This window comes from Oncorhynchus clarkii, chromosome 9 (assembly GCF_045791955.1).
Source record: "Oncorhynchus clarkii lewisi isolate Uvic-CL-2024 chromosome 9, UVic_Ocla_1.0, whole genome shotgun sequence".
NCBI classification, from domain to species: domain Eukaryota; kingdom Metazoa; phylum Chordata; class Actinopteri; order Salmoniformes; family Salmonidae; genus Oncorhynchus; species Oncorhynchus clarkii.
The window spans coordinates 28,555,021-28,699,199 of record NC_092155.1 but is presented as its reverse complement, the minus strand read 5'-3'; the positions used below and the strand labels follow the sequence as shown (position 1 = coordinate 28,699,199).

Sequence of the window (144,179 nt, the reverse complement as noted above, 5' to 3'; positions counted from 1 at the left end):
TATTTCTGATCAATTTGATGTTATTTTAATGGACAAAAAAAATGCTTTTCTTTCAAAAACAAGGACATTTCTAAGTTGTCCCAAACGTTTGAACGGTAGTGTATATAATAACCTTTATATGGAAGTAAATGTAACGTGTACACTAATAATCAGGTAGCAAGTACAGGGAGTGAATTTAATAAATAAACGAACATGAAACACGGTTAGTGTACAAACATGAAACACAGAAACAGACTCAATAACACCTGGGGAAGGAACCAAAGGGAGTGACAGATATAGGGGAGGAAATCAGGAAGGTGAGGGAGTCTAGGTGAGTCTCATAAAGCGCAGGTGCGCGTAACGATGGTGGCAGGTGTGTGTAATAATGAATAAATGGCGACAACGAACGCCAGAGAGGAGGAGCGGGAGAAGATGTGTCAGTAAACTTGGAGTCGCTTGATGAGGTGTGTGGTCCTCCCAATGAAACGTGTCGGTAAAGCACGCAGTTTACTAGGCTACAGGTTCAACAAATGATGATGAACTTCACAGGGTGGTGAAAGTGCACGGTGAGGAGCTTGATGCTCCTTTCCCAAAAATATCCAGGGTCTCATTCTGTTGGGCGATTCCCTGATCCACCTCTACGCAGACGACACCATTCTGTATACATCTGGCCCTTCTTTGGACACTGTGTTAACAAACCTCCAAACAACCTTCAACGCCATACAACTCTCCTTCCGTGGCCTCCAACTGCCCTTAAACGCTAATGAAACTAAATGCATGCTCTTCAACCGGTCGCTGCCCGCACCTGACCGCCCGAATAGCATCACTACTCTGGACGGTTCTGACTTAGAATATGTGGACAACTATAAATACCGAGGTGTCTGACTAGACTGTAAACTCTCCTTCCAGATTCACAGTAAGCATCTCCAATCCAAAGTTAAAGCTTTTTATTTTGCAACAACACCTCCTTCACTCATGCTGCTGACATGATGTTGGCCTGGGGGGTAGGGTTATGACAGTCATAAATACCTCTTCCCCCCCCCCCCTGTTTCCTCTCTCTACCCTACTGATGTGACATTTGAAAACCTCTTGGTTAACATAGAGATTCTGGGAACATCAGAAGGTGGGGGGAAATTAACTATATTCTGGTAATCTGACCAATTGAACATATGCGGTGATACTAAATGAATATGATGTCAGTTCGGCTGTAACCAGCTGTCATATCTGTTCCGCCCGCTAGGAACGTTTTCCTTTATGACGTAATTTTTAATCAAGGTATGATTAATTCTTTGTATATATAATTCTGTGTGATTAGTTAGGTATTTAGTAAATAAATAATTAAACCCAATTTTGTATTGCTGATTCAACTTGTTAGCCAGGGTTCGTGAAGAATTTTCAACTTTCAGATGAGACTGAATTAAGGTGACGATTAATATGGACTGTTATTGATGTAAAATATTACTAGGTCTTTAAGAGTTTATTCGGAAGATAACAGCTCTATAAATATTATTTTGTGGTGCCCCGACTCTCTAGTTAATTACATTTACATGATTAGCTCAATCAGGTAATATTAATTACAGAGAAAGGATTTTATAGAATAGCATGTCATATCACTTAATCTGGCATAGCCAAAGACACAACACTGCCTAACTTACCCTCGTGAAACTGACTATCCTACCGATCCTTGACTTCGGCGATGTCATTCATAAATTAGCCTCCAACACTCTACACTCTACTCAGCACAATATACTCAACTTCAGGCGAGCAAAATCTAGACTACCTTAGATTTCATGCACCAGCTGTTGTTTACAAATATGCACAGACCCCCGCTAGCTGAATATCCATGTTGTCATTCAGCCACGATTCCGTGAAGCATAAGATATTACAGTTTTTGATGTCCCGTTGGTAAGATATTCGTGATCTTACCTCGTCTAGTTTATTGTCCAATGATTGCACGTTGGTGAGTAATATTGACGGTAACGTCAGCTTTCCTAGTTGTCTTCTGCGGGTCCGGAGGAGGCATCCGGCTCTTCGTCCTCTGCGTCGCTTCTTTACGTGAATAATTGGGATGTCTGCCCTGTGGGTTGTTTGGTGAATGTCTTGTGAGTCCTGCTTGCTGCTGTTGTTGTTGTTGAAGAAATCTTAGTCTAATCCGAGGTCAGTGATCGCTGTCCTGTGTGTGTGTGTGTGTGTGTGTGTGTGTGTGTGTGTGTGTGTGTGTGTACATGCAAGTAGAAAAACATGTTGACTCGCCCTACTTGTAGAGAAACGCTAATGCCATCCTCTTCCTCTGTTGATATACTGGGGGTACCAGTACCAAGTCAATGTGCGGGGGTACAGGGTAGTCGGTCATTTGTAAAGTGACTATGCATAGATAATAAACAACGAATAGCAGCAGTGTAAAAATGAAATAGTCCGGGTGTCTGTTTAGCAGCCTTTTGGTCCTAGACTTGACGCTCCATACTGCTTGCCATGCAGTAGCAGAGAGAACCGTCTATGACTTGGGTGACTGGAGTCTTTGACAATTTTTTGGGGCCTTCCTCTGACACTTCAGAGGAAGGGGTCCTGGATGTCAGGAAGCTTGGCCCCAGTGATGTACTGGGCCGTACGCACTACCCTCTGTAGCGCCTTGCAGTCAGCTGCCCAGCAGTTGCCATACCAAGCGGTGATGCAACCGGTCAGAATGCTCTCAATGGTGCAGCTGTATAAATCTTTTTGAGGATCTGAGGACACATGCCAAATCTTGTCAGTCTCCTGAGGGGGAAAAGGTGTTGTCGTGCCCTCTTCACGACTGTCTTGGTGTGTTTGGACCATGATAGTTTGTTGGTGATGTGGACACCAAGGAACTGGAAACTCTCAACCTAGTCCAAGATCAGCTCCTTTGTCTTGCTCACATTGAGCACCACACTGCCAGGTCTCTGACCTCCTCCCTATAGGGTGTCTCATCATTGTCGGTGATCAGGGCTACCCCTGTCGGGTGAAGTCCACAAAGCATATTGGATGTAACAGACAGTTACAGTGGGGCAAAAAAGTATTTAGTCAGCTGCCAATTGTGCAAGTTCTCCCACTTAAAAAGATGAGAGAGGTCATTTTTATTTAATTTAATTAATTTTAATAATTTTCATCATAGGTACACTTAAACTATGAAAGACAAAATGAGAAGAAAAAAATCCAGAAAATCACATTGTAGTATTTTTAATGAATTTATTTGCATAATATGATGGAAAATAAGTATTTGGTCAATAACAAAAGTTTATCTCAATACTTTGTTATATACCCTTTGATGGCAATGACAGAGGTCAAACATTTTCTGTAAGTCTTCACAAGGTTTTCACACACTGTTGCTGGTATTTTGTCCCATTCCTCCATGCAGATCTCCTCTAGAGCAGTGATATTTGGGGGCTGTTGCTGGGCAACACGGACTTTCAACTCCCTCCAAAGATTTTCTATGGGATTGAGATCTGGAGACTGGCTAGGCCACTCCAGGACCTTGAAATGCTTCTTACGAAGCCACTCCTTCGTTGCCCGGGCGGTGTGTTTGGGACCATTGTCATGCTGAAAGACCACGTTTCATCTTCAATGCCCTTGCTGATGGAAGGAGGTTTTCACTCAAAATATCACGATACATGGCCCCATTCATTCTTTCCTTTCAGTCGTCCTGGTCCCTTTGCAGAAAAACAGCCCCAAAGCATGATGTTTCCACCACCATGCTTCACAGTAGGTATGGTGTTCTTTGGATGCAATTCGGCATTCTTTGTCCTTCAAAAACGACGAGTTGAGTTTTTACCAAAAAGTTCTGACCATCTGACCATATGACATTCTCCCAATCTTCTTCTGGATCATCCATATGCTCTCTAGCAAACTTCAGACGGGCCTGGACATGTACTGGCTTAAGCAGGGGGACACGTCTGGCACTGCATGATTTCAGTCCCTGGCGGCGTAGTGTGTTACTGATGGTAGGCTTTGTTACTTTGGTCCCAGCTCTCTGCACGTCATTCACTAGGTCCCCCTGTGTGGTTCTGTGATTTTTGCTCACCGTTCTTGTGATCATTTTGACCCCACGGGGTGAGATCTTGCGTGGAGCCCCAGATCGAGGGAGATTATCAGTGGTCTTGTATGTCTTCCATTTCCTAATAACTGCTCCCACAGTTGATTTCTTCAAACCAAGCTGCTTACCTATTGCAGATTCAGTCTTCCCAGCCTGGTGCAGGTCTACAATTTTGTTTCTGGTGTCCTTTGACAGCTCTTTGGTCTTGGCCATAGTGGAGTTTGGAGTGTGACTGTTTGAGGTTGTGGACAGGTGTCTTTTATACTGATAAGTTCAAACAGGTGCCATTAATACAGGTAACGAGTGGAGGACAGAGGACCCTCTTAAAGAAGAAGTTACATGTCTGTGAGAGCCAGAAATCTTGCTTGTTTGTAGGTGACCAAATACTTATTTTCCAGCATAATTTGCAAATAAATTCATTAAAAATCCTACAATGTTATTTTCTGGAATGTTTTTAGTATATGTGCTGCCTTAGAAATCACAAACAACAGCAAAGTTTTGCTTTATTTTTTATACATTTGGCTGGCCAGAATCGGATCGATCAATGGCTGCCATGCCCGTGTAGGTGTTCCAGTCGCCTGCTATGAAAGAGGACATTACGTGCGCTATGGAGGACATGATGGCTCTGCTCAAGAGGCACCTGCACGGATTAATGTGGGTGTTCCATTTGGACTGTGTAATGAGCAGCTGATTCATGTCAGGCAGAGTAGCATTAAAGTGCATCAGGCATGTAATTATGCTCCTGCAATATCACAGATCTGTAGATACAGCAGCTCCCAGCCACGTGGGTCCCTCTGTCTCTGCGCACACTCACTCTGTATAATCAATGTACCTTCACATCCCCAGGGCATCTTCCTTTGAATCGCAATTAAATCCGAGTCTAGTAAGCACGTTTGAATGACAAATGTGTCTAAATCGAGCATGTGCTTACCTTTAAATGATAATGCCCTCTTAAAATCAATAAGCATTTACATGCATGTGATAATCACTTTGTCATCAAAACAGAATAATGGTAGTGAAGAGTATATAGCCTCGTTATTGTTCTGCCATTTTCTTGTGTTACTTTTTGATTAGATTTTTTTACTTTAGTTTATCTAGTAAATATATTTTTTAAACTCTGTTTCTTGAACTGCTTTGTTGGCTAATGGCTTGTAAGTAAGCATTTCACGGTAAGGTCAGTTGAAAAGAGGTTAAGGGTACAAGACTGTGTACATACCTGGGTGTGTTAGCAAAATCGCCACATATCCCATCGAGTCAAGCAAGGGAGAAGTTGCCCATTGTCACAGTTCCAAGACCAGTCAGAAACGTCCAGCTAACCCAACACCAGAAACTCCGGTGGATCTCAAAACTGAACTTGGATCCACGTTAAGTAGCAATGATGTCCTTCACCACGTCATCTTACGACAGATATCTCGTACCAGTCATGACAATTCAAACGTCTTTTGAATATATTTTTTAGTTACAGGACTGTAGAACTAGCAAGGAGTTTTGAAGTTGAGGGTGGAGTATTTAAGACGTTTGGCAATGAGGACAAAAACTAGCATAGTTCAGCTAGTTTAGCCAGGGGAAACTGGGGAAAACGAGCTTGGGCCTAGTGCGCATGTGCGGCCAATTTTAAGAGGCAGATTGTAGTTTTATGCCCTGATATCAGGCGCTAGTGGCAATACGTTTGATTAAACAATTCAGAGACTGAAACGGATAAATCAGATGACTAACATTTTAAGGAGAGCAAATCGATAGACGATCCCGAAATCAGATATAACTGTCACGGTAGACTGCTCCTCATCCCCACTCTATATGTCCAATGTTTCAAGGCCCAGTCATATGCATCTGAATGCTTTACCATTAGCCAGTGGATCAGAGCGCCTATAGTGCAACCACAGCGAAATACTAGTCTAATACACAGGACATGACATCAATCGAGTTTTATCCTATATTGTAGTAGTTGATGTGAGCACTAACCTTATTATTGCCTTGCCCCTTCAGGAAATGGACAACTGAAGGTACATCTGAAGTAACATATGTAACATCATATCTCTTTAACCACAGCAAGTGTAGGATAACAGGTTAACCTTGTAAACCATACAGCCAATGTACCTTCCCCATGGGGAGTCTTGACTATAGGGTGACAATCAGCCTTTTTCCAGGAATCTATTTCTGTCTCTGTCAAACACCCAGCACACACGCACCCACATGTAAATTCACACTCACATATACACGTGCAAACACACACACAAACACCACACACACCACAGACAGACAGACACACAAACGCACAAACTCCTCAGGTACAAGCTCAACAAATCAACGTAGGTAAACAGTCCCTAAGGACAGCTCTCATAGACATGCTGTGTCAGCTTTGTCCCAAACGTGTTGAATTTACTATAAAAGCTATAAGTGGGATATTTCTGTATTTCAATTTCAGTAGATTAGCAAACATTTTAAAAACATGTTTTCACTGTCATTATGGGGTATTGTGTGTAGATGGGTGAGGAAAAAAATATATTTAACCCATTTTGACTTCAGACTGTAACATAACAAAATGTGAAATATGTCTTCCCTAAAACATTTTGTTATTTTGTTAGGCCTACATCTAAACCATTCTTACTTTTGCCATGAATGGATGTACATCAAATTCATCCTCAACAGTTTCTTGTTTGTCAATTGTGTGTTGGCCATTGAGGTGCTCACGTGAACATTTCGGGGCCATACTTGCGAACATTAGAAAAAGTTTAAGTTTAAACTTTTCCTCTGTCTCAAAATGCGCATCAGCCAATTAAAATCGTCAACGTAGTTGCACATGATAATATGCTACATGTTAGCTGTACCCATTACATAATTACCCATTACATAACCTGGCACATTTAGCCCTACGCTAACCTGTCCACAACCTCAAACAGTCACACTCCAAACTCCACTATGGCCAAGACCAACGCTAACCTGAGCAGGTGGCAGTGATCATTTCCTGTAGCAAATTCTGCATCAGCCTATCAAAGATCTTAGACTTTATATCCAACCAATTGATTTCTTAGAATAGGTCAACTTGGCCACCAGAGGGATATTTTAAACCTCCACATTCAAGGTTTACTTTTGTTCCACTTGATCTGTCTCAAGTGGAGAGTGCCAATACTGCATGTTGCATTCTTGACTTGACTACCAGCTACTAACTTTAGACAAAATTAAATTTTCGCATATACTGTATGACAAAATGACGCGTTTCTTGTTCATCCATTTCAAAACACATCCATGTGCTTTTTTACAGAAAAAAATAAAAAGGTCTATTGAAGTTTATCAAACAGCATCAAAAACAAGTTCAAGAGCCTTATGGGCTTGTTAAATAGCTGTCATGTACAGTGATCATAATTGCTTCCTGGTGGTGCACACCGCTAATGCGGCTAACTCTAAAATGACAGCGCACATGAACCTTGGGTTTGAGCCCACCTTGCATCAAGCCTTTTTGTTCATGAAAACACTGTTCACTGCTGGTCCTTGACGCTCGACTCGACGCATATGTGACGAAGTGGATGATTTATAATAGGCCCGAAGGTGTACCCAGTTAGCAATGAGGAATTGGCCCAGAAGTGGCCCTCTTCCTAGGAGCCGGAACTGATTGAATCGGCCCGGAATTGGGTATCGGACTCGGCTCGGAATCAAAATGAATGACTGCCCAGAATCGGCAAAAGTACCGGAATTCAGCAGACTTTGCCACCATCTTTACCAGAATCCCCCCAGATCTAAGTAAATGTATACACAATTACCTGATTTAGTCATTTTAAATATTATTATTTTATGCATACAAATTATACCCATCCACAAAAAATAACGTTTTGTTTCGGAAGAAACCCTATAAACCTGGGGACCGTGTCAGCGTGCATGCACCTGGCCCGCCACAAGAGTCGCTAAAGCACGATGGGACAAGGACATCCTGGCTGGCCAAACCCTACCCTAACTCGGACGAACCTGGGCCAATTGTGTGTCGCCTCATGGGTCTCCTGAACGCGGCCGGCACGGGTATCGAACCAGCATCTGTAGGTAGCAACGCAGTTTGCACTGCGACACAGTGTCTTAGACCGCTGCGCCACTCGGGAGGCTCCAGCCACAAAGTTTTTAATGCTTATCAATTGCCCTGCACAAAATATGAAAATACTAAAATACTACGCAGGACTCTTAAATAATTTCATTTAAATGTTAATTGTATTTTTTGATCACAGAAACAATGAGAAGATATGGAAAAATAAATAATGAAATGTTAATTATATAAAGCAGCCTGTGTAATCATCTGCCAGAGAGAAGCCACAACTGACCCGAGCCCCAAGTAATACATTTGGGCCAGTTAACTCTCACCAGAATCGGCCCAGACACAGGCCACATGACTCTCAGCCGAGTGCCCCGACTCCCAGACGGAGTCGGGCAGGGTGTATTGCCAATTTACCACGTTTAAGGGCTGTTCTTAAGAACAGCACAATGCGGAGTGCCTGGATACAGCCCGTAGCTGCCCTTAGCTGTATCCAAACCCCCAAGGTGACTTATTGCTATTATAAACAGGTTAACAAGATCATTAGAACAGTAAATAAGTAGTTTTGTGTCATATACCACAGATTTCATCCAAAACACGTATTTTCTACATGGGCATGTCAAGCTGTTGATGTAGCCATTTTATCAAGGTGAAAAGGTTAAACGTCATAGTCATGGTATACAGTCTCACATACACACGGCTGAATGCTGTTTTAGCCAATGAGCATCCAGTATCCGAACAACCCAGTACATTCAAAAAGCATAGAAAACGTTACACGTGCAGGTAAGTGTAGGCCTTCACATCTATGCAATATATGTACGGGATAATCAACAAGAGCCTATGGGAAATAATTCACAACGTGGAAGGTGTGTGCCCAGACGCATCTGAATTTTTTCCATAAGAAAGATGCAGCTCCTCATTAAACGTATTCGTAATCTTCATTCTCAATATGTTAGGTGCACTTCTCTCCTCAACACGCTAACACAATAAATATAACTCTAAATTCCAGAAGGGGGAAATGAACAAATGTGGGATTCAAACCCTTGCCACCATCTTCAGCAACAAGGAGGAGATAGGTGATCTACACTGTGAGCTATTTGAACAGTCAGGCAAACAAACGTGATCTAGTTCAGTGATTCTCCTAAAGGAGTCACAAAGTGTCTGAGTAAAAAAATATATAAATATCCAAGAATATGGACCAAATGTAATTATTTACGATGGAAAAGGTTGTTCCCTTGTCATATAATTGGAACATTTACTATCGCTCTAGTAGTTTTCCAGGCTGCATTTTGGCAACAACGAAAATGTGCTATGTCAATATTGGATCGTAACTGAGACAACCTGGTTCATGTAAAACCAGTTGAGAACCACTGATCTAGTTGGTTTGATTATCAGGACGGGCCGTCGGACATCTGTTAAGGGTCTCCACTAGATAGCACAGCCACAAAGTCAAATTCCACAGCCACAAAGTCAAATTCCACAGCCACAAAGCCAAAATTGGCAAACAAAATGTGCTTTTTGGCCTTAATTTACGGTTAGGCATAAGGTTAGTAGAGTGGTTCATGTTAGGGTTAAGTTTAAAATAAATGTTAAGAACCAAAATTGTAGAATTGGACTGAGTTTAGCATAGTGGTTAGAGCATTGGGCCAGTACCTGAAAGGTTGCTGGATTGAATCCCTGAGCTGACAAGGTTATCGGATATAATCATGGACAGCTCTGCAGGGCTAAATGTGATAGGTTTTCTAATGGGAACATCTAGCATGTAGCATTTGATCACATGCAACTTCGTCAACGATATTAATTGGCTGGTATGGAGAAAAAGTTTAAAATTGTTATAATGTTCACTGGAATATGGACCCTTCGTTTTCTCAAATCCCCTATGGGAAAAATGAATAGTATAAAAACGATTGAAACCATTTCCCTCTTTGACCGCTAGGTTTTATGGGTATGATGACTCATACTTTGGTACTCTATCGTGTATTGTAATGTGTTTAATTACAAACAGCAGAGTCTGGTAATCATAGACCTATAATTTATTTGGAAATGTTTAGATTAGTTTTTTTCTCTCGGTAGACGCCAGCCTGTCTACTCACCACTCACCACTGCTGTGAACTGGCTGTCGATGAGCACCACCCATAAAATTCACGGCTTAGGCAAAAGTTTAACGCCTTTCGTTATTTGGTTTCTCCCGTTTTGGGGCTGTTTTTAATGTCCATCAAAACTGTAACGTTTATGTAAATTATGTCTTTGTTTTGAGAAATGTGTTAAGTATTGACCAGTGTAATGTGAAGTGTGCAATAGCATTGCCTTTAAAGTGAATTATCACTGTTTGTTGAGAATTGACCTGTTTTTAAAGCTATGAATGGGTTTGTGCCAGGTTCATGCAGCTCTTGTCCATTCTACTAATTCGAGGCCACAGGAGAGCTGTTTGTCAAGTTTATAGGCAAGTTTATAGACTCGGATGTGTGAGTTTGGATATTGATGCTTAATCCGTTATTGGATGTTTTGCTTTTGTGCTCGAGTAGAGTATCGCTATTTTTGGTCAACTAAGTTTATTGTTTCCCTCAACCTTTTTGTGAACAACGTAATTTTTAATAGTTTCTCACATTTTTCAAAATACAACTCTGGATCCAGTCGTCTACATTACCTGCACTGTAAATGCATACCACCTATTGTTGCACCTGAGCTACTGATTCAACTGTTGCTGCTTCATACGAACTAAATAGGCTTCCAGGTCCTCTTCTATCATAACGGTCATCTTGAAATGGAGGCTGCACCGAGCACGGCCATCCTCGGCCTGGCAGACGAGCACACATGCACAGAGAGAGTAAGATGCTCCTTGGGCACATGCTCAACAAATAAACGTAGGTAAACAACCTGGAGCAGCCTCCCTGACATACACTGTCTGACAGGCACCTCTGGATAAATCAATTGGTATTGAAATTCTGCCAAAACTAACTCTGAATCACAATCAGGTAGATTTCCACCATGTCACACTACAGGAATTCTAAATCCATATTCATAAGTGGGTCCCTAGTTTCAGGGTGTTTAATTCATTTAGAATGCATGAATACATCACGGGTGTTGTGCTCTGCAGGAATATCCAAATCTGACTGATTATTTTTCCGTTTTCTGTTGTTGGTCCTATGCTCTTGAGAACAGCTGCTTGTTTATTGAACTGAGCAAGGACAGGAAGTGTACATTTGTTCTCCTTTCAAATATGTATCAGACTGCAGGAGTGTATACAACAGTTTTTGTGAAATAAAACATCTCACGAATCTACACTGACAAAAATATAAATGCAACATGCAACAATTTCAAAGATTTTACTGAGTTACAGTTCATATAAGGAAATCAGTCAATTGAAATAAATGAATTACATTTAAATAAATTAATACAATTTCACATGACTGGGAATACAGAAATGCATCTGTTGGTCATACATAGCTTAAAAAAGTATTTGTCTCATGCAACACAACACATTTCCTTCGCATATAGTTGATCAGACTGTTGATTGTATCCTGTGGAATGTTGTCCCACTCCTCTTCAATGGCTGTGCAAAGTTGCTGGATATTGGCGGGAAATTGACCATGCTGTCGTACACGTCGATACAGAGCATCCCAAACATGCTCAGTGGGTGACATGTCTGGTGAGCATGCAGGCCATGGAAGACCTGGGACATTTTCAGTTTCTAGGAATTGTGTACAGATCCTTGTGACATGGGGCCTTGCATTATCATGCTGAAACATGAGATGAGGGCTGTGGATGAATGACACGACAATGGGCCTCAGGATCTCGTCACGGTATCTCTGAGCATTCAAATTGCCATCGATAAAATGCAATTGGGTTCATTGTCCGTAGCTTATGCCTTCCCATACCATAACCCCACCGCCACCATGGAGCGCTCTGTACACAACATTGACATCAGCAAACCACTCGCCCCCACGACGCCATCTACCCGGTACAGTTAAAACATATGGGAAGTGCACACTTCTCCAGCATGTCAGTGACCATCGAAAATGAAAATTTTCCCACTGCAGTCAAGTCAAGTCTGTGGTGAGAACGACAACCACGCAGATGAGCTTCTCTGAGACGGTTTCTGACAGTTTGTGCAGAAATTCTTTGTATGTGCAAATCTGCAGTTTCATCAGCGGTCCGGGTGGCTGGTCTCAGACGATCCCGCAGGTGAAGAAGCAGGATGTGGAGGTCCTAGGCTGGCGTGGCTACACGTGGTCCGCATTTGTGAGGCCAGTTGGACATACAGCCAAATTCTCTAAAGAGACATTGGAGGAGGCTTATGGTAGAGAATTTAATATTCAATTCTCTGGCAACAGCTCTGGTGGACATTCCTGCAGTCAGCATGCCAATTGCACACTCCCTCAAAAATTTTGTGTGACAAAACTGCACATTTTAGAGTGGCCTTTTATTGTCCCCAGCACAAGGTGCACATGTGTAATGATAATGCTGTTAAATCAGCTTCTTGATATGCCACACCTTTCAGGGGAATAGATCATCTTAGCAAAGGAGAAATGCTCAGTAACAGGGATGTAATCAAATTTGTGCAAAAAAATTGAGAGAAATAAGCTTTTTGTGCGTATGGAACATTTCTGGGATAAACAATTTATGTGTTGCGTTTATATTTTTGTTCAGTATAGTAAGATGATGCCCAACTTATTTTCCATTTACAAAATAAAATATTGACTGTCGTTAGAACATTTTTAATTTGACTCTGTTGTTGAGAAAGTGTCCTAGCGGAGACTATAGCTGTTCCCAATTAATTGTGAATTATCCCGTCTGATACAAAGACGCAAAACTGTGGGGAGACTGCTTGATGAGTGTGTCTGGTGCGGCGCAACCAGAAACAACTCAGATTACAGAGTGGAGAGACATATATCGCTCTGTCCCAACCACTTCCAGCCATCCACAGAACACAACCACTAATTAGCGTAGCCATCATACTGAAAACCACTAATCACCACCACGAATCTCAGCCTCAAACCCCGAAACCCTTACAACTCACAGGACATAGAAGCTCTGGAAGACTCATATGCTAAGGGTTAACCGGTCAGGCCGTACCCAGCTCAGGAAGAGGGTTCTGGGGCATGATTCAAGGCTATGGTGTGGGAGTCCTGGAGTTCAGCCAGCCAGGCTGTGGGACCAGAGTGGGAGATGGATGTTTACCTAACAAACCACCCCAGGGAGCTCGACAGTGCTTATTCTCAGACCAACAGGTCATTAAACCTCACTTTAAATCATTCAATCTGGAGTCTTTCCTTTCTTGAACCCACTTTTAATCTGTTTGTGGGAGGCATATTTCTTCAGGCATGATGATGGACAGCTGTGGCTCTTTGACAGGATGTAATGACGGGGGCCATTTTGGTTCTGTCTCATGGGGAGCTTCCCTTCATGCCTGTCTGTGTGCATACGGCATCATGTCACCATCTCTGGCTCTCTCCCTGCACACACGGAAGCCATTAGCCTAACTCATGTAGCTAAGTCATTTGTGAGCATAAAATCAGCTTTTTTTCTCTTGACAAAATCACAGACCGGGGAAAAACACTCAACACATTTCCTTTCTTCTTCTTTTTTGTTACGAACTTGACTGTTTTTAATATTCTAATCTCATTATGTCTGCATGGACAGGCATTACATGTTCCATCACGTATTTGTTTTAAACATGCAGGATTCTCTGGTGGGGGGGATAACAAATTGAATTCCCTCGAGAGGAGCTGTTATTTTTCCGGTCATTAAGATGCTTTCACAGGAATGCAACCAATGCTCTTAGATCATTCTCATAACATATGCAGTCCTTTGTCCCAAGAATTCCCAATGTCCTATGAATTAAGTAAAGATTAGGATAGTGGACAGGTGATGATGGCACTCTACAAATTGATTCCATCCAGAGGTCTTCTGACATGGCCATGTCACATTAGGATACTGTGTGTGTGTGTGTGTGTGTGTGTGTGTGTGTGTGTGTGTGTGTGTGTGTGTGTGTGTGTGTGTGTGTGTGTGTGTGGCCCGAACTATTCTCACGCTCTGTCTGATTCTCCCCAAAAACAACAGGAAGTTAGGGGGTCAGTCAGTGGAAAGAAGGGTCAGTCAAGGGGAGGAAAGGGGGCCTGGAAAGGGGGCCTAATGTTTGTGTGTGTGTGTGTGTGTGTGTTCACACAAAAAAGGTCGAAGGAATTGTCTGTAGAGCTCCGAGACAGGATTGTTTCGAGGCACAGATCTGGGGAAGGCTACAAAAACATGTTTGCAGCATTGAAGGTCCCCAAGAACACAGTGGCCTCCATCATTCTTAAATGGAAGAAGTTTGGAAACACCAAGACTCTTCCTAGAGCTGGCTGCCCGGCCAAACTGAGCAATGGGGGGAGAAGGGCCGTGGTCAGGGAGGTGACCAACATCCCGATGGTCACTCTGACAGAGCTCTAGAGTTCATCTGTGTAGATGGGAGAACCTTCCAGAAGGACAACAATCTCTGCAGTACTTCACCAATCAGGCCTTTATGGTAGAGTGTCCAGACGGATGCCACTCCTCAGTAAAAGGGACATAACAGCCCACTTGGAGTACCAAAAGCCCACTTTAGGTACCAAAAGGTACCTAAAGACTCTCAAACCATGAGAGACAAGATTCTTTGGTCTGATGAAACCAATATTGAACTCTTTGGCCTGAATGCCAAGCGTCACGTCTGGAGGAAACCTGGCACCATCCCTACGGTGAAGAATGGTGTTGGCAGCATCATGCTGTCGGGATGTTTTTCAGCAGCAGGGACTGGGAGACTAGTCAGGATCGAGGGAAAGATGAACGGAGCAAAGTACAGAGAGATCCTTGATGAAAACCTGATCCAGAACGCTCAGGACTTTAGACTGGTGGGAAGGTGCACCGTCCAATAGGACAACGACCCTAAGCACAAAGCCAAGACTGCAGGAGTGGCTTCGCGACAAGTCTCAATGTCCTAAATAACCTGTTGCGACTCTAGGGGCAGCATTTTCATTTTTAGAAAAAAAACGTTCCCGTTTTAAACAGGATATTTTGTCAGGACAAGCTGCTAGAATATGCATATAATTGACAGCTTAGGATAGAAAACACTAACGTTTCCAAAACTGTAAAGATATTGTCTGTGAGTATAACAGAACTGATGTTGCAGGCGAAAGCCTGAGAAAAATCCAATCCGGAAGTGCCCCATATTTTGAAAGCGCTGCGTTCCAATGAGTCCCTATTCAGCTGTGAATGTACCATCAACGAGCTTACGCTTTCTACGTATTCCCAAAGGTGTCTACAGCATTGTGACGTAGTTTTACACATATATGTTGAAGAATAGCCGTAGGCGGCTACATTGCATAAGTGGTCACCTGATGGCTCCCAGGGTGACTCTCGCGTAAAATACAGAGGTAGCCATTACTCCAATCGGTCCTAGTGAAAAACTAAATGTCCCGATGGATATATTATCGAATAGATATTTGAAAAACACCTTGAGGATTGATTATAAACAACATTAGCCATGTTTCTGTCGATATTATGGAGCTAATTTTGAATATTTTTCGCAGTTTTCGTGACTGCAATTTCCGGGCGATTTCTCAGCCAAATGTGAAGAACAAACGGAGCTATTTTGCCTACAAAAATAATATTTTTGGAAAAAAGGAACATTGGCTAGCTAACTGGGAGTCTCGTGAGTGAAAACATCCAAAGGTATCAAAGGTAAACGATTTAATTTGATGGCTTTTCTGATTTCCGTGACCAAGTTACCTGCTACTAGCTGGACAAAATGCTATGCTAGGCTATCGATAAACTTACACAAATGCTTGTCTAGCTTTGGCTGTAAAGCATATTTTGAAAATCTGAGATGACAGGGTGATTAACAAAAGGCTAAGCTGTGTCTCAATATATTTAATTTGTGATTTTCATGAATAGGAACATTTTCTAGGGATATTTATGTCCGTTGCGTTATGCTAATTAGTGTCAGGCGATGATTACGCTCCCGCATGCGGGATGGGGAGTCAGTAGCCCAGCCAGAGCCTGGACTTGAACTCAATCGAACATCTCTGGAGAGACCTGAAAATAGCTGCAAGGCAATGCTTTCCATCCAACCTTATAGAGCTTGAGAGGATAAACTTCAAGGGGTCTGAATACTTTCTGTCCTTTACATGTGTGTGTCTCTGTACTGTATGTGTGTCACTGCAGGGTATTTTTTGAGTCCGTCCGGATCCAGCTAGATCTAGTCTAGAACTCCATAAACACCAAACAACAGCACCCACCCACACGGAACCCTGACGACACGACCCAACCGTGACCACAGCTTTGACCCACCGCACCGCCGTTTCTCATACCATCTATTAGGCTATAAATTGCGCAGAGGAATGAGCACTCCATTCTCCACAAGGAATTATAGTACTCTGGGAGAACATTCAAAGCAACATTCAAGGAAAACCACCCGAGGTCCTTGGAGTGAGGAACACAGCCATTGCTTCTCAAGCCACATAACATATTCAATGAAATTGTCTAACTGTCTTCATGAATGTATAATAATAGCATTATTAACCCAAACATCCAAATGATGTATATGACTTTAGTAATCCAGTCCAAGTGTTCCATTAACATTTATACTATACAAATGTAAATGGATGACTATGGAACATAATTACGGTAAGACGGATGGGACAAATCTAGGCTTATATAGACCGAGGAGCGGAAAGAGCCTGCATTCCAACGTGAGTCATTCACGCACGGTTTTATAGACGGGCCTCATGATCCATCTGCCGGCATCGGGTGCTTTCAGCATGTTAGTGTGATTAAAGGGAAGAGCAGGGGCCTTTATTACCCAACCTACACACTCATCATGGCCCATGTCTGAGATGTTTGTGTGAGAAAGGAGACGCTCCATATGCTGTAACTCCCACAGTTAGGGGGAATTGAGACCAAACTGCCGCAAAAAGAAATCCAAGGGATGTCTTGAGACCTTGAGTTAAGGGACGATGGGAGGCGTTTCTACAAAAAACATTGACGGAAGCTTGTGGCGGAAAAACATCAATTTGGCCTCCGCTTAATAAGATTTTTTAATTAAATCGATTTGATATTTCAACCCTGCCGCCAACACTTGGATTTAAGCAATTCCAGTCCTGTACTCTACAGAAATAAACTTAAAAAAAACAAGAGAGCATGAGAAAGCAATAGCCTTCTTCTATATTGAGAAACAAAACTCCCCCCAACTATCCATATACCTCTCCCTGGGTCCCAAATTAGTCTTCCAGCCCAAACAAATGATTGATCACCCCATTCCAAATAGGAGGCCAGAAGATCAAGCGCAGAACACATGGAGAGAGGAGCCAAAGTCACATCTTCAAGTCTGCCACTAATTCTAAGTCAACGCTGCACGCCTTAAAAGGGAACAACATTATATAATTAAAGAATATGACAGGCCCCACACCCCTCCAAGCCAATCCAACATGGGACTCTACGACTCTCGCTGTCATTGTCAGAGAATCTGTGGAATTTCTCTGTTTGTGTCAAACCGAAGAAGCAGAGGCGAAGAAGAGGGAAATCATAAAAGGGCAACACAAATTGGCAAAATACCCTTGAGAGGATGAATGATTGTGGAACATTGCCTGTTTCTCAGCTCCATCCTGGATGGAGAGAGAGCGAGAGAGCGAGAGAGAGAGGAGGGGTCTACAGTCTCCATAAGGGGCCCCCCTTCTTGCCCCCATCCCACTCTGTGTGAAACTGTGACAACCAGAGGAATTTGGAGACAGTCAGTCAGAGTAGAGATGTTTTAGAGTTTGTGTGAACTCAAATATTAATAGATGGTCATTCTTTTACTGAGTGGGAACATCTTGTACCCGTCACTGAGGGGAACAGAGTGTAACCCAAAGAGATCTTATCATAACACAGACCAAAGCATCTCTCCTTGGTCACTTCGCTCTGATGTTTCTTACTTTCATCAGCACGGTTTGATTAGAAAAAGCCAATTTCAACCAGGTGAAAATCACTATGCCTTCAAATGGAATTATAACCATTATGGCTCCCATCAAGAAGAGGAGTAGTAGCATAGTTTCGTAATTCACCATCTGTAATCAGTGATGGAAGTCCGCATGACACAAATGTCAAACTGGGCTATTATTAGGGTTGTAGTGCTGCCGGAGCATGGGGGAGCGCTGGTCCCTCACCTTTTTAATTGGAGAATACACGGAGCTGGTAAAACTATTTCTGGAAAATTTGGATATATTCTACATAGATTCTACACAGATAACACAAAAATTCCATGAAAAACGATAGAATGACAAACAAAATAAATATGCATAGCAGCTTAGAGGTATGTAAATGGTGGTTTCTTCACTGTCTTCTCTCTGACGGTGGCGAGAATGATGAACTGTAGGCTGTGTGTGCACTGCGGAGGCCCGTCGGAGGCTTAAAAAATCAAATTCACCGTGTCTGCCTTGATGTTCATAAAACTCCACTGACCGCCTCTTGCGCAGTGGAACCCAGAATGATATGCGACCACTTTGTTATGGCGATACCGTTCTACCGAGGACACCCAAACCAGAGAGGCCACCGCAAAGCCCAAGGAGCCTGATCCTCTCTGGAAGTTGCTGTGGCCATGCTTGGAATATTTAGATGATGTTGGCTATTGGTTGAGACGCAGGGCCCATTCTAGCTTGGTATATCAGGGTGGGAAATTGGAAATGTGAATTTGACGAAGATGGAGGTAAGGATGCATGTAGGTTATAGTTTATTGAGATGCATGAATACACCACACCAAAAGCTTGGCTTTATGGCTGTTTTAAAACTAATTTCTTGCAATTCTATGTAGTAATGATTTATGTTCACTATATGGTAAATTGACTTGATAGCATGTTTAATCTATACAAATAAATTCTATGAACTTATAGTTCACCTCTGTTTCTTACATTCTGTAATAGGGTATCTTGTAACCATATTGTACAAAGACCATACGTGTGCAAGTGAATTTCCCCACAGTCCTGTTAGGGTGATTTCTCACCTTTTCAGCTGTCTGTCACAGGGTCTTTTACACCAATCAGAGTTGGCCGCTCGGCCAAATTGAGCAATCGGGGTAGAAGGGCCTTGGTCAGGGAGGTAACCAAGAACAGATGGTCACTCTGACAGAGATCGAGAGTTCCTCTGTGGAGATGGGAGAACCTTCCAGAAGAACAACCATCTCTGCAGCACTCCACCAATCAGGCCTTTATGGTAGAGTGGCCAGACGGAAGCCACACCTCAGTAAAAAGGCACATGACAGCTCATTATCCATTATTTGATGTTAAAAGCAGAGTCTAGCTCCGTCCTCAACTTCCAGACTCAGTGCTGCTGTGCTGTATGTTGCTACTTGGCTATCTGCCAAACTTTTTGGTTTTCGTTTTTTTCCTCTATCAACTTTTTCACCCGGACGCTTTAACTGGACATGGTTCTACAGGACCTCCTAAGTAGTAACATTAACACTATGCCATCTAATTGCAGTCGCTGTAATATACAGGAGAACTATCGCCTTGTGATGAGGATAGCCGTGTTGCAAGCACAGCTTCAGATGCAATCGTTACGCAAGGGCAATTTAAGTGTAGGAAAGGATGAAACAGAGTCTGTGCCTCCAGTAAGTACAGATACTAGTATAAGTCCCTCCGCACAGTCCCTGCAGACGGATCATTTTCTCAAGGCTTTTGGAAAGAAATGATGTCGGCATGCTCAACCGGTGTTGCTCATTCGGTCGACAGAATCTTTCAACCGGTTCTCCCCATTGACCAACGAGTCGGAGTCAGAGGCCGAGCATTCTCAGGTCTCCACTTCCACGGTTACGAGGTCTGATTTGCCGAAGCCTCCCACCATTAGCCCCTGCAAATTGAAAATAGCCATTGGCGACTCCATTACCTGCAATATTAGACTTTTAAAAGATCATCCAGCTGTTTACACTGTTTACAAGGGGGCAGGGCTACCAACGTACCAAAGGCTAATCTGAAGATGATGGTGCCTAAATCTAAACCTGGCGAGTGTAGAGAGTATGGAGATATTGTTATCCACGTCAGCACCAAAGATGCTAGGATGAAACAGTCAGAGGTCACCAAGAGCAACGTAGCTTCAGAGTGTAAATTAGCTAGAAAGATGTATTGGCATCGAGTAATTGTCTCTGGCCCCCTTCCCAGTTAGGGGGGAGTGATGAGCTCTACAACTCAATCCCTGGTTCAAAACTGTTTTCTGCTTCTCCCAAAAGATAGAATTTGTAGATAATTGGCCCTCTTTCTGGGACTCACCCACAAATAGGACCAAGCATGGCCTGCTGAGGAGCGACAGACTCCATCCTAGCTGGAGGGGTGCTCTCATTTTATCTGTCAACATAGACATGGCTCTAACTCCTCTAGCTCCACAATAAGATAGGGTGCAGTCCAGGCAGCAGGCTGTTGGCCAGCCTGCCAGCTTAGTGAAGTCTGCCACTAGCACCGTCAGTGTAGTCAGCTCAGCTATCCCCATTGAGACCGTGTCTGTGCCTCGATCTAGGTTGAGCATAACTAAACATGGCTATGTTCGCATTAGCAATCTCACTGGAGTAAAGACCTCCATTCCTGTCATTATTGAAAGAGATTGTGATATCTCACATCTCGAAATAGGGCTACTTAATGCTGGATCCCTCACTTCCAAGGCAGTCATATGAACCAATGAACTAATCACTGATCATAATCTTGATGTGATTGGACTGACTGAAACATGGCTCAAGCCTGATTAATTTATTGTGTTAAATGAGGCCTCCAATCCTGACTGCGATTTTGTCTTTTGAGCTTCTAGTCATGAAATCTATGCAGCCTTATCGGGAATCAAGATAAGACCCAGATGCAGACACGTCGAACTGACAGTGGTTTCATATTCCAACAGGGGCAGGCAATAGACAGGTCAAGGAAGGCAGGGGTCAGTAAACCAGAGGTGGGGCAGCGGTACCGGGCGGCAGGCAGGCTCAGAGTCAGGGGCAGGCAGAGAGGTCCGGCAGGCGGGCTCAGAGTCAGGACAGGCAAGGGTCAAAACTAGGAGGGCGAGAAAAAGAGAGACTGGGAATAGCAGGAACTGAGAACAAAAATGCTTATTGACCTGACAAACAAGACAAACAACAGACAAACAGACAAACAGAGAACACAGGTATAAATACACAGGATGATGGGGAAGATGGATGACACCTGGAGGGGGGTGGAGACAATCACAAGGACAACAGATCAGGGTGTGACACACATTTTATAGCTACTGTTTACAGGCCTCCTGGGCCGTATACAGCATTCCTCACTGAGTTCTCTGAATTCCTATTCGACCTTGTAGTCATGACAAATAGTATTCACATTTTTGGTGACTTTAATATTCATATGGAAAAGTCCACAGACCCACTCCAAAAGACTTTTGGAGCCATCATTGACTCAGTAGGTTTTGTCCAACATGTCTCCGGACCTACTCATTGCCACAGTCATACACTGGATCTAGTTTTTTCCTGTGGAATAAATCATGCGGATCAAAATGTATTTCCTCAAAATCCTGGACTATCGGACCACCATTTCATTACGTTTGGAATCGCAACAAATAATCTGCTCAGTCCCCAACCAAGGATCATCAAAAGCCTTGCTATAAATTCTTGGACAACCAAAAGAATCCTAGATGCCCTTCCAGACTCCCTCCACCTACCCAAGTACGTCGGAGTACAAAAATCGGTTAACCACCTAACCGAGGATCTAAATTTTACTTTTCATAATACCCTAGATGCAGTCGCACCCTTAAAAACAAAAAGCATTTGACACGAAATTTGCTCCCTGGTACACAGAAAATACCCAAGCCCTGAAACAACGGAAATGGCGCTCCACCAAACTGGAAGTCTTCCGACTAGCTTGGAAAGACAATACCATGCTGCTCGATCATCCAATTTTTCCAATCTAATTAATGAGAATAAGAACAATACAATGTTTATTTTTGATACTGTCGCAAAGCGAACTAAAAAGCAACAAGAGAGGATGGCTTTTACTTCAGCAGTGATGTATTGATGAACTCTTTGAACCTGCTTATTTATCCAAAGCTCAGAGTCTGCACAGAACTGCCAGGACCTAGGATCAATGGAGACACTTAAGTTTTTTTTATCCTGTATCTCTTGACACATATATGAAAATAGACATAGCCTCTAAACCCCCAAGCTGCCTACTGGATTCCAACTAAACTACTGTAAGAGCTACAGGAGTGCTTGGCCCTTCTATGTTGAACATAATAAATGGCTCCCTATCCACCAGATGTGTACCAAACTCACTAAAAGTGGCGGTATTAAAACCTCTCTTGAAAAAGCTAAACCTTGAACCAGAAAATGTAAAAAACTGTAGGTCTATATCGAATCATCCATTCCTCTCAAAAATGTTACAAAAAGCAACTCACTGCCTTCCTGAAGACAAATAATGCATATGAAATACTTCGGTCTGGTATTACACCACAACATAGCAATGAGACTGCACTCGTAAAGGTGGTAAAGTACCTTTTAATGGCGACACACCAAGGCTCTGCATCTGTCCTCGTGCTCCTAAACATTAGTGCTGATTTTGACACCATCGATCACCACATTCTTTTGGAGAGATTAGATACCCAAATTGGTCTACATGGACAAGTTCTTGCCTGGTTTAGATCTTATCTGTCGGAAAGATTTGTCTCTGTGGATGGTTTGTTCTCTGACAAATCAATTGCAGGTTTTAGAACCACTATTGTTTTCACTTCTATATTTTACCTCTTGGTGATATAATTCGGAAAAACAAGGTCAACTTCCACTGCTATGTAGACGACACACAGCTGTATATTCGAAACATGGTGAAGCCCCAAAATTGCCTACCCTGGAAGCCTGTGTTTCAGAAAATGAAGTGGATGGCGTCAACTGTTTTACTTTTAAACTCGGACAAAACAGAGATGCTAGTTCTAGGTCCCAAGAAACAAAGAGACCTGCTGTAATTACAGTGCCTTGCGAAAGTATTCGGCCCCCTTGAACTTTGCGACCTTTTGCCACATTTCAGGCTTCAAACATAAAGATATAAAACTGTATTTTTTTGTGAAGAATCAACAAGTGGGACACAATCATGAAGTGGAACAACATTTATTGGATATTTCAAACTTTTTTAACAAATCAAAAACTGAAAAATTGGGCGTGCAAAATTATTCAGACCCCTTAAGTTAATACTTTGTAGCGCCACCTTTTGCCGCGATTACAGCTGTAAGTCGCTTGGGGTATGTCTCTATCAGTTTTTCACATCGAGAGACTGAATTTTTTCCCATTCCTCCTTGCAAAACAGTTCGAGCTCAGTGAGGTTGGATGGAGAGCATTTGTGAACAGCAGTTTTCAGTTCTTTCCACAGATTCTCGATTGGGTTCAGGTCTGGACTTTGACTTGGCCATTCTAACACCTGGATATGTTTATTTTTGAACCATTCCATTGTAGATTTTGCTTTATGTTTTGGATCATTGTCTTGTTGGAAGACAAATCTCCGTCCCAGTCTCAGGTCTTTTGCAGACTCCATCAGGTTTTCTTCCAGAATGGTCCTGTATTTGGCTCCATCCATCTTCCCATCTATTTTAACCATCTTCCCTGTCCCTGCTGAAGAAAAGCAGGCCCAAACCATGATGCTGCCACCACCATGTTTGACAGTGGGGATGGTGTGTTCATGGTGATGAGCTGTGTTGCTTTTACGCCAAACATAACGTTTTGCATTGTTGCCAAAAAGTTCACTTTTGGTTTCATCTGACCAGAGCACCTTCTTCCACATGTTTGGTGTGTCTCCCAGGTGGCTTGTGGCAAACTTTAAACAACACTTTTTATGGATATCTTTAAGAAATGGCTTTCTTCTTGCCACTCTTCCATAAAGGCCAGATTTGTGCAATATACGACTGATTGTTGTCCTATGGACAGAGTCTCCCACCTCAGCTGTAGATCTCTGCAGTTCATCCAGAGTGATCATGGGCCTCTTGGCTGCATCTCTGATCAGTCTTCTCCTTGTATGAGCTGAAGGTTTAGAGGGACGGCCAGGTCTTGGTAGATTTGCAGTCGTCTGATACTCCTTCCATTTCAATATTGTCGCTTGCACAGTGCTCCTTGGGATGTTTAAAGCTTGGGAAATCTTTTTGTATCCAAATCCGGCTTTAAACTTCTTCACAACAGTATCTCGGACCTGCCTGGTGTGTTCCTTGTTCTTCATGATGCTCTCTGCGCTTTTAACGGACCTCTGAGACTATCACAGTGCAGGTGCATTTATACGGAGACTTGATTACACACAGGTGGATTGTATTTATCATCATTAGTCATTTAGGTCAACATTGGATCATTCAGAGATCCTCACTGTACTTCTGGAGAGAGTTTGCTGCACTGAAAGTAAAGGGGCTGAATAATTTTGCACGCCCAATTTTTCAGTTTTTGATTTGTAAAAAAAGTTTGAAATATCCAATAAATGTCGTTCCACTTCATGATTGTGTCCCATTTGTTGTTGATTCTTCACAAAAAAATACAGTTTTATATCTTTATGTTTGAAGCCTGAAATGTGGCAAAAGGTCGCAAAGTTCAAGGGGGCCGAATACTTTCGCAAGGCACTAATATTGATGGTTATACAGTCGTCTAAAATAAAACTGTGAAGGACCTCGGCGTTACTCTGGACGCTGATCTCTCTTTTGACGAACATATCAATAATATTTCAAGGACAGCTTTTTTCCATCTTCGTAACATAGCAAAACCGGAAACTTTTTGTCCAAAAATTATGCAGAAAAGCAAACCCATGCCTTTGTCACTTCTAGATTAGACTACTGCAATGCTCCACTCTCCGGCTACCCGGATAAATCACTTCAATTAGTGCCAAACACTGCTGCTGGAATCTAGAACTCAAAAAATGAATGATATTACTCCAGTGCTAGCCTCTACACTGGCTTCCTGTTAAGGCTAGGGCTGATTTCAAGGTTTTACTGCTAACCTAAAAAGTATTACATGGGCTTGCTCCTACCTATCTCTCCGATATGGTCCTACCGTACATACCTACACGTACGCTACGGTCACAAGACGCAATCCACCTTATTGTCCCTAGAATTTCTAAGCAAACAGCTGGAGGCAGAGGTTTCTCCTATAGAGCTCATTTTTTTTAGAGCTCCAATCCATGTCTTAACCTTTAAGTATTTAGTGAAGACTCATCTCTTCAGTGGGTCCTATGATTGAGTGTAGTCTGGCCCAGGGGTGCGAAGGTGAACGGCAAGGCACTGGAGCATTGAACCACCCTTGATCTCTCTGCCTGGCTGTCTCCTTTCTCCACTGGGATTCTCTGTCTCTGACCCTATTACGGGGGCTGAGTCACTGGCTTACTAGTGCTCTTCCATGCCGTCCCTCGGAGGGGTGCGTCACTTGAGTGGGTTGAGTCACAGACGTGATCTTCCTGTCCAGTTTTGCACACTCCTCGGGTTCGGGCGGTGGAGGAGATCTCTGTGGGCTATACTCAGCCTTGTCTCAGGGTATTAAGTTGGTTGTCTGTTAATATCCCTCTAGTGGTGAGGGGACTGTGCTTTGGCAAGTGGGTGGGGTTATATCCTGCCTGGTTGCTCTGTATGGGGGTATCGTCGGACGAGGCCAGTGTCCCTCGACCCACCACTGTACCAGGCACATAGACTGTGCTGCAATAGTCTATGTGCCTGGGGACTAGGGTCAGTCTGTTATATCTGGTGTAATTCTCCTGTCTTATCTGGTGCCTGTGTGAATGTAAGTATGCTCCCTCTAATTATTTCCCTCTCCCTCTCTCCCTCCCCTCCCGGAGGACCTGAGCCATAGGATCATGCCTCAGGACTACCTGGCCTGATGACTCCTGGCTGCCCCTATTCCACCTGGTTGTGCTGCTGCTCCAGTTTCAAATGTTCTGCCTGCGGCTATTGAACCCTGACCTGTTTCACCTGACGTGCTACGTTGTCCCGGACCTGCTGTTTTTGACTCTCTCTTTCTCTCGCACCTGCTGTGTTGACCTCTGAATTATCGGCTATGAAAAGCCAACTGACATTTACTCCTGAGGTACTGACCTGTTGCACACTCTACAAAAACTGTGATTATTATTTGACCCTGTTGGTCATCTATGAACGTTTGAACATCTTGAAGAACAATCTGGCGTTAATGGCCATGTACTCTTTTATAATCTCCTTCCGGCACAGCCAGAAGAGGATTGGCCACCCATCAGAGCCTGGTTCCTCTCTAGGTTTCTTCTTAGGTTTGTGCCTTTCTAGGAAGTTGATGAGCTGATGTAAAAAGAGCTTTATAAATAAATGTGACTGATTATGTAACGGATATTGTCCTCCTCTTCTGAGGAGGAGTAGCGAGAAGGATCGGAGGACCAATGCACAGCGTGGTAAGTGTCCATAATATTTAATCAAACACAACAGAACACTGGAACAATGCAATAAACGTGAATAAACGAAACAGTCCTGTGTGGTAACAAACACTGACACGGAAGACAAACACCCACAACTCAAAAGTGAAACCAGGCTACCTAAGTATGATTCTCAATCAGGGACAACGATTGACAGCTGCCTCTGATTGAGAACCATACTAGGCCGAACACAGACATCCCAAATTATAGAATACCGAACATAGACAACCCACCCAACTCACGCCCTGACCATACTAAAACAAAGACATAACAAAGGAACTAAGGTCAGAACGTGACAGATTAATTGACTTAGAGTTTGCCAAAAGGCTCCTAAATGACTCTCAGACCATAGGAAACAAGATTCTCTGCTCTGATGAAACAAAGATTGAACTCTTTGGCCTGAATGCCAAGCATCAGGTCTGGAGAAAACCTGGCACCATCCCTACGGTGAAGCATGGTGGTGGCAGCATCATGCTGTGGGGATGTTTTTCAGCAGCAGGGACTGGGAGACTAGTCAGGATCGAGGGAAAGCTGAAAGGAGCTAAGTGCAGAGAGATCCTTGATAACCTGCTCCGGAGCACACAGGACTGGGGTGAAGGTTCACCCAAAGACTGGGGGGGAAGGTTCACGACCCTAAGCACACAGCCAAGATAGCTCAGGAGTGGCAAGTCTCTGAATGTCCTTGAGTGGCCCAGCCAGAGCCTGGAATTGAACTCAATCGAACATCTCTGGAGAGACCTGAAAATAGCTGTGCGGCAATGCTCCCCATCCAACCTGACAGAGCTTGACAGAATTGAGGCTCAAGGCTGTAATCACTGACTAAGATGCTTCAACAAAGTACTGAGTAAAGGGTCTGAATACTTATGTAAATGTGATATTTCAGTTTTTTGTTTTTAATAAATTTGCAAACAAAAACTTGTGTGTAGACCCATGAGGGGGAAAATGATTTCATACATTTTAGAATAAGGCTGTAACATAACAAAATGTGGAAAAAGTCAAGAGGTCTGAATACTTTCCGAATACACTGCATAGCCTTGTTTTAAAAAATATATTTTATTTAACCAGGTAGGCCAGTTGAGAACAAGTTCTTATTTACAACTGCGACATGGCCAAGATAAAGCAAAGCAGTGCGACATGGGATAAACTAACATACAGTCAATAACACAATAGAAAATCTGTGTACAGTGTGTGCAAATGAAGTAAGGAGGTAAGGCAGGCAATAAATAGGCCATAGTGGCGATGTAATTACAAGTTAGCAATTAACACTGGAGTGATAGATGTGCAAATGAGGATGTGCAAGCAGAAATACTGGTATGTAAAAGAGCAGAAAAAAAAGAAAAAAAATATGGGGATGAGGTAAGTAGTTGGTTGGATGGGCTATTTTCAGATGGGCTGTGTACAGCAGCAGCAATCAGTAAGCTGCTCTGATTTGATGATGTTTAAGTGTTTAAGTTGAAATGGTGCAGGAATAGTGCTCCTGCTGTCTTTGTGCTTGCTGTAACAATGTGGTTCTAAATCAGTAGTTGTTTAGTAAACTGTTGAAAACATTAACTTGCTTGACTATGCTGCAGGTCATATAACTGTTTATTACATGCAATATTTGCTTTGTGGACTTTACCGGACAGATGTTGCACTCCGGTTTTGTGTATGTGCAGTTGAATTGATTCTGCCACTGTGACTGTTTTTTGTTGTCTCAGCCTTATTGTATATCATGGTGGGTATGAACGAACGAGTTATCATAACATAGGTTGTAATATGGCTTTTTTTACTGGCTTGGCTTGCCCACTGATTTAACCCACACACCGCTACTGCCCACATGCTCAGTAAGATTTATAACTCTTTAGCACCAAACACAGATCAGATAAGATCTCCTCCAGTCCTGAGAGAGAGGGCCATAAATCTTGCATGTCTAAGTAATTAGTTCTCTCTCTCTCTGCAAGATGTTTATACATATACTTCTGTAAATGTGTATGCTGTTATGTGAATATCCCTGTATAGATGCTATGCCATTCTTTTTTTTTGTAGATATTCCTATTGCATTGCAAAAACATTGTATATTTGTTCTTACCTTTCAGAACCACAAGTCCATCCTATGTAACCTGAAGATTTCTGTGTGTGGGTGTGAATAATAGTGTGGTGGTAGTGAAGATAATCAAAGTTCTGGACTATGAAGCATCCATACTGTTCTTGCCAGACTGTCTGTAGCGAGTCAAAACCAATTATATCAGCATTAAGTACTAGCGGGTGAGGGCATTCACAGCCAACCGCTCAGACGGGCTCCAGCTAGCTATTTTTACATGATCCTTCAAGCCGGATTTAGAGAACAACAGTTTTTGCTGGTGGTCCTTCGTATCATCGGATTCTGACCTGGCTACAGTGAAGATGTTCCAATACCCAAATGAGGAGTCATTTCTGCACCCCAGGATGCAGACGAGTTATCCTGCAATCCTAAGCCTCCCCGGCTAGAGCCATCATCACCGCCACGGGAGCGCCACCACAGCCGATATTCCCCGAATCGGCCCGTGTACTCCCTTGAGATAGAGTACTCCAGCCTGAGCGTTAGCGACCCCCCTGGAGCTTACGTCATACCTACCAGAGCGTCGGGAGCACCACTTCCCCCCGTGGTGGTCCAGTTGCTTTCTTAGCCCCCCCCGACCTGAGCCAACAGAGTGCCGGGTCCGCTTCTGCTGTCCAGAGCAGCCCAGCTTCCCATCAGATCAAGGCAACTCTAGTGTGCACAGTCCACAACACCAAATTCTGCACCCTCCTCTGCCAGCTCCTCGACTAGCCACAGTTAGTCACTCTGCCCTCAGTCACTAGCACTGGGTCCTCAGTCCCTAGCCCAGGTGGATCATCAGGCTCCTTCCCCAGAGCTCTACTGCTCTCCTAGCCCTCATTTAGTTTCCATGTCAGGTCCAGGGTTAGTTTTCCTATCAGGTCCAGGATCAGTTTCCCTGTCAGGTCCAGGATCAGTTTTCCTTTTAGGTTCAGAGTCAGTTTCCCTGTCAGGTGCAGAGTCAGTATCCCTGTCGGGCCCAAAGTTCTCAGGACTAGGATCCCAGCTTTCAGCCGTTCTAGTTTTGCTGTCTCCAGCTCTAGTCAGCCCTCAGTCCACTGCTCCGCCAGGCTATAGGTTCTCTTCCTCATTAGGTCTGCAACCTCTGACCTCAGTTGGTCCACAGCCCCCAGCCTCAGTCTACAAACAGTCAGCTCCCTCAGTGCTACATGCCAAACCAGCCTCCCACCATACCTGGATTGCAGTCCTCAGTCTTAGCCCTCAGCTCCCTAACCATTCCTTAGCCGCCCGCTTCCTGCCCTGGAAGACCCTGTCCATGCACCTGGGGAACCACCTGGGGAACCACCTGACCTCGTTTCTGGGGCCCAACCTTCCCCTGCCTTCAGATCCCTGATGGGCCTCGGCCAGGGGTCCCCACCTACTCCACCAGGGGAGCCGGCAGTGATGAGAGAGTCACCAACCCGAGAGAGAAAGTCACCAACCCGAGCAGTAGCCAGTGAGCTGTTATAGTTGTGGCAGGCGTGCCACATTCCTCCGCCACATTAGGCGAGCCACCTTCTCCAGCCGTGGCCAGCCTCCAGCACCCACAAATGTGCCCCAGATGCCCTGTACCAGCTGAGCCAGAGGATCCTCCACCACACCCATGGCATTCCCTGGGGCAGCCCAGGACTGTCCCGGCGTCTCTGTGCACCCTCTTAATGGTGCATCCCCTAAGCCCTTTATGTGGACCAGAGCCAGCACCCTATTGTCCCCCATGGTTCTCTAAAGTGACAGTAGTAATCAGCTGGCCATCTAGTTTGGCCAGATGCACAGTAGGACTGGGACTGGGAAACTGGTCAGAATTGAAGGAATGATGCATGGCGCTAAATACAGGGAAATTCTTGAGGGAAACCTGTTTCAGTCTTCCAGAGATTTGAGACTGGGACAGAGGTTCACTAAGCGTACCCTAAGCATACTGCTAAAGCAACACTCGAGTGGTTTAAAGGGAAACATTTAAATGTCTTGGATTGACCTTGTCAAAGCCCAGACCTCAGTCCAATTGAAAATCTGTGGTGTGACTTAATTAAAGATTGCTGTACCAGCAGAACCCATCCAACTTGAAGGAGCTGGAGCAATTTTGCCTTGAAGAATGGGCAAAAATTCCAGTGGTTAAATGTGCTTATAGAGACATAACCCAAGAGACTTGCAGCTGTAATTGCTGAAAAAGGTGGCGCTACAAAGTATTGACTTTGGGGGGGGGGGAATGGTTATGCACGCTCAGGTTCAGTTTTTTTGTCTTATTTCTTGTTTGTTTCAGAGGGTAGATGTGTCTGCGCGGAAGTGCAGACCCTGGTAGCAGGTCGATGGCACAGTCCCAGGGGCGATGAAGGAGAAGAAAGGTGGCGCGGGTCTTGGAGAATACCTCCCCCAGGTCCTGGTATACCTCCGGGATGTTGGGCTGAAGGGAAACCACAGGGGATAGGGAAGTAGGTCCTCCGGCATTCGGGTGACCAGTCTGTGATTCTCATCCTCGACCATGAGATGGTGGGGTTACGGCATTGAAGCCAAGGGAGGCCGAGGATGATCTTGTGACCTGGTGCACTGGTGATGAATGGGATGTTCTCCTGATGAATGGACTCCACGGTGAGGGTGAGTGGTTGGGTGGTGTGTGATGGTTCTGGATCCTAGTGGCCGATTATCAAGGCCTTGAACCGGGAAAGGAGAGGAGAGCTGGTATGAGATGTTAAGAATGGAGGCAAGGGGCTGGTCAAAAAAAAGTTCCCCGTGGCACCAGAATCCACTAACGCTACTACTGTACATGAGGGACAGTCAACTAGTGCGATGGACACCAAAAAGAGTTTAGCAGAAAGTGATGAAGATGGAATACTCACTCCTGCCCTATGGAGGTGGAAGATCACGTAACCGTCCCTCTGCTCTTGTGGATCCCGGATTAGGAAGAGCCTGACACTGCTGAAACTGGTGCCCTCCTTGACCACAATACAAACAAAGCCCCAGCTGTCTACGTGAGACCCGTACCTACATTGGTTCAGGCTCTGATCCAGAGTGTTCCCTGAGGGAGGGGGAGGGAGGGAAAGTGGTAAGAGTACCAACGCTCCCGTAGTAGGTTATCCTATCAGGATAAAGGTAAGACCCAGATGCAGACCGTGTCAAAGTAACAATGTTTATTACAGCAACATGAGCAAAGGTACAGGACGGCAGGCAGGCTCAGGGTCAGGGTCAGGCAGAGTGGTCAGGCGGGCAGGCTCAGGGTCAGGACACGCAAGGGTCAAAACCAGGAGGACGAGAAAAGAGAGACTGGGGAAGGAGGTGATACAAAAAACGCTGGTTGACTTGACAAACAAGACGAACTGGCAACAAACAGAGAACACAGGAATAAATACACAGGCGATAATGGGGAAGATGGTTGACACCAGGAGGGGTTGGAGACAATCACAAGGACAGGTGAAACAGATCAATGCGTAACATATCCAGACGGATGGCCATCGCAATGAGTGCATTCAAAGAGGTTGTCGCCTTGACAGGCCAATTCCATCTTGACCACCTCACGCAGAGCTCTTCGGAATAGCGTATGAATCACCAGCTCATTCCATACGTGTGATGCTGCTATTGTCCGGAAGGTGAGAGCGTACTCGGCAACAGTCTGGTCCTCCTGCCGGAGTAGGCGCTCACCCCCTTCTCTGCCCGCCGAGGGATGATCGAAGATGCATTTGAACAGAGCCATGAACCCCTCATATGAATCTAGCTCCTCCTCTCCTCCCTCCCAGATGGCTGTGACCAATTCCAAAGCCTGCCCAGTCAGCAGAGAAATAATTGTGGCAACCTTGGACCTCTTGGTGGTGGGGGCTCTCTTCTGGTGCGTAAAGTAGAGGGAGCACTGAAGTAGGAAGCCACGGCAGTTAGATGGGGTGCCAACATATTTATCCGGGAGGGACAAATGGGCATCGCTGCCCTTTACGGGTTGCTGAATTGGCTGTTGTGCTGGCTCGCTGGGTCGACTGGTTATAGAGTATCCTCCACTAGTTGACGGTAACGCCTCCCGTGTATGTTTGAGATGTTGCGCACTGCAAATAACCTCTCCCATAGCCGTCCCCAGTTGTGCCAGCTAGTCCTGGTGTTGATGTAGAATGTATCCCTGCTCGTCAACCGTCTGGGAGATAGTTTGTTCTCCTGCTGATTCCATTGTTTGATCAGTATTCTGTAACGAAGACGCTGTGAGTCGAGAAACAGGTGCAGGTGAAATGTTTAATTAAACAACAAACATGGAACGAGACAACTTGACAGGAGCGTCTTTGCATAAACACAGGATCAATACTGACTGGGGAAGGAACCTTAGGGAGTGCCAGATATAGGGGAGGTAATAAGTGAGGCAATGGAGTCCAGGTGTGCCTCATGATGACATACATGTGCGTGTAATGATTGATGCCAGGTGTGTGTAATGATGGATCCCAGGACCGGTGGTTAGTATACAGGCGACGGCGAACGCCGGAGAGGAGGATCAGGAGTAGACGTGACACTACTGTTAAGCAATGGGGAGAGATTCTAGAAGTTTCATAGACTGTCCTTGATGCTCCCGCATGCGCAATAAGATTTATGACTCTGTGGCACCTGACATAAATCTTGCCTGTCTAAGTAATTAGTTCTCTCTCTCTCTCTCTCCAGCGAGATGTTACACACATACTGCTGTAGATGTGTATGCTGTTATGTGAATATCCCTGTATAGATGTCTATGCAATTCTTTCCTGTGTAAATATTCGTATTGCATAGCTTACAACATATTAGTTCTTACCTTTCAAAACCACAAGTCCATCCTGTGTAAACTGAAGATTTCTGTGTGTGAATACTATAGTGTGTGTTGGTGGTGAAGATGTCCTGGTCTAGGAAGCATCCATACTGTTCTTACCGGACAGCCTGAAGAGAGTTAGAACCAATTATAATGAACACAAATATAAATGCAACATGCAACAAACAAAGGTTTCTTCTGAGTTACAGTTCATATAAGGAAATCGGTTAATTGAAATACATTCATTAGGCCCTAATCTATGGATTTCACATTACTGGGCAGGGGTGCAGCCATGGGTGGGCCTGGGAGGACATAGCCACATCACTTGGCAACCAGGCCCACCCACTGGGGATTCAGGTAAGCCAATCATAATGAGTTTTGCCCCACAAAAGGGCTTTATTACAGACAGAAATATTCCTCAGTTGGAAATACTACCAAATTCTCTAAAACGTCATTGGAGACAGCTTATGGTAAAGGGGGATGCCTAGTCAGTTGTACAACTGAATGCATTCAACTGAAATGCGTCTTCTGCATTTAACCCAACCCTTCTAAATCAGAGAGGTGCAAGGGCTGCCTTAATCAACATTCACATCATCGGCGCCCGGGGAACTGCCTTGCTCAAGAGCAGAACGACAGATTTTTACCTTGTCAGCTCAGGGATTCGATCCAGCAACCTTTGAGTTACAGGTCCAACCCGCCAGGATACCTAGAGAAATAAAACATTAAATTATCTGGCAACAGCTCTTGTGGACATTCCTGCAGTCAGCATGCCAACTGCACGCTCCCTCAAAACTTGAGACATCTGTGGCATTGTGCTGTGTGACAAAATTGCACATTTTAAAGTGACCTTTAACTGTCCCCACCACAAGGTGCACCTGTGTAATGATCATGATGTTTATATGCCACACCTGTCAGGTGGACAGATTATATTGGCAAAGGTGGAATGCTCACTTATAGGGATGAAAACTATTTGTGCACAAAAATTAGGAGAAATAAGCTTTTTGTGCGTACGGAAAATGTCTGGGATTTTTTTTGTTTCAGCTTCTGTGAAACATGGGACCAACACTTTACATGTTGTAAAGTGCTCTCACTTACTAAGTACTAGTAGGTGAGAGCATTCACAGCTGACCACTCAGACGGTCTCCAGCTAGCCATTTTACACGTATGTTCAAGCTAATCAAATCAACGTTGATTTATGATACAGCGCAGTGTCAGCTACACAATACAATGAAATGCCTACTCGCAAAAAGTGCAATGATATTAAACTATATGTAGGCTATTTGCATTTACATTAGGCTATAGCCTACAAATAGCTGTACCACGTAGTCGTAGGCCTCTTAGGCTAAACTGCAATTTTTTTTTTTTTTTCTTGAACTGGCAAAATAACAGATCATTCCGCTATAGTTCAGCACTACAAGTTGGTTCAACTTCTTTAACATCGAATGATCCTGACACTGTACTTTCAGAACCACAAAGGGCACTCCAATCATTTAAAATGTTGCCTACGCTTAATACTCCTACTCATCACTTAATAATAATAATAATAATTCAAATAGAATATGATCACTTCTCACCTTCTCACTTCTCACTTCTCGTTTTATAACATTAGATCAAAGGTGAATCAATGTGTTGCAATATCACATCATGATTAATTAGTATTTTGCATAACAGAACCAAATATAATGGCATGGTAGCTCTTTAACGTTACTGTTACACCAAAAACATAACATTTCTAATGAGATTTTGTGATGGTTAACTGAAGCTGAAAAGTCCTTTTTTGTTTCTCATGTGCAAAACCTCAACAGAATGAGCGACTAGGCAGGATACATGCTTTGATTTGAAACAAAATACAAGAAAGACATGTTTTTTTTTAACACCATCTGCTATAATTCGCTCATGAAACAGTAATTCAAGAAGATCAAAATGCATAGGCTATTCCCATGAAACTGATTTGAGATCAATCAAATGATTGGCATGCAGATGCAGTTTCACGGGTAAAACTCAAATAATTATAATTCACGATTGAAAGTGATGGCCTATTTTGAAATGAGGTATGCCTAACTTGGTGTTTGAGGGTATTAAAAATGTTATTGATAAAATATGTGTGGGCATAAGCAGACATTGCAATTGAAGGATGAATTTTATGCATATTCTATATAATGATAGGCTATTCAATAGGCTAAATCTGTCGGTACAACCTTGGATTGAGGAAATGCTGACCTCATTTTTTTTTATGCACTCCCTCACCTAAAACAATAGCAGTACACCACTGGCCATTATATGTTATTGCTGCCCAATACCAGTAATCAGAAAAAATGTATTGATTTTAATTGAAATTATAGATTTAACCTTGAATAACTTCGAGAGATTCCATGTTTCTCATCATGTCTCAGATGACACATGATATGTTAAGGTAGTCACCAAAGCTATTGTCATGACTGTCCTGTGAGGATCCAAATAGGTCAGATAAGATTTGCAATGACTTCAACCAGATCCCCTCTCTTAACTCACGCCCTGTTGTAAATCAAGGTAGACGATTCAGGTCTCCCTCTCCAATGTTCACCAGAGGAATGTTCTTGGTTTCACGCACGCGAAAACTTTAACAATATTTCTAACATAGAACGTGGAAAGTGGGGAACGTGGGGAATGGTCAGAGGTGATCTATAGAACATTAATGTCATTTAGTTTGTTATTTTGTAATGTCATTTAGTTTGTTATTTTGTGATGTCATTAAAAATGTTCCAAAATAAATACTGTAACTTGGAAAGTATACACACTACATGTATGACGTGTCCATCCTATGCACTGTGCATGAAATAAACAATTATGGAAGTGTTTTTGTTAAGAGAGGGATGTGATTTTAGGAGCCATAAGAGATAATTGTTTTACATAAACTTTGCACAGTGACAAATCACTCCCCTGAGTGAGGTCAGAGAGCATGTCAGCCTGATGGAACCGCCTCTTTTGAACAAACTGTATAAAAATGGGTTAAGAATTAACATACCAGACCAGAAAAGCGTTGAGCTGCAACTGCATGTTTAAAGTGGTCTGAACTTTGAATCTCAACACAAGGTAGAGACGATAAAGTCACCTCACAGACAATCACTGGTACGGCTGATTAGCTGTCCTAAGTAAAGTGTCTAGAAGTGTCTGGAACTATTCTACTATTCTGCTCAAACCATCTTATTACGCTCCTCTCATCACCCCACTGGGAACCATCGACACGGCTGGCTAGCCTATCTTCAAAGAGGCATCTTCAGGAGCAAATGGAAGGAAAAAATCACGGGATAGGGACAAGCGCAGAGGAGAACAACAGTACTTTCTGGAACACCCTTTTGGACAATCAGATCCTTATAAGCGTGCCACGAAAATGCCCAACCTCCTTTCCAATGCGGCCCGGTTCCGAGAGAGATACATGGCAAACCAAGGCATTTCAAGTAAATCCATTCATGATTTCTTTTTTTATTTGTCTTTTTCTTTTCTTTTTTAGAACTTACTCCAAGCGGGCGGTGGTTTTGTGTGCAAAGTATAGGAGTACTGTAAGTGAGAGTAGTTTCTAAATGTACCAACATTAAGTTTGTGTCTGTCTCTCTCTCGCCATTTAATTAGATATTAAATAAATTAAACCAATTTGTGTAGTACTAAATCGTAAGTAAGCCTTGGGTTTGTGCAGATGCAAGGAGGTTACAAAAGTTCAGAATGATGATATGATACGAGGTTATGATTAATAAGTTCACTGTTTATAGATGTGATAGGTCACGCCCTGACCGTAGAGAGCTTTTTATGTCTTTATTTTGGTTTGGTCAGGGTGTGATTTGGGTGGGAATTCTATGTCCTTTTTCTATGTTTTGTATTTCATTGTTTTGGCCGGGTATGGTTCTCAATCAGGGACAGCTGTCTATCGTTGTCTCTGATTGGGAACCATACTTAGGTAGCTTTTTCCCACATGGATTTTGTGGGTAGTTATTTTCTGTTTTGTGTTTCTGCACCTGACAGGACTGTTTCGGTTTTCATTCACTCACTTTGTTAATTTTGTTATTTAGTGTTCAGTTCAAATAAAAGTATGAACACTCGCCACGCTGCACCTTGGTCCTCTCCTTTCATCAGCCGTTACACCTTCAGAGTTTAATTCGGGAGATGGTAACTCTTTAAAGAACCACTCTCGTGGTGCCCCAGATCCTAAGGAGTTAATTGTTACATTATTCAATTACTCGGGTAACAATTAAACATATTTAGGTAATTAGATAAACAACAGTCTTCAGATTCATGTTCAAGTCAAGTCACGACACTGTCAATCATTCTAATTCAGCTTTGCTGATCCTAAGGGAGAAGGTAAGGAAAGTGAGCAGACATTTTGGATCTCATGATGAGTGATACATGGAGACTTTCAACTATAATAATAATAATTTAATGAGTGCTTATATTTGTCCTATTTATTATACGCATTAAATGTGTTTTTTGAATATCCCACTCCCCTTGAGACACCCTTGGAGAGTGGGGTCATGGCCAGGGTCAGCCATTATCAACGGCGACCCTGGAGCAATTAGTGTTAAATGCGTGGCTCAAGAGCACATTGACAGATGTGTCACCTTGTCTACTCTGGGATTCAAACTAGCGACTTTTCGGTTACTGGCCCTACACTCTAACCTGCTAGGCTACCTACAGCTTTCAACAAGTCAACACTGACTATACTATCAACTCTCATGTTCCCACACTTTGACAGGATTTCAAAACACACAGGTCAATATAATGGCAAACACAGCCTAAGTACTGGCACCGTTTAGCAACAGAACAAAAAGATTTTCAAAACCACAACAAGCCACTGATCAGTCTTTTATCTTAGTGAGTGTGGATATTGGCCCTGAAGTCATTTTTGTCCCTGTTCTTTAGAGCGACACATAATGGCAATCTCCGTTCATTAGCCAGAGTCATTATGACTTAAAAGGTTGATAGGAAAACAGAACCGACCGACTCGTATCTTGGAGAGGACAGCTAATGAATGCAGATGTGTCTATCACAGGACTTTTAGCAAACCGTGGCAGTCAGCAACAGCTGTTTGTACTACGGAACTAAGTGTTGACGTGTTTCCAACGAAATTGTACACACTGTACGCCATTACCGTTATTACCAAAACAGTAGATGATTTATGAATTATCATGACCTAATATGGATGCTGCATAAAATCCATTAGCCTTTCCAAAAAGTGGATTGCTTAATTCACCAGATCTGAACATTGTATACATAATTCATGATAAAGTGGGTAATGAACCAAAATGGAGACGTGGTTGGAAGATTTATGCCTCATTAAAGGAGAAACTTACAGCATATGCTACCTTTGTCATTACACTAGAGCAGTAGTGATATATATTTCCAATATATTGGTCTTCCTCATGCATTTGTATCGGTCCACAGGGAGCAGTGACAATGTAATAAGAAAAACACTGATTTACTGGAAAATACTACTAGGGGACTTACCTCCCCAAAAGCCATTGAAAATTTCACAGAGAAAACATACTCTCTCCGATACAGGCGACAATAACAACAGGGAATGAATCTCAATTAACTCCCCAAGCAGAGGAGGAACCTATTCAAATCAAAATCAAGAAAAACATTTTTTACCACATACACATGGTTAGCAGATGTTATTGCCAGTGTAGTGAAATGCTTGTACTTCAAGTTCTGACAGTGCAGCGATCTCTAACAAGTAAATCAACAATTCCACAACAACTACCTAATACACAAAAATCGAAGTAAAGAAATGGAATAAGAAGAAGATATAAATATAAGCAATGACAGAGCGGCATAGGCAAGATGCAATAGATAGTATAAAATACATTACATACATATAAGAGTAATGCAAGATATGTAAACATTATTGAAGTGGCATTACTAAAGTGACTAGTGATCCATTTATTGGTCAATGATTTCAAGTCTGTATGTAAACAGCAGCCTCTCTGTGTTAGAGATGGCTGTTTAACAGTCTGATGGCTGTTAAGAGATAGAAGCAATCTCTCAGAGAGAGAGAGAATCTCAATGGTGTATCTGTAAAAGTTTCTAAGGGTTTTAGGTGACAAGCCTAATTTCTTCAGCCTCCTGAGGATGAAGAGGCGCTGTTTCACCTTCTTCACTACACTGTCTGTGTTGGTGGCCCATTTAAGTTAGTCCGTGATGTGTACATCGAGGAACTTGAAACTTTCCACCTTCTCCACTGCTGTCCCATCGATGTGGATAGGGGGGTGCTCCCTCTGCTGTTTTCTGAAGTCCACGATCATCTCCTGTGTTTTGTTGATGTTAAGTGAGAGGTTGTTTTCCTGACAACACACTCCGAGAGCCCTCACCTCCTCCCTGTAGGCTGTCTCGTTGTTGTTGGTAATCAAGCCCACTACTGTTGTATCATCTGAAAACTTGATGATTGAGTTGGAGGCCATGGCCAAGCAGTCATGGGTGAACAGTGAGTACAGGAGGGGGCTGAGCACGCACCCTTGTGGGGCCCCAGTGTTGAGGATCAGCGAAGTGGAGATGTTGTTTCTTACCATTACCACCTGGGGGGTGCGCTTCAGGAAGTCCAAGACCCAATTGCACAAGGCGGGGTTGAGACCCAGGGCCTCAAGCTTAATGATGAGCTTGGAGGGTACTATGGTGTTGAATGCTGAGCTTTAGTCAATGTTCAGCATTCTTACATAGGTATTACTCTTGTCCAGATGGGATAGGGCAGTGTGCAGTGGGATGGCGGTTGCATTGTCTGTGGACCTATTGGGGCAGTAAGCAAATTGAAGTGGGTCTAGGGTGACAGGTAAGGTGGAGGTGATATGATCCTTGACTAGTCTCTCAAAGCACTTCATGTAGACAGAAGAGAGTGCTGCGGGTTGATAGTCATTTAGTTCAGTTACCTTTGCATTCTTGGTTACGGGAACAATGGTGGCCATCTTGAAGCCTGTGGGAACAGCAGACTGGGATAGGGAGAGATTGAATATGTCCATAAACACACCAGCCAGCTGGTCTGTGCATGCTCTGAGGACGCGGCTAGGTATGCCGTCTGGGCCAGCAGCCTTGCGAGGGTTAACACGTTTAAATGTCTTACTCACGCCGGCCAAGGAGAAGGAGAGCCCACAGTCCTTGGTAGAGGGCTTTGTCGTTGGCACTGTATTATCCTCAATGTGGGCAAAGAAGGTGTTTAGTTTGTCTGTAAGCAAGATGTCGGTGTCCGTGACGTGGCTGGTTTTCTTTTTTGTAGTACGTGATTGTCTGACATTACTGACATTTTGCTTGTTTGATTGCCTTGTATGATTGCCTTTTCTTGTTTGATTCCCAGTCACTTTTCCATGGTTAAATGAGGTGGTTCGCTCTTTCAGTTTTGCGCAAATGCCGCCATCAATTCATGGTTTCTGGTTAGGGTAGGTTTTTATAGTCACAGTGGGTACAACATCTCCTATACACTTCCTTATAGACTCACTCACCAAATCAGCGTATACGTCAATATTATTCTCTGAGGCTACCCGGAACATATCCCAGTCCGCGTGATCAAAACAATCTTGAAGAGTGGATTCTTATTGGTCAGACTAGCATTGAATAGTCCTTAGCACGGGTACTTCCTGTTTGAGTTTCTGACTATAGGAAGGGAGGAGCAAAATGGAGTCGTGGTCATATTTGCCGAAAGGAGGGCGGGGAGGGTCTTGTATGCATAGCGGAAGTTAGAGTAGCAGTGATCCAGTGTTTTTTCAGCACGAGTGCTACATTCGATATGCAGATAGAATTTAGGTAGCCTTGTTCTCAAATATGCTTTGTTAAAATCCCCAGCTACAATAAATGCAGCCTCCGGATGTATGGTTTCCAGTTTGCATGAAGTCCAGTAAAGTTCCTTGAGGGCCGTTGTGGTACCAGCTTGAGGGGGGATAAACAAAGATAATTCTCTTGGGAGATAATACAGTTGGCATTTGATTGTGAGGAATTCTAGGTCAGATGAACAAAAGGACTTGAGTTCCTTCTCCGGCGGCTTTGTTTTGGGTCAGCCTCTGGAATCAGTTCAAATGCCCTGGGTGGTTCGGGCAAAGGATCCGCTTCGGGAAAGTCGTATTCCTGGTTGTAGTGCTGGTAAATTGACATTGCTCTGATATCCAATAGTTCTTCCTGGCTGTATGTAATAACACTTAAGAATGTCTGGGCTACCAATGTAAGAAATAATACATAAAAAAATGAAATACTGACAAAGCTACTGGACTCTGTCAGGAGATGGAGACACTGTTTTATTGTTTAACTTCTTGAGAATACTTGACACGCAGACGTCCCAAGTATGCCCCTGGAAATGCAAATGCGCTACGCTAAATGCTAAATGTACTCGTTACAACTCAATCTTTGATCAAAATTCACAATCAGGTTATTGAATTAAAGCTACACTCGTTGTGAACCTAGCCAGCAAGTCAGATTTTTAAAATGCTTTTCGGCGAAAGCATGAGAAGCTATTATCTGATAGCATGCACCCCCCAAAATGCCAGCTCGACACGTAAACAACAGATTTTGCGGTAGCCGGCGCTACCCAAAACGCAGAAATAAAATATAAAACATTCATTACCTTTGACGAGCTTCTTTCTTGGCACTCCTATATGCCCCATAAACATCACTATTGGGTCTTTTTTTCGTTTAAATCGGTCCATATATACCCAAAATAGCTTTGTATGGGATCTGTGTCATTCAGAAAAAATCATCGTTTTTAAACGCTGCGTAATTTTTTAAAATTAAAAAAGTCGACGATAAACTTTCACAAAACACTTCGAAATCCTTTTGTAATCCAACTTTAGGTATTAGTAAACGTTTATAATCTATCAAAATGATTACAGGGCGATGTCTCTTCAATAGGTCTTCACTTCAAAAACAATGGCATCTGATATCTCCCTCAACTGCATCCGAGTGAAGACTGGGAAAATGGAGGTCAGATAGAAGGATTTTCCAACAATTAATTCAATTGAAAATTAGGACAATGGCGCCATCGTGCGGAATTTGTATGAATTGCAGGCAGATCGCCATTAAATTCTGTTCTCTTTTAATAACTGGTGGAAGTGACTTATGGAAATTATTTTTAGCTTTCAGAGAGCAGTTTTTCTTGCGTTTTTCAATGAAACACACGATCTGTTATAGTCACAGCCGTGATTTAACCAGTTTTATAAACTTCAGAGTGTTTTCTATCCACACATACTAATCATATGCATATACTATATTCCTGGCATGAGTAGCAGGACGCTGAAAAGTTGCGCGATTTTTAACAGAATTTTCGAAAAAGGAAGGAGTAGAAGTAAGAGGTTTTAACTAGGACCCGGAATTTGTTCTGGTTAACTCATGTCCTGAAACAGACATTTCTCATCAGAAATATATCAAAATATAGACATTTAATCATAGTGGTTATACTTCACACCAAAAAGGACATACACTACATGGCCAAATGTATGTGGACACAGTGGGTTCTGCAATTTCAGCCATAACCGTTGCTGACAGCTGTATAAAATTGAGCACACAGCCATACAATCTCCATAGACAAACATTGACAGTAGAATGGCCCGGACTGAAGACCTCAATGACTTTCAACATGGCATCATCAAAGGATGCCACCTTTCCAACAAGTCAGTTTGTCAAATTTCTCTGCCCTGCTAGAGCTGCCCAAGTCAACTGTAAGTGCTGTTATTGTGAAGTGGAAATGTCTAGTAGCAACAACGGCTCAGCCAAAAACTGGTAGGCCACACAAGCTCACAGAACAGGACCGCTGAGTGCTGAAGTGCGTAAAAATCCTCTGTCCTTGGTTGCAACACTTACTGCCGAGTTCCAAACTGCCTCTGGAAGCAACATCAGCACAAGAACTGTTCGTCGGGAGCTTCATGAAAGGGGTTTTTCATGGCCGAGCAGCCGCTCACAAGCCTAAGATCACCATGCGCAATGCTAAGCGTCATCTGGAATGTTGTAAAGCTCACCACCATTGGACCCTGGAGATGGAAATGCGTTCTCTGGAGTGATGAATGACCCTTCACCATCTGGCAGTCCGACGGACAAATCTGGGTTTGGCGGATGCCAGGAGAACGCTACCTGCAACAATGCATAGTTTCAACTGTATAGTTTGGTGGAGGAGGAATAATGGTCTGGGGCTGTTTTTCATGGTTCAGGCAAGGCCCCTTAGTTCCAGTGAAGGGAAATCTTAACACCACAGCATACAATGACATTCTAGACGATCCACTTCGTGGCAACAGTTTGGGGAAGGACCCTGTTTCAGCATGACAATGCCCCTGTGCACAAAGCGAGGTCCATACAGAAATAGTTTGTAGAGATGAATGTCTCCCCATACATATCCTGGACTTCACTTGAAACTTGAAATGATAGACTATTACTTATTACAGTTTTACTGTTGGGTGGTCTCACGGTTCTGAATCTGGTATAGATTTCAAAGACATATAAATGCATTGCTTATGTGTCAGCATTTCTGATGAGAGCGGGTTTGGAGGGCAACTATTACCTCTGCAGACATCTCTATAGATTTTTTAAAACTAGGTTAGGGAGACATATTCTGAAAACATTAAATCAACAGTCAGGAAATTCCTATTGAACTCTCTGCAAATATCAGCAGAAACAATGATTGGGGAAAATTTGATTTAGGTTTGAGTTGTTTGTGTGCTGCTGTAAACATGACCTTTAGATAGAAAAGCACATGTTTACAATCATCTTATGTTCAGTGTCTTAGCCTCAGGTTCAATTCAGTTATATCATCCTGTGCCAACATGTGATGGCCAATTCCATAAAGGGCAGTTCTGTAATATTAGGCCACATCTGCAACAATGTTATCATTGTTGTTAACAATGTTAATTAACAATGTTAATGTTCCAACATGGATGAATCACATTCAGTTTTCCGACCCCATCACCATTGCGATAACAAAAAACGGCAGACATGACAAACATATAGTGTTCGTGTCATACAATATATATATGGGAGGCCCGGGTCACATGCCCCAGCCTATCACAATAGCTACGATGAGGTCATCATCCTATCCACCAACCATCTAGCATCCTATGGCGATAAAAATAAAAAATTATTCTGTTTTTCATTTCAGCTTAACAGAACCTCAAAGACAGCAGTACTCAAGTTCCTGTGCAGTTAGCAGGTGAGAACAATTTCAATAACACACCATCATTTAAAGAAACTGTCCAGTTTCCATATTTCTATTAATATTTATATCTATTAATTACAATTTGAGTGAAATAGTTTCTTACAATTTCTTAAGTACACTACCGGTCAAAAGTTTTAGAACACCTACTCATTCAAGGGTTTTTCTTTATTGTTACTATTTTCTGCCAAGAGTGTGCAAAGCTATCATCAAGGCAAAGGGTGACTATTTGAAGAATTTGTTTAACACTTTTTTGGTTACTACATGATTCCATATGTGTTATTTCATAGTGTTGATGTATTCACTGTTATTCTGCAATGAAGGAAATAGTAAAAATAAAGAAAAACCCTCAAATTAGTAGGTGTTCTAAAACTTTTGACCCGGAGTGTATCTTAAGAAGCAGAATTTCGGTGTTAGAATGGTATGGACGTACCTCATCCACAGGATGGTGTGGGCATATACCAGTTATTAGAAATATTCATGCGATGAGATCATCCTTTATTAGAAGCATTTTTAAACAATCTGCTTGAGGTGGGTTTTTTAAAGTGTTATTCTCCAATTTATACTTGACCACAAATACTACAACAACATTATTTGGCTATGAGTTAACAGAACATTAACTTTCAAAAGTGTGATTTTCAATGGACAATTATTATAATGTTGGATGCTAGTGATTTGCTGTCACGTGCTGGTATGTGCCCTTTCATAGATAAGGTGGGGATTCACGCAAAGCACACGTCTGGTTTTCTGTCAGACACACGCGCACACGCACACACGCACACAGGACCATCGCCGGGACCTAATCTACTCCAGATGATGATCCCCAGTGACCCCTTTCCTATACCCCATTTGCACCCCTCCCCAGGCACCCTAGGCTCAGGTCTGGGGAAGAACAATGTCACGTAGGAGTGGTAAGACACCTCCAAGCGCTACATTCCCCAGCATATGGGGCCCCCACTGATGTTTTTTTTTTATCATCCAGAGTTTAAAGGAAGCTGCTGTGTTCACTCAGGGTTTGACCCAGGTGTCTCTGACCTTCATAAGAACAAGAAACATAGAAGGAGGAGTACACAACCAATATTAATTGGACTGCAGGCTGTCTTGGTGTGGTTGAGGTGTGAATACATAGTATCTCCAGCTGACATTGACACAGACATATACAGACAAACGGACACACACATGCATACAGGGTTGGGTAGGTTACTTTTTAAATGTAATTCGTTACAGTTACTAGTTGCCTGTCTAAAACTGTAATGAGTAAAGTAACTTTTGGATGACCTAAACTCAGTAACGTAAACTGATAACTTTCAGTTACTTTTGGATTACTTGTAAAACACATAGGAAAAAAAAGATTACCAATTTAATAACATTTATCGTTGAACAAAATGTATTTAAGCCCTGTATACCTGCCTCTAACATGTGTCCTTCATCCTGATCTTGTCCATTTACACCTATAAAATCTGATTACATTCAGACCACAATGTGTCTTTTAACCATGAGAAATAGAAATATGAACTTTTTGATTTAACATCATGCACAGTGTAATCACACATTTAGTCCATCAAGTAGTTTTTTAAGTTTAAGCAAAAAAAGTGCAACTAGGTGCAATAAACCCACATATCAGACATGGCATTGCAGTAGGCCTATTCTGAAGCTAGCCTACTCAGATGATAGAAGGCAGAAATTGCTGTGGTATTGCAGCAAGAGGACATGCTCTAGATGAGCATCAGACATCCTGTTTCGCTAAGGGGTAAACAGGTTTCCACCATAGCTGAAAAGGTCCTGGACTATGGGGAACGATTTCAAGGAGTCCAAAGACTTGTCTTTATCTTCGAGGTACTTCCTCACCTCGTCCTCTGCAGTGCCACTGACCCTTGTTGCACCTCCGAACACAAAAAAAATGGTCTTCTGACTCCCTTATCAAACTCTTCGGAGTGTGTGGTCTCCATAGAAGCTGCTTCTTGAACTAATGCTCTCCTCATCTCCTCTCTCTTTCCAGGGTTGGGCCAACACAGTCGAAAATTTGGCACAGTAGCAGTTGTCATTTTTGCTTCATGGGTGCTTAGCATAGGTCCAAACCGGTGGTCAATAGCCTCAATGACCGCAGTGATTATGTGTGCAGAGAATGTCGCAAGAGGTATTTTCTCTGAGAGGTTAGACTTCAAGTTTAGGATTGTTGGGATAAGAAAGCCAAGAAAATACTTATTCTCTCCCTGAAGAAGATCAATAGAGAAGGATGGAAGGATGTCTATGGTGGTTTATATTGTTAGTCTAGAAATACATTTTATTTTATTTAAATAAATGCACTAATACAATATTATACTTTGAGTTATGCTTGAATGATACAGGCATTTATTTGGGTTGAAAAAACAATTGAACAACAGGAAAACTGCAGTGTGGCTTTATTGATTTTGGTAGCGTGTTACACGGAACCCAAATTTATGCGCACGTGCATAAATCAATTTTGTCCCCCTACACCAAACGCGATCACGACATGCAGGTTAAAATGTCAAAACAAACTCTGAACCAATGACATTAATTTGTGGACAGGTTGAAAAACATTAAACATGTATGGCTAGTTGGCTTGCACTTGCTAGCTAATTTGTCCTATTTAGCTAGCTTGCTGTTGCTAGGTAATTTGTCCTGGGATATAAACATTAAGTTGTTATTTTACCTGAAATGCACAAGGTCTTCTACTCCGACAATTAAGCCACACATAAAACGGCCAACCGAATCGTTTCTAGTCATCTCTCCTCCTTCCAGGCTTTTTTATCTTTGAACTTATATGGTGATTGGCATCTACACTTTTACCACGACAACCGGCAAAACATTTTGTCTTTCAATCACCCACGTGGGTATAACCAATGAGATTGGCAAGTGGGTACCTGCTTCTATAAACCAATGAGGAGATGGGAGAGGCAGGACTTTCAGCGCAATCTGCGTCAGAAATAGAAAGGAGTTCTATTTTAGACCTTGGCATCGCAGACGCTTGTTGGCTCGTGTGAGCAGTGTGGGTGCAATAATTTAATTTCTACATTTATTTTGCAACGGTGGTCTGGTCTGGCATGTTACTCTGAAACCATAGCTAGATAGCTAACTAAGTTAGCAACAACCCTGACAGTGAGCATCTTGTTATGTTGGGTTATAGAATACAACTAGCTTTCAAAACTTATTTTTTTACTTTTGATTTAGCTAGCTAGGCTACGTTGCCCAGTGTATCTCACCCAACTATCTACAACTGATTTATCTTAGTTAAAATAGATTGAATTAGTGAAATTGTTAACAAATTAGCACAATAGCATACTATGATATATTGCTACCTACAGTAGCTAGCAACCGACAGAGCAAACCTAAGTGAGCGACATACCACATTGTGTAGGAGAGTTGACAAGCAAATGAGCAAACTAAACAGTCTAGCTAGCTAGACATCTGACTAACTAGCTAGCTAGTACTCTTTGAAATCTCTGACCTATGCTGGAACATTGGTAACATTGTGAAGACAACCTGCCTGTCTATAGAGACTAGCTAGCTAGGCAAGCTGACGCGCCACACCTGCCAATCGTCATCCTTACCTCCAAGTGTTTCTTCAGGTTCGAAGTTGTCTCTGGATGTCAACAGCAGCTTTAACTGTTACATTCCTGCCCGTTTCTTCTTTGAACACAAATTGTTCTTTGAAATGGCATCCAAAAAATGCACTGCGTTGGTGCGCCATTCCTTTTTCTTTTGTGACTGTGTATGTTGCTCAGATGGGAAGATCAAAGTATCACTTTTTTGGTTAATGACTGATGTTAATATGACAGGTAATTAAGAAAACAGGCAATTGTTTCATGGACATTTTTTTCTACAAACATCCCTTTTTCAAAAGTCTATGTAGATCAGTAATCCGATTACAATAATTTTTTGCTGGTAACGTGTAATCCATAAATAATGGATTACATGTAATGGATTACATGTAATCAGTTACTCCCCAACCCTGCATGCATATACACACAGCCATGCAGTGTTATCAGCGCTAAAAGGATCAACATATGGTGTTTCATAACGACAGAGTTCCGTGAATCTTAATACAAGCTGTCACGGTCTACAAAAGCCAAGCACTGATGTGAGAAGAATAAAGTACACGGAAGATGAGATAAACGCTAACACTCAAATGTCATATGGACTGTGCTTACAGTACATATTATCTCCTTTTGTGACATAGTGTGTTATCAAGTGTTTTGACATGCATCAGCACATAACGTTACAGGCTTGCTTCAGAGCCATACGAAACACTCTTTGCGCATTTCTGAGTGCCTCCAAGAGGTATGATATCTACTAATGGTCTAGTTCAGGGATGGGCTCTGGGGGTGGGGGCCACAAAAAAACGGAATGAGGGGTGGTGGTGGCTCGGGAAGAGAAAAAAAGTTTTAAAGTTAATTTCCTGCAATTCTAAATATTTTGCCTGGGGCAGAGAGAAGATTTTGCAATTCTATAACTAATTTCATGCAATTCTACTAATTTTTCCATGGGGTGGAGACAAATGTTTGCAGTTTGTAATATGATAACTGATGACCAATAGGCCCCACCCCGGTCGGTAATTAGACTATGCTTACTATATGTTTAGGATGGGGTGGGCGTAATCCGCGACCGTCAAGCAATCCAAAGGTTGTGAGTTTGAGTCGCGTCAACTGTAGCATTTTAGCTAATCCTTCACCTAACCCTTATTCTAAACGTAACCCAATTCACATAACTTGATACAAAAATGTACCTAACCTTAGTCATTTCACTTCCGCTAACCTTTCACGCAAATTATCCTAACCTATGTTGTTTGTTCACCGTACCACCAATGTCATGCTGGTTTTCACGGCATTTCTCTGTTATTTTGAGATGCACTAAAGCAGCAGCAAGAGGGGTGAAATGGTCAACAATGCTGGCCAAATCAATATTCTGGAGTGATATTTGGCAGTGCAGGCTAGCATGAGGGACAAGAAGTAGATAGCCACAATGAGGTTTGTTTTGAGAAAGGTCAGCTAACCTTGTAAGCTAACTAGGTATAAATAGCTACCGTTACTAGCTAGTTAAATTTATCTCACGATTATAAAGCTAACAAACTTAGTATAAAAACAGCATACAGTGCTTTGCGAAAGTATTCGGCCCCCTTGAACTTTGCGACCTTTTGCCACATTTCAGGCTTCAAACATAAAGATATAAAACTGTATTTTTTTGTGAAGAATCAACAACAAGTGGGACACAATCATGAAGTGGAACGACATTTATTGGATATTTCAAACTTTTTTTTACAAATCAAAAACTGAAAAATTGGGCGTGCAAAATTATTCAGACCCTTTACTTTCAGTGCAGCAAACTCTCTCCAGAAGTTCAGTGAGGATCTCTGAATGATCCAATGTTGACCTAAATGACTAATGATGATAAATACAATCCACCTGTGTGTAATCAAGTCTCCGTATAAATGCACCTGCACTGTGATAGTCTCAGAGGTCCGTTAAAAGCGCAGAGAGCATCATGAAGAACAAGGAACACACCAGGCAGGTCCGAGATACTTTTGTGAAGAAGTTTAAAGCCGGATTTGGATACAAAAATATTTCCCAAGCTTTAAACATCCCAAGGAGCACTGTGCAAGCGATAATATTGAAATGGAAGGAGTATCAGACCACTGCAAATCTACCAAGACCTGGCCGTCCCTCTAAACTTTCAGCTCATACAAGGAGAAGACTGATCAGAGATGCAGCCAAGAGGCCCATGATCACTCTGGATGAACTGCAGAGATCTATAGCTGAGGTGGGAGACTCTGTCTATAGGACAACAATCAGTCGTATATTGCACAAATCTGGCCTTTATGGAAGAGTGGCAAGAAGAAAGCCATTTCTTAAAGATATCCATAAAAAGTGTTGTTTAAAGTTTGCCACAAGCCACCTGGGAGACACACCAAACATGTGGAAGAAGGTGCTCTGGTCAGATGAAACCAAAATTTAACTTTTTGGCAACAATGCAAAACGTTATGTTTGGCGTAAAAGCAACACAGCTCATCACCCTGAACACACCATGCCCACTGTCAAACATGGTGGTGGCAGCATCATGGTTTGGGCCTGCTTTTCTTCAGCAGGGACAGCGAAGATGGTTAAAATTGATGGGAAGCTGGATGGAGCCAAATACAGGACCAATCTGGAAGAAAACCTGATGGAGTCTGCAAAAGACCTGAGACTGGGACGGAGATTTGTCTTCCAACAAGACAATGATCCAAAACATAAAGCAAAATCTACAATGGAATGGTTCAAAAATAAACATATCCAGGTGTTAGAATGGCCAAGTCAAAGTCCAGACCTGAATCCAATCGAGAATCTGTGGAAAGAACTGAAAACTGCTGTTCACAAATGCTCTCCATCCAACCTCACTGAGCTCGAGCTGTTTTGCAAGGAGGAATGGGAAACAATTTCAGTCTCTCGATGTGCAAAACTGATAGACATACCCCAAGTGACTTACAGCTGTAATCGCAGCAAAAGGTGACGCTACAAAGTATTAACTTAAGGGGGCTGAATAATTTTGCACGCCCAATTTTTCAGTTTTTGATTTGTTAAAAAAGTTTGAAATATCCAATAAATGTCGTTCCACTTCATGATTGTGTCCCACTTGTTGTTGATTCTTCACAAAAAAATACAGTTTTATATCTTTATGTTTGAAGCCTGAAATGTGGCAAAAGGTCGCAAAGTTCAAGGGGGCCGAATACTTTCGCAAGGCACTGTATTATTGACCTAAAAGGTTATTTTGTATTTGCCCAGTATCTTAGCTTATCCAGGGCCTAGTGATACATAGATCAACCACGTACTGTCTATCTCCCTCAAACTCAACTCTGGACCTCGAAGTCAGTTAGTTTTTTCATTATTCCCCTCTAATCAGGCACTGATTTAGACCTAGGACACTAGGTGGATGCAATTAATTATCAGGTAGAACAGAAAACCAGCAGGCTCCAGACGTAGGGTAAGAGTTGAATACCCCTGTTCTATCTACTATGGGAACAATTGCAACCTTTTTGCAAGCAACATTGCTAAAATGATTAAAACAAAATTAACCTAATAATGTGTTACCTGTAATGCACATTTTCTGTAGCCTATTTGTCATCTCCTTATTTTCATACTATACTTAAATTAAAGGGTTAGATTTGCACTTACCAATTTGATATGTCTGCACTTAAAAGGCATGTACAACATCTGGTATATGATTTGGCTCATATACATTGTCTACGGGTATCATTTTAAATCCAGAACATATAGCTCAACATGTAAACAATGTGTGAATTTATGTAGCTTTTCTCTGCTTCAGATGAGTAAGTAGGCCAGTAATGCCATCATACCATAGGCCTACGGCTGCACTGGCTATGCATGCCATATGATAAGCTGCAAAAAAAATGAATTCAGTTAACCGATATACTGAGACAGAGTGACAATCAAATAAAACAGATTGGAGATCTTACAAGACAAAAAGGACATTTTCATTAGAGAAAACACAGAAACACAGACGCATTAGAGACAGAACCCCTTCCCCTCTTTATTGCAGGATTGTGATATGTGATTAAACAACATTGGCACTAGTTCATTTTGAATAGTTTAACAATTCAAACAAGTGTAGAAACTTCACTTCAAAGAATCAACACTTCATCAATACAATGTTTACAAATAATCTGACTGGTATGTCTAAACAACAGTAGATCATCGAGTAGTAACAAGTAGGCTATTATTACTAAAGCATGATTTCAGGTAAGCAAGAAAACTCCATACTAGTGGTGGCCAACCTTGCTCCACTGATCCCTGATCTACTGGGTGAGCAGAGATTCTGTTCCAGCCCAGCAATAGCACACTTGATTATCAACTCATTAGGTTTGATAAGTTACATCGTGCGGTGTTATTGCTTGGCTGAAAGAGAGCCGTGCACACCCAGCAGACCTCCAGCATGGTTGGCCTGCTCCAATTGTAATAGGTTTAGACATTGTGTGTGATGTTTACCTTTATTTGTGTATACAACATGTGCTAACATAGGTAGGTGTACACCATGTTAGCAAATGTTGTATACACAGTTTCTTTGTCAGATGGTGTTCAAGTTCACAGTTAGCCATTGTTGTGTAAATGCCAGCTCAAAAGTACCAGTGGCCTGCAGTTCTGCCGTAGCCATGGCCCACAGAGACACGAGTGCCAGGCGGTGTCGATGGAAACAGAAAAGTCTGAGCCTTTTGAGTAAAACACTCCGGTAAAACCGGTATGAAAATGTGCCATTAGACTCTTGGGACATTCATTCTACTCTCTTCATCTGCAAATACAGGCTTTCACAGCTTTCCATATCTGAGGACAGAAAATGTCACAAAGAAACACGATTCGATATACTCAAATTAGAAAACACTGAATATCATGCTGCTCCTCAAGGTTTTTCACTATAGGGACTGGAACTGGAGAATCTTTTCATAATGTCCTCCCACAAAGTGGCCTGTCCTATTCAGTAGCCTACACTCTCCCTTTACTGCCAGGTGGACCTGCAATTTCACCCTCTTCCATGGTGTTATCTGCAAATGTGTTTGGAGACTGTGTTTTTAATTTACAGTGAACACATCAAAGATAGCTAGCTAATAGAAAGTTAGCTTGCTGATGGCATGTAATTCACTAAATTAAACAGTGTGTACAGTTAGCTAGCAGCTCAGTTGAGTTAGTCAATAAAGTGGCCTACTAGTACGTAATACATCATATTTTATCCAAAATGTATTTACTTACTTGAATAAGTTCTCCCACTGTGGATGAATGGAGACGAGGGAAAAAGTGTGTTTGTCACCAGAGCGGTTTAGAACATGTTGTGACGTTTGACTTTACCAGCGTAATCCTCTTTCAATGTCAATAAATATACATCTTAGACTGTCGGGCCACACCTGATAACTTGAAAACGAACTCTTGAAACTAATATATGCAACAACGCTCTACAAAATGTGTCCTACCCAGTGGTGTAAAGTACTTAAGTAAAAATACTTTAAAGTAATACTTATGTAGTTTTTGGGTGTACTCTCCCATTTATATTTTTGACTACTTTTATTTTTACTTCACTACATTCCTAAAGAAAATAATGTACTTTTTACTCCCTACATTTCCCCTGACACCCAAAAGTACTAGTTACATTTTGAATGCTTAACAGGACAGGAAAATTGTATAATTCACGCACTTATCAAGAGAACATCCCTGGTCATCCCTACTGCCTCTGATCTGGCGGTCTCACTAAACACAAATACTTCATTTATAAATTATGTCAGAGTGTTGGAATGTGCCCCTGACTATCTGTAAAATAAAGAAAGAACAAGAAATGTGTGCCGTCTGGTTTTCCTAATTTAAGGAATTCTAAATGATTTATACTTTTACTTTTGATACATAAGTATATTTTTGAAAATATATTTACTTTTGATACCTAAGTATATTTAAAATCATATACTTTTAGACTTTTACTCAAGTAGTATTTTACCGGGTGACTTTTTCTATTACTTTTACTTGAGTCATTTTCTATTAAGGTATGTTTACTTTTACTCAAGTATGGTAGTTGGGTACTTTTTCAAACCCTGGTCCTACCTGGACTGAAAACAGTGATGCACATAGCACACAGCAACCCGTCTTTGGGCGTGTGGGGAGAGGGTTCTTGAAATGTAACATCCAATTCAAACCATTCAGAACGGTTCTGCCATACATAATTCTCCAGACCACTAAAGGAGGCGTAACAATTTGATTTTAGAGGTATGGCAACTCGAGACTGACACAATCAGCCACCTGGTCTCAGAGAAAGATGCATAATACTAAACATCCTCCAAGATGTATAAGTTGTCATCCAATTTGTATGCTATTGTATGGCCAGGTAAGAAGTATGATACTATACGTCCTCTAATTCGTATTATACTGAACAAAAATATAAACACAACACAAAGTGTTAGTCCCATTTCATGAGCTGAAATAAAAGATCCCCAAATTTTTCCATATGCACAAAAAGCTTATTTCTCTCAAATGTTGTGCACAAATTTGTTTACATGCCTGTTCATGAACATTTCTCATTTGCCAAGATAATCCATCCACCAGACAGATGTGGCATATCAAGAAGCTGATTAAACCGCATGATCATTACACAGGTGCACTTTGTCCTGGGGACAAAAAAAGGCCATGCTAAAATGTGCCCTTTTTTCACACAACACAATGCCACAGATGTCTCAAGTTTTTAGGGCATGCACAATTGACATGCAGACTACAGGCATGTCCACCAGAGCTGTTGCCAGAGATTTGAATGTTAATTTCCCATAAGCTGCCTCCAACTTCATTTTAGAGAATTTGGCAGTATGTCCAAAACTGCAGACAAACCTGTAACCATGCCAGCCCAGGACCTCCACATCCAGGTTCTTCACCTGCCGGATCGTCTGAGACCAGCCACCCAGACAGCTGATGAAATTCTCAGTGAGTGCGCCTGGCTCCCAAGTGGGTGGGTCTATGCCCTCCCAGACCTACCCATGGCTGCACCCCTGGCCAGTCATGTGAAATCCATATTTTAGGGCCTAATTTATTTATTTCAACTGACTGATTTCCTTTATGAACTGAAACTCGTTGAAATTGTTGCATGTTGCATTCATATGTTTGTTCAGAAGATATTGTACGACAGCTATTCTATTCATAATGTAACTTAACGTAACATATAATACTAATGAGTGTCACAGATTTACAGAATAATACGAACTGCCCTGAGACCATGTTGCAGCAAATGTTATGGAACTATACAATCAAATGCTCTCAGTATTGACCCGTTATCATAGCAATAAAACCAGACTAATATTGGAATTTGGACCATAAAAGAGTTCTAACTTGAAAGGAGTTTGCACATATCTGAAGTGCACTTATTATGAGTTGTCTGTAATTAGATTCATATATTTTCTTTTAACAACATTTTGGACCAGAAAAACATTCATCTTTGTCCGCAGTGCTGACACCTGTGTTTTTCAAAGTGTCTGGGCGTTTGCCACTTCCATAATGAGACAAAGAGCCTTAGCAAGTTCCTGTCGCTCTCTCTCTGGAATGTGAGTGTATCTCTAAAGGTAGGTGTGTGTGTGTGTGTGTGTGTGTGTGTGTGTGTGTGTGTGTGTGTGTGTGTGTGTGTGTGTGTGTGTGTGTGTGTGTGTGTGTGTGTGTGTGTGTGTGTGTCTCACACTGAGAACCTAACAAGAACATCGGGCTCCCCTAACACAATAGGTATGCATTGCATGTTCCCTCCTTCAGAAAAAGTGGAACATTTCAACATCAGATCTAATCCGCTTTAATACTGACTTCTCCATCTAAGCTGGAAGCACTCGCCATGTTAGTCAAACATTTCACAGGATATTGAATCACCTCTATGCCAAATCTGCTCAAAGACATTTCTCTCTACAGGAGTTTTGGATATTTCTTTGTAATGCACTTCCCATTGGCTGTTCAACCGGGGGTATGGGATGCCAATGCCAAGACCAAGGACTTTGACATTCTCCAGCGGTTTGGAGACAACATATGTAACACATGTAACTCAGGCTATCACAAGGCTGGTTTTGCTGTGTAGTGGGATTGCGAAAATAGAATCAAACAAAATACTTATCTAAGATGAGTGGTGACATCAGTTTGGCCTCCAGGAATATGTGCACTTGTGCATGAGATCAGCACTAAATGGGGGTTGACACATTAAGTACATAGCTGTAGGTTGTACAATTTATGAATGATGGAGTGATTTTACAATTATCTCTGGTATTTGAGTTCCTATGAGACGAAGGGAAAGGAATGTCATCACATTACTGGCGGATGGTGGGACCATATTGCAAAGGAGTTTAAGATTGCAGTGCGTGAGAAAGGCTAACATACACAGGCATGCATTATCAACTATGTGTGTGTGTGTATGTGTGTGTGCGTGCGTGAGGCATGCAGCTTTTGTTTTTCTGTTTATTTTCCTCCTGTCTTTCTTACAATTCATGACATTCTGTCATGAATTGCGCCTCAGGAAACAGACGTGAGAAAGGGATGAGTTATTGTCTGAGTTGTCGAGTACTGCCTGGATGGTGCATCTCCATCCCATATGAAACATTGGCTGTAACTGCAGCGTTCTACAGAGATAGTACATCCTCTTCATTGTGTCACACACAGACACAGACATGTGCACACTTTCTCTACCTCTTCTGATAGATGTCCTGAGACAGAAGTGTTTTCCTTCCTTGCATAGATAAATTATCTTTTTAGATGCTCAATAAACAAATAAAGCTACTATCGCAGAGATGCATCTAAAACACGTCTCCACTCTGATGAATAAAGTAAAATGACTTCCAAGACCAGGAGGAACAGTGTGCCCGGGAGAGTGTAAGAGACAGAAACAAACATATTGAGCTCCTGTATATTACTCCTAAGGCAGGAATCTATCCTGGAAAGACTACACAACCTATACACAACACTACAGACCTTAGACTAGAAATAAGATAACTAGGACATTTAAAACTGCATTTTTCCAGTCAGTAGTTCACAAGGTCAGGGAAAACTCCTGATCCGAATCATTCCTCATGAAAAAATAGCTTCAACTCACGAGTGGTGCAGCAGTCTAAGGCACTGCATCTCAGTGCTAGAGGCGTCACTACAGACCCTGGTTCGATCCTGGGCTGTATCACAACCGGCCGTGATCAGGAGTCCCATAGGGCAGCACACAATTGGCCCAGCGTCGCCTGGGTTATAGGGGAGGGTTTGGCCCGGGTAGAACGTCATTGTAAAATAAGAATTTGTTCTTAACTGACTTGCCTAGTTAAATAAAGGTTTAAAAATAAATAAAACAATTCCCATGTCAGCACTTGACCATCTTGACTGACCAATCACATGATGGAGAGATTCCATTCCCACGGAAGCTCCATTCTCCTGTCTTGCTAATTAAAGGTGGAGGTATGTATAGTGAATGCAAGGTATCTCCCCAAGTGAATGTGTAGATCCCATAGGAAAGTACTCTCCAGTTACTAAGGCTGTGTTTAGAGTTTGTTCACTCAGCCCTGGTCACATATAGAAGGATATAATTGTCAAAATAGAACTATGCCCCATGAACAAGACAGGCTAAATGGATAAATCTCCTCTTAAGCGGGTGGCGGGCACATACTGTATCAACTGCTTCAAGGTCGTATTGGACCAGTGAGAGCTAGGGCAACAGAACTGCAGGAGGACCGTAAAGGGACTACTCGAAGAGGAAGTATGGTCTACCACATTGTGAATGCATTACGGCTGGAAACCCCCGAAAGTAAGGAAGGAATTTAGTGCCACATGAAAGAACCGTGACAACAGCCTCTCAGTTCAGACATCACCCACTTCCCAATAAAACATGATTTGATTGGACGGGAATGGTTAAGCAGAATCTATGTAGCAGTTGTTGAATATGAATGAATATGGTCAAATTAACCAGGATCAACCACATTGCGTAATAGACATCGGAGGTAGGCTACTCTATTGGCCTTTATGTAAATGTAATCTAGCATGAATTTATTACTGCAATTGAAAAGCAATGTGTGTGACTACTTGTTAGGATAACACTCAAGGAGATTACCCCTCTTGGTGTGTGTAAATACCATTAAATGTGTGTGCAGTACCCATATGTTAGGGGATATAGTCTCTGGGGTTAAAGGCCATGTTTCATAAAAAAATGTAATAATAACAATAATGAGTAGTGAATGTATGTATGAATCTGATATGTCCATTTTTTTTTCAATCTGACATTGTAAATTGGAGATATAATCAATTATACATTCTGGGCTGCACTAAAACCATAAAAATATGAAATAAAAAGTTGCCCAGGCTTGACATAGATTGAGGTGAATACTTTTGGAACGCTGAGCCATTGACTGCACCTCATGGCTGTATGCGAGTGGGTTTCTTTAGACAATGAAGTACCGGACTACAGCCTAATGTGTGGTTGGTCAAAAGGTATGGTAAGTTACCAACTGAGTGTCTTTGATAACTGCCTAGTTCGTTAGATAATGCAACTATTATAAACCATTATTATCTAGCTAGCTACAGTGGCTAAATATCTGTGAGATGGAATGTAAGCAAGATAGTGGCATGTTAGAAACATTGATTCATGGCTAGCTAGCTCACGTTAGCTAGATCACTCTAGCTAGCGAGCAAGCTAATGCCTACAGATATAACTTGGAGGTGAAGCCTACTTTCTGATTTAAGTAATAGAGTTGATACATCAAGAAAAATACACTTATAGCTTATGATTTAAAAGGTCAAAAGTAAATGCAAGTCTAATGTCCAGAGTGAATACATTAGAATTCATGTATGTCATACAGGTGTCTCAACTAAAATATGTGTCCCAGACAAGACTAAAGAATGGGACAAAGTGAACATAAGTCGGTGCTTGCTTACGTAGCAGTTTGTATGAATTTCAGTGGTTACAAACAATACATGTTGACAGAATGGCTGTGAGAAAGGGAGACTGTTGCTGTACTCCTAGGTAGGGCCCTTGCTTCCGGAACCACTGAAGGTCCCCGTATTCAATCAGTCAGCTTGAAGGAGATGTGTGTCATCATCCAGGCTCATGTCACAGCATGCAGTGGCCTGATAGGGAGATGGCAATGCATGCATTATGTACCTTTCATCACCAAAGTCATGTTAGCATTTACAGCACATGTTGATGAACAATTCCATCCTTTTGTTAGTATCATTGATATATGGAAGTTCACATACAGATATTCAATTCCTAATCATGGACTGTAATACCTCTAGGGTTCTGTGGTGAAAGATTGCTGTGCAAGTTATTGGGCAGAAGCTTTCTTCCCGGGCCCGTATTCACAAAGCGTCTTCAGAGTAGCAATATTGATCTTGGACCAGCTCCCCCTTGTCAATGTGATCATTCATTGTGATATAAAAGGCGAAACTGAACCTAAATCAGCACTCCTACTCTGAGATGCTTTGTGAACACGGGCCCTGGTCTGTTTGCATGCTGCTTTCTAGTGATCGCACTCCCTCTCAATCTGATATGCAGCAACGCCAAAAACCATTCAAAAGAATTTGCCTCGTCAGTCAGTAACTGATGAAACAAGAATGCAATGTGCACCAGCCTATTCAGCCAAATGATACCAAAACAACACAGCCTATTTGCAGTGAAATCAAGAGGGGCATTTTTCTAGACAACTTTTTTTTATTCACCAATGCATCAATAAACAGGCAAGGGAACGAAGTAGTTCGGCAAAAAAGTGTTCACAATGGTCAGTAATAAAGCTAGCAAATATATAGTTGCTCTTTTCTAGAAACCTAGCTACAGTCCACTTAGCTATCTAAGGTGGTGATAGTGGTAGTTAGGTAATGTTAGATAGCTTTCCCCCAGCAGTTTCAATCTAGCAAGCTAGCTATGTAACTCATTAAAAAAATGTAGCAATCAGGTGGATAGCTTATCAAATATAGCTATTCGTTTGACCCTCCAATCTAAAGCTGCCTGATACAGCTTGTCAGTAGCTAGTAAAGTAGCATGAAGAAGTCATAAGCCAACTTGCAATACCAAGTTCATGCCTTTTACCAACAAACATCATGTACACATATAAAAGTGAAAATTACCTTCAAGCAGATCATTTCAGTTTTATTCTAAGACTTCAGGCCTAGGAATAATAACTACTTGTTTGTAGAACTGGTGCCTTCACCAGTTGGACGTAAAAAAGTTGGTCTTATAAGGGCACAAGGCGAGACCCAAATGCAGACACAGGGGGCAGATGGTTGAGCTCCGATATTTATTACACCAAAAGGGATAGGCAAAAGGCAGGTCGGGGACAGATGAAAGTTCATAAACCATGTCAGAGTCCAAACGGCATGACCTGGTACACTCATAATGGCCACTGGCTGTGATAAAGGCTGTCTTCCACTCATCTCCTCATCTCCCACTGATGACTAACTGGTGCAACCGGCCCAGGTGTTGTCCCCAGTCATCTCCAGCGTCTTCACCTGAACAAACGTCACAGGCAATAATCACAGGCTGTGTCATGCACTTGCTCAGTGGCACACGTGCTTCACAATGATTTTACAAATGGTGTATATTCTATTTATACTGGCAAATTTAACTTGCAACGTGGCCTTCAACCTTTCATATCAGCACAAGAGGAAAATTATACAATTTGTGGCACCTATAGCGGAATAATATAACACTGTAGCTCATTTCTAGTTAATGAACGACCTTCTCCCTTTTTGTACAGTATATCAATATTTGTTCAATGTAAAAAAAAAGCCACTTACTGTGTACAATCATTCCTTACTGCTCCTGTGGGGATATGTGTGCATGTGCATGAGTGAAAATATGTTCCTGTATGCAGGTGTGAGTGTATGGGTGCACAGACCCCCTGTGTCTCTTCATTCGAGATGGTTGTACTCTGTAATGCTGTCTTATCCCAGGCAGGGTCTTCTTCATGGCATATGGTGGTCTTTCTGCATATCGTATTTTAATGGGCACTGAAGCTCCACTTATTTGCATCCTATTCTGTGTCGTGATTGGATTAATAATGAGAAGGAGATGTGGGGAACACAGCCATTTCACCGAGACGTGTGTGTCATCGGTGTGTGTGCGTGAGTGTGTGTGCGCGTGTGGAGAAACGTAAAGCTCCCTCCTTTTTCTGGCTCATCGGAAACGTGACTGGCAGAACAAAATGGTTGTTCTATCTCCCTACTTCTCACACATTGTCTTTCACACTCACTCACACTCGCATGCAGACACAGACACTCTGATGGGCCTTGAGTTGGTGTCTTGTAATTAATTTCTTTAGGTTGAAACTGAAGTGCAAGGTTATGAGGTTGTGTGTGGGTGTGCGACTGCGTGAGTGTGTGCATGCTACCATGTGCATGTGTGTTTAATTTAGTATGTTTGCATCCATATACAGTACCAGTCAAAAGTTTGGACACACCTACTAATTCAATTTTTCTTTATTTTTTACTATTTTCTACATTCTAGAATAATAGTGAAGACATCAAAACTATGAAATAACGCATATGGAATCATGTAGTAACCAAAAATATTTTTCAAAAGTAGCCACCCTTTGCCTTGATATTCAGCTTTGCACACTCTTGGAATTCTCTCAACCAGCTTCATGGGGTAGTCACCTGGAATGCATTTCAATTAACAGGTGTGCCTTGTTTTTTCCCACTTTTATTTAACCAGGTAAGCTAGTTGAGAACAAGTTCTCATTTGCAATTGCGACCTGGCCAAGATAAAGCAAAGCAGTGCGACACAAACAACAACACAGAGTTACACATGGAATAAACAAGCGTACAGTCAATAACACAATAGAACATCTGTGTACAGTGTGTGCAAATGGCGTGAGGAGGTAAGGCAATAAATAGGCCATAGTAGCGAAGGAATTACAGTTTAGCAAATGAACACTGGTGTGATAGATAAGCAGATGATGTGCAAGTAGAAATAATGGTGTGCAAAAGAGCAGAAAAGTTTTTTTTTTTAAACAATATGGGGATGAGGTAGGTAGATTGGGTGGGCTATTTACATATGGGCATTGTACAGCTGCAGCGATCGGTTAGCTGCTCAGATAGCTGATGTTTAAAGTTAGTGAGGGAAATATCAGTCTCCAACTTCAGGGATTTTTGCAATTTGTTCCAGTCATTGGCAGCAGAGAACTGGAAGGAAAGGCGGCCAAAGTAGGTATTGGCTTTGAGGATGACCAGTGAGATATACCTGCTGGAGTGCGTGCTACGGGTGGGTGTTATCATGACCAGTGAGCTGAGATAAGGCGGAGCTTTACCTAGCATAGACTTATAGATGACCTGGAGCCAGTGGGTCTGGAGACGAATATGTAGCGAGGGCCAGCTGACTAGAGCATACAGGTCGCAGTGGTGGGTGGTATAAGGGGCTTTGGTGACAAAACGGATGGCATTGTGATAGACTGCATCCAATTTGCTGAGTAAAGTATTGGAAGCTATTTTGTAAATGACATCGGCAAAATTCGAGGATCGGTAGTATAGTCAGTTTTACGAGGGTATGTTTGGCAGCGTGAGTGAAGGAGGCTTTGTTGTGAAATAGGAAGACGATTCTAGATTTAATTTTGGATTGGAGATGTTTAATATGAGTCTGGAAGGAGAGTTTACAGTCTAGCCAAACACCTAGGTATTTGTAGTTGTCCACATATTCTAAGTCAGAACCGTCCAGAGTAGTGATGCTAGTCGGGCGGGCGGGTGCGGGCAGCGAACGGTTGAAAAGCACGCATTTGATTTTTACTAGCGTTTAAGAGCAGTTGGAGGCCACGGAAGAAGTGTTGTATGGCATTGAAGCTCGTTTGGAGGTTAGTTAACACAGAGCCTAAAGAAGGGCCAGAACTATACAGAATGGTGTCGTCTGAGTAGAGGTGGATCAGGGAATCACCCGCACTGTTAAAAGTTAATTTGTGGAATTTCTTTCCTTCTTAATGTGTTTGAGCCAATCAGCTGTGTTGTGACACGGTAGGGGTGGTATACAGAAGATAGCGCTATTTGGTATGGCAAAAACAGCTCAAATAAGCAAAGAGAAACGACAGTACATCATTACTTTAAGACATGAAGGTCAGTCAATCAGGAACATTTCAAGAACTTTGAAAGTTTCTTCAAGCGCAGTCGCAAAAACCATCAAGCACTATGATAAAACTGGCTCCCACCAGTTACCTCTGCTGCAGAGGATAAGTTCATTAGAGTTACCAGCCTCAGAAACTGCAGCCCAATAAATGCTTCACAGAGTTCAAGTAACAGACACATCTCAACATCAACTGTTCAGAGGAGACTGTGTGAATCAGGTCTTCATGGTTGAATTGCTGCAAAGAAACCACTACTACAGGACACCAATAAGAAGAAGAGAGTTGCTGGGGCCAAGAAACACAAGCAATGGACAGTATATTGGTGGAAATCTGTCCTTTGGTCTGATAAGTCCAAATTTGAGATTTTTGGTTCTAACCGCTGTGTCTTTGTGAGACACAGAGTAGGTGAACGAATGATCTCCGCATGTGTGGTTGCCACCATGAAGCATGGAGGAGGAAGTGTGATGGTGTGTGGGTGCTTTGCTGGTGACACTGTCAGTGATTTATTTAGAATTCAAGTCACACTTAACCAGCATTGCTACCACAGCATTCTGCAGCGATACACCATCCCATCTGGTTTGCGCTTAGTGGGACTATCATTTGTTTTTCAACAGGACAATGACCCAATACATCTCCAGGCTGTGTAAGGGCTATTTAACCAAGAAGGAGAGTGATGGCGTGCTGCATCAGATGACCTGGCCACCACAATCACCCGACCTCAACCCAATTGAGATGGTTTGGACCGCAGAGTGAAGAAAAAGCAGCAAACAAATGCTCAGCATATGTGGGAACTCCTTCAAGACTGTTGGAAAAGCATTCCTCATGAAGCTGGTTGAGAGAATGCCAGGCGTGTGCAAAGCTGTCATCAAGGCAAAGGGTGGCTACTTTGAAGAATCTCAAATATAAAATATATTTTGATTTGTTTAACACTTTTTGGGTTACTACATGATTGCATATGTGTTATTTCATAGCTTTGATGTCTTCATTATTATCCTACAATGTAGAAAATAGTACAAAAATAAAGAAAAACCTTTGAATGAGTAGGTATGTCCAAACTTTTTACTTTTAAGGAGTGTTATTTTCTCCATTCAAATGAATGACAACTTCCTTAAGAGTTTCATTAAGGCAATGATGACAAGAACAGCAATAAAGGGTATTTGCTCTACCGTTTTTACACATTCTGGGATTTTGCACAGGATGTGTCTATTTATTCTGCATCCACTGATACCAATCATTAGCATTTTTTGGGGTCAGTATTTCGTATGACGGACCTTATTTGTTTATTGACATTTGTTACTACAACTCATGAATGCAACTGTCCTAAAAATTGTAAAAACCCTTGTGAGGCTAAATATGAGGGAAGTTTTGCTGTGGGAAGTTTGGTTCTAATGGAGTTAATGCCCACACACAAAACACCTTGCAATGAACCACGTAGCTGAGCTAAAGAATGTGTTAGCAGCCATTGAATCCATTATAATTAACTGGGATTGAAGGCCTTACATTTTTCCTGACCAGAAATAAGCTCTATGCCAGGGCTCTTCAACCCTGATCCTGGAGCACTGCCCTCCTGTAGGTTTCAGCTCCAACCCCCTGTAACTAACCTGATTCAGCTTATCATCCCGTTAACTGTTGGAATCAGGTGCGCTAGATTGGAGTGAAAACCTACAGGACCATGGCTCTCCAGGAACAGGATCGGAGAGCTCTGCTCTAGGCCCTAGTGATAGCCATAACTAGAGCCTAGTCTTTCCTGGCAGGCCACATGTTCAGGAAAAATGTATGGAAAGTCTGATAGATTTATAGTTCATTTTACTGGTTGTACAGAATTTGTGTCATTGCTTAGGTTAATGTTCACACTTTCTCTCGATACTCAGCAGTAATCCAGTGTTTCAGCTTTGGCCATGTGGATTATATTACTGCGTTAAGACGCCGTCAAGGCAAGCCCGTCTTCTCCGTTTGTGTACTCAGGGCCTCCAGAGAATCACTGGAATTCGACCTTCAGAGAGGCTGCCCACCACAGTGTTCCGTTCCCCTCGCAAACTGCTCCCCAGCAATGCCTCCTGGCAAACATAACAAAAGGAAGCTAGGAATCACAAGTTCCTATTGGCTGAAAGACGACCTCGAAGAGACGACCAAGAGCGGGGTAGTAGGCCGGGCTAGGGGTCGTCTTACTGCATAGCTTCCCTTCAAATTTAGTTGGGAGGAATGAGTACACTCACCCAGGGAGCCCAAACATTGGTCTTTGTTTTCCCTCTCTGGTTACCATTTATTGGGCCTGTTTATTAGCGTGACTGGGATGACAGCTGGGGGGGGGGGGGGGGGGGGGGATCACATTCTGCAAACCACTTAGTGTCTTTATCTCATTTGCAGATCACCGAAGGGTTGCGACGTTCCCGTTATCTATACTTTGACTGTTTTTTGTTGCGCTAATCTAATTCAGGACCCCATATCTATGCGGTCGTGCACATCTACCCAGCCATACAAACCAGATGGCTTTCACACAAAAACGCACTGACAGACAACATGTGGCACATCCAAATACACAACTACATCAAACCATACACATTCTGTGTGTTTTTAAAGATGTAATTATTTATTTCATATTCCCACTTGCAGAGTGAAAACCCTCTCTGTGTCCTTTAAAAGACCCAGTGCAGTCAAAAACATGATGTTCCTGTGTTTTATATACAGTACCAGTCACAAGTTGACACACCTACTCATTCCAGGGTTTTTCCTATATTTTTCCTATTTTCTACATTGTAGAATAATAGTGAAGACATCAAAACTATGAAATAACACATATGGAATCACGCAGTAACCAAAAAAAGTGTTAAACAAAGGCAAATATATTTGAGATTTTTCAAAGTAGCAACCCTTTGCCTTGATGACAGCATGCACTTGTGGGGGGGCCGAGGCCCTTAACCAAGCAGAAAGACATTCCTTCAACATATTTTTCACCCGGGGGGAGGGAGAGAACGCTAGCCTGTCAGTAAGACACACAGAGAAGTCATGTGAAGCCTAAGGAGTTTGCAGACCCCCATAACAAAAATACTGACCTGACCCTATCCTGTCCCAGCTGAGAGATGAGGAGGTCAGCATGGGGAAAACCCACACACGCATACACAGTACCCACACACACTTTAGTAGAGGCTCTTATCCAAAGCAACTTACAGTATTGTATTATATTTATTTTTATCCCAGGCCCCCATCCCTGCAGGAGGCCTTTTGCCTTTTGGTAGGCTGTCAATGTAAATAATAATTTGTTTTTAACTGACTTGCCTAGTTAAATAAAGGTTAAATGTTAAAAAAAATCATAAACAGTGGTGAGTGCCAATATTTTTGTACTGGTCCCCCGTGGGAATCAAACCCTCAACCTTGCCGTTGCAAGCGCCATGCTCTACCAACTGAGCCACACGGAACCAACATGTACCATCATGATATCATTGATACATACATATTTTTTGTAACCCTTATTTTGCCAGGTAAGTTGACTGAGAATTTACAGCAATGACCTGTTGAATAGTTACAGGGAGAGGGGGGATGAATGAGCCCATTGGAGGCTGTGATGCTCAGTCTGTGGCGCTTGTGCAAAAATACATGCATCACGAGACATGACGCATAAGTCAATACATTGCACTCTAGTCTAAAGCTGCAGCGGGCAAATTGGTGATTCATTGGTGTCAGACAGATAGACAGAGAAAGACCGGGTGGCTGCCAAGTTCTGAGTTTTAGTGAGGGGCCTCACTAAAAGTTGAAGCTCATTTACCGCGTTTCTATACAATTTAAAACACTCTAAAATGCTATTTGGAGAACAGCAAAAACAAGCACTGGTTACTGTTGCTTCATTCACCTCAATCGATCTACAAACACATTAGCTATAAAATTAAATGAAATCACTTGCGCCGAATACAACGGGTGTAAACCTTAACGTGAAATGCTTACTTGTAAGCCCTTAACCAACAATGCAGTTCGAGAAATAGAGTTAAGAAAATATTTACTAAATAAAAAGTTTTAAAAAATAAAATAAAAAGTAACAAGATATTTACATTACAGTAACGAGAAAATAATTAGTTTATATACATTGTTACCTTTTTCTAAACTAAGTGTTTTTACGTAACTTTTAATTTTCCTATTTTGTGCAATGTCTACATATGTCTATATACAGGGGTACCGGTACTTAGTCAATGTGCAGGGTTACAGGTTAGTTGAGGTAATTTGTAAAGTGACTATGCATAGAAAATAAACAGCAAAGTAAAGTGGGGTAGAGGGGGGGTCAATGTAAATAGTCCAGTTGGCCATTTGATTAATTGTTCAGCAGTTTCATGGCTTGGGGGTAGAAGCTGTTAAGGAGCCTTTTGGTCTTAGACTTAGCGCTCCAGTACTGTCTATGACTTGGGTGACTGGAGTCTGACAATTTACGCATTACAGTCAGATGCAGAGCAGTTGCCATACCAGGCGGTGATGCCGTTCGTCCCTCCTTTTCCTATAGTCCACGATCAGCTCCTTTGTCTTGCTCACATTGAGGAAGAGGTTGTTGTCCTGGCACCACACTGCCAGGTCATTGACCTCCTCCCTATAGACTGTCTCATCGTTGTCGGTGATCAGGTCTACTACCACTGTTGTGCCATCGGCAAACTTAATGATGGTGTTGGAGTCGTGTTTGGCCACGCAGTTGTGAGTGAAAAGGGAGAACAGGAGGGGACTAAGCAGGCCCCCCTAAGGGGCCCCTGTGTTGAGGATAAGTGTGGCAGATCTGTTGTAGCCTACCCTTACCACCTGGGGGCAGCCCGTCAGGAAGTCCAGGATCCAGTTGCAGAGGGAGGTGTTAAGTCCCCGGGTCCTTAGCTTGGTGATGAGCTTTGAGTGCACTATGGTGTTGAACGCTGAGCTGTAGTCAGTGAAGAATATTCTCACATAGGTGTTCCCTTTGTCTAGGTGGGAAAAGGCAGTGTGGAGTGTGATTGAGATTGCGTCATTTGTGGATTTCTTGAGGCGGTATGCAAATTGGAGTGGGTCTAGGGTTTCCGGCATGATGGTATTGATGTGAGCCATGACCAGTCTTTCAAAGCACTTCATGGCTACCGACGTGAATGCTACAGGGCAGTAATCATTTAGGCATCAGTTATCTTCGCTATCTTGGGCACAGGGACTATGGTGGTCTGTATTACAGACTCGGTCATGGAGAGGCTGAAAATGTCATTGAAGACACTTGCCAGTTGGTCCGTGCATGCTTTGAGTACATGTCCTGGTAATCCAATTCCGTATTGAGTGAGTCACTGGTACTTCCTGATTTAGTTTTTGCTCATACGCAGGAATCAGGAGGATAGAATTATGGTCAGATTTGCCAAATGGACGGCGAGGGAGAGCTTTAAGTTTGCCTGCATTAAATGTCCCGGCCACTAGGGGCACCTCTTCTGGATGAGCATTTTCTTGTTTGCTTAAGGCCTTACACAGCTCGCTGAGTGCGGTATTAGTGGCAGCATTGGTTTCTGGTGGGAAATATACAGCTAAGAATAATATAGATGAGAACTCTATTGGTAGATAGTGTGGTCTACAGCTTATCATAAGGTATTCTACCTCAGGCAAGCAATACCTCGAGACTTCTTCAATATTAGACATTGCGCACCAGCAGTTATTGACAAATAGACACACACCCCCGCCCCTTGTCTTACCAGACATAGCTGCTCTGTCCTGCCAATACATGGAGAAGCCAGCCATCTCTATATTATCTCGGTGAAACATAAGATATTACAGTTTTTAATGTCCCGTTGGTAAGTCTTAATCATAGATCGTCCAGTTTGATTTCCAATTATTGCATGTTGGCCAATACTAGAATGTCATTGTATGCTGTAGCATTAAGATTTCCCTTCACTGGAACTAAGGGGCCTGAACCATGAAAAATAGCCAAAGACCATTTTTCCTTCTCCACCAAACTTTACAGTTGTCTCTATGCATTGGGGTATGTAGCGTTCTCCCGGCATCCACCAGAAACGTCCGTCGGTCAGCCAGATGGTGAAGCGTGATTCATCACTCCAGTGCTTCAGAGTCCAATGGTCGCGAGCTTTACACCACACCAGCCGACGCTTGGCATTGCACATGATGATCTTAGGCTTGTGTGCGGCTGCTAGGCCATGGAAACCCATTTCATAAAGCTCCTGACGAACAGTTATTGTGCAGACGTTGCTTCCAGAGGCAGTTTGGAGCTCAGTAGTGAGTGATGCAACCGAGGACAAGCTCTGTGAGCTTGTGTGGCCTACCACTTCACGGCTGAGCCGTTGTTTCTCCTAGACGTTTCCACTTCACAATAATAGCACTTACAGTTGACCGGGGCAGCTCGAGCAGGGCAGAAATTTGACGAACCGACTTGGTGCCACATTTAAAGTCACTGAGCTCTTCAGTAAGTTCATTCTACTGACAATGTCTATGGAGATTGCATGGCTGGGTGCTCGAATTTATACCTGTCAGTAACGGGTTGAAATAGCCGAATCCACTAATTTGAAGGGGTGTCCACATACATAATAATGCATTTAAATTGACTGATTTCTTTATATGAACTGTGACTCTGCAAAATCTTTGAAATTGTAGTATGTTGCATTTATATTTTTGTTCAGTATAAATAAAACATTTGTGGGGGGTGGGGCACAGTTTGGGAACCACTGCATAGAATACATACTCTATGTATGTAGTGAGAAGATCATTTGAACCTCTGCTCACCCAGTTGGCGAGTTTCACTATGGTGAGCCTCTGGGATATAAATATACTGCAGATTAAAATAAGAAAAGCAAAGCTTTGGAAGACATCTCTCACTGGTAGGAAGACAGGTAAAATCCATACGAGTGATACACCGTTTCGTCAACATGAAAGAGAGGATGGCATTGGCATTTCTCTACAAGTAGGGTGAGTCTACATGTGTTTCTACTTGCACGAACACAAACAGAAAACAGAAGCTTGGACAGCCACATCATATTTAGCTTACGTTGATTGGACTAATTGTCTCAGGTAGGAAGACAGGTCAAATCAAATCAAATTTTATTTGTCACATACACATGGTTAGCAGATGTTAATGCGAGTGTAGCGAAACGCTTGTGCTTCTAGTTCTGACAATGCAGTAATAACCAACGAGTAATCTAACCTAACAATTCCACAACTACTACCTTATACACACAAGTGTAAAGGGATAAAGAATATGAACATAAAGACATATGACTGAGTGATGGTACAGAACGGCATAGGCAAGATGCAGTAGATGGTATAGAGTACAGTATATATATATATATATGAGATGAGTAATGTAGGGTATAGAAGTGGCATAGTTTAAAGTGGCTAGTGATACATTTTTCCATCAATTTCCATCAATTCCCTTATTAGTGGCTGGAGTTGAGTCAGTATGTTGGCAGCAGCCACTCAATGTTAGTGGTGGCTGTTTAACAGTCTGATGGCCTTGAGATAGAAGCTGTTTTTCAGTCTCTCGGTCCCTACTTTGATGAACCTGTACTGACCTCGCCTTCTGTATGATAGCGGGGTGAACAGGCAGTGGCTCAGTTGGTTGTTGTCCTTGATGATCTTTATGGCCTTGCTGTGACATCGGGTGGTGTAGGTGTCCTGGAGGGCAGGTAGTTTGACCCCGGTGATGTGTTACGGTTGTGGGCGGAGCAGTTGCCGTACCAGGCGGTGATACAGCCCGGCAGGATGCTCTCGATTGTGCATCTGTCGAAGTTTGTGAGTGCTTTTGGTGATAAGCCAAATTTCTTCTGAGGTTGAAGAGGCGCACCTGCGCCTTCTTCACAACGCTGTCTGTGTGGGTGGAGCAATTCAGTTTGTCCGTGATGTGAACGCCGAGGAACTTAAAACTTTCCACCTCCTCCACCACTGTACCGTCGATGTGGATAGGGGGGTGCTCCCTCTGCTGTTTCCTGAAGTCCACAATCATCTCCTTTGTTTTGTTGACGTTGAGTGTGAGGTTATTTTCCTGGCACCACACTCCGAGGGCCCTCACCTCCTCCCTGTAGGCCGCCTCGTCGTTGTTGGTAATCAAGCCTACCACTGTCGTGTCATCCGCAAACTTGATGATTGAGTTGGAGGCGTGCATGGCCACGCAGTCGTGGGTGAACAGGGAGTACAGGAAAGGGCTCAGAACGCACCATTGTGGGGCCCCAGTGTTGAGGATCAGCGGGGTGGAGATGTTGTTACCTACCCTCACCACCTGGGGGCGGCCCGTCAGGAAGTCCAGTACCCAGTTGCACAGGGCGGGGTCGAGACCCAGGGACGAGTTTGGAGGGTACTATGGTGTTAATTGCTGAGCTGTAGTCGATGAACAGCATTCTCACATAGGTATTCCTCTTGTCCAGATGGGTTAGCGCCATGTGCAGTGTGGTTGCGATTGCGTCGTCTGTGGACCTATTGGGGCGGTAAACAAATTGGAGTGGGTCTAGGGTGTCAGGTAGGGTGGAGGTGATATGGTCCTTGACTAGTCTCTCAAAGCACTTCATGATGACAGAAGTGAGTGCTACGGGGCGGTAGTCGTTTAGCTCAGTTACCTTAGCCTTCTTGGGAACAGGAACAATGGTGGCCCTCTTGAAGCATGTGGGAACAGCAGACTGGGATAAGGATTGATTGAATATGTCCGTAAACACACCAGCCAGCTGGTCTGCGCATGCTCTGAGGACGCGGCTGGGGTTTGCCGTCTGGGCCTGCAGCCTTGCGAGGGTTAACACGTTTAAATGTTTTACTCACGTCGGATGCAGTGAAGGAGAGCCCGCAGGTTTTGGTAGCAGGCCGTGTCAGTGGCACTGTATTGTCCTCAAAGCGAGCAAAAAAGTTAGTCAGTCTGTCGGTGAGCAAGACATCCTGGTCCGCGACGGGGCTTGTTTTCTTTATAATCCGTGATTGACTGCAGACCCTGCCACATACCTCGTGTCTGAGCCGTTGAATTGCGACTCTACTTTGTCTCTATATTGACACTTAGCTTGTTTGATTGCCTTGCGGAGGGAATAGCTACACTGTTTGTATTTGGTCATGTTTCCGGTCACCTTGCCCTGGTTAAAAGCAGTGGTTCGCGCTTTCAGTTTCGTGCGAATGCTGCCATCAATCCACGGTTTCTGGTTTGGGAATGTTTTAATCGTTGCTGTGGGTATAGCATCGCCGATGCACTTTCTAATGAACTCCATACGAGTGAGTCACTGGCTATATAAGTACTAAGCCATTTCATCTGACTCTGTAGTTTCATTTTAATAATAAATGGACAGATAATTATGTAATTACATCATAGGGCCAGGAGTTTTTCCTGACTTGACTGCAATCCCTAGCAGGAAAAACTCTGGACATTTCAACTTAAACCTAATCATGACAAGTTCTAAATGGAAGATGCTGAGACAACTGATAACATGGACTATAATGGCACAAAGAGAATATGTGATGTAAGCATATTATACAATAGAAACAGAGGGAGGAAAGACAGACTTATTACCTGAGTAGGAATCTGTGTCTTCCTTGATGTATGTCTTAATTCCCTTAACAGCTGTTGCCTCTCAGCCGATAAGAGATGCCAACACTCTCTAATGGAATCTCATATCCCCTGCATGAGGGAGGGACAGTGTGTGTGTGTGTGATAATATTTTATATCCCCTGCATGAGGGCACCGAGGTCAGCCGAATTTGGATTGCGCCTCGGATTAATGAGTCTGATTTTACAGTGAGCAGGTGTTGCCATTGTAATTAGTCAGCAGGTCAGAGACATCCAGTGTGGTGGATATGAGGCTCTATCCTCACACAGCATTATCCCCAGGGAGAGGGAGGCGGGTGTGTGTGTGGGGGGGGGGGGGGGACTTGAAACGCCCCAACAACAATCCCTCCTCTATTGCCCTATGGACCCTAGAGGCATTTGGCATAGGCATTTGGCATAGGCTATGGATCATTTGTCCACTAGCCTTCCATAGTACAGTAACTACTTGTGCCAGGAAGATTGTTCTAGTTGAAGTCAAAGTTAGACGTCACCCCCCATATTACAAACTATGTGTTGTGATAATTGCGTTGTTTGCTTTTACAACCTGTTCATTCACATGCCTTGCGACCGTGATGTATAGGCCTCAAGGCCGAGACAATAATACGACAGTGGCAGAATAAATTCAACCACACCTTTGTTTTATCACAAAAACGGATAGCAACCTCTGTCTGGTGAAGTCCACGACGCATATTGCATGTAACAGACATGACCTGCAGCATGGTCAAGCAAGGTAATGTTTATGACATGTTCTAACAACTAAACAACTATTGATTTAAAACCACAGAGAGTTACCACAAGTCACACAGAGAACAGGAGCTGCCTCCACTATTCCAGCACCATTTCAACTTCAACATCATCAAATCCCCTCTGCCCAGTCTAATACAGTGACAACTAAAAGATACCAAAAACAATTTAGTCCAACCAACATAAGCTAAATATGATGTGGCTGTCCAAGCTTCTGATTTCTGTTTGTGTGCGCGCAAGTAGAAAAACATGTTGATACTTTAACTTTTTTTTTGTCAAGGGATGCCAAATGCTCACTGGCTTCTCTTGCATTCAATGCTACAAGTGAGGACAATATAATTAGCATTACACGTAAGTCAGTTTTTACCATCCCGTCTTTGGTCTCTATGAGAGTTTCACATATTGTATCTGAAAATGGTGACATGCCAAATGGTGCTAACCAGAGAAATGTAATTGCCTTTTCATTTCCTAATAGATATAATCCAATATTTGAGTCTCCTGTTGTTCTGAAATCTCAAAGTAATCTGACTTGTGTTGAAACTCTGTATGTTTTTAAATGCAGAAAAACTGACATTTTTACATCTTAATATTTGTAGTTTATTACCTAAAATGGATAATGTGGGCCTCAGGAAGACCCTGATATTTTTATTGTACCTGAGACCTTGGTTAACTGATTAAACCCCGTTTCTATGGATGGTTACAATGTGTTTAGGGCTGAAAGGCAAAAGTGGTGGTGTTGCTATTTCCACAAGGAATGTTATAGGAAAATATATAAAAATTTGACCCAGCTGATTACAAAACTTAAAGGACCCAACAAAATCAACTTTGATTGACCTCATATTTACAAATACTCCAGAGAAATATGCTGGGAGTGGGGTATTTGTATTAGATATTAGTGACCACTGTCCCATTGTATTTTTTTTTTTACCTTTATTTAACTAGGCAAGTCAGTTCAGAACAAATTCTTATTTTCAATGACGGCCTAGGAACCTGTTCAGGGGCAGAACGACAGATTTGTACCTTGTCAGCTCGGGGATTTGAACTTGCAACCTTCTGGTTACTAGTCCAACATTCTAACCACTAGGCTACCCTGCCCTGATAAACATGCTCCCTTTAAAAAAAATAAAAAAATCATTAGAAAACCAGTCTTGCCCTTGGTTCAGTCCAGAGCTATCTGAAGTCATGCACAACAGAGATGCTGCCTGGGCCAAAGCTAGATTCAAAGCTTAACTCGGGGCCCAGACTAGCAGACTTTTAGGCGATTGAGAAATCTGTGTGTAAAACTAGTTAAAAAAGCTAAATCAGATTATTATGTTAATACACTAATCTGAATGTACAGGGAACCCAGATAAATGCTGGAAAGCTGTTAAATCACTGAAGGGTTGTGTCTCCTCTTCTCTCACCCAAGAAATCAAATTTAGATTCCGGCCCTATTACTGACAAAAATGTTATCATTAATGCATTAAATCACCATTTTATCTCTGCAGGCTTTATATTTTAATGTATTTCAAAGCCAGCTCTTGAAAATAGTAGTTTCGCTGTAGATGGGGAAAATCAATTGAATGATACTGAAAATGCTGGTCAGTTCTCCTCTTTTTGGAAATTCACTGATAAAGAAGTCCTGGATGCTTTGTTAACATTAGACAACAAAAAAAAATCTACAGGGGCTGAAAATTTGGTGCAGCACCCCTTATTGTTGGCCCGGTAAGCCCACATTGTTTATTTAACATTGTTATCAGGAAATATTTTAAAAGCATGGAAATCTGCATATGTGCTGCCACTCCATAAGGGCGAGGATCTTGACAACTAACTTGTTTAGCTAAGATTCTTGAATCCTTGGTTAATGTACAACTTCGTTCCTTTTTATCTGATAACTGTATTCTTAATAGAAACCAAATCAGGGTTTAGGCCTGTGCATAGTACTACCACAGCAACCATGCTAGGTGTAAATGATCTTGTCAATGCCTTGTTCATTGACCTGTCAAAGGCGTGCTCATTCTGTTTTACTGAAGAAAAAAAATTCAAGAGTAGGCCTGAGATATACAACCCGTTTATGGTTTCAGATTTATCTTAGCAACAGAACTCAGGCCATCTTGATAGATGGTGTTAAATCTGAATTTCTTGAGATTCAAAAAGGTGTTCCTCAGGATTCGATTTTGGGTCCATTATTGTTCACTTTGTATATTAATGACATAGGAAAGACTTAATATTCATCTCTATGCAGATGAGTTTTGTATTCCTGTGCCACCTCAGTGCAGCAGGCCATTCGTGAACTTCAGCATGAATTTGACTCGATTCAGAGATCTTAAATTAGTGTTAAATACAAGTAAAACAATTAGAGAACAACATGCTGTTCTCTAGGTCACGAAATGTTTACCCCGAGGACCTGCATATTTGCGCTATAAATGGAGCTTAAACTGAGCTTGTTTCTCAATACAAGTATCTGGGTGTCTGGATTGACGACAAGTTGTTCTTCACAACGCATATAAAAAAAATCTGACTAAGAAGCTAAGATCCAAGATAGTTTTTTTATATCTAAATAAATCATGCCCTAATATTAAAAATAGGAGATTGTTCAAACAACGCTTCTCCCTGTATTGGATTTTGGTGATATTGTTTACATGCACGTGGCACAACCTCTGTTGGACACAGTCTACCATTCAGCAATATGTTTTATCACAGGGGACCATTTTAGGACTCATCTTTGTAGTCTATACAAAAATGTGGGATGGACCTCTGTCTGCGAGAAGAGAGCTGAATTCTCGTTGATTTATTTACAAAGCAATCTGACAGAAACTCCCTCGATATGTAACATCATTAATGAAGATAAAAATCATAACTTACCAAACCCGTTCACAGGAATGGACAACACTAGAGGTCCCTTCAGTCTCCACAGATTTGGGAAAATCTGCATTTTGTTTTTATGCCCCAAATTTGTGGAATAATCTGCAAAGTTCACTGCAGTTATATGTGCTGGTGCCACTCAAGGCAGTTTACATTATTGATTGAGGACCTCTATGTAGTTGAATGTGATCACTTTCATAAATGTTTTATTTTGCTGAATTTTATTGTTTTATGCACGTGTATGTTGTTTTAATATTCTGTTTTTATTGTAATGTGTACAGGGCTCTCTTGTAAAATAGATTTTAATCTCAATTGCGACTCCCTGTTTTAAATAAAAGGTCAAATTTAAAATAAATTTTAAAAAACAGGCGGTAACAATGTCATACTCGTTTGGACCAGACAAGCCTGGCTTCCCTTGGCATCCAAGAATACAACGCCACTCTTCAAATTATGCCCAACTGACCCAGATTGAGGTGAATAAATGGGCCGTTTTTGTATTGCGTAAACAATAACAGTTATTGTGTGATGGCGGAGATGCAATGTTGTGTTCCAAACAAAACAACTGCAAGTTCGCTTGCTCTAGTTCCTCAACAGCACAGCTAGGAGCTCAAAAAAAAAAGTGCCTTACCGTGGAGGACTCTTCTTTGAGTCATGAAAGTGCATTGATATTACATAGGAACTGTGCACACTTTGAAGAGGTGTGTGGCCACTTGCAGACACCACTTATTCCTCTCACTCAAACCCTTGTAATTTCTGTGTCTTATGTTGCACCTACCCCACATTTTCCATATTACTGAATGTGTCCAGTGTTTTCAGATTTCGTTATCAACAAATGAGGAGAAAAGTACAGTAAATGTAAAAGGCACATACAATCAACAGTGTGATGTTCAAATGCAGTCTTGTGTCAGGTGAACTGTTGCATCCTCAAATGTAGGTTTAATAATTTCCCCCTAATCTACAAACTGTTCCCTTTCAATTGCACCCACGGTTATGCATATGCTTTTTCATATTTCCTTCTGTAAGAAACATTTACATGTAGCTCTATCCATACAGGTCAATTCCCACGAGTGTAAAAGGTTACCTTAACCAATCTGAATTCATTCCTAAACATAACACTATTTTTTTCCCTATCCCAGGGAACTCCTCTCAAAAACATGTTGGTTTTGTATTTTTAACAATTAGTCCACTGTTGATACAGTCCCAAAATGTTTTGCATGTCAGCAGTCAAGTTTGATGAATTTTGCAATGTCATGATGTGGCCGGTGACACTTTGTTTCTTGAAAGTCCAATATCTTGAAAACTTGACTGCTGACATGCAAAACATTTTGGGACTGTATCAACAGAGAACTGATGGAGAAACAAAAATAACAAAAAAAGATAGTTTTGAGTGGAGTTTCCCTTTAACCCTTAACTTAATAGATGTGAAACAGACCGACACAGAGTTAGGTAACAGTGTCTCAACTTAAAATGTTAAAAACCGATATTTACTTGACTTCACCCATAGACATTTGGAAAAACAGACAAACGTCAAATGTCGAGAGTCAAACGGGATACTTTGTTGACCTGTGCATGGTCATGTCTCCTGGTCTCTCTTTTCAAACAGAGGGCTGACATTTTCCATTGGAAGAGAAAATCGTCCTCCCAGGCACTCATGATTCATAGCATTGACAGTGAGGTTAAACATTAATGTTTAGCGGTAAACAGCTCCAGGTGCCCCTGAGAAGGTGAGAATGCACACACTTTCCGTCACACACACACACATTACAGTAAGCCCTCGCCCACACTATCTAATGCCGTTAACACTCAACATCAAACTCCAACTCACGCTATACCGCAATAAACAAAGTTCAAATGCAGAGACTCCGAGACCATTGAGAGCTTTTGAAGTGACAGGTTGACGCAAAATCTGTAACCCATCTCCGCTAAACTGTATCAGCACAATGGACAGCGCCCTACACAGTAAAGCAATGCATATTCGGCAATGGATATTAGGTACACTACAAGATATAACGGGTAATTCACCTATTACAAAACAGCCTACGTGAATGCAGCATAATAAACTAGTGGAAGGGGGGGGGGGGGGGGGGGGGGGGGGGAGCTAACTAAACTATGTAGTGGTGGGGCGAGGCAGAGTCGAGTGAAGCAGCTTCAACTCTAAGCCTGACCCGTCCTTATAAATCAAATATTACAGGCGGAGGCGTATCTAGTTATTCACGGAGCCTACCATAGATGAGCAGTGTTCCCCCCGCGTTTTATAAAAACCCAAAGGAGTCCTACCAAACCACCCAGTAGTTTTCCATAACCCCCTACACACAAACAAACTCTGCAGCGTGCTCTTTCCCTGGTACGGACACGTCGCAGCGGAGATACAGATTTGGCGCCAACCTGTCACTCAATCACTTGAACTTTTTTGCTATTTTTAAATTAGGGACATAAAACTAAAACGGAGTTGGCACAAGTCTCAACTGAGAGTATTTTAACTTTTTGCATTATTTGTTGGTTTGGCAATGCCACTGTCAGCCAGAGAAACATGCTGAGAAGGATTATTACCACAGCAAGCAAGGTACTTGGAGTCAAACAGACAGGCCTGGATGAGATCTTTAAGGTCAGGGCCCTCCGTAAGGCTCACAAAATCATTTTAGACCCAAGTCACCCCCTGTACCTGGACTTTGAATTACTCTCCTCTGGGCGCAGGTATAGGGCACCCCTCAGCAGGAAAAACAGAACGAGACAATCATTTGTGCCAGGTGTGATATCCCTCCTAAATAGCTCGGCGAATGTTCCCATTGACTCAGTAAGGCCAGCAGGCTAGTCTTTTCTTTTTTCTTTTATTTCTTATTTTTTACTATTATTATTGGTGCGTAACTGTTATGAAAGTTGTATTGTCAATTTTGTTTTGTATTTAAAACGCCACTTTAAATGTGTACATGACACTGCAACAACATTTCCCCATGGGGACAATAAAGTCAGTAAGTAAGTAAGTAAATAAGTAGAGGGCTAAGGCCCCTTTTGCCCTCTCGTGGAGCCGGGCACGTCTCCCTCGCTCTTTCTTCTCGCTTTCCCCAGTCTGTCCTCAACATTGTCACTGATTGCCACAGCCCTCGAAAAAATTGAGGAAGAGAGACATTGCGAAGGAGGGGATCAATAGGCAGGTAGTCTGGGTTGAAGAGGCCACTTTGTTTGGGGGGGGGGTGGCAGAATGGAGGGATATAGTTATGGTAGTCATCAACCCACACTGCCCCTAATCTAAACAATTCAGTCACAAACTGGAGATACAGCTTTGAAAGTAAATTTCATGAAGTATGTTTGAAGAGCCTGTAACACTAGGGTAGATTATCACATTTCCACAGATTACTGTATCTAACCAGGATGACTAGCTTATTCACCATGGGATTTGAAGTACTAGGAACTTGGGTGTTATGAAGGTTATGGGCCAATATACAGTAATACTTCTCTATGGTTTCTGAGCAACTGAGCCATCACCCTCTGTCTCACTGCAATAATCTGAGAGTACAGTTAAAAGGGGTTAGGATTTAGAGAACAAGAAACACCACATCTGGAAGCTGCAGAAGGCCTGTAAAATGTAAAAATAACCAGAACCATACATCAGTGTGAATGATAACCTACAGATGGCATTCCAATGGCTGCCAAGACTCAAATCATTGGTGTAAAAACCTTCAGTATTGATACGTCGTAATTCACGGGGTTATTTCATAGTCGTACCCATACTCTGGTAAGGAGGAATCTAAATGACAAACAGGCGAAGATATCAAGCTTTATTGGAGTAATGCTGGCAACTCCATAATCAGCTCCTTTCATAAGAGACAGTATGTGGAATTGAATGTGACACAGACATCATAAAAAATAAAATAAAAAACATGATGGGAGTCTCATGTAGGCCTACATCCACGCGTATGACACACACTCTCACTCTACAGCCAGCTAGCGTCGCCTCTAGCGCTAATTAATTTAGATTAAAATGAACATAGAGATCAACGTTGGAGGACGCAGTGCTGATTGCATCAGAGAGGCTGCTTGCTTGCGCCCACACCGCCCCGTTCAGATCCGTTTAAAAAAACAAACAAAAAAAATAATAATGTAGGGACCGAGTAATGTTCGCTCTCCCTTGAGACGTTTTTCCCGATGCCTGATTCACAGCCCTTGAACATGGGCAGCGTTAGAGAAAGGGTTTTGCAAAGTGTACGACAACAGATAAAGAAAATGGGTGAGGCACAGTACGATAAAGGCCACGGGGGCTTGAGTGTGGCGCAGAAACTACGCAGGTGGAATAACTAGAACACCATCAGAAAGCATAATAAGAAGCCATGCTGGATGGATCCAGACCACAGAAATAAAGATAGGGAATGGAGATAACATCTAAAAAAAATACTCCTCCCAGGACATATTGTTAAATTCAAAATAACTGTGTGGGGATGACAAACTAAATAAATCAGCGTACCGCACACAACATCGCATACACACACACTCTCAGGAGAGCTACTACAGTATAATGGATACTACTTTCAGCAAGCTATAGTTTCAGCCAACGAGGTGTCCTCACATCCCCTTTCTGCAATGGCTGATTACCATGCTCAAAACCTCAGGCCATCTGTGCGTCTACTCATCCCCAGGATGACTATAACAAAGAGACAACAACTTTCCATCGTGTAAAAGTGTCTGCAGCACCACTGAATTGAGCCTGGCCTTGAACTAATGATTAAATCATTTGCTGGGCTGTTCTTGTGATGACACAAGTGTGTTATTAAGTCTGCCAGGAACAATATACACATAGATTTTAGTTACACAACTAAAGTATTTGTATAAGGACTGAGAGGAAAGATGTCTTACCTGGTCATTATAAGAAAATCAAGACAAATTACATTTGATGATCAATACCATATGGACTATAGGTCTAGCTTATATGGTTGGCTAACTTTCAGCACCCAAAAGGACGTTTGGAAATCTGACATCAGAAACAGACTCAATACAATCATTACTCAGTACATAGAGCACTCAACGACTTGGGACAGATACAGGAATTCAACCATTCAGTCATTGATTTAAGTGAAAAGCACAACATCGGGCACAAAAACATGACAAAACACCCAGAGAGGATTTATAAAATTAGCTAGTTTATTTCTGAATGGATGAGATTATTTTTTTGCAGTGTGCGATTTCTATAAGATCCCATAAAAGATTGTCATCATAAAAACACTGGCCATTCAAGATTGGTAAGTCTCCCCAAAAAAATGGCATTGCACACACAAAATACACATGCACATATCAGTACATTCAAGTCCATGTCACCAAAATAGATTTGATTTACAAAATAAAGTCTTCAATAAAAACATCTGAATATTGTTTTTTTTTGTGTGTGTGTTTTTTTACAACCAGGTCAGAGTCACAGCACGTATTCGACGAGTCTGAAAAATCCAAGCTTTAAAATCATTCTGTTGTGTGGTTTTACTAAAATAGCAGAGCTACATATTCAGTTACAAAAATATATATATATATATATTCCTGTATCTACTGCTGTGTTTCCGCTCTATGCATATACTCGAAGTCACTACTTAGAGTACTGTTAATACGATTGTTTTGCTAGGACATTTGAGAGAAAAACGAAGAAAAAAAACCCACATACAACGTGACAGTGTTTTCAGCAGGAAAGTGGAGTCAGCATTTCTGAAGCCTAGTTATGTCTACCGGATTTCAATTCAAGTCAATGACAGGAAAATAAAGTAAAAGCAGTGGTGAGAAGTAGCCTGAAGTGTGAATCCTAAGGCAGGATCCATACAATACGAGCCAGGGACAATCTTCACAAAAAAATGTATTTTCCAAAAGGGGACAATGTTGATGATGTGGGAGAATGATAAACAACGGTTGAGCGCAGATGAAACGTGATTGTATTGAAACATCTCTCTACGTGTGCTTCTTCTGACCCTACCGAATACAAATTCAACACAGCTTCGACATTGAGGCGTGAATGTGTGAATTTCGACAACAAAGTAAATCTATCAGCTACCTGAACCTGACAAGCCTGTCTCTGTAGGGGTAAACATCTCTGATTCTGCGTACCGGTGATTGATTGAACTCCCAAAATGGTTTTGTAGGGGCTAGGCCAACGCCTCAGGCCAAAACATTCAAGGACATCATTTTGGATGTGAGACGGAGACAGCAAGATAGTTTAGAGTTTGACTCGAAAAAGAAAGGCTAGAGTCTTTGTTTAATTGATCAGAGAGAATGCGCAACAGAGAGACAGGTAGCTATCTAAGTTCTTCGGGTCAAACTCCCCTTTCCTCTCTAGGACTATATCCAACTTCTCTATTGGGACGGGGCGCCGTCTGATGAGAGGAAGAGGAAATAACAGAATAAAAAAAGAACTGATTGGTTTTTCAAGTGACGGATGACCACCCATCAGAGTAACTTAATGAACAGATGTGCGAAGGGCCCAGGTTCCTGTGATTCACATTTCTACAGCACAACACCCAGACGTGGTACTCTGGCGCTCTCTGGCGTACATTTTAGATCATTACAGCTGGTCTGGATTCATGCACCTTGCAGGTTCATTCAAGAGAATGTATATTAAAACCTTCAACTTGGGGATATATGGCCCATCTGAGGTCGGCTTAAACAAACAATCTACTCAAAATACTGGCTGATCATTATTCTGATGTCAAAACCTCCAAGCACCATAGTATTTAACATTTCATCTCTAAACGACAGGAATGGGCATATATACTTTTTTATTCACATATATACAGCTATTTCAGATAATTCCCTGATTTTGGTCCTTTTCCAACCACTAAGTTATTGCTGAAGAGCGTAATGTAACTACTTCATAGATTATACAGTACACATGCTGACTGACAACTCGGAGCTGCTGTGGTAGAAAGCTTCACAGATCTATCTTTCTGTCAGTGAATGTTAAGAGCCTTTTGCAGGGGCCTCTCGAAAAATATGGATCCAATTTACACAGTGAAGTCTGTTTACAAAATGATTAGTTAATTAATTTACCTTGACATCACATTTCAATACATTCAGTGTGATGCAATCTTCTAGTATATAAACCCCTCTACACTTCTGGTCTAGTCAACTGGAGTTGTTACATAGTATTGCGCCGGGTTCATAAAAAGGGAGAAAAGTCCATTAGCGTTCCCCGTAAAAATCCACAACCCACCAAGCATTTCGCTACACCCGCAGTAACATCTGCTAAATACGTGTAAAAATTTGGTTTAAAAAAAACGAAAACAAAAAATCATTTTCACTTAAACCAGCTGTCTATACAGTGAAATGGACTACAATGTTCACAGCCTGGTCAAATAAGTAAAGTATTTTCAAAAAAACTATGCAAAGTTTCAGTTGAGATGAGTGAGTAAGTGGATAAACATTGCGATGTAACACTGTCGGATTCTGTACATTATCTTCTTTTGGAGTATAGCTCGGTGTGCGCGAAGAATGTAAACGCGCCGTCTTGCCTGACATCCGTATTGCACCATGTAGCAGCATGCTAAGTAGTGGGTAGATAGCATTCAAAACTACATATATATGAAAACACCTGAGTGTTCTAGAGGGTTTGAGTCCCTTGAGGGGGAAACGGTTTGTCATCAGCTTAAGGTAATTCCCCCTTTAAACACTCAAATAAAATTAACATGGATAACCCTGGGTAGAACTGTGTGTGAAGCGAATGGTAGGGGCCCAGAGGTTTTTCCTGACCAGGTTCACATGGTCAGGGAAATACTCCTGGCCCAACAAATGAGCAATGGTATTGTTAGCTTAGTGATTATAGGCTTCTGTCTGCATGACTTGGAATGGATATTTGGAATGAGCGTCAACTAGAGTGAATGATTGAACACAGGGCTAGGTAAAGAATGTACCCTTTGTGATATCGCCTAACACGAATTGTCTGGCGTCTTAAACAGTTGGATAGAAAGGCTTTGCAGCCAATTCACACATCAGCTTGAGCTAAAAGCTGAGAGAATCGTGGCTAAACTGTCATTGAAGAGGTAATGGAAAAAAAAGTCCAACCCTTTACAATAGTAGCAATACTGCCCAACCCTCAACATCCCCCACCAATAAAACAAATAAACATTACATTATAGAAACATGCAGATGTGTAAATAAATACTCGTATTCAGCATCTAGGACCTATGAAAACACTGACGTATTCACCACGAATCTCTAGAGTATTACTACTACAGCGCCTCGCGTCACAGCCAGATAGTGTTCCTTGTTGAGTCTACACTACAGACCACATAGGCCAGCCTATTGACTGACTGGCTAACTGACTGACTGAAAGCCAATGCGACCTGAACATAAGGAATGGCTATTTAAGTTACCCTGCTCCCCCCCAGCAGCATATATAGTAGAGACTACCCATAGCATTGAGTGTCCATACCTGACATACCCTAAACCCTCACCTCTGCTCACCTTCCCACATCCCACCAGAGAAATCAGACTCAAGCGGGCATGACCGAAGACCTAAAACACCCCTCGTTCTTGGACCGCTCCTCCTTTCGGCTGGTGGTGGTGACCCGCTCAGTGGATAGGTCCATCTAATACAGAGGGGTGTTTGGTGGGGGGTGGGATCAGGAGACGCAGAGGGAACTGGGGACGGAGGCCAGGGTGCAGACGGGGGTGGGAAGGCCGTAGAAGATGGGGTCTGTGAGGGGGAAGAGGAGAAGAAGGAAAAGGAGGACCCCCAGCAAGTAGCAGGACAGGACAGTGAGACGGTGGGGGTGCTCCAGGGCCATGCCAAGGGCAGGGAAGCCCATGTGGTTACAGAACGAGTGGCACAGCACCGGCCCCACCAGGTGACCTGATGACCAGAGGGGAAGGGAATGACAAGACTGCATATAATGCATACAGGTTGGTATTACAGTACACAGTAGTGGCGGATGGGGTGAGTTAGCCCCAAACAATGTGAAGCGCCTTGAAACAGCATTTATGTAGAGCTTTCACCACCTAAAATAAAATGAATCATATATTAGGCGTGTGTGTGTTTTCTGTACACCAGAAAGAGAGAAGCTGTAGGCTCACCTGTCCTGATGAATATGAAGGCAGTGTAAGCTCCAAAGACAGCGGTGTAGGAGAACTGGAATACTGCAAAGCAAACAGCACAACAAGTCATTAACTAACCCCTCCTATACAATCTAATGGTGCATGGGAAAAAGAAAGGCATAACAAACTAGCAGCACATGGAAGTGAAGGTAGAGGAACAATGAATATCGTATGGTCCTTACCTGCAGCGAGAAAGATCCCAGACAGGGTGCCCTGTCTGAAACGCAGCAGCTCGATCACATGATGGAAGTGGGCTGCGAAGAAAACGGTTGACATTTTGCGCAAGCAAAATAACCATTATATTTCAAATAGATAAGGGCACATTATCCTATGAGAGTTCAGAGTATTGCAACTCACAATTGATTGCATCCAGCAGTTTACAAAACACAGGTTCAATCATATTCCCCTTATAAATGCTCATCTTCGCATATATACACCGCAAATTTAAATGTGGTACATGGCACTGACATATACTTACATAGAGACACACAGTTTAAGAGTTGTTCTAATTGATTTGCTATTTCTTTCAGTTGGGATCGAGGAAAGATCTAGAAGATCCCCCTGTGCTGTTTTTAGGTGGGACTCACCAACTCCGAAGAAGAGGGGGCAGGTGAAGATGGCAGTGGAAGGACTGGTGCAGGGTACCAGCATGGGCAGCATACAGGCCCTGAACACCAGCTCCTCAGTCAGAGGGGCCACCACCTGGTTCCTCAGCCAGCGCATGTCACTGAGGCACAGAGCCCAGAACCACGGGTCTTTGGAAGGGAGAGAAAGCTTTAGAGATGATGATGTACGCGATAATGTGCATGTGAGAGAGATAATGTACACGTCCAGGAAAAATGGATGCACTTAGGGCTGAATCCTACTTTGAGATTGGCACACTTAACTTATAAATCATGCATTGGTGTCAGTGGGAGGTTTGAACAAAACTCAAGTTAAGCGTGCAAATCTTAGGTTAAAATTTAGGCCATAATCTAAATTTGACATATAGCAGAAATGAATCGTCTCCACTCCAGGATAACACAGTAATAGACATATTGGGTGAATAATAATCTCCAGACAGTATCTCACCAAAGGTGACCCGTATCCCATCTATGAAGCCCCAGGGGCAGTCCATAGCCAGCTGGATCAGGGGGCCAACGAACAGCACCTACCAGAGCAAAGGTCAGAGGTCAACTAACGGTCTGACCATAGGCAGAGGTTGATCAAAGAAAGTTTCAATTACCATGGTGAGGAGCAGAGGCAGTATGATGGCTGGGATGAGGCCCTCAAAGCGAATGCCCATCAGAGCCAGCAACGAGGGACCAGGCTGTGGAAGAACAAAAGGATGGAATTAATGGAATTGTTTTCATGCGTATTAGGGATGTGAACGTTTAAACGTTAAAACTTTAAACAAAATTGGGATTCTTAACGTTTGCCTGGTGGCCGACCTGCCTATACTGTGCCCCTCTCTCTCCGTCCCTCGCTCACTGTGAAAGATGCGAGTGTGTGTGTTCTCGGAAGTACGGCAACTAAATCAGTCGCCTCGGTTTCAAAAATACTGAATTCCTAGTGGAATCTAATATGGACACAAAGAAATGGGAGTCAATGTGCAAGGAGTCGAGGAATCAATCACTTGAGTCGACACTACGTCATCCAAAGTTTAAGACGCCAGTGCATCGGTTAGCGGGAGCCCAAACCAATCCAAATAAAAGGCATGCAGCCCTAAGAAAAATGATTCAAACGTTACGAATCTGCGTTTAAATTTTTATATACAATTTCTTTTTTTTTTTAGATGACTTGAATCTGTAGTGACGGAATTGTTGAGTCCTCTCCTTCAGCCTAACATGTATGCATATAACTGCATATGACAATGATCTACAAGTCGGATAACAACTGTGCACTCACAGTGCGGGAGACGCAGCTGCTCACTCCAACGAGAAGGCGGCCTACCCTATCCCTGTTCTAATTAGAGGTCGACCGACTATGATTTTTCAACACCGATAACGATTATTGGAAGACCAAAAAAAGCCGATACCGATTAAATCGGACGATTTTATATATACACTGCTCAAAAAAATAAAGGGAACACTTAAACACAATGTAACTCCAAGTCAATCACACTCTGAAATCAAACTGTCCACTTAGGAAGCAACAATGATTGACAATAAATTTCACATGCTGTTGTGAAAATGGAATAGACAACAGGTGGAAATTATAGGCAATTAGCAAGACACCCCCAATAAAGGAGTGGTTCTGCAGGTGGTGACCACAGACCACTTCTCAGTTCCTATGCTTCCTGGCTGATGTTTTGGTCACTTTTGAATGCTGGCGGTACTGTCACTCTAGTGGTAGCATGAGACGGAGTCTACAACCCACACAAGTGGCTCAGGTAGTGCAGCTCATCCAGGATGGCACATCAATGCGAGCTGTGGCAAGAAGGTTTGCTGTGTCTGTCAGCGTAGTGTCCAGAGCATGGAGGCGCCACCAGGAGACAGGCCAGTACATCAGGAGACGTGGAGGAGGCCGTAGGAGGGCAACAACCCAGCAGCAGGACCGCTATCTCCGCCTTTGTGCAAGGAGGAGCAGGAGGATTACTGCCAGAGCCCTGCAAAATGACCCCCAGCAGGCCACAAATGTGCATGTGTCTGCTCAAATGGTCAGAAACAGACTCCATGAGGGTGGTATGAGGGCCCGACGTCCACAGGTGGGGGTTGTGCTTACAGCCCAACACTGTGCAGGACGTTTGGCATTTGACAGAGAACACCAAGATTGGCAAATTCACCACTGGCGCCCTGTGCTCTTCACAGATGAAAGCAGGTTCACACTGAGCACATGTGACAGACGTGACAGTCTGGAGACGCCGTGGAGAACGTTCTGCTGCCTGCAACATCCTCCAGCATGACCAGTTTGGCGGTGGGTCAGTCATGGTGTGGGGTGGCATTTCTTTGGGGGGCCGCACAGCCCTCCATGTGCTCGCCAGAGGTAGCCTGACTGCCATTAGGTACCGAGATGAGATCCTCAGACCCCTTGTGAGACCATATGCTGGTGCGGTTGGCCCTGGTTTCCTCCTAATGCAAGACAATGCTAGACCTCATGTGGCTGGAGTGTGTCAGCAGTTCCTGCAAGAGGAAGGCATTGATGCTATGGACTGGCCCGCCCGTTCCCCAGACCTGAATCCAATTGAGCACATCTGGGACATCATGTCTCGCTCCATCCACCAACGCCACGTTGCACCACAGACTGTCCAGGAGTTGGCGGATGCTTTAGTCCAGGTCTGGGAGGAGATCCCTCAGGAGATCATCCGCCACCTCATCAGGAGCATGCCCAGGCGTTGTAGGGAGGTCATACAGACACGTGAAGGCCACACACACTACTGAGCCTCATTTTGACTTGTTTTAAGGACATTACATCAAAGTTGGATCAGCCTGTAGTGTGGTTTTCCACTTTAATTTTGAGTGTGACTCCAAATCCAGATCTCCATGGGTTGATAAAAATTATCAATGGAAATCAAATTTCTGTGATTTTGTTGTCAGCACATTCAACTATGTAAAGAAAAAAGTATTTTATAAGAATATTTAATTCATTCAGATTTAGGATGTGTTATTTTAGTGTTCCTTTATTTTTTGAGCAGTGTCTATATGCTCCAAAATTACTGGCACCCCTGACTGGCAATGCAAACAATACTTAAAATAAACAATTTCATTATAGAGATAAACTAAAAATACCAACATGTGAGAAATACTGTACTTTATTAATGTTTCAATGGAACCCAACAAAATCATTCAATTATTTAATACAAAATACATTTCACCAAAATCAAGATTTCATAATTATTGGCACTCCTCATTTAGTACTTAGTGCCACCACCTCTGGCAAGGATAACAGCACAGTCTTTTCCTGTAATGTTTGACAAGGTTAAGGAACACATTTGGAGGGATTTTGGACCATTCCTCTATGCAGATCCTTTCAAGATCCTTCACAATCTTGGGTTTGCGCTTATCAACTGCCCTCTTCAACTCAGCCCACAGTTTTTCAATTGAGGTCTAACCCACCACCATACTTCACTGTGAGTATGAGGTTCCTCTCCTTGTATGCATCTCTGTTTCGACGCCAAACATACCGATGCTGTATCTGACCAAAACAGAGCACCTTCTTCCAATCATAATTTAAATGACGTTTGACAAATTCCAAGAGCTTGCATCTGTGTCTTGTGGTCAGAAAGGGATTTCTTCTGGCAACCCTTCCAACGAGCCTCTGGTTGTGGAGGTGGCGTCTGATGGTGCTTTTTTTAAACCTGGTGACCCCAAGACGCCGCCAAGGCCTGCAATTCTTTCACAGTGATTCTTGAGGATTTTGTTGCTTCTCTCACGATCCTCCTCCCCATCCTGTGGGGCAAAATGCATTTGCGTCCTCTACCCGTGAGGTTTTCAACTGTTCCATATCTATTGAATGTTTTAATAATTGCCCTGACAGTGCTCAGTGGTATATTTAAATTGTTTGTGGATCTTCTTGTAGCCATTACCAGATTTATGAAGGTCTACGACCATTTCTCCCTTCTGAACTGCCAGTTATTTTCTTTTCTTCCTGGTGTTGGATGACAAAGGGATATTGCATGCGTGTTACCTCATCTTAATACAGTGCCTTGCGAAAGTATTCGGCCCCCTTGAACTTTGAGACCTTTTGCCACAACAAGTGGGACACAATCATGAAGTGGAACGACATTTATTGGATATTTCAAACTTTTTTAACAAATCAAAAACTGAAAAATTGGGCGTGCAAAATTATTCAGCCCCCTTAAGTTAATACTTTGTAGTGCCACCTTTTGCTGCGATTACAGCTGTAAGTCGCTTGGGGTATGTCTCTATCACTCTTTACACATCGAGAGACGGAAATTGTTTCCCATTCCTCCTTGCAAAACAGCTCGAGCTCAGTGAGGTTGGATGGAGAGCATTTGTGAACAGCAGTTTTCAGTTCTTTCCACAGATTCTCGATTGGATTCAGGTCTGGACTTTGACTTGGCCATTCTAACACCTGGATATGTTTATTTTTGAACCATTCCATTGTAGATTTTGCTTTATGTTTTGGATCATTGTCTTGTTGGAAGACAAATCTCCGCCCCAGTCTCAGGTCTTTTGCAGACTCCATCAGGTTCTTCCAGAATGGTCCTGTATTTGGCTTCATCCATCTTCCCATCAATTTTAACCATCTTCCCTGTCCCTGCTGAAGAAAAGCAGGCCCAAACCATGATGCTGCCACCACCATGTTTGACAGTGGGGATGGTGTGTTCATGGTGATGAGCTGTGTTGCTTTTACGCTAAACATAACATTTTGCATTGTTGCCAAAAAGTTCAATTTTGGTTTCATCTGACCAGAGCACCTTCTTCCACATGTTTGGTGTGTCTCCCAGGTGGCTTGTGGCAAACTTTAAAAAACCCTTTTTATGGATATCTTTAAGAAATGGCTTTCTTCTTGCCACTCTTCCATAAAGGCCAGATTTGTGCAATATACGACTGATTGTTGTCCTATGGACAGAGTCTCCCACCTCAGCTGTAGATCTCTGCAGTTCATCCAGAGTGATCATGGGCCTCTTGGCTGCATCTCTGATCAGTCTTCTCCTTGTATGAGCTGAAAGTTTAGAGGGACGGCCAGGTCTTGGTAGATTTGCAGTGGTCTGATACTCCTTCCATTTCAATATTATCGCTTGCACAGTGCTCCTTGGGATGTTTAAAGCTTGGGAAATCTTTTTGTATCCAAATCCGGCTTTAAACTTCTTCACAACAGTATCTCGGACCTGCCTGGTGTGTTCCTTGTTCTTCATGATGCTCTCTGCGCTTTTGACGGACCTCTGAGACTATCACAGTGCAGGTGCATTTATACGGAGACTTGATTACACACAGGTGGATTGTATTTATCATCATTAGTCATTTAGGTCAACATTGGATCATTCAGAGATCCTCACTGAACTTCTGGAGAGAGTTTGCTGCACTGAAAGTAAAGGGGCTGAATAATTTTGCACGACCAATTTTTCAGTTTTTGATTTGTTAAAAAAGTTTGAAATATCCAATAAATGTCGTTCCACTTCATGATTGTGTCCCACTTGTTGTTGATTCTTCACATAAAAATACAGTTTTATATCTTTATGTTTGAAGCCTGAAATGTGGCAAAAGGTCGCAAAGTTCAAGGGGGCCGAATACTTTCGCAAGGCACTGTACCCTAGTGAAAAAGGAAGTGATGTAATGGCTCAATGTTGTTCCTTAACACTTAGATCAACTTAAATAAAGTGGAATTTAATTCCTGGTTTAATTTTGGTAGATGTTATTTACAATAATAGTTAAGGGTGCCATTATTTGTGAAACCTTGATTTGCAGGACATTGATTTTTAATTAAATCAATAAATTATTTTGTTGGGTTCCATTGAAACATTAATAAAGTACAGTATTTTTCACGTGTTGGTATTTTGAGTTTCTCTCTATAATTATATTGTTTGTGCATTGCCAGTCAGAGTGCCAGTAATTTGAGCCCACTGTATATACACAGAACAAGTATTTGATACACTGCTGTTTTTGTAGGGTTTCCTACTTACAAAGCATGTAGAGGTCTGTAATTTTGTATCATAGGTACACTTCAACTGTGAGAGACGGAATCTAAAACAAAAATGCAGAAAATCACATTGTATGACTTTTAAGTAATTAATTTGCATTTTATTGCATGACCTAAGTATTTGATCACCTACCAACCAGTAAGAATTCCGGCTCTCACAGACCTGTTAGTTTTTCTTTAAGAAGCCCTCCTTATCTCCACTCATTAGCTGTATTAACTGCACCTGCACAAGGCTGGGATGGGCTACAGGACAATAGGCAAGCAGCTTGGTGAGAAGGCAACAACTGTTGGAGCAATTATTAGAAAATGGAAGAAGTTCAAGATGACGGTCAATCACCCTCGGTCTGGGGCTCCATGCAAGATCTCACCTCGTGGGGCATCAACGATCATGAGGAAGGTGAGGGATCAGCCCAGAACTACACGGCAGGACCTGGTCAATGACCTGAAGAGAGCGGAGACCACAGTCTCAAAGAAAACCATTAGTAACACACTACGCCGTCATGGATTAAAATCCTGCAGCGCGCACAAGGTCCCCCTGCTCAAGCCAGCGCATCTCCAGGCCCGTCTGAAGTTTGCCAATGACCATCTGGATGATCCAGAGGAGGAATGGGAGAAGGTCATGTGGTCTGATGAGACAAAAATATAGCTTTTTGGTCTAAACTCCACTCGCCGTGTTTGGAGGAAGAAGGATGAGTACAACCCCAAAAACACCATCCCAACCGTGAAGCATGGAGGTGGAAACATCATTCTTTGGGGATGCTTTTCTGCAAAGGGGACAGGACGACCGCACCGTATTGAGGGGAGGATGGATGGGGCCATGTATCACGAGATCTTGGCCAACAACCTCCTTCCCTCAGTAAGAGCATTGAAGATGGGTCGTGGCTGGGTCTTCCAGCATGACAACGACCCGAAACACACAGCCAGGGCAACCAAGGAGTGGCTCCGTAAGAAGCATGTCAAGGTCCTGGAGTGGCCTAGCCAGTCTCCAGACCTGAACCCAATAGAAAATCTTTGGAGGGAGCTGAAAGTCCGTATTGCCCAGCGACAGCCCCGAATCCTGAAGGATCTGGAGAAGGTCTGTATGGAGTGGGCCAAAATCCCTGCTACAGTGTGTGCAAACTTGGTCAAGAACTACAGGAAACGTATGATCTCTGTAATTGCAAACAAAGGTTTCTGTACCAAATATTAAGTTCTGCTTTTCTGATGTATCAAATACTTATGTCATGCAATAAAATGCAAATTAATTACTTAAAAATCATACAATGTGATTTTCTGGATTTTTGTTTTAGATTCCGTCTCTCACAGTTGAAGTGTACCTATGATAAAAATTACAGACCTCTACATGCTTTGTAAGTAGGGAAACCTGCAAAATGGTCAGTGTATCAAATACTTGTTCTCCCCACTGTATGTGTGTGTGTGTGTATATATATATATATATATATATATATATATATACACACACACACACACACGTTTGCATACACCTTAGCCAAATACATTTCAACTCAGCTTTTCACAATTCCTGGCATATAATCATAGTAAAATGCCCCGTCTTTGGTCAGTTAGGATCACCACTTTATTTTAAGAATGTGAAATGTCAGAATAATAGTAGAGAGAATGATTTATTTCATCACATTCCCTATGGGTCAGAAGTTTACATACACTCAATTAGTATTTGGTAGCATTGCTTTTAAATGGTTTAACTTGGGTCAAACGTTTCAGGTAGCCTTCCACAATAAGTTGGGTGAATTTTGGGCCATTCCTCTTGACAGAGCTGGTATAACTGAGCCAGGTTTGTAGGCCTCCTTGCTCGCACACACCTTTTCAGTTCTGCCCACAAATGTTCTATAGGATTGAGGTCAGGGCTTTGTGATGGCCACTCCAATACCTTGACTTTGTTGTTCTTAAGCCATTTTGCCACAACTTTGGAAGTTTGCTTGGGGTCATTGTCCATTTGGAAGACCCATTTGTGACCACGCTTTAACAAGCTTTAAAGAGCACCCGTCCTTCCTGCAGCAAAGCACCCCCACAACATGATGCTGCCACCCCGTGTTTCAAAGTTGGGATGGTGTTCTTTGGCTTGCAAGCCTCCCCCTTTTCCCTCCAAACATAACGATGGTCATTATGGCCAAACAGTTCTATTTTTGTTTAATCAGACCAGAGGACATTTCTCCAAAAAGTACAATATTTGTCCCCATGTGCAGTTGCAAACCGTAGTCTGGCTTTTTTATGGCGGTTTTTGAACAGTGGCTTCTTCCTTGTCGAGTGGCCTTTTAAGGTTATGTCGATATAGGATTTGTTTAGCTGTGGATAGATACTTTTGTACCTGTATCCTCCAGCATCTCCACAAGGTATTTTGCTGTTGTTCTGAGATTGATTTGCATTTTTCGCACCAAAGTAAGGTCATCTCTAGGAGACAAAACCTTCAGGTGTTTGGAAATTGCTACCAAGGATGAACCAGACTTGTGGAGGTCTACAATTTATTTTCTGAGGTCTTGGCTGATTTCTTTTATCAGAAGCTTCTAAAGCCATGACATCATTTTCTGGAATTTACCAAGATGTTTAAAGGCAGTTAACTTAGTGTATGTAAACTTCTGACCCACTGGAATTGTGATACAGTGAATTAAGTGAAATAATCTGTCCGGAAACAATTGTTGGAAAAATATCTTGTGTCATGCACAAAGTAGATGTCCTGACTGACTTGCCAAAACTATAGTATGTTAACAAGAAATTTGTAGAGGGGTTGAAAAATGAGTTTTAATGACTCCAACCTAAGTGTATGTAAACTTCAACTGTACATACATACATGCATACATACATACATATATACACACACACACAAAGCCATCGATCACGTGACACCACTCATTCCTATGTAAAGTCTCATTAGCGCATTGAAGCCAAATTAAGTTGGTTAAAATGGCGACTCATGGAGACATAGCATGTGCAGTTTAAGCTACTCCAGGGCCTTTTCTCATTTGGGCAAAAGTCAGTTTTCCCTCCGATGTGACCCGTAAACCGATAAGTGGTTGAGGAGAGCGTCAATACATTAAGTAGGCAAATGGAAGACGGTCCTCCCCTCATGATAGTCTCCTTTTGGCAAGGAAGTGTTTCCAACCAGAGTCCTTTGCAGAAGAGTTTTGAAATCTGTTTTCTCTAACATTTAATAATTATATTCTACTTATACTTCTATAAAATGTATTTCACAACTAGTAATTTTATTTTTTATTACTTTATACATATTTTGGGATTCCACCCTGTAAATGTTATTTGCCTGATGACCGCGATTGGAGAAGGGGAGTCTTTCCCTCTCCTCAATTACCTTTGACCTTTTTCAAAAGGTCAACAGGTGTATTAGAAGCAATTATTGGTACTATCATTGCTGCCCCCCCCCCCCCAAAAAAATACAAAGATTGCAATTTTTCTGTTCACTATAAATGGGGGGATCCTGTTTTCTGCAAACAATGCCTGCATTAATACGGTCGGCCCTGAACTTCCATGGACTCAATGAGAAGGGTCACTCTCCCCTGATTAAAACAGATCAAAGATTTTTTACCAAATTCGTAGTCAATGCACTTTGCCTTTGTAGGGCAGTATAGCAGTCAGCCTATAGCTGGGCTCCATAAAGCAGCGCACAATTGGTCCTGCGATGTCCGTGTTTGGCCGTCATTGTAAATAAGAATTTGTTCTTAACTGACTTGCCTAGTTAAATAAAAAGGTTGCTGAGACAGTGCTGTGTAGAGACTCACCATCACACCAGTGTACATTTTCCATGCCCACACGAAGACAGGCGACACGGCAGATACAATCAGGACACTAGTGAATCGCCTCTTGATAACGGCCGGGTGGTCTCTGGGGGGCAAGCATGTGATGGACACAAACAGACAAGTGTCAAAATTACATTTAGTAAACAAACAAACCCCTCAAGAACACTGTAGTTCAGCAGGAAACAAAATCAATTAACCCAGATGCGTTTGATTGCTTGCTAGTGTAACGGATGTGAAACGGCTAGCTTAGTTAGCGGTGCGCGCTAAATAGCGTTTCAATCGGTGACGTCACTTGCTCTGAGACCTTGAAGTAGTAGTTCCCCTTGCTCTGCAAGGGCCGCAGCTTTTGTGGAGCGATGGGTAACGACGCTTCGAGGGTGACTGTTGTTGATGTGTGCAGAGGGTCCCTGGGTCGCGCCCAGGTATGGGCGAGGGGAAGGTCTAAACTTATACTGTTACACTAATTAACCAACAAATAATGGAATAAGTGAAGGCTTCTGGTCAAACAGATGTAAAAGGGTTCTTAGATTACATCTACCAGAAAAAGTCTTAAGGTATTAAAAACACAAAAACAGAATAAATGTTGAAGTTAAGACCCCTGATAACTAATATCAACATGTATTTAATTTTGCTGAAATTATTTGCCTTCTGTAAATTTAAGAAATATTGCCTAGTGTCTTGTCATTCTGTCATCTTGAAGATATTTCCTCATTTCTCTCCCACATGAGATAGAAAAAATACTAGTTGGTAGGTCTAACTATCAATTTTGTTTATGATTTCTTAAGTGACTCAAATGTGTCATTCTGTTACAAAATCCGTAACTGAATAAATCTTTAACAGAATGACAGTCACCAACCAGATGGATCACCTGCTACTGTCCTCCCTTCCACAGGTGTTAATCCACTTCACTTACTGTAGTATATAACCAAAATAGTTTTTTTTTTTTTTTTAAACACAGGGTGTCATTTTATAGCTGACATCCTATTCTTTCTGCTGACATCTTTTAATCTTAATTCAGAGTAGATATTTAACAGTTTTTTTTTTGAAAATGTGGGTCACAAACTGAGGGAGATTCTGTCATTCTGTTACAAAACTTTGCATCTGCACTGTTCTTAAGTCAAATGTTTTTGTAAAATGTTCAGGGGAAATTGTTAAAAGCAGTCCTTGTGCATAGAGTTGTATGGCTTCTTCAAACTTTGGAATCAATTTTTGGTGTTTGGCATACGTTTGAAGGTGAAAAATCAGAGTTCGGCCATCGCTCATCCATATTTTTTTATGTACATATTAATTCCTTTACACTTGTGTGTATAAGGTAGCTGTTGTGAAATTGTTAGATTACTTGTTAGATATTACTGCATGGTCGGAACTAGACGCACAAGCATTTCGCTACACTCGCATTAACGTCTGCTAACCATGTGTATGTGACCAATAACATTTCATTTGAGTCTCAGCGTCATTCTGTTACGATGGAATTTCCCCCAGACTGCTGCACGAAAGCCATGCTAGCTATTTAGTTCCCTAATTTAGGTAGCTAGCTACCACCTAACATGCGCCGACAGCCTAGCTTACTACAGCTCCCACATTCCTCTACAGCATTTTCTACGAATCAAGAAATGTAATAAACACAAGGCTTACCTGGGTAAGTCACTTCTCCATACGTATAAACTCCCGACGTAGGAGCAGGCAAGCAGCAAACAGGACAGTACAGACACCCAGCATATTCCGTCTGGAGGCACAAACTCGCCATTGCCGCGCCACACTTGGTTTGACATAAGATTTGGCGTTAAATCGTCATCCTCTACCATGGCGAGGGGACAGGGTCAATGGTTGTGTTTAAACGACGAGCTTATGTCGTGGTGTAGTAATTCCTTGACCACTTTAATTCGTGAAAAGATTCATAAAAGCAAGATAAGAAAAATGTCAGTTCTCGATCACATATCCTGGCGGTATAATATAACGTCATCACGTTGCGTCGGCTGCACACCTTCCCATGATCAATGCACTGAGGATCAATCATAGGGTGCGTTCGTAAATGTACTTTGGAGTGCCAGAGAGCGCTCAGGGCTCGCTCTTGGGCGTTCTTACATTCAGAGCGTTGTCAGATTGTTAGTTCGTAAATTCAGAGCGCACACTGGACGCTCTGGCCGAGGAGTAGGGTTGGTCCGAGGGTTCTGATCTCACAACGACAATCAAGCACCCAAGCAACTCCAGAACTATATATTGGAGAACACCTCCCTCATCCTGACCATTTTACTCGCCCTGGCAGAGCTGGTTAGGCAGTTTTCATATTATCCAGAGCGTTGGTGACTGTAACTGTTCTGCTGGGAACACTTTAATTACGTTTTTTTTGTCGACGTTTACTGACACCGGCCATATTCAACCTGTGTTGAGCGTTCATAAATTCATCAGTTATTCTGCGCTCTGGTACACTCCGACGAGTGCTCTGAAATCGAAGTAGATAGCCAGAGTGAATTTATGAACGAACCCATAGAGTCCCACAGAGGAGAGCTGTGCTCGAATACCCATACTAACAAACGGTATACTACATACTTAATGAGTATATACTATTAGCTAATTTTGGTATACTGTAAACGAACGGTATCCTTTCAATTGAGCATACTAGCTTCGCCTGTCTACCGGAAGTTGATGCTGTTGCTATGCAACCTCTTGCTAGCTTGTTAGCGTAACAAATTACTAGCAAGACATTTTATGACTGGGTGTGTTAGAAAATTCAATCTGGAGTGCCAGAGTGCACTCTGGTCGTTCGTAAATTCAGAGCGTTTTCAGATTGTCTGTTTGTAAATTCAGAGCAGAGCGCACAATGGATGCTCTGGCCGAGGAGTAGGGTTGACCCTAGCGTGCACCCAAGCTAAAAGGAGATTGCTCTGAAATCAGAGTAGATAGAGAAAGTGAATTTACAAAAGCACCCGAGTGTCCATTGAGAACGCACTATGGCTACACCACTTAGCAAAGAATGACGGGAATAACCAAGTCAATAAACATTGGGTAGTTAATTAGTTAGCATATAGTTAATATACTGGCAAGTTTGATGTATTAGTAGTCAACTAACGTTAGGTAGCTAGCTAACATACCGGTACATGTAATGATATGCTAGGATGGTTCGCAAGCTAACAAATTGTCAGCCAACATAACGTGTAAGGTAACTTATTTTAAAAGTCATTAATTTATTACATTGCTCAACATTTTCTTAACATTTGTCATACTTAATTAAAACAATGAATTCCTCTCTCATTGGACTTCGGCTGCATATTTTCTGCCATTTTCTTCAAATCTGAAAACGATGTGAAGCCATGCCTTTTCTGAAGAATTGAATTATGGGCCCTAAAAGCACAGAAATAGTGTTCACTGCTTGTGTACTTCGTATTTTGGAGAATGAATTATGACTTCTGGGAACTTTTGGCATACTAACTATATCCATTCTATGACCAACAAGCATACTATGTACTCAAATTACGTCAGACATAGCACGGTTAGTGGAGTTAGTATGAATATTCGAACACAACTGAGATGTCATAATACCCATAAAACCTAGCGGTCAAACAAGGAAATGGTTCCAATTGTTTTCCACCATTCATGTTTCCGACATGGTATTTTAGGAACACTTAAAATAAGTGCTGTGTCGAGTGTAGGCTTCCCCTAATGTGATGTTTTAATAACCGTGTAAATCTCTCTCCGGCAAGGTGACTTTTATTTACTCTCAGATTCAAAAATGCTAATTAGCATCAAAGTAGACATCATGCAAAACTACAAATCCCTGCAAGCTCCTGCAAGCTCCTGCACGTCATCTCTAGCTGGCACCTTTGAAATTTGTGTCAATTTAAAACTTGCATAAGACACTTCACAGAATTGTCCATTTAAAAAAACGTAGCCAATGTATTCATTGCTACATTTAGCTAACGTTAGTTCATCCAACGATTCTTACCTTTTCCTCAATTTGGCAGTCTTGTCCAGATCATCATGGCATTTGTAGTTCTTTATGATAGCCACATTAGCAGCTAATTAGCGTTAAATTTTTCAAGAGGGCACGACAAAGCCCAGGAGAATGAAAAGATTTGGCATGGGTCCTCAGATCCTCAAAGGTTTTACAGCTACATCATCGAGAGACTGGTTGCATCATTGCCTGGTATGGTAACTGCTCGGCCTCCGACCGCAAGGCACTCCAGAGGGTAGTGCGTACGGCCCAGTACATCACTGGGGCCAAGCTTCCTGCCATCCAGGACCTCTATACCAGTCGGTGTCGGAGGATGGCCCTAAAAATTGTCAAGACTCCAGCCACCCTAGTCATGGACTGTTCTCTCTGCTACTGCACGGCAACCGGTACCGGAGCGCCAAGTATAGGTCCAAGAGACTTCTTAACAGCTTCTACCCTAAAGCCATAAGACTCCTGAACAGCTAATCAAAGGGCTAACAAGGCCCCTGTTTTACGCTGCTGCTACTCTCTGTTTATTATCTATGCATATTCATCTTAACTATACCTACATGTACATATTACCTCAATTACCTTGACTAACCGGTGCCCCCGTACATTGACTCTGTACCGGTACCCCCTGTATATAGTCTCTCTATTGTTATTTTACTGCTGCTGTTTAATTATTATTATTATTATTTTTTTTATTATTTACTTAACACTGTTTTAAACTGAAATTATTGTTGGTTAAGGGCTTGTAAGCATTTCACTGTAAGGTCTACCTGTTGTATTCAGCGCATGTGACAAATAACATTTTATTTGTTTGGAGTCCACCTGTGGTAAATTCAATTGATTGGACATGATTTGGAAGGCACATACCTGTCTATATAAGGTCCCACAGTTGACAGTGCATATCAGAGCAAAAACCAAGCCATGAGGTCGAAGGAATTGTCCGTAGAGCTCAGAGACAGGATTGTGCTGAGGCACAGATCTGGGGAAGGGTACCAAAACATTTTTACAGTGCCAAGCGTCACATCTGGAGGAAACCTGGCACCATCACTACGGTGAAGCATGGTGGTGGCAGAATCATGCTGTGGGTATGTTTTTCAGCAGCAGGGACTGGGAGACTAGTCAGGATCGAGGCAAAGATGAACAGCGCAAAGTACAGAGAGATCCTTGATGAAAACATGCTCCAGAGCTTTCAGGACCTCAGACTGGGGTGACGGTTCACATTCCAACAGGACAACGAACCTAAGCACACAGCCAAGACAAAACAGGAGTGGCTTCGGGTTAAGTCTCTGAATGTCCTTGAGTGGCCCAGCCAGAGCCCGGACTTAAACCTGGAGTAGAGGTCGACCGATTATGATTTTTCAACGCCGATACAGATACCGATTATTGGAGGACCAAAAAAGGCCGATACCGATTAATCGGACGTTTTTTAAAATGTATTTGTAATATGACAATTACAACAATACTGAATGAACACTTATTTTAACTTAATATAATACATCAATAAAATCAATTTAGCCTCAAATAAATAATGAAACATGTTCAAATTGGTTTAAATAATGCAAAAACAAAGTGTTGGAGAAGAAAGTAAAAGTGCAATATGTGCCATGTTAAAAAGCTAACGTTTAAGTTCCTTGCTCAGAACATGAGAACATATGAAAGTTGGTGGTTCCTTTTAACATGAGACTTCAATATTCCGAGGTAAGAGGTTTTAGGGTGTAGTTAATATAGTATTTATAGGACTATTTCTCTCTATACCATTTGAATTTCATATACCTTTGACTATTGGATGTTCTTAGAGGCACTTTAGTATTGCCAGTGTAACAGTATAGCTTCTGTCCCTCTCCTCGCTCCTCCCTGGGCTCGAACCAGGAACACATCGACAACAGCCACCCTCGAAGCAGGGTTACCCATCGCTCCACAAAAGCCGCGGTTGAAACGCTATTAGCGCGCACCCCGCTAAATAGCTAGCCATTTCACATCGGTTACACCAGCCTAATCTCGGGAGTTGATAGGCTTGAAGTCAGAAACAGCGCTGTGCTTGCGAAGAGCTGCTGGCAAAACGCATGAAAGTTCTGTTTGAATGAATGTTTACGAGCCTGCTGCTGCCCACCATCGCTCAGTCAGACTGCTCTATCAAATATCAAATCATTGACTTAATTATAACATAATAACACACAGAAATACGAGCCTTTGGTCATTAATATGGTCAAATCCGGAAACTATAATTTCGAAAACAAAACATGTATTATTTCAGTGAAATACGGAACCGCTCAGTATTTTATCTAACAGGTGGTATCCCTAAATCTAAATATTCCTGTTACATTGTACAACCTTCAATGTTTTGTCATAATTACCTAAAATACAGGAAATTAGTTCGCAATGAGCCAGGCTGCCCAAACTGTTGCATATACCCTGACTCTGCGTGCAATGAATGCAAGAGAAGTGAAACAATTTCATCTGCTAACCTGGATTTCTTTTAGCTAAATATGCAGGTTTAAAAATATATACTTCTGTGTATTGATTTTAAGAAAGGCATTGGTGTTTATGGTTAGGTACAGTCGTCCAACGATTGTGCTTTTGTTAAATCATCCCCCTGCGTTGCATTTATTATATGCAACACAGGACACGCTAGATAAACTTGTAATATCATCAACCATGTGTAGTTATAACTAGTGATTATGATTGATTGATTGTTTTTTATAAGATAAGTTTAATGCTAGCTAGCAACTTACCTTGGCTTCTACTGCATTTGCGTAACAGGCAGGCTCCTCGTGGAGTGCATTGAGAGGCCGGCCGGTGGTTAGAGCGTTGGACTAGTTAACTGTAAGGTTGCAAGATTGAATCCCAGAGCTGACAAGGTAAAAATCTGTCATTCTGCCCCATAACAAGGCAGTTAACCCACCGTTCCTAGGCCGTCATTGAAAATAAGAATGTGTTCTTAACTGACTTGCCTAGTTAAATAAAGGTGTCCAAAAATTAATCGGCCATTCCGATTAATCAGTTGACCTCTACTTTGGATAGACCTTATAATAGCTGTGCAGCAACGCTCCCAATCCTGCCTGACAGCGCTTGAGAGGATCTGCAGAGAAGAATGGGAGAAACTCCCCAAATACAGCTGTGCCAAGCTTGTAGTGTCATACCCAAGAAGACTCAAGGTAAATGTTGCAATTCTTCAGCCATTCCCAAACCTGAGACCAAAAACAAGCTACATACATTTTGGACAGTACCAAAACAAGACATTATCTAATGATTCTGTCTCTTCACAGCAAAATCTTCAGAACAGGATGGTTGTATCCCCCATATAAATAACATTATAATGTTTGCAAGAATGTTGTATAATAATTCAATTGAAAAACAGCTGTACATTTTTTTGGTCCATAAAATGAAACTGGTATGCTTTTTTTATACAGTACCAGTCAAAAGTTTGGATACACCTACTCATTCCAGGGTTTTTCTTTATTTTTTACTGTTTTCTACATTGTAGAATAATAGTAAAGACATCAAAACTATGAAATAACACAAATGGAATCATGTAGTAACCAAAAAAGTGTTAAACAAATCAAAATATATTTTACCTTTGAGATTCTTCAAAGTAGCCACCCTTTGCCTTGATGACAGCTTTGCACACTCTTGGCATTCTCTCAACCAGCTTCACCTGGAACCCATTTCATGAAGGTCAGGACAAACACGTTGTTTCCAGAAGCCGTTTGGAACTCTGTAGTGAGTGTTGCAACCGAGAACAGATGATTTTTTACACGCTAAACACTTTAACACTCAACACTCGTTCTGTGAGCTTGTGTGGCCTACCACTTCAGGGCTGAGCCGTTGTTGCTCCTATAAGTTTCCATTTCACAATAACAGCACTTACAGGTGACCTGGGAAGCTGTAGCAGGGCAGAAATTTGACTAACTGACTTGTTTAAATGTAGACTTTTGGCCATGTAGTGTATTTTCTGTTATTTTCCCTTGGAAAGTGGTAGCACATACGTTTTTAAGAAAGATTGCTCTTTCTTCAATTTTATAACCTCTATTTTCACATCTCCCTATAATATAGAGCTGGAGGTGTTTCTTTAAAAAAAAAATACATGATCATTCACACAGAATAATCTACACACTGCCTTGGCAACTGTACCTTCCTGAACAGCGCCTCTTTACAGTAGCCTACCAACTGTACTGTACAAGCATCATGCGCATGGGCTGGGATCAGCAGGTAGGTGGAGCCAGCACATTGTGCAAATCTTACGCAAGAATCGCGGAATCCTGATCAACCGCAGAGAGGCAATAATGTGGGCGATGGTGTGTCGGCGTTACTCCTGTGTTTTTTCCAAGGTAGAGTGCTAAAGAGAGATGGGCGTGACAACGGGCTGTCTGGACCACGAATAGTCTCCGGGAGGAAAGAGCATCTCGCAGTCTCCGATGTACCCGATGACAACGGAGAGGCAATGCCGACTGTCCGGTCCAATGGTTGTTCCATCCAACATACCTTCGCAGGTGGTGTTTTAACAACGGCACGACGTCCGATATTGAGGCCGCACGGGGATTGACACAATCCAAAAGGGAATAAAAAAATCTAACGGACCTCCTTCGGCACATATTAGCGGGTATTTATTGATTAATTTGCCAACCTGTTCAATTATAGGCTACTGTCCATCAATGTGTGTTTCGGTGCTGAAGTGGTTTGACAATTGGCCCGTCTTATGTCTTTTTTTATTTTCTTACATTCATGATAGCAGATCGGATAGGCTATTCTGTTGTCTCTGCGTGTGTGCTTGCGTGCGTGGCGATGTCTTGTTATTGTAGTATTTATTGTCTGTGCAGTGGATTCCCTCGTGTACTTCCCTGCCTCAAAGACTGCTGTGCTATGGAGCAGAGAAACGTTCAAACAAATAAGCAATTATTACAATGGGTAGGCTATTAAAAAAAACACTAACCTCAGTAGGCCTAAAGATATTGTAATTACCTGCCCATCATAATCACTTTTCACCATAACATGTCATTTTTTAATATAGCCCAACATATTTTTTCCCTGCGATGGTTCTTTCAGCAAGCCTACATTAAAACAAGGTTTTAATAGCTGCAATTTTTATATCCAACTGAAATGTCATCTTCCATGCTATTACGGCTATGATTATAATGAGCAAAATGACAAGTCCTTGATTAAAATTATTGCGTCTCCTTGGCTATAGCGATCATAGGCGTCCGTCGTGAGCATAACAGAGGGACACGCAATCCTCTGCAATCTGGCCCTTGAAGGCACAGAGCAGAACCAGCCATGATCATGTTCTCAGTGCCCAAGTCAGTGTGTAGCTTCGTTGGTTTATATTACATATCAAACTATGTTTAGCTTAGCCTTATCGCATAGCTGAAGGACTCTGAGCATAGCCTATTTATTCTGGTTAGGTGTTTGGCAAATTATGTTATTTGGGGAGGCCTGCTTGCTGAGAAAACAAAATCCTATACGCATGATGGTAATGGGGAACAAGATGGCTCACAACTCCCTCAGACTTTGGAGTGCAAGTATACATTGTGGAACCTGGAAGTGTAAAAATATTATTGAGCAGGTTTGGTTCCATTATGGCCTCTTGTCCAACACACACAAAAATATATATAATTGTTTAAGATAAAATAAGCTGTATAGATAAAGATCTTAGAAATAAAGGTCCCAGTCTAACAAATCTCTGTTAATTTGCCATATACTGTATTATGTGCACAGTATAACACAAACACTCACACACACACACACACACACACACTCACACACAAATCAAATCCAAATGTATTGGTCTCGTACACATATTTTTCTAATGTTATCGCAGGTTTAGTGAAATGCTTTTGTTCCTAGCTCCAACAGTGCAGTAATAGCCTACCTAACAATACAAAGCATAGACTTAAGAAATATAAAAAAATATTAGAACGAGCAATGTCAGAGTCTGGAATATAAATACAGCACCAGTCAAAAGTTTGGACACACCTACCCATTCCAGGGTTATTCATAATTTTTTTTTACAATTTTCTACATTGTAGAATAATAGTGAAGACATCAAAACTATGAAATAACACATATGGAATCACATAGCAACCAAAAACGTGTTAAAAAAATTAAAAGATTATATTTGAGATTCTTCAAAGTTGCCACCCTTTGCCTTGATGACAGCTTTACACACTCTTGGCATTCTCTCAACCAGCTTCATGAGGTAGTCACCTGGAATGCATTTCAATTAACAGGTGTGCCTTGTTAAAAGTCAATTTGTAGAATTTCTTTCCTTAATGCTTTGAGCCAATCAGTTGTGTGACAAGGTAGGGGTGGTATACAGAAGATAGCCCTGTTTGGTAAAAGTCCGTATTATGGCAAGAACAGCTCAAATAAGCAAAGAGAAATGACAGTCCATTATTAATTTAAGACATAAAGGTCAGTCAATCTGGAAAATTTCAACTCGTGGTCGAATTGCTGGGGGGAAAAAGTACTAAAGGACACCAATAAGAAGAAGAGACTTGCTTGGGCCAAGAAACACGAGCAATGGATATTAGACCGGTGGAAATCTGATGAGTCCAAATTTGCGATTTTTGGTTCCAACCGCCGTGTTTTTGTGAGACGCAGAGTAGGTGAACGGATGATCTCCACATGTGTGGTTCCCACCGTGAATCATGGAAGAGGAGGTGTGATGGTGTTGGGGTGCTTTGCTGGTGACACGATCTGTGATTTATTTAGAATTCAAGACGCGCTTAATCAGCATGGCTACCACAGCATTCTGCAGCAATACCCCATCCCATCTGGCTTGCGCTTAGTGGGACTATCATTTGTTTTTCAACAGGACAATGACCCAACATCCCTCCAGGCTGTGTGAGGGCTATTTGACCAAGAAGGAGAGTGATGGAGTGCTGCATCAGATTACCTGGCCTCCACAATCACCCGACCTCAACCCAATTGAGATGGTTTGGGCTAAGTTGGACCACAGAGTGAAGAAAAATCAGCTAACAAGCGCTCAGCATATGTGGGAGCTCCTACAAGACTGTTGGAAAATCATTCCAGGTGATGCTGGATGCGAGAATGCCAAGAGTGTGCAAAGTTGTCATCAAGGCAAACGGTGGCTACTTTAATCTCAAATATAAAATATATTTAGATTTTTTTAACACTTTATTGGTTACTACATGATTCCATATGTGTTATTTCATAGTTTTGATGTCTTCACTATTATTCTACAATGTAGAAAATAATAAAAATAAAGAAAAACCCTTGAATGAGAAGGTGTGTCCAAACTTTGGACTGGTACTGTTTACATGTATATGATGGTGTGTATACAGTAGACATTATGGACACACACACACACACACACACACACACACACACACACACACACACACACACACACACACACACACACACACACACACACACACACACACAGGTTTGCAGCATCTCATATCTCATTCTCAATTTGTATGTTCCATATAACCAGTTTCCTATTCCCCATCATGTACTGTAGTTTTGCTGTGGTCTTGCTGTGCTTGTTAAAGAGGCCTCAATGTTCTCCTGCTGTGTCCTCGCTAGAGCCTACTGGGAATCTGTTTGTTTTGTTTCTCTTTTGCCTGCCCCTGTTCCTCCTCCTATTCTTCCTCTTCCCCCTATAGGGTAAATACACAACTTCATTAATACTGTTTACAACTTCAAAGAGTAAATACAGACAATCCTAATGAGTAAATTCCTCACACTTAAGCATAATCCCATTCAAAATGCGTGCTTCACAGTCTTGTTAAATGGACTTCTGTCTACAGTCGCACAGATGAATCCTGCATGACTGATGCTTACTCATACAGGCAGTCCGTAAGCTGGTTGTCTGCTGTGACACGTGTGAGAAAGAGAGAGAGACAGACTGAGAGAAAGAGAGAGCGAGAGAGGGATAGAGAAAGAGAAAGACAGTGAGGACAAGTGACGGGGGAGAGAGGAAGAGAGGAGAGTGGGATAGCGAGAGGGTGAGTAATGAGGAAAGGAGAAAAAGAGAGGGTGAGAGAGAGAGAGAGAGAGAGAGGGTGAGTCAGAGTGTGTGTGGTACCGGTGAAGAGGTGATGAGGTAACTGAGCGGCCCACCTGTGTGTCTTCTTGTAAAGCCAGAGGGGTCAAGCAGGTAGGTGGAGGTGGCAATAACACAGAGAGATTACATAACGTATACTTACAGACAAAATACTACGAAGTCTTAAGGGGAACCTTAGGCCAAGTGTAGGCCGAAGCCATTTGAACCATTGAGATATACGTATATTAACCCTGTGCATTTTAGCTATTGAGATATGAACCCATTTGAACCTGACAAAGAGTAGTCCCAGTAAAGGAAGAGAACATCCTCAACTCTGAACATGTATAAAAGGGTGCTTGGAACCGATAATCAATTACCTAAAAAAATGTAAATAACACCTGGCAAAGATACCCCAATGCGACTCTGGGGGAATACAATGTGTTGTCACTGAACAAGGGCCCCTTTTCCGAGAAGATACAGACAAAAAACTTGGACTAAGATGTAGTATGGGATGGATGGTTGAACCTGGTAATGGATGATGTTGTTGTCGCTGTTGTTGTCTCCGAGTTTGACTAAGCACTCTATTGGGATACCACAGGCTCTATTATGCCTGTGTGCCAGCTTGATGTGAAAGGAGGATTTCTTTACTCAGAATATTTGTCTCCTAGTGTAGAATATTGTGTGAGTGATTTTTCTAACCTGGTGAAGGTGGAACCCTCTTGAAGTTTGTTGGAAAGACACACACACAATCTCACACGCGCACACACACTTTCTCTCAGTCTCTGAGGTAGTATGTTGTTCCCTCTCCATTAATGGCATCATAGCACCCACTGCACTGCACAGCACTAGCCCGGTCACAGACTTTATCAGGCAGGCCCATTAGTACACAACACCAGTGCTATCGGGCTTTGTGTCTGCTTCGATAACAGGTGACACCTTGGCCACCATAGACCATGACTGACAATTGACTGGCAATCAATGCAATAACTCAGGTTTTTTCCGACAGTGTCGTATGTCCTCATGTGCCTGTGCATACTGTGTAGGTTAGATAGCCTATGCCTCTGCCTCTGTGGTGATATGAATTTAAACATACCAGTAGAGTAGAGTTACGGCATATCTCAGTTTATCTCCTGCCAAACATCTTGCTTTTCTTAGCAAGGTGCTAAATCTGAGTCCCTCGTTGCCATGTTTTCGTCGTGTTGCATACCACGATAAAATGTTGCAGATAGTATCACAGCTACCCTGACAGTACGGTCATGTGCAGCGGAAATGTATTCCCAGTGATATCCAGTATCAGGACGAAGCTGACACGAGGCAATACCATGGAATTCACTGCAGTACACTCTGAGAGAAAAAAAAGGTGCTATCTAGAACCAAAACGGGTTTTTGGGCTTGGATAACCCTTTGAATAACCCCTTTTGGTTCCAGGTAGAAGAACTCTCTTTTTCGGTTTCACCACTGCTACAAATGTTAAACCACAAACCATCAGTGAATGGAAATTGTTGCCTCTATAATCGTATGCAATTGATATGGCTACATTTCTCCAGATATGGGAGAAAATAAAAAAATAAGTGCAAAAAGATGTCTGGAAAGGAGTAAAATGTGATCAATGTTGTCAGGAATTCATATTTTATTCCTGAGATCACTTCCTGGTGTGTATATTTAGCTCTCTGTTCATTTGTTACTGGATGGAGATGGAAGAGCTTCACCCCTCCATTTCACTCCTCTCTCATTTTCTCTCTCTCTCTCTCTCTCTCTCTCTCTCTCTCTCTCTCTCTCTCTCTCTCTCTCTCTCTCTCTCTCTCTCTCTCTCTCTCTCTCTCTCTCTCTCTCTCTCTCTCTCTCTCTCTCTCTCTCTCTCTCTCTCTCTCTCTCTCTCTCTCTCTCTCTCTCTCTCTCTCTCTCTCTCCCACACACACTCACCCTTCCTCTGCAGTAGGAGGAGAGAGAATTGTGGGTGAATTGTGGTGAAGAAGAGTGAGGGAGAGAGACATTTGGAGAAAGGGGGAGCTTAGGTTGAAGAATGTTCTTAATGAAACCAACCAAAGATAATATAACAAACGTTAGATTACGTTGTGATACCCTGTGTAATAACTGCAGTGGAAATCGTGAAACACGTCGCTATGTTTCATTGTTTTCCTTTGTGTCTGTTGACCTGTGTATTATCGGTGGTCGCTATTCCTTTCCGGTCCCTATAGCTACCATCCCAGTCTTTTACTGTGGACTGCATTTCTATCTCTCTTTATCTCTCTCTCTCTATTATTCCATTTCCCTTTGTCTTCCTTTGTCACACAGATTTTCTTTGTTCCTCTGTCTCTTTCTCTCAATAACCCCCTCCCACCCTCTACCTCTCTCTCTCTCTCTCTCTCTGTCTCTCTCCACTCCCAGGTTGTGGCAGTGGGTTGATTAGAAAGTGCGTGGCAGAGAACAGGTAATCCATCACCCTGCCAAACCCCTGCACCGGCGAGCATGCGCACACACACACTGTCTCACACACACACCGCCCACGCACACCGTGTGTCCCCTCTCTGTCCCGTTGTCTGTCTGCCTCCATCCCTCCTATTCTCATTGCCCATCTCTGGTTTCCCATTTTGCCCTTTGGTTTTAGTGTCATGCTTTAGGTCTGTCTGTGCTTGTACACATCAGTGCAAGGTACCTTGTATCTCTTCCTCTCATTTCTCTCCACCTCTCAATCCTCCTCCTCCATCCATCCATCCGGCCATGCCGCCATGGTTTTTCAGTCTCATCCTCCTCTCCCTACTCAACCCCTCCCCTCCCTCTTTCTTTCACTCCCTTTACCTCCCCTGTGTCCATTCTTTCTCTCCATCCTACTCCTATAACACTCCATCTCCCAGCCATAGCAATGGAGAGCCGTAATGAAATGGCGACCGCCTGCCTAAATCTGCTCTCTGTCGTCCATCATCTCATTACGAGGGGATGTTCTCTGTGTTGGCCTCCGATTAGACGTGTTTATATCGAATAAAGTCTAATGTTCACGTCGTGATGCAATTGACAACTCGCCGGAACAGCTGTGGTCCCCATGCTCTTGTCTGGTCTGGCCGTTCATTTTGAGGGATGGGGCTTTGAGGTTGGACTGCCCAAACTCAAGATTATATAGGATATCAGACACATAGACAGAATGAGAATGTCAGTTCTAGTTAATCTATTTCTGTGATCAGACAATTTGCACTTCTGAGGGAAGATAACATATAGCAGAGTTGGAATTCCAGTCTGTTTATAACCATAACATGTTTTTTTGTTGTTGTGTAGGTATGCCATGTTCATGATCCATAAAGAGTGAACAAGGCATTGGTCTATTATGGCTGGCTGTGTGATGTCACTGGCTTCATTGGATTCGTGGTGTAGGTGGTCTCGCCCACTTTTGATTGATAATAGGGTATTTATAATAAACATTGGCATAGAACCTGTGTTTGCCTCATTGCCAACACAGACAGGGAATGCAGAGATTTTTTTTTTTTGACTTGTGTACATTTGCAAATGTCAAGGGATTTAAATGTAAATAGACATTTTACTGTATATGTACACCCACTGTTTGAGGAGATAATTATCTTTCCTTTATTCACAATTCATGTGATGTGATGCTTGTTTCTTTAAAGCACCCCTAGAATGTATCCCTGTGCTATTATACAATTGCATTAGACTATCATAAAAAAACATTTTTAGTCCAATTCCTTTAATGCCAAGTGCTTGTTTTCATTTGACAGTGCTCCCAATCGAACCATTGAAATGACACAGCCAGCCAGGCAGCCATAAACCTTTTGTAAAAACTGAAAACCAATCATGTTGAACCCAGAGAAAAGTTGCAGCTCTCACAGGGTTTGTTAAGAATCTCGGACACGACAGAACATCGATTGATGGTTATCTGGTTGTTAACTTTAAAAGCTTTGGGAAACATGTTCTCTTGTTTTGAGTGATTCTTGGCCCTACAAAGGACTATAGTAACACTTGCCAATGGCCATAGAACTTGAGTTCATTTAACAATGGTAGGATATGTCAGACAGAGACACAATGTGGTACAAGCTGAGGCTGTAGATTTAGGCGTTTAACTGCCTGCGTGAAAATGCTTGGCTCACTTGTACCCATCTAGTCCTATTCGTTTTGCCTGTCTAGCCCTCGCGCACACACACACACACACACACACACACACACACACACACACACACACACACACACACACACACACACACACACACACACACACACAGGCATGCACGCCCACACACACACACTCTGCAAATGCACCAAGTCAGCAAAGAAGAGAGAGTACTTCTGTTTTGTCACATAATGCAGTATGACAATTAAACTTCTAAGTATAGCGACAGCATCGTGATGACTGTCTGAGTAGGACCACAAATGCTGCGTCTTTGTTTAAAGGCCATGTATATTTGAATATTGAACTCTTTGATGCGCTGATGATACATCGGTGACTGCCTACAGCTGTATCCTTGTCTTGGTGCACTGATTGTCTTGAGTGTCTCTTATATCTCTTTCTGTCTCTCTCGCTCTCTCCCTCGCCTTTCGCTCCCTCCCTCTTCTCTCCCTCCCAGCTGTGATCCCACATTGTGGCCGGCGGGCATGGTTTTGGAGGGTAGCTCGGAGGCCCTGTGTCCCCCGCCCTCACTGGAGCTGCGCCCGTCCTGCAACAAGAGCCAGCCCTCGCCTCCCCTGGGCTCATGCTCCACGCCCCACGACGGACTCTTCCCCGGGGACAAGGAGCCCGTCAAATACGGGGAGCTCATCGTCTTAGGGTGGGTTACCTGTCCCTCTGTGTGTGTGTGTTGGTGGGTGGGTGTTTCTGTGCGTGTTTGCTTATGTGTCTTCAACAGTGGTTAATATGTACAACAGTTGCCCATACCATTCATCTCATCCCAGACTGTGTTATACACGCCATGCCTTGAAGAAGCGTTATTTATATGGACTCATAAGTCTCAGTGGTTGTGTGTACACTCTTAAGCTATCCTTGTCAGTTAGAAGAAACCCCCCTTCCTACCTTCTTTACAAAGCCAAAAAGACTAGCCCTTGCAGCTCCTAGACACACACAGTATCTATCTTTCTTTCCGTTTCAGTGGCTCATAAAAAAAAGAGCTCATTTGACTCCCTTACAATGATGCCATTGTAAGAGTCATGGGGCAGAATAGGCAAATTACACCCTCAACTGCCGAGAGAGAGAGAGGGAGAGGGGGGGGGGGGGGAGAATTGTAGACTCATGTCTTACTCACTCATACAGTGATGGTATATAATAATTGTGGATAATGAGTAAGGCTGAATATTCTATGGATTTTATTAAGAGGGAGTGTAATGCCAGCTGCAGACATTTTATGAGCCCCATCCAATCATGACATGGGCAGGTAATAGGCAGGACATAGGCAGACTAACCCATATAGGGAATATTCCCCTCAGAACCAAATTAATCTTTATGGATTGAGATTCAAGCCATTTGGTCCAGTTTTAAAGGAATAGTTTACCCCAAAGTGTGTCACATGTTCACATCTCATAGGTAGTCTAAAGTTGTTGTCTAATTTGTTGTGTAGATCCAACTATATGTATTAGGACAATACATGCAAGCCTCAATCCCAACTGAATGGGGAAGATAGGCTGCCAACTAATACAAATGTAAAGTATATTTGGTTGTATATTGAAAAAGTGTGTTATATTATGGCCCATACTGTACTCAGGCACAATGGTTCCTTGGCCAATGGGGACAAGGGGCGAAGGAGAAGTCGCCTGGCCCTCTACAAGAGACCCAAAGCCAACGGGGTCAAACCTGATGTCATCCACAATGTCTCCACCCCTCTGGTGTCAAAGGTGAGAGGTCACTGTCTAAATCACATTAGATTTAGACAGTCTTTCACAGTTTGAAACACTATTTAATAATTATAGAAATGTTTACTCATTAACTCTAGAAATGTTCTGTGTGCAGGAATGAAAAGTACAAACTGTATGTACGACTCTGTTTATATCAACGCTTACCACATATGGTACTAATACATTCCCAAGCAGGCAAAACTTTTGGGATGCCCTTTCCTGAGTAGCTGGCTATATGACCTGGTTCCTGTATATGTGTGTGTTCTGCATCAACAGGCCCTCAGCAACAAAAGCCAGCACAGCATCTCTTACACCCTGTCCAGGAGTCACTCGGTCATTGTAGAGTACACTCATGACACCAACACAGACATGTTTCAGGTGAGTCCTCTTTTATATTACCTACACATGACATGCCAAGTCAGCCAGAGCCCCAACACTTCAGCACGACAATGACCTGGAAACTGACAACAGAGTGTGTGCATCCTAAATGACATTTCCTATTTAGTGCTCTACTTTTGACCAGTGCCCATAGGGGTCAACGTCTGTGCATCACATAAGGAATAAGGGTACTGTTTGGGGGGCGCACACTGTCAGAAGAGGAGCGAGGAGAGGGTTTATTTCCTGTGTGTTAGATAGCAGACTCCCGCTCTCCCCTCCCCCTCTCCTTTCGGACAGCGACAGACTGCTCTAGCTGTCTATCTCTCATCCCAGTGATGAATGAAGGAGTCCAAACTCCTGCGGGCAGAATGGATCTGAGGTGCTGCAGGCTCCAGGGCTGCGGTCCCATCTGTTCATCTGTCTGCTCTCTCTCTCCAACCAGGGGCTGTGACAAGGCTGCCATGTTATCTCCTGGCAGCCTGGGAGGAAACAAAACTTGTTTGCTGGTATGTTGTGGGCATTTCTCCACAACACTCCAGATGATACCCTGACTTCAGTGGGATTGAAATGGAATTGAGTTTTTCTACCACCCTCCTCCCCAAAGACATGTTTCTACTCATATACCCTATTCTATTCTATTCTACTCTATTCTACTGTACTTTTTTCTATAATTCTATTAACCATGAATCTCCCTCTATCTCCTATGGCCTACCTCGCCCTACAGATCGGGCGTTCTACAGAGAGCATGATTGACTTTGTGGTGACGGACACAGCGGGCAGCAGCACCAGTGGTGGTGGCGGTGGGTGGCAGGTCCAGGGGGCGGCAGGCGAGGGGGTCGGAGGAGGAGGAGGGGGGCAGTCGGCCCAGAGCACAATCTCCCGCTACGCGTGCCGCATAATGTGCGAGCGCAACGCCCCTTACACGGCCCGCATCTACGCCGCCGGCTTCGACTCCTCCAAAAACATCTTCCTGGGGGTGAGTCGCGGTGATGGCCACAGTGTGAGTGACAGCATGGGCGACATCACACCCCGACCGTGTCATCGCGGTGATGAGCGTCACCACGTGTGATATACTGTGGAGATTGATTGAAGTCCGGGAGGAAATGGTGGTGTGGTGTGTAGGAGTTGTTAGTGGGTGTGTGAATGTTCACCATGTGGTCTACTTCTTGGGCAATATTTATTCGAGGTGTATATTCATACACAAATTACCCGTCTGTACTGGTGAAAAAAATGAGAAATCTCTTGGCCCCATCCTATGCGCGCGCGCGCACACACACACTTACACACACACACACACACACATTTAACTGGTGCGTCTTCTTCGCCTTAGGGCTATTGCCTCTCATTGGCTGGTTGGCCCAGCGCCCAACCACAAAAACAGCCCTAGCCTCACTTTGTTTAGAGATAAGACTATCAATGGTAAATATCAATAGACACACGTCCGGGACTGCCAGGCCGCATTTGCTTTCAGGCTCTGAGGGCCACGGCTTTTTTAATGGATTGGATTTATGACAGCATTGTTGGATTCTATACACACACGTTCGCTCAAACTGCAGAGAAATGGAAATTATGGGAATCAAGGAGCCGTGATTAAATTGATACAGTGTATGTGTGCAGTGGTGGGGAAAGTACTCAATTGTCATACTAGAGTAAAAGTAAATGCTAGACTTCAAATTCCTTATGTTAAACCTGTCTAGGACTGGGGAACCCTGTTCCACTAGCCAGAACCCCTCGCCAAGCCAATGAAATTGCAGGGCGCCAAATACAAATCAACAGACATCTCTTAAATCCAATTTCTCAAACATACAAGTATTAGGTACCATTTTAAAGATAAAATTCTCTTTAATCCAGCCACAGTGTCTGATTTAAAAAATGCATTACAGCGAAAGCTCCACAAACAATTATGTTAGGTCACCACCAACTCACAGAAAATCCCAGCCATTTTTCCAGCCAAAGAGTGGAGTCACAAAAAGCAGAAATAGAGATAAAATGAATCACTAACCTTTGATGTTCTTCATCAGATAACACTCATAGGACTTCATGTTACACAATACATGTATGTTTTGTTCAGTAAAGTTCATATTTATATCCCAAAATCTTATTTTACATTGGTGTGTTACGTTCAATAGTTCTAAAACATGCAGTGATATTGCAGAGAGCCACATTAATTCACAGAAATACTCATAATAAATGTTGATGAAAATACAACTATTATACATAGAACTTTAGATACACTTCTCCTTAATGCAACCGCTGTGTCAGATTTCAACAAAAACTTTACGGAAAAAGCACAATCTGAGAACAGCGCTCAGAGCCCAAACCAGCCAGAGAAATATTCACCATGTTGGGTAGTCAACATTATTCATAAATAACATTATAAATATTCACTTCCCTTTGATGATCTTCATCAGAATGCACTCCCAGGAATCACAGTTCCACAATAAATGCTTGTTTTGTTCGATAATGTCCATCATTTATGTCCAATAGCTTATTTTGCTAGGGTGTTTGGTAAACAAATCCAAAAGCGCGATCTGGTCCATTCTGACGAAACGTTCAAAAAGTTATATTACAGGTCGAAGAAACTTGTCAAACTAAGTATAGAATCAATCTTTAGGATGTTTTTATCATAAAAGTTCAATAATGTTGCAACCGGAGAATTCCATTGTCTGTAGAAAAGCCATGGAACGAGAGCTAACTCTCTCGTGACCGGGCGTCTTGAGCCTGTGACACTCTGCCAGACCACTGACTCAAAAAGCTCTCATCCGGTCCCACTTCAGAGTAAGAGCCTGAAACAACGTTCTAAAGATGGTTGACATCTAGTGGAAGCCTTAGGAAGTGCAATTTGACCCATATCTCACTGTGTATTCGATAGGGATAAGTTCAAAAACTACAAACTTTTTCTCAGGTTTTTGCCTGCCACATGAGTTATGTTATACTCACAGACATCATTCAAACAGTTTTAGAAACTTCAGAGTGTTTTCTATCCAATACTAATAATAATATGCATATATTAGCATCTGGGACTGAGTAGGAGGCAGTTCACTCTGGGCACGCTATTCATCCCTATCCCAAAGAAGTTTTAAGTAAACTAGACGGCACAATTGTCTTAATTTACGGACAGCCAGGGGCACACTCCAACACTCAGACATCATTTACAAATGAAGTATTTGTGTTTAGTGAGTCCGCCAGATCAGAGGCAGTAGGGATGACAACGCGTTATATTGATAGATGTGTGAATTGGACAATATTGCTGTCCTTCCTGAGTATTTGAAATGTAACAAGTACTTTTGAGTGTCAAGAAAAGGTATGGGAATAAAAAGGTACATATCTTCTTTAGGAATATAGTGGAGTAAAAAGTTGTCCAAAATATAAATAGTTAAGTACAGATACGCACATGCAGTAAGTCGTTTATTGGGGTATGTGAGTGACGTGTGTGTTAGAGCTGGGAATTGCCAGCGACCTCACGATACAATACTATCACGATACTTCGGCGCCGATACGTTATGTGTTGTGATGCTCACGATTCTCACACTTCTGTATGTACTGTGTTATGATTCAATACTGTGATTTTATTGCGATTTGATGTCCCAAACCTATTTCCCACCATACGGTATATGTCCGCTGCAGGGGGACAAGAGAGAGCCATAAGAAAACTAGTGTTGATCAGTCACGGATATAAAAGTGCTGAAAACAAATTGGCTCCCTAATTTAAAAAGAAGATGAAGAACAAGCTATGAAGGAAAAATACTGCAGTTTTGGTGCTGCTACAGCCAACTAGTGCAAAAATAATATCCCGATATGTAACTGTATCCGTCAAACACTTCTGTCTATATCTGCGTGCAAGTATGTGCACATACGCTTGTGTTTGTGTGTGTGCGTGTGCTTGCCCGCACGTGTGCATGGGAGTGTGAGTGTTTGCTGAAAACCACTCCAATCAGCAAACACAACAATACACTGCATTAAAATTACAGTGCAGTGGTCCAGTGCAGTGAAGTAGAGGGGGGTTGCTTGTGTTTGATCCATTCTGGCAGAGGCACTCAGTTCCCCCCCTTCTCCCTGTCTTCCCCATCCCCCTCGCCCATACAGGGAATGAGTTATCGAAGGGGTTCTGCGAGATGAACATGGAGTGTAAATGGAGAAAGAGAGAGAGTTGGCACGGGAGAGATGGGGAGGCCATTTGGTGGGGTGGGGGGGGTGGGGTGAAGGGAGAGGGAGGGAGGGAGAGGGGCCATTGTCATTGTGGAAGACATTGGAGGCAGGAGTCCAGCTGTACTCATCTCCATCGATGGGAGTCGGCCCTAGGGTCAGAGTCAGACACACTGTGCTGCCACACCGCCAGTCTGCCACTGACCTCCACTAACATTTGATTATGAGGGGCAGGAATGGCGGCCATATTGGATTAGATGAAGGAAGGTGGTAATGTTTTTGAAACGATTGACTGGTCAATGTTCGTCGCGTGCCAACAGTGACCAAGGGCAATGACAGGATAGTTCATATACCAGACAGAGTTATGATATACTTACATATGCTTTAGTGGATATCACACAAGAAATAAGTGTTTATACTGAAAATGGTTTTCGTTGACTACAGAGATACAACAAAATGATGGCATCGATGACAACGGTAGCATGGCACCACATGCGACCTTTTGACACTGCAAAGGACAAACAAATAAGACATTGTGTCCACGTCGTGACATCATCATGCGATAACATCCGGATGACTAACCTAACCCCACCACATAGACTTGCGTAATTCATCTTAGCATCATAGCATGTGGCCGGTGCAAGACATACAGGAGAGAAACCTCAGAGCCCTCAAGAGCTGCTAGCTGCTGTCAATGAAGCGAAGGCTGAATAACCTCCGCACGGCTCCCTCCTCTACAACTGGCACACACACAATGTCCTTGGCAGACAGCGGAATCGGGCAGGCAGCTCGGCCCACTGCTACTGTGGAGGTGGAGAGGGAGCGAGGGATGGAGAGAGAGTAGGAGGGATGGAGAGCGGGAGAGAGAGAGAGAGAGAGAGAGAGGGGATAGATGGATGGATGGAGGTAGAAAGGAAGTTTATTCAAAATATTGGGACATAAATGTTCTGAAAGGCTTATACAATAACACTGGTTGAATGGCTTGTCGTCATGCCTGCTTTGAAAGGTATGCCCACTGACAGAAAATATCATAACACTGCCACTGCAGGGACTGAATGCCCTGCAATGTTTATGTGTGCGTGTGCATTGCTGTGTGATCGTCAGTATAGTGGTCCTACTCTGGTCTAAATATAGCAGTGCAGAAAAGCAATGTTAGCTGTTTATTTTCTCTCTCTCCCTCTCCCTTACTCTCTTTCTGCCTCTTCCTCTCCTTCTACCCACTTCTCTCTCTCTTTATCTGTCTCTGCTTTTATCCATCACTGTCCCTCACCTTGGCTCTCTGTCTGTCTGTTTGTGTGTGGGTCTCTCAGGAGCGGGCTGCCAAGTGGCGAACGTCAGACGGCTTGATGGACGGCCTGACCACCAATGGCGTGCTGGTGATGCACCCGGCGGGAGACTTTGTGTCGGAGCCGGCGCCAGGCGTGTGGCGGGAGATCTCGGTGTGCGGGAACGTCTTCGCCCTGCGGGAGACGCGCTCGGCCCAACAGAGGGGAAAATTGGTGAGGGGGAGGTCGTCATCAGTGGGGGGGGGGGGGGGGGGGGGAATAAAGCCTCAAACCTGTCTGGTTATCAGGACTACTGTTATATCTGCAGTTATCTGATGATCACGTGTGTGTACAGTCGTGGCCAAAAGTTTTGAGAATGACACAAATATTAATTTCCACAAAGTTTGATGCTTCAGTGTCAGAGTTATGATATACTTGGAATACTGAAGTATAATTACAAGCATTTCATAAGTGTCAAAGGCTTTTATTGACAATTACATGAAGTTGATGCAAAGAGTCAATATTTGCAGTGTTGACCCTTCTTTTTCAAGACCTCTTCAATCCGCCCTGGCATGCTGTCAATTAACTTCTGGGCCACATCCTGACTGATGGCAGCCCATTCTTGCATAATCAATGCTTGGAGTTTGTCTGAATTTGTGGGTTTTTGGTTGTCCACCTGCTTCTTGAGGATTGACCACAAGTTCTCAATGGGATTAAGGTATGGGGAGTTTGGACCCAAAATATCGATGTTTTGTTCCCCGAGCCACTTAGTTATCACTTTTGCCTTATGGCAATGTGCTCCATCATGCTCTAGAAGGCATTGTTTGTCACCAAACTGTTCCTGGATGGTTGGGAGAAGTTGCTCTCGGAGGATGTGTTGGTACCATTCTTTATTCATGGCTGTGTTCTTAGGCAGAATTGTGAGTGAGCCCACTCCCTTGGCTGAGAAGCAACCCCACACATGAATGGTCTCAGGATGCTTTACTGTTAGCATGACACAGGACTGATGGTAGTGCTCAACATTGTCTTCTCCGGACAAGCTTTTTTCCAGATGCCCCAAACAATCGGAAAGGGGATTCATCAGAGAAAATCACTTTACCCCAGTACTTACTTACCTTTTGCAGAATATCAGTCTGTCCCTGATGTTTTTCCTGGAGAGAAGTGGCTTCTTTGCTGCCCTTCTTTACACCAGGCCATCCTCCAAATTCAGTTAATTTGCATGGCAAAGAGGGACTTTTCAATTAATTGCAAATTATTTTATTTTTTTCACCTTTATTTAACCAGGTAGGCTAGTTGAAAACAAGTTCTCATTTGCAACTGCGACCTGGCCAAGATGAAGCAAAGCAGTGTGACAGAGACAACACAGAGTTACGCATGGAGTAAATAATAAACAAGCCAATAACACAATAAATGGGTCAATGACACAGTAGAAAAAAGAAAGTCAGTGTGTGCAAAAGGCATGAGGAGGTAGGCAATAAATAGGCCATAGGAGCGAATAATTACAATTTAGCAGATTAACACTGGAGTGATAAATGAGCAGATTATGATGTGCAAGTAGAGATACTGGTGTGCAAAAGAGCAGAAAAGTAAATAAAATAAAAACAATATGAGGATGAGGTAGGTAGACTGGGTGGGCTATTTACAGATGGACTATGTACAGCTGCAGTGATCGGTTAGCTGCTCAGATAGTTGATGTTTAAAGTTGGTGAGCGATTTTTGCAATTCGTTCCAGTCACTGGCAGCAGAGAACTGGAAGGAAAAGCGGCCAAATGAGGTGTTGGCTTTGGGGATGATCAGTGAGATATACCTACTGGAACGTGTGCTACGGGTGGGTGTTGTTATCGTGACCAGTGAACTGAGATAAGGCGGAGCTTTATCTAGCATAGACTTATAGATGACCTGGAGCCAGTGGGTCTGGCGATGAATATGTAGCGAGGGCCAGCCGACTAGAGCATACAGGATGCAGTGGTGGGTGGTATAAGGTGATTTGGTAACAAAACGGATGGCACTGTGATAGACTGCATCCAGTTTGGTGAGTAGAGTGTTGGAAGCTATTTTGTAGATGACATCGCCAATGTCGAGGATCGGTAGGATAGTCCATTTTATTAGGGTAAGTTTGGCGGCGCGAGTGAAGGAGACTTTGTTGCGAAATAGAAAGCCGATTCTAGATTTGATTTTTGATTGAAGATGTTTAATATGAGTCTGGAAAGAGAGTTCACAGTCTCGCCAGACACCTAGGTGTTTATAGTTGTCCACATATTCTAGGTCGGAACCGTCCAGGGTGGTGATGCTAGTCGGGCGGGCGGGTAGCGAATGGTTGAAAAGCATGCATTTGGTTTTACTAGCATTTAAGAGCAGTTGGAGGCCACGAGTGTTGTATGACACTGAAGCTTGTTTGGAGGTTAGTTAGCACAGTGTCCAAGGATGGGCCAGAAGTATACTGAATGGTGTCATCTGCGTAGAGGTGGATCAGGGAATCGCCCGCAGCAAGAGCGACATCATTGAGATATACAGAGAAAAGAGTCGGCCCGAAAATTTAACCCTGTGGTACCCCCATAGAGACTGCCAGAGGTCCGGACAACATGCCCTCCGATTTGACACACTGAACTCTGTCTGCAAAGTAGTTGGTGAACCAGGCGAGGCAGTCATTATAAAAACCAAGGGTATTGAGTCTGCCGATAAGAATACGGTGATTGACAATGTCGAAAGCCTTGGCCAGGTCGATGAAGACGGCTGCACAGTACTGTCTTTTATCGTTGGTGGTTATGATCACTCTTCATCTGATCACTCTTCATAACATTCTGGAGTAAATGCAAATTGCCATCATACAAACTGAGGCAGCAGACTTTGTGAAAATTAACATTTGTGTCATTCTCTGTGTCATCCTCAAAACTTTTGCCCACGACTGTATATGTGTGTGTGTGTGTGTGTGTATATATATATATATATATATATATATATAAAAACTATGAAATAACACATATGGAATCAAGTAGCCACCCTTTGCCTTGATGACAGCTTTGCACACTCTTAGCATTCTCTCAACCAGCTTCACCTGGAATGCTTTTCCAACAGTCTTGAAGGAGTTCCCACATATGCTGAGCACTTGTTGGCCGCTTTTGGCCCTTCACTCTGTGGTCCAACTTATCCCAAACCATCTCAATTGGGTTGAGGTCGGGGGATTGTGGAGGCCAGGTCACCTGATGCAGCACTCCATCACTCTCCTTCTTTGTCAAATAGCCCTTACACACCCTGGAGGTGTGTTGGGTCATTGTCCTGTTGAAAAACAAATGATCGTCCCACTAAGCGCAAACCAGATGGGATGGCGTATCGCTGCAGAATGCTGTGGTAGCCATGCTGGTTAAGTGTGACTTAAAAACTTAAATTCTATGTAAATCACAGACAGTGTTACCAGCAAAGCACCATCACACCTCCTCCTCCATGCTTCACGGTGGGAACAACACATGTGGAGATCATCTGTTCACCTACTCTGGTGGTTGAAATCAAGAATCTCAAATTTGGACTCATCAGACCCAACGACAGATTTCCACCGGTCTAATGTCCATTGCTCGTGTTTCTTGGCACAAGCAGGCATCTTCTTCTTATTGGTGTCCGTTAGTAGTGGTTTCTTTGCGGCAATTCGACCATGAAGGCCTGATTCACGCAGTCTCCTCTGAACAGTGTGTCTGTTACTTCAACTGTGAAGCATTTATTTAAGATTCAATCGGAGGCTGGTAACTAATGAACTTATCCTCTGCAGCAGATGTAACTCTGGGTCTTCCTTTCCCGTGGCTGTCCTCTTGAGAGCCAGTTTCATCATCGCGCTTGATGGTTTTTGCGACTGCACTCGAAGAAACATTCAAAGTTGTTCCGGATTGACTGACCTTCATGTCTTAATGTAATGATGGACTGTCGTTTCTCTTTGCCTATTTGAGCTGTTCTTGCCATAATATGGACTTGGTGTTTTACCAAATAGGGCTATCTTCTGTCTACCACCCCTACCTTGTCACAACACAACTGATTGGCTCCAATGCATTAAGAAGGAAAGATATTCCACAAATGAACTTTTAACAAGGCACACCTGTTAATTGAAATGCATTCCAGGTGACTACCTCAGGAAGCTGGTTGAGAGAATGCCAAGAGTGTGCAAAGTTGTCAACAATGCAAAGGGTAGCTACTTTGAAGAATCTCAAAAATAAAATCTATTTTGATTTGTTTAACACTTTTTTAGTTACTACATGATTCCATGTGTTATTTAATAGTTTTGATGTCTTCTCTACTTTTCTGCAATGTAGAAAATAGTCAAATAAAGAAAGACCCTTGAATGAGTACATGTGTCCCAACTTTTGACTGGTGTAATATATACAGTGCCTTGCGAAAGTATTCGGCCCCCTTGAACTTTGCGACCTTTTGCCACATTTCAGGCTTCAAACATAAAGATATAAAACTGTATTTTTTTGTGAAGAATCAACAACAAGTGGGACACAATCATGAAGTGGAACGACATTTATTGGATATTTCATTTTTTTTTAACAAATCAAAAACTGAAAATTGGGCGTGCAAAATTATTCAGCCCCCTTAAGTTAATACTTTGTAGCGCCACCTTTTGCTGCGATTACAGCTGTAAGTCGCTTGGGGTATGTCTCTATCAGTTTTGCACATCGAGAGACTGAATTTTTTTCCCATTCCTCCTTGCAAAACAGCTCGAGCTCAGTGAGGTTGGATGGAGAGCATTTGTGAACAGCAGTTTTCAGTTCTTTCCACAGATTCTCGATTGGATTCAGGTCTGGACTTTGACTTGGCCATTCTAACACCTGGATATGTTTATTTTTGAACCATTCCATTGTAGATTTTGCTTTATGTTTTGGATCATTGTCTTGTTGGAAGACAAATCTCCGTCCCAGTCTCAGGTCTTTTGCAGACTCCATTAGGTTTTCTTCCAGAATGGTCCTGTATTTGGCTCCATCCATCTTCCCATCAATTTTAACCATCTTCCCTGTCCCTGCTGAAGAAAAGCAGGCCCAAACCATGATGCTGCCACCACCATGTTTGACAGTGGGGATGGTGTGTTCATGGTGATGAGCTGTGTTGCTTTTACGCCAAACATAACGTTTTGCATTGTTGCCAAAAATATCAATTTTGGTTTCATCTGACCAGAGCACCTTCTTCCACATGTTTGGTGTGTCTCCCAGGTGGCTTGTGGCATACTTTAAACAACACTTTTTATGGATATCTTTAAGAAATGGCTTTCTTCTTGCCACTCTTCCATAAAGGCCAGATTTGTGCAATATACAACTGATTGTTGTCCTATGGACAGAGTCTCCCACCTCAGCTGTAGATCTCTGCAGTTCATCCAGGGTGATCATGGGCCTCTTGGCTGCATCTCTGATCAGTCTTCTCCTTGTATGAGCTGAAAGTTAAGAGGGACAGCCAGGTCTTGGTAGATTTGCAGTGGTCTGATACTCCTTCCATTTCAATATTATCGCTTGCACAGTGCTCTTTGGGATGTTTAAAGCTTGGGAAATCTTTTTGTATCCAAATCCGGCTTTAAACTTCTTCACAACAGTATCTCGGACCTGCCTGGTGTGTTCCTTGTTCTTCATGATGCTCTCTGCGCTTTTAACGGACCTCTGAGACTATCACAGTGCAGGTGCATTTATACGGAGACTTGATTACACACAGGTGGATTGTATTTATCATCATTAGTCATTTAGGTCAACATTGGATCATTCAGAGATCCTCACTGAACTTCTGGAGAGAGTTTGCTGCAGTGAAAGTAAAGGGGCTGAATAATTTTGCACGCCCAATTTTTCAGTTTTTGATTTGTAAAAAAAGTTTGAAATATCCAATAAATGTCGTTCCACTTCATGATTGTGTCCCACTTGTTGTTGATTCTTCACAAAAAAATACAGTTTTATATCTTTATGTTTGAAGCCTGAAATGTGGCAAAAGGTCGCAAAGTTCAAGGGGGCCGTATACTTTCGCAAGGCACTGTATATATATATATATATATATAAATGTGTGTGTGTGTGTGTGTGTGTGTGTGTGTTAAATTAAGGACTGCACAGTCAGGCTAAACATCTGATGAGCTTTAGAGTTTCCCAACTATGAGTTATGAATGATGTTTTGTGAATCAATCATTAAAGTTTGATTCGATTCTTGATAGTATGCGACAGGGTAGGATGATCACAGTGCCAGAAAGTAGTCGTAGGATAGGGAAACAAACAAAAAAATATTAGTCAAAGGCACAGAAAAAGGAAACAATGTATGCAAATAATTATGGTTTGACAGTTACAGTATTGTCTGTACCTGTTTACGAATCCTCCCCTTAATCCTCCTCCCCACCCCGTTTCCCTCCAGGTGGAGAACGAGTCCAACACCCTGCAGGACGGCTCTTTGATTGACCTGTGCGGTGCCACCCTCCTGTGGCGTACCCCGACGGGCCTGCGCCGCACCCCCACCCTCAAGCAGCTGGAGTCCCTCCGCCAGGAGCTGAATGCCGCCCGGCCCCAGTGCCCCGTGGGTTTTAACACCCTGGCCTTCCCCAGCCTGGCCCGGCGAGAGATTGTTGACAAGAAGCAGCCCTGGGTCTATGTCAACTGTGGTCACGTGCACGGCTACCACAACTGGGGCTACCGGAAAGACAAGGGCCACAACGTGGGCCCCGGGGGGACGGCTCCGGCGAGTACCGGGGAGAGGGAGTGCCCCATGTGCCGGCGCGTGGGCCCCTACGTGCCCCTGTGGCTTGGCTGCGAGGGCGGGCTGTACCTGGACGCTGGGCCACCGACGCACGCCTTCTGCCCCTGCGGCCACGTGTGCTCTGAAAAAACTGTGGCGGGCTGGAGCCAAATCCCGCTGCCGCACGGAACGCACGCCTTCCATGCCGCATGCCCCTTCTGCGGCACCTGGCTGACGGGCGAGCAGGGGCACATCAAACTCATCTTTCAGGGGCCCGTCGACTGAGGCCGGAGCTGAGTGGCTGAGATAGGGGGCAGGCTAGAGGGAAGGTGGACTGGGGAAATGTCTAAAAGGACTGTCTGTAAGGAAACGTGAAGGGACAAAAATAGCCAAGACTGTCGAAATGACGATGGCCTGAACCGAAGAAGAGAGGCAAACGTGATGGAAGTAGATGATGCATAAATGGCATGTGAGTTGTATTTGGGGAAGATGTAAATAAAAGGTGTTGAAATGAATACGTGACTGGTGTTTGGTGATCTTTGGAATACTGATTGTAGGTTTTTAAAAAAAGCGTTTCATCATTAGATGTGATTTCAATATTTGAAAATGTGAAATTCATGGTGAACTAGCTGTTGTTTCAGTTAATCCAGATGAATCAGATCTCATGATAAAACTATCCATTGTATCAGTGTGTTTACAGTTCTAAAACCATGGGTTTAAAGCACTTGATTCCCCATTGACGCCATGTTAGAGCTAGATCTGCAAACTGTTTCTATCCTGGTGATTGACTCCTTAGATCGGATTCATCTGAATTCCTACACCAGGTCACCAAAATCAGCTAATTGATGACGTGATTGCCATCCACTTGAGGAAACCTATCCAGTGAGGTTTGATTTTAACCTTCGCCAGGGTCCATCTCTCTCTTTGTCTCCCCTGAGGAGCGTCTGGTACCCAGCTCCCAGTCTGCAGCGCCGCCACCAACACCAAGGCTATAAATAACTCACTCAAGGTCACCAGCGCCCCACCACCACAGGGCCACGTCAGGAGAAGAGAGGGAGGAATGGAGGGAGGGGGCAGGGAGGACGAAGGACAATGGGTCAGTTTAGTAATGAGATTCCACATACTGTAGGTCAGGTCAATGAGCACATCACGCTCAAAATCAGTACAAATTGCACTAGAATTATTTTAAATAATGGCCTAATTCTAAGCTTGAAATGCTATACATTTAGACCAATGTCTGGGTGAAAATGATGCATTTGCCATATATCACACAACCATACAGTAGCGTCATTGAATTCAACATACAATATGAAGTTTTTTACACACATTCCTGCAATTCTCCACTGTAGTGACTTCTAGCTTTATCATTATGTGATGCAAATAGCGCTGGAAAGGGATTAGCTGGTATGTTTTTGCTGAGAGGGTCTTCTTACTGCAGACACTGTGCCGACTGCAGCAGTAGTCCTAAGAGGGATGTCTGCAGTACTTTATATTAGACTGACTAAAAGAGCCAGCATTTCCCTGCCCACAGCGCAAACACTCCTCCCCAGCAATATGTGAATTATTCCATTTGAAGCATCTCCATATTGAACGCATTCCTTCATACTCATGCGGTGTTAGAGCAGAGTACACCTTTAGATGAGAAGCTGCCTGGGTCTTCTTCAGTCTGACTGTTTATTTGAATATATATATATATATCAAGGACAAAGTAGAGATGACAGGCAGGCTGCGAGGCAGATACTGGATGTGTTCAGGGTACTGAGCGACCACATGCAGAGGAGACACACACTAGCTGACATGGACATGTATGTATTAACACGTACACATTCACACACCTAACACCACCGGTGCGCTGATAACAGAGTACATGTGGGAATTTTTTTTTAAAAAGGGACAGTTCACCAATGTTGACATTGATCTTTTTTTTTATTATTATTATTATTATATATATATATTTATAATATGTACAGAAGAAAAAAAACGCGATGAAAATCAGCAGAGAGACAGAGCACCAAAGTGGACAAGCGAAAAACAGAAAAGGAAAAAAAAAAAAGAGCAGACGACCAGGAGAGGACCTGCACGATGCTCGGTGTTAAAAAGACCAGCGCGTTGTTCCTTTATTAAGCCACGGAAGAGCAACAAAGTAGTGTGTGACAATGGAAAAACATTCTAGGGATTCTAGCAAGATTCTAGATATCTAGTTCCGTCATAATCACATTCACGAGCAAGCTCCAAACCAGAGCCCGCCCCTAACTCCACACCCCATGTGTTGTCCCACCCACATGTCCTAAACCCCAACCCATCCCTCTTATCTTTCGAACAGACCAGACGACACAATATTACCACAGTATATTTTCAATTCATATATTAAAATCAGTAGAATATGAAGACGTCGTGGAAGGAAAAAGCACATTCAGAACAAATCAAAAGGAGACTCACGCCGTTACGGCGTGAAATGTCCATTTTATGTCCATTTTAGCATGTCCGTGTGACCAAGTGTGCGTGTCTTGTTTGTGGAGTTTCAAACAATCGTTTAATTCGCAGAAGGGCTCATGTAAGATTTGAGGGAAAAGACAGAAAGCAAGCCTGTGTTCAGAGCAGGAATGTTACACACACAAACCCCCCCCCCCCCCCCTTACTACTGATCCCTCCCTTCCTACCAGTGACAGTCAGCTGATTACTACCAGATTCTCAAATTCATCACACCAAACTGCCTAAGCGTAAAATGAGCCAGCACAATCCAGTCCGGTTGAGTCTTGCATTGTGTCACGGGGTTTAGCTTAGTTTTCCCACCCTATTTGTAAGGGCTCTTCTAAAAATACAAGGGCTAAGGCTACTGTATCTACTACCCTACATATAAAAAGAGTCACAACTTATCTAAACCTGCTGTTCACACTTAATCAGATTCTGCATTCTGCCCTAACATTGCTCTTCTAGACATGAATGCCATAGACTGGTTTGGTAGCCATATGCTGCAGACAGCAAGAGCTCACTAACTCATCGCTATTAATTGGACATCGCAGTTTGTAGAGGCTGAAACCGCACTTTGCAATTGCATGGGGAATGCATAGCATACTCACTACCCGGAGCTCTGAGCCCGGAGGACAAGGCCGTGCCACCTTAAGTGCTGAGGAATTTCAAGTCTCTCTCGAAGACCAACCCGGGAACACCAGGAATGCTCCCAAAGTCCAAGCGAGATTCCGTTATCAATGATGAGTAGTTGGAACCGGGTCACAAAGAACATCGTTGGATTCGTTGAGTTTGAATAAATGGATTGGCTTTAAGAGGAGGTTGATGGGAGTTCATATCCGGTCTGCATGGCAAGACCAGTCAGTCCCTCTTAACCCCGAACGCTCAAGCACAGAGTCGAACACTTCAACCCAATGAACCAGAACCGCGACCATGCTCTAGGAACGTAACCATGATGACGTAACACGATCAAACCCAATGACCAAATAGCATGACCATAACATGCTTATATAGTTGTCGTAAAAGTAAGAACCTCTGTCTACACTTTACATAGCTATAAAGCTATACAGGTACAAGATTATAACTGTTACACACACACACACACAACTGGATGATTTCAGACTGTCAAGACCAAGACAAGGGAAAACCATAAAGACAAAAGGAATATCACTTTCCAGGTCTAGTCCGGGTTCTCAGCATGTCACCCTAATTCCCACCAAAGGCAGAGAATAGATCTTCCCAAAGTCCGATTGTAACCGTGCCTACTTCTACAGTCGTAAACGGTCCTGTAAAAGAAAAGGGTTGAAAACTGAGGTTGTAATAATCAACGAATGCCAATTGCCTTTGTTGCCTAGAACACAAACGCTTAGAGGCCTTGTTCACTCTACTGCAGCGCATTAAATTAAAAACCACCAGTGTTGGTTAAGGTCAGGGGTTGAAGGGTTTTCTCCACATCCCTGCAAGGACCCATAGTTCCATAGGAATGGCGCTGAAAAATAACACACTGCCATGAGAACCATGCGGACAGACTGGGAAGGGAACGGCGCAGGCGAGGATACTGTAGGAGGGGGAGATCAGGACAGCCGGAACCATTAACACACATTCTGACTCGCCGAACACTTAATGTCTTAGGCTATATAGAGGCTACAGGAACCAGCAGTTGACAATGAAGAACACTATTCGCGCAATGATCTAAAGAGAGCGCTTCTGAGGTAATGAGTTGACATGTGGTCATAGTACAGTATTGAGACTTCGGTCTGAGTAGGGACTCCACTTGAACATAATTAGCTAGGTCAGGACATCTTGGGCCATTTAAACCGTGACGCACTGGCTACGCTTCTTAACAACCACACTAACTGACATGAAACCGTGACAACCATAAAGGAAATGCACTGTGGGACACGTGACGACAGAGAGGGGGGGTGGAAACACGGTCTGAGAAGTCGGTCATGGCCAAGGCAAAGAGAACCTGTGGTGCGACTGTGACATGCTACACAAGTTAAGCATGCGGTCAGTATCTTTAAGAGACCAGTAAGGCACAGGAGGGAACAGTAGCTTTCATAGACAAACTCCCCCGACCCGGTCAAACTTAGCAACAACCAAAAAACATCCCAACCGACCCACCCACCCACCCAATAACGTAAGTTTGACAGCATTTCAAGCAAAAAGAAATATCAAATAAAATCATTGTAATAATACCTATGAAACAATATCAATAATAATCTATTAAGATGAACACAGAATGTAGGATATTGCCAATTTGTGGTGTCAGAGTAATGTGTATTAAATCGTTGTTGAATATCAGTTGCATTGCCCAAGCCCCTATCTACGCCCGCCCCTAACCTAGTACTACAGTATGTCATGCCCGTTATCTGTGTGTGTGTGTGTGTACTGTCTGTGTATGTTGAAGAACCACTTGGGTATATTTAAGCAACAAGGCCCGAGGGGTTGTGGTATATGGCCAATATACCACGGCGAGGGCTGTTCTTAGGCAAGACGCAACGCAGAGTCCCTGGACACAGCCCTTAGCCGTGGTATATTGGCCATGTCACAAACCTCAGAGGTGCCTCATTGCTATTATAAAACTGGATACCAACGTAATTAGAGCAGTAAAAAGAAATGTTTTGTCACACCCGTGGCAGACGGTCTGATTCTCCACAGCTGTCAGCAAATCAGCATTCAGGGCTGATTTATAATGTAATATATAGTGTCATGACGACTTAAAGACATACAAACATGACCTAAGCGTATCTCACGTATTTATGTGTTATTTTTTTATTCTCATTCTTCAATATGTGAAATCCTAACAGGAGTGATGTGGGCTAACTAACACCATATACTACAGAACTGAAAAGAAATGTCTTGCGCTCTCCCTTTCTCTCACTACATCCTCCATTCTGCATGTGGAGGGATGGAGGGAGAGGGAATGGAGTGATTCCAAGTTTGACCAAAAGCTCTCATGATCTGCATGGAGTGTCAAATCAACCTAAAGCACGCGGTCTATGAGAAGTCCCACCACTCCCAGATTACCCTCTTCACACAGACTGCAGTGTATGAGTCTCTCCCCCGTCTGCTGATGCCTTCATTCACTTCAGGCAGAAAAAGAGAACGATTAGAGGTGCTTGGGGGAAAGCACAACAAATGGGCATCCCCATCATTTAATAACATCGATGACTCACCACTGCCTCACTAGAATGTTAGTACGCTGGTAGTGGCACACAACTGTCTGCTTTCTGCTCCAATGCCAATTCAGTTTGTATAATGATTGGATAGTCATGAATACATGTGTTACTATTGCATTTGAGCCATAAAACGTGGACCAGACGGTGTCCGTGACTCAATCTATGCTGTAGACAGACTTAAGATGACTACAAGGCCCCCCAACATATAAAATAGGCCCAATAGACAGATGACTACTGTAGCACACTAAACTTAATTTTGCTATATGACTTTCACTGGGTTGCAATGAAAGACATAACCTGAAGGAAAGAGAGACCCATACCTGTGACTATCTCGAATGGGAGAATCACTCCGATCCACTTTCAATGTGTGTGTGTGTGTGTGTGTGTGTGTGAGCGATAAGCGCTCGCCAGAATCTAAAACCTAATCTTCTATCACCCAGTTCCCCTCTAAATCAATACCAATCTTTTCTCATATCTGTTTACCTTCCTGCCTCATCACTCAGCAAAAATGAAAGAAAAAAAAAAAATCCTCAAACCCCCCCTCACCCCTACCTACCTAACTATTTTTCCCCATTCGCTTTTTTAGGGGAGATAGTTTAAGTCAGTCCGCAGTTCTAGCCCTTCAACTCCTCCCCTCCATCCCTTTCTCTCAACCTCTCCCTGACCACCCATCCCTCACTTAACCCTGTTCCCATTGGTTCTCTGTAGGGTAAGACAAAGGTAGATGGAAGGGAGGCTGAGGGGTGAAGAGTGGAGGGAGAGGTGGAGGAGGTGAAGCCCCGGGCAGAGAGGGACGGGAGGAGGTGGTGAGCATCCAGAACCGGGTCCGGTTTAACAGCATCCCCCGCCAGACTGCCTAACCGGGGTGCTGTCTATCTTCAGGTTGGGCTTGTCCCCGCCGGCCGTGGCCCCGGGTCCCATCCTCTTCTTAATCTCAGCAGCCATGGTCATGAAGGCCTGCTCCACGTTGGTGGCGTTCTTGGCACTGGTCTCCAGGAATGGGATGGCCAGGGAGTCGGCAAACTCCTGCAGGCGGCAGACAGGAAGAGAATAGATAGGGGTTAAACATAAATATAAAAACATACAAGGTAATGCCCAGCTGTTGTAGCAATTACCATGTGGAAAATAATAATAATTTCTAAAAAACAGTATTATGTCCATTAAATATAAAGCAATATGATACTGCAGGGAGGGACAGAAAGGATTAAAAAAAACATGTAGGTATTGTGTGAAGTGTCTCAATGTGAACAGTACGTTCTGTCATTTTGTAAGAGTTAAAAATGCATTCAATGAAAATTGTAAATAAAGTTAAAGATCCAATATTACGCTATTGATCACCTCAGGAGCCAACTCGATTTTGTATTCCCACATTGATGAGGAAATAGCTTTCTAGAGAAATCGACTGCTCAAAACAACAAAATGAACTGTTTTGTGTAGTGCCTGAAATGTAGTATGTTTTGTGAAGTGCCCAGAACCTTTTGATGGATGAATAATTTCAAAATTGCAGGCTGTACGTCTGATATGAGTTTCCATAACTTACAAGCTAGGTAGTATGCCTTAGGGATATGGTTTCGCTATTACTTTACTGAAAACTGTGTGCGCCCAAACCATTCAAAAGATATGATACATTTGACCGGAGATAATATCTTCTTTGCTTGAGGCGTCACCACAGACCCGGGTTCGATCCCAGACGGTGTCACAACCGGCCTTGACTGGGAGTCCCAGAGGGCGGCGCACAATTGGCTCAGCATCATTCGGGCTTCCACGTCAAGCAGGAGGGTGTTAAGCGCGGTTTGGCGGGTCATGTTTCGGAGGACGCATGACACGACCGAGCCCGTTGGTGAGTTGCAGCGATGAGACAAGATCGTAATTGGATCGCAATTGGATATCACGATATTGGGGAGAAAAATATTATATAATAAAATAGCGGACTGCGAGAAGCCTATTTGTTTGATACACCATATATACACAAAAGTATGTGGACACCTTCAAATTAGTGGATTAGGCTATTTCAGCCACATGTTCAAAATGTAGTACACAGTCATGCAATCTCCATAGACAAACATTGACAGTAGAATGGCCTTACTGAAGAGCTGTGACTTTCACGTGGCACTGTCATAGGATGCCACCTTTCCAACAAGTCAGTTTGTCAAATTTCTGCCCTGCTAGAGCTGCTCCAGTCAACTGTAAGTGCTGTTATTGTGAAGTGGAAATGCCGAAGAGCAACAACGGCTCAGCCGCGAAGTGGTAAGCCAAACAAGCTCACAGAACGGGAACACTGAGTGCTGAAGAACGTAGTATGTAAAAATCGTCTGTCCTCGGTTGCAACACTCACTACCGAGTTCCAAACTGCCTCTGGAAGCAACGTTAACACAAGAACCGGTCGTCGGGAGCTTCATGAAATGGGTCTCCATGGCCGAAAAGCCCCACACAAGCCTAAGATCACCATGCGCGGTGCCAAGTGTCGGCTGGAGTAGTGTAAAGGTCGCCGCCATTGGACCCTGGAGCAGTGGAAACATTCTTTGGAGTGACAAATCACGCTTCACCATCTGGCAGTCCGACGGGCAAGTCTGGGTTTGGCGGACTACCTGCCCGAATGCATAGCGCCAAATGTAAAGTTTGGTGGAGGAAGAATAATGGAGCTGTGTTTCATGGTTCGGGCTAGACCCCTTAGTTCCACTCAAGGGAAATCTTAACGCTACAGCATTCAATTGCATTCTAGACGATTCTGTGCTTCCAACTTTGTGGCAACAATTTGGGGAAGGCCCTTTCCTGTTTCAGCACGACAATGCCCCCATGCAGAAAGCGAGGTCCATACTGAAATTAGATCAGTGTGGAATAACTTTCCTGGCCTGCACAGAGCCCTGGCCTTAACACCATCGAACACCTTTGGGATGAATTGGAAAGCCTACTACGAGCCAGGCCTAATCGCACAAGTCCCCACAGCAATGTTCCAACATCTAGTGGAAAACCTGTTATAGCAGCAAAGGGGGGGGGGGCAAATCCACATTAATGCCCCTGATTTTGGAATGAAATGTTCGACAAACAAGTGTCCACATACTTTTGTATCCAGGTAGTGTAACAAACGAGCTTGTTCAGTCATGTTACCATATTAGCTAACAATCTGGTAACTGGACAGGCACACGTTTGTTTTAAGATGGCACAAAGAGATTGTGAACCCAAAAGTATCCCTTTTAGACTAATAAAATAAACAAACATGATTTGGGTAGGGTGTAGCCCTGGAAAGACTTAGGCTATGCCATGTTGTCTTCAGGAGATTTTCTGTTGAATTGATTTCCTTCACATTAGCTGATGTAAGTCAATGGAACATCTATTCCTTATGATGGGATATCCTATTATAGGATAATTAGTGTGCTTATCAGCAAGAACGGTACTGTTATCCCTCATACTTTTTAGTATGTCACTTCTTCACAGTTTTGCTGGTGTAGCTACTTCTTTGATATCTATTATGCTTACTTGCACCTCCGAAAATAAATATGACAAGAAGCTATGCATTTTTTAGCCATTCGTGTAGGTAAGTTGCGTCACGGACATGTTGACTTCCGGCGCCGACAGAGATGGCCGCCTCGCTTCGCGTTCCTAGGAAACTATGCAGTTTTTTGTTTTTTTACGTGTTATTTCTTACATTAGTACCCCAGGTCATCTTAGGTTTCATTACATACAGTCGAGAAGAACTACTGAATATAAGATCAGCGTCAACTCACCATCAGTACGACCAAGAATATGTTTTTCGCGAAGCGGATCCTGTGTTCTGCCTTACAAACAGGACAACGGAGTGGATCCCATGCAGCGACCCAAAAAAACGACTCCGAAAAAGAGGGAAACGAGACGGTCTTCTGGTCAGACTCCGGAGACGGGCACACCGTGCACCACTCCCTAGCATTCTTCTTGCCAATGTCCAGTCTCTTGACAACAAGGTTGATGAAATCCGAGCAAGGGTAGCATTCCAGAGGGACATCAGAGACTGTAACGTTCTTTGCTTCACGGAAACATGGCTCACTGGAGAGACGCTATCCGAGGCGGTGCAGCCAACGGGTTTCTCCACGCATCGCGCCGACAGAAACAAACATCTTTCTGGTAAGAAGAGGGGCGGGGGCGTATGCCTTATGGCTAACGTGACATGGTGTGATGAAAGAAACATACAGGAACTCAAATCCTTCTGTTCACCTGATTTAGAATTCCTCACAATCAAATGTAGACCGCATTATCTACCAAGAGAATTCTCTTCGATTATAATCACAGCCGTATATATCCCCCCCAAGCAGACACATCGATGGCTCTGAACGAACTTTATTTAACTCTTTGCAAACTGGAAACCATTTATCCGGAGGCTGCATTCATTGTAGCTGGGGATTTTAACAAGGCTAATCTGAAAACAAGACTCCCTAAATTTTATCAGCATATCAATTGCGCAACCAGGGGTGGAAAGACCTTGGATCATTGTTACTCTAACTTCCGCAACGCATATAAGGCCCTGCCCCGCCCCCCTTTCGGAAAAGCTGACCACGACTCCATTTTGTTGATCCCTGCCTACAGACAGAAACTAAAACAAGAGGCTCCCACGCTGAGGTCTGTCCAACGCTGGTCCGACCAAGCTGACTCCACACTCCAAGACTGCTTCCATCACGTGGACTGGGATATGTTTCGTATTGCGTCAGATAACAATATTGACGAATACGCTGATTCGGTGTGCGAGTTCATTAGAACGTGCGTTGAAGATGTCGTTCCCATAGCAACGATTAAAACATTCCCTAACCAGAAACCGTGGATTGATGGCAGCATTCGCGTGAAACTGAAAGCGCGAACCACTGCTTTTAATCAGGGCAAGGTGTCTGGTAACATGACTGAATACAAACAGTTCAGCTATTCCCTCCGCAAGGCTCTCAAACAAGCTAAGCGTCAGTACAGAGACAAAGTAGAATCTCAATTCAACGGCTCAGACACAAGAGGCATGTGGCAGGGTCTACAGTCAATCACGGACTACAGGAAGAAATCCAGCCCAGTCACGGACCAGGATGTCTTGCTCCCAGGCAGACTAAATAACTTTTTTGCCCGCTTTGAGGACAATACAGTGCCACTGACACGGCCTGCAACGAAAACATGCGGTCTCTCCTTCACTGCAGCCGAGGTGAGTAAGACATTTAAACGTGTTAACCCTCGCAAGGCTGCAGGCCCAGACGGCATCCCCAGCCGCGCCCTCAGAGCATGCGCAGACCAGCTGGCCGGTGTGTTTACGGACATATTCAATCAATCCCTATACCAGTCTGCTGTTCCCACATGCTTCAAGAGGGCCACCATTGTTCCTGTTCCCAAGAAAGCTAAGGTAACTGAGCTAAACGACTACCGCCCCGTAGCACTCACTTCCGTCATCATGAAGTGCTTTGAGAGACTAGTCAAGGACCATATCACCTCCACCCTACCTGACACCCTAGACCCACTCCAATTTGCTTACCGCCCAAATAGGTCCACAGACGATGCAATCTCAACCACACTGCACACTGCCCTAACCCATCTGGACAAGAGGAATACCTATGTGAGAATGCTGTTCATTGACTACAGCTCGGCATTCAACACCATAGTACCCTCCAAGCTCGTCATCAAGCTCGAGACCCTGGGTCTCGACCCCGCCCTGTGCAACTGGGTACTGGACTTCCTGACGGGCCGCCCCCAGGTGGTGAGGGTAGGCAACAACATCTCCTCCCCGCTGATCCTCAACACTGGGGCCCCACAAGGGTGCGTTCTGAGCCCTCTCCTGTACTCCCTGTTCACCCACGACTGCGTGGCCACGCACGCCTCCAACTCAATCATCAAGTTTGCGGACGACACAACAGTGGTAGGCTTGATTACCAACAACGACGAGACGGCCTACAGGGAGGTGAGGGCCCTCAGAGTGTGGTGTCAGGAAAATAACCTCACACTCAACGTCAACAAAACTAAGGAGATGATTGTGGACTTCAGGAAACAGCAGAGGGAACACCCCCCTATCCACATCGATGGAACAGTAGTGGAGAGGGTAGCAAGTTTTAAGTTCCTCGGCATACACATCACAGACAAACTGAATTGGTCCACTCACACAGACAGCATTGTGAAGAAGGCGCAGCAGCGCCTCTTCAACCTCAGGAGGCTGAAGAAATTCAGCTTGTCACCAAAAGCACTCACAAACTTCTACAGATGCACAATCGAGAGCATCCTGGCGGGCTGTATCACCGCCTGGTACGGCAACTGCTCCGCCCTCAACCGTAAGGCTCTCCAGAGGGTAGTGAGGTCTGCACAACGCATCACCGGGGGCAAACTACCTGCCCTCCAGGACACCTACACCACCCGATGTTACAGGAAGGCCATAAAGATCATCAAGGACATCAACCACCCGAGCCACTGCCTGTTCACCCCGCTATCATCCAGAAGGCGAGGTCAGTACAGGTGCATCAAAGCTGGGACCGAGAGACTGAAAAACAGCTTCTATCTCAAGGCCATCAGACTGTTAAACAGCCACCACTAACATTGAGTGGCTGCTGCCAACACACTGACACAACTCCAGCCACTTTAATAATGGGAATTGATGGGAAATGATGTAAATATATCACTAGCCACTTTAAACAATGCTACCTTATATAATGTTACTTACCCTACATTATTCATCTCATATGCATACGTATATACTGTACTCTATATCATCGACTGTATCCTTATGTAATACATGTATCACTAGCCACTTTAACTATGCCACTTTGTTTACATACTCATCTCATATGTATATACTGTACTCGATACCATCTACTGTATCTTGCCTATGCTGCTCTGTACCATCACTCATTCATATATCCTTATGTACATATTCTTTATCCCCTTACACTGTGTATAAGACAGTAGTTTTGGAATTGTTAGTTAGATTACTTGTTGGTTATTACTGCATTGTCGGAACTAGAAGCACAAGCATTTCGCTACACTCGCATTAACATCTGCTAACCATGTGTATGTGACAAATACAATTAGATTTGATTTGATTGTATGTCATAAAAAGGAGAATAGGCTATACTGAAATGTCCCTTGCCTCAATTATTCTGTCATTTTAGTCGTGTGCACAAGCTGCTATGCAGAAATGGTAAGGGGACTCTCAAAAGCTCGTAAAAGTAAAATATCTTGCCTATATACAGTAAGGTGACACATTTTGACTCAACATGTCAGCCTCAACCACCTTTAGATGTTTGTTGAAAGTGAGGCGACTTGAAGTAATTCATTGTTATAGGTTGAATATTTTAAAATCCCTTCCACTTGGGAAACAGGCCTCCCTGCAGGACTAACTTCAAGCCCTATTTTAAAGGGATTGTTCACCCACATTATTATTTTAAAATGTGTGGGTTTTTTTTTTCCCCCAACACAATTCTGAGTAGATCTAATCTCTTAATGTTCATCCCAAAGTGCACCTGATGGATGCATTCATGCAGCAGTTGAAATTACATTTTTCTTCCGGGGGATGCCCCCAGAACCCTCTATTAGGGTTCCCCCTCTGGCTTTGGGGTAAGCCGCCAATGTCCTCAAATCATAGAAATGCCCCTGTAGCCATACCTTGGCTGTTGTGTAGTCCACCACTTTCTTGGTGGTGAGGTCACACTTGTTCCCCACCAACAGCTTGTTGACGTTCTCGCTCGCGTAGCGGTCGATCTCCTGCAGCCACTGCTTCACGTTGTTGTAGGACTCCTACAGCACACAGGACAGAATGAGATTAGTCACACAGTGCATGGCTGCCTATCCTACAGGCAGGTGAGAAACAGTGGACATTTTTTTGTGATTTTTACCCTTAAGAGTCTAAGCCCTGTCTAGGCCGGGGGAGGGAGGGGTTCTACTAAGCTATATGGAATTGTTTTAAGAAGGTCATACCAATGATCATTTTTTTTTTTTTGAATTTTACCCCTTTTTCTCCCCAATTTCGTAGTATCCAATTGTTGTAGTAGCTACTATCTTGTCTCATCGCTACAACTCCCGTACGGGCTCGGGAGAGACGAAGGTTGAAAGTCATGCGTCCTCCGATACACAACCAACCAAGCCGCTGCTTCTTTAACACAGCGCACATCCAACCCGGAAGCCAGCCGCACCAATGCGCCGGAGGAAACACTGTGCACCTGGCCACCTTGGCTAGCGTACACTGCGCCCAGCCCGCCACAGGAGTCGCTGGTGCGCGATGAGACAAGGACACCCCTACCGACCAAGCCCTCCCTAACCCGGGCGACGCTAGGCCAATTGTGCGTCGCCCCACGGACCCAATGATCATTTTTTGATTTTATTTTGAAATGTAAGACCTCTTGAAGTGTCAAAAAAAATGTAATAAATTGTATTTGTCCTTACTGCTATTAGCCCATACAAATGCATTGAATAACAGATTCACTACATGGAACAACAGACAGTCCCCCAAAAAAGGAACTTAGTTCTGAAGTGTCTGTTTTATATCTGAGACATATTAAAAAAAAAAGATCAGGAAACATTTTATATACATTTTTTTTGTCATTTATTTAACCCCTTGTTTTTGGCACTAAATAGTTTCCATATATACTTCCATTCATTTTTCAACTGGTACAGGGAGACATTCAAACAAGTCTTGTAAAGGCCTGTGGGCGAAACCGTTCGGACGATACAGTTGACTTTGTAAGAATGACTGATTTTCGGGACCTCTCGTGGTCTGACAAACACCGCTCTAGCTCTGTGTCACCTTTCACCGCGGATGCGGAAGTGCGACATCGGCGGATGCGGTGGATTGAGAGGCATCCAATGCTAGCTTAAACTGAAAGATTTTTATGGGGATTTCTTATTTTATTAGGCCAATTAGACATTTTAGAAAGTCAAAAGAACTTGGGAAGTACAATATTTGACTACAAAAATACACAGACTATTAAGCTTAGTTCTAAGCATTGATCCCCCTCGAACTAATAACCCACCTGATCTGTGACATCGGCGGATGCGGTGGATTGAGAGGCATCCAATGCTAGCTTAAACTGAAAGATTTTTATGGGGATTTCTTATTTTATTAGGCCAATTAGACATTTTAGAAAGTCAAAAGAACTTGGGAAGTACAATATTTGACTACAAAAATACACAGACTATTAAGCTTAGTTCTAAGCATTGATCCCCCTCGAACTAATAACCCACCTGATCTGTGACATCATAGACCACGATGATGCCGTGGGCGCCCCTGTAGTAACTGGAGGTGATGGTGCGGAACCTCTCCTGACCAGCAGTGTCCCACTGGAAGAGAGGGAGTGGAGAAATACAAAAGAGAGCGGGAGGGGAGAGATAGTCGTTTAATGCAAACCAACAAAACATGCTAATTTAAATAACTAAACACACACACACACACCTGTCATCACCCAAGTTCCATTCATTCCTGTCTTGAAAACACTTGGAATAGCACTAGTTAGGCATCTATGGACATTAGAATACCACACTAACATCTATAGTTCGACTCCTTGCATCAAAAGAGCCATGGTGGGAACAGAACTGGATCCCAGGCCTGTTGTATAGCTTTAGGGCGAGGTGTTAAACTACACACATAACTAGGTTACTGAACCGTTTCTCAAATCTAATCAAGCCTTTATAACATCAGGAGTTGGCGGGGCCGCTCCTCCTGTTTTACCAGATGTATTTGTTTGGAATGGTACAGCCTTTTCTCCTACCAAAACAGTATCCGATTACATCCTATTAGACTATAATAGTTCACACAATCACGCGAGCGGTGCAAAATAGATCACACAGCTGTGAGCGGTGCAAAACCCTCAAATGTTCATCATAACAGCAATAGCTGGGGCTAGGCTTCCTAATTAAAACGAAGCGTTCCCAACAGCCACCCCTTATTTGTAATTGGTGGTGTGGGTGTGGGTAGCGGCACGTTGCAGTGTTGATCGTGTCAGACTCACAATCTGCAGTTTGATGGTCTTGCCGTCCAGCTCGATGGTGCGGATCTTGAAGTCTACGCCGATGGTGCTGATGTAGCTCTCCGTGTAGGTGTCATCCTGAAGAAGAGGAAGGAGTTACAGACGGCAGAAGAGAGAGAAAGAACAGTCAAGACAGATTCTGGAAGCTGCATTTTGACAAAAGGCACCGACACAACACTTACTAAATAACTGTGTACAGTCATAGCATACGGTAACGATACTTACAGCAAACCGGAGCAGAAGACAGGACTTTCCCACACCGGAGTCACCAATAAGGAGGAGCTTGAACAGGTAGTCACTGAAATTAAAGCATCCAGCATTAGACCAAAGACTAGACATACTAAACAGTGTTGCTACTTAACTCCAGTCATAAGCCCTACTGATTTTATGTTGTGTCAGTTTCTTCCACTTCGGACAGAATTCTAGGCTAAGGCCCAATAGAGAGGAAGAGAGGAAGTGTGGGGAAATACACTCCTGAGAAACACTCCTGAGGCAACCAACCGATTGACCAATATCAAGTTGTGTTCAAGCAACTACTTCTAAATAGGACATTTAGCAGGGCCACAGCCGGTACACGGTGAACTCATTCACCAATACGGAACTCTCAGAAATGTTTGTGAGTAAGTAAATAGTATGCTGTAGTACTTTCACATCAACTCTCTCAGCAAAACAAGGTCACATGCATTTGACACACTTCCACTGCACAGAAGTGGCGCAATGACAGAGCTATTCTTGTGTCTACTGAAATTGAGATGTGGCATGTTTTTCTGCCAAAGAACGTCCAATGCTATGGAAACTAACACAGGCTGCATGTATGTGGCAATCTCTTCCCCAAACGCAGCCTTTGATGTGATGTGGCGATGTCTCCCACATTCACGAATATAGGTAACGTTAACGTTATTCACAGAGGCTTCTACAACAAATCACCTATGCTTTCTGGGTCGGCGTCCATAAGCTTTCTATGTACCGAGACCGCATATGCTGGCTAAATTGCTATCACCCGGCACATAGCCAATCTATTCGTAAAGTTAGCAAGTAGAAACCTATGTTTTGGCCCTAACATAACGTTAGTTAGCTAGCTAACGTTACACACCAACGTTAGAGACAAAGGAGAGAGCGCCATCACAGAACGGAGGGTGTGTGTTTGTTAATGACAAAGCGATTTCAAAGCAAGCATTGGTGTTTGTTAGCTATATCTCCAAAGGCAGCAAGACAGCTTTGCTACTGTAAGTTAGTGGGCCGGTATGACGTTTCAGCACCACGTCCTATTCCTCCGGTCGCTACCGCACAGAGCAGGGGATCTGTGCGCGTGTTCTCATTTCAGGGCCACACACACACACACAAGTGACAGATGTTTGAGGGACTAACTAGCTATGTCCATTGACAACAATTACATTCTAGCTAGCTATTTGTATGTAAAAACGTATGCTAGCTAGCCATCTATCGTTAGCCGACAATGTGGCACGAACAAGCGATCAGCTGACGTTGGCTGAATATTAGTTAAATAACGCTCGACTCACATTTATGGAATTGCCCTAATACAATAAAACTACAATAACGTGTTCGATCTATGCATATAAGATTACAAAAGGAAAGGGAGTGTAAAATATACGAGTGGTTGTGTTGGCGGTAGAGTCTACTCACTATTCTGGATTCATGATTTGACTGGCGTTCGGGATATGTTTCTATCGGCGATTTCACTGTTCCTTCCTCCTCTCTCTCACTCCGCTTTCACAGGCAAATATGGATTGTCGGTCTCAATATCCAAGGCACTTGGATGTCTTTCACCGTATTTTCTAACTCCCCTTGTCCTTCTTGGCTGTCTAATCGTTACGAGGCTATATAACGTTTACAGACATTCCTATTTTCGTCTGATTTGACAGGTTTATTTTCTTCTTTTCTTTCTTTCTGTGTCCGCTCTTCGCTCAAAGTACAAGATGGCTGCGCAGGTGCGGCAGTGACATCAAATGACGTGGCACTACGGTCAAATCTAGAATGTGTCTGAATGCTGGAAGTTGTAGTTCAAAGTCTGCCTAGACATGGGGTACTTTGTATTTATTTAACCTTTATTTAACAAGGCAAGTCAGTTAAGAACAAATTATTATTTACAATGACTGCCTACCAAAAGGCTGGGGGGCTGGGATTAAACATTTAAAATAAATTAAGTAAAAATAGTGTACAACATTGTCACATGCGCCGAAAACAACATGTAATCAGTGTTAAGAAACTATTTACTAAATAAACTGACGTAAACAATAAGGGAAAAAAGAAAAGAAGAAGAAAAAACTAAAATGTAAAATAATTAAAGAGCAACAATAAAATAACAGTAACGAGGCTATATACAGGTGGTACCGGTACAGAGTCAAAGTGCGGGGGCACCGGTTAGTCGAGGTAATTGAGGTAATATGTAGTAAACAGAGAGTAGCAGCAACGTAAACATGGGGGAGGCCTTGCAAATAGTCTGGGTAGCCATTTTGTTAGCTGTTCAGGAGTCTTATGGCTTGGGGGTAGAAGCTGTTAAGAAGAGTTGGTGCTCCAGTACCTCTTGCCGTGGAGGTAGCAGAAAGAACAGTCTGTGACTAGGGTGGTTGGAGTCTGGCAATTTTTATGCATCCTCTGACACCGCCTGGTATAGTGGTCCTGGAGGGCAGGAAACTTGGCCCCAGTGATGTACTGGGGTTGTACGCACTACCCTCTGTAGTGCCATCCAGTTGGAGGCCGAACAGTTGCCACACCAGGCAGTGATGCAACCAGTTGGTTGCTCTCGATGGTGCAACTGTAGAACTTTTTGAGGATGTGAGGACCCATGCCAAATCTTGTCAGGAATAAGCATTGTAGTGCCCTCTTCACGACTGTCTTGATGTGTTTGGACCATGATAGCTCGTTGGTGATGTGGGTACCAAGGAACTTGAAGTTCT

At 42.9% G+C, this 144,179-nt stretch overlaps 3 protein-coding genes across 5 annotated transcripts; 1 reads left to right on the top strand and 2 right to left on the bottom strand.

Annotated features, from left to right (window-relative positions):
* Window positions 1-82,745: 82,745 nt before the first annotated feature.
* On the bottom strand, window positions 82,746-97,380 carry LOC139416187 (Ras converting CAAX endopeptidase 1a). The gene is made up of 8 exons (XM_071164558.1): window positions 97,061-97,380; window positions 95,408-95,510; window positions 86,302-86,385; window positions 86,148-86,226; window positions 85,664-85,831; window positions 85,259-85,330; window positions 85,056-85,118; window positions 82,746-84,834 (listed from the first exon to the last, which is right to left on the bottom strand). Exons 1-8 carry the CDS (start codon window positions 97,228-97,230, stop codon window positions 84,605-84,607), a joined length of 969 nt encoding a protein of 322 aa, XP_071020659.1. The 5' UTR covers window positions 97,231-97,380; the 3' UTR covers window positions 82,746-84,604.
* On the top strand, window positions 96,957-126,145 carry LOC139416186 (pellino E3 ubiquitin protein ligase family member 3). Of its 3 annotated transcripts, XM_071164555.1 has the most exons (8): window positions 103,640-103,965; window positions 109,762-109,804; window positions 111,942-112,142; window positions 113,070-113,199; window positions 113,476-113,577; window positions 114,302-114,553; window positions 119,034-119,222; window positions 125,349-126,145. In XM_071164555.1, the coding sequence occupies exons 3-8, from the start codon at window positions 111,970-111,972 to the stop codon at window positions 125,949-125,951; spliced, it is 1,449 nt and encodes a 482-aa protein (XP_071020656.1). In that variant the 5' UTR covers window positions 103,640-103,965; window positions 109,762-109,804; window positions 111,942-111,969; the 3' UTR covers window positions 125,952-126,145. The 3 variants fall into 3 exon arrangements, with proteins under 3 accessions (XP_071020658.1, XP_071020656.1, XP_071020657.1); XM_071164557.1 differs by lacking the exons at window positions 103,640-103,965; window positions 109,762-109,804 and adding an exon at window positions 96,957-97,064; XM_071164556.1 differs by lacking the exon at window positions 109,762-109,804.
* Window positions 126,146-130,927: 4,782 nt separating this feature from the next.
* On the bottom strand, window positions 130,928-143,220 carry LOC139416185 (ras-related protein Rab-1B). Its single transcript, XM_071164554.1, has 6 exons — window positions 142,906-143,220; window positions 141,487-141,559; window positions 141,244-141,339; window positions 140,480-140,575; window positions 138,905-139,036; window positions 130,928-132,343 (listed from the first exon to the last, which is right to left on the bottom strand). Exons 1-6 carry the CDS (start codon window positions 142,917-142,919, stop codon window positions 132,149-132,151), a joined length of 606 nt encoding a protein of 201 aa, XP_071020655.1. The 5' UTR covers window positions 142,920-143,220; the 3' UTR covers window positions 130,928-132,148.
* Between the last annotated feature and the right edge of the window lie 959 nt (window positions 143,221-144,179).

Coding starts and splice junctions, on each gene's coding strand:
- LOC139416186 (XM_071164557.1), top strand. CDS start 111,970: ATGGTTTTGGAGGGTAGCTCGGAGGCCCTGTGTCCCCCGCCCTCACTG. Junction 113,200..113,475: donor CCACCCCTCTGGTGTCAAAG/GTGAGAGGTCAC, acceptor CTGCATCAACAG/GCCCTCAGCAACAAAAGCCA. Junction 113,578..114,301: donor CCAACACAGACATGTTTCAG/GTGAGTCCTCTT, acceptor CTCGCCCTACAG/ATCGGGCGTTCTACAGAGAG.
- LOC139416185 (XM_071164554.1), bottom strand. Junction 141,340..141,486: donor GTCTTCTGCTCCGGTTTGCT/GTAAGTATCGTT, acceptor CCTCTTCTTCAG/GATGACACCTACACGGAGAG. Junction 139,037..140,479: donor TCTATGATGTCACAGATCAG/GTGGGTTATTAG, acceptor TGTGTGCTGTAG/GAGTCCTACAACAACGTGAA.
- LOC139416187 (XM_071164558.1), bottom strand. CDS start 97,230: ATGGTAGAGGATGACGATTTAACGCCAAATCTTATGTCAAACCAAGTG. Junction 95,511..97,060: donor TGGAGAAGTGACTTACCCAG/GTAAGCCTTGTG, acceptor CTTGCCCCCCAG/AGACCACCCGGCCGTTATCA. Junction 85,832..86,147: donor TGGGATACGGGTCACCTTTG/GTGAGATACTGT, acceptor TCCCTTCCAAAG/ACCCGTGGTTCTGGGCTCTG.